Here is a 144179-nt window from a genome sequence, read left to right on the forward strand (position 1 = left end):
GATGCGCTCACACACGCAACCACTCAGAAGCGCCACATGTATAGGCTATCAACAACAGCCTGCCCTGGACTCAGACCACCACAGCCTGACAACGGCACAGCAAACTTAGAAGAGGATTAAACCTGTTTCCTTGATGTTTGTCTCTGGGGAATGGGCCGGTAGGCCTACATAGACTGGTTGTTATAATATAGCTTTTGATCTTGGCGTTGAGGGTCTCAATAGCGTCATAGAGTCCCCTATCGGTTGGGGCCCTTGGGGGAACTGTTGGACCACCGCCGGGCACAGCCAAATCCAGCCTCTCCTCCTGGCTGGCTGGAGAAGAAGGTTGCACAGCCACGGCCACGGATACAGCTTCACTTGTGGATAGGGCTGCACGATTTTGGGAAAAAATCTAATTGCAATTTTTCTGACAAATATTGCGATTACGATTCGAATTGCGATATTTATTTTTAAGCGACCCAATGGAAGTTTATTGTAAAATGTGGCCATAACTCCGGCTAGGAAGGTCGTATCAACATACTCCCGTCTCTAGCACCCCGCAGCCCGAGCTACGAGTGAAAGAACTAAACTTACATGAAACTTCCGTTGGGTTGCTTTAAAGTCAAGCTTCAGTTTAAGATTCACCCTGTAATAGAAACACGTGATGGAGCATTACTAACCTGACTCAGATGGTTTGTTTCACCAAACTATCTAGGAAAGTTCCATTGGAAGCCGTTTGGAAAGGGCAGGCACTTTCAAAAGCACTTGGTAGGTGATTGGATCAATCTGTCTATCACCTTCTATCATGGGCCACTTCTGATTGATTAGCAATGGCTGGTACATGTGGAGCACAGCACTTCTGATTGGTGTGGATGAGTGACACACAAGAAAAAAAAAAAAGTTGTAAAAACAAAAGTTAAAAAAAATCGCATCATCTCGAATCTCGATTTAAAATCGATTAATCGTTCAGCCCTACTTGTGGAGCTATATGGCAATGATGGTGGTGAGGCAGGTGAGCTGTCGATAGCCTCCGGCTCCGGCTGCACGTCAACATTGCTAAAGTTAGCGCTCGATTTCAAGGACGATGTATGACAAAAACAACTGTCTAATTTTGTCAGTTTAGCTGTTACATCTCCTTGTTCTCTCTTGTCCTTTCTCTTTTGAGCGCTGCTCTTGTCCTTTGGTTTGCTGTACATTATAAATGCAAGCCATTACATTTTTTATATTGCTACCGAACTTGCTGCTGCTAGCTACAGTACAGGTTGATTAAACGGTTCGCTCGTCGTGCAAGGTATCACATGACATGAAAGGGAGCAAGGTCATTGGACAGACAAATTACAAATTAATGTAGGTTGCTTGGTTACTTTGAAGACTGCGTGAACCGGTCAATGCCATTGGGGCCGGCTGTACCGTCGATAGTTACGCCACTGCGTGCAACACTTACAGTGTCACATACTGTATGCAACACATTAAATTGACAAAACACTCGAGTCAAATGTAATTAAAGTCAGATCCACTCGTGTCTTAGACGGGGCATTGATATCATAAGCCTGTTAATACGCATTCAAACACTAATAGTTCACTTTTCATTCAGGAAGTATGATGCGCTGTCAGTAGCTTCTCCATGTTTGTGATTGGTCAAATGTTGCTAACCCCGCCCCTTTCAAGTGAACGCGCACTCAGCCGGACAGAGAAACCCTGGCTTGATTTACCGAGTTAATAACCGCTTAACGCTTAGTGAAATCGCTTTTGTTTTGGATTAGGTAAGCCGGGTAACTCAAACATATCCAGGTTATGTTGAACTGGATTCGTAGTACAGTTCTGATTAGTTTAGCTAAGATGAGTTTTAATTATGTCACATCATTACATTACTTGTACAGTATGTGGTGCTATTAAATCTTAAATTACATTTCCAGTTCAGAGTTTAATTGCTTTAATTTAATTTGATCTGGTTTCTTGATCTCTTGAATCTGGTCATATGATGTTCCTCTATTTAATTTCTATGGCACTTTTCCTGTTTCTTCATCAGTTATCTTGGTAAGATGATACTGATGTGTGTGGTCCAGGCTCAAGGGCGTATGGCACTCTCAACTCTTTCCAGGACATGCCGGGGCCCTGCCTACCAGTAGCTTTGCCGATATCTGTGTTGATAGGTAATAGATTAAGAGCGGTGAATCATCTTAGAAACAGGAAGCGCCCAAACGTTTGTGTGAGTTTATCTAATTTAGCAGTGATTCCATGTCAGCCACAGCTTGTTACAAAAAACATGACTGATAGTGTGTTTAACGAACTTAAACTAGCTTTATTAAATGTCAGGTCTTTGGCAGGAAAAACATTTTTAATCAATGATTTTATCACTGAGCACAATCTTGATTGTATGTTTTTAACAGAAACATGGATTGAACAAAATAACAGTGCAGCTGTTCTTATCGAATCAACCCCTCCCAACTTTAGTTTTATGAGTCAGGAAAGAATGCATAAGAAAGGGGGTGGAGTTGCTATTCTGTTCAATGATTCCATTCAATGCAGGAAGACATCGTATGGAAACTTTGCTTCTTTTGAATATGTGGCCCTTCAGCTGAAATGCTCCTCTCGAGCTCTGTTCCTAAATATCTACAGACCACCCAAATACTGTGCAAGCTTTTTTGATGACTTTACTGAACTGCTGTCTATAGTGTGTATTGACTTTGACCGTCTAGTCATTGTTGGTGATTTTAACATCCATGTTGACAACCCCCAGGACAGAGGGGCTAAAGAACTGTTTTGTGTTCTTGATAGCTATGGACTGACTCAGCATGTGACGGAGCCCACGCACAATAAGGGGCACACTCTGGACTTAATTATCTCAAAGGGTCTGAATATCTCTAAGGTTGTGGTGACTGATGTTGCACTGTCTGACCTTTCCTGTGTTTTCTTTGAGAGCTCTATTTCTGTTCACACAAATGTTCAAAAAGAGGTAACCACAAAGCGATATTTAACTGAAAATACTAGGGAAATGTTTACTCAGAATTTTTCTTCCACACTTGCCCCTGCTAACATCTCAGTAAATGAGCTAGTAGATCATTTTAATTCAAAAATTAAAAATGTTATAGATGCCATTGCTCCAATTAAGGTAAAGGAAGTGACTGGGAAGAAAATATCTCCATGGAGAAAGGCCATGACCGTGAAAACAGAAAAAAGAGAATATCGAAAAGCTGAACGCAGGTGGCGAAAAACAAATCTCCAGGTTCACTTTGAAATCTATAAAGAGAGACTTGGCCTTTATAATTTGGAATTGAAAAACGCACGACAATCGTTCTTCTCTGACATCATTACCAAAAACAAAAACAACGGCCGTGCCTTGTTTGCTACCGTCGACAGACTAACTAACCCCCCAGTATCAGTAGCCTCTGAATTTCTATCCAGCAGGGCGTGCAATGATTTTGCCTCCTTCTTCACTGACAACATTCAGAAAATCAGACAAGCAGTCAGTGCCTCTGCATCAGGAACAGCAAATGTGTTGTCTCTGTGTCCACTTAACATCAATTCAGACATCATGACACAATTCCATCAGATTAATGATAAAAACCTAGAGGACATTATACAACTTCTGAAATCCTCCTCCTGCTGCCTTGATATTATTCCAACAGGATTTTTCAAAGATGTTTTTCGTTGCATGGCCTCAGATCTACTTCATATAGTAAACAAATCTCTTCACTCAGGTATTTTTCCACAGGCCCTGAAAACTGCAGTCATTAAACCGCTCTTAAAAAAGAATAATCTAGATGCTTCAGTAATGAACAATTACAGGCCCATATCAAACCTCCCATTTCTAGGTAAAATCATTGAAAAAGTTGTTTTTCAACAGTTGAGTAATTTCTTGCATTTAAATAGTTGTTTTGATGTGTTCCAGTCAGGCTTTCGTCCAAACCACAGCACTGAGACTGCTCTTGTAAAGGTCTTCAATGACATCCACTTAAACACAGACAGTGGCAGAACTTCAGTGTTAGTATTATTAGATCTCAGTGCTGCGTTTGACACTGTTGACCACAGCATATTACTAGACCGACTGGAAAACTGGGTGGGACTTTTGGAAACAGTTCTAAATTGGTTTGAATCCTACTTAAAGGACAGAAACAACTTTGTTTCTATAGGTAAATACACATCTGAGTTGACAAATATGACATGTGGGGTTCCTCAAGGCTCCATCTTGGGGCCTCTTCTCTTTAACATCTACATGCTACCACTGGCTCAGATAATGAAGAACAACAAAATAAGTTACCATAGCTATGCAGATGACACACACATTTACGTAACAATTTCACCAGGACACTATGCTCCAATTCAAACACTGAAACAAATCAATGACTGGATGTGTCAGAACTTTCTCCAATTAAACAAAGATAAAACTGAGGTAATGGTTTTTGGAGCCAAGGCAGAACATTTAAAAGTTAGCGCTGAGCTTCAGTCTGCAATGTTCAAACTAACAGATAGAGCCAGAAATCTAGGTGTAGTCATGGACTCTGACCTGAGTTTCAACAGTCACATTAAAACAGTTACTAAATCAGCCTACTATCACCTAAAGAATATATCTAGGATTAAAAGACTAATGTCACAGCAGGATTTGGAAAAACTTGTCCATGCCTTTATCTTCAGTAGACTCGACTACTGCAATGGTGTCTTCACAGGTCTCACTAAAAAATCTATTAGAAAGCTGCTGCTCGAGTCCTCACTAACACTAAGAAAGTGGATCACATCACTCCTGTTCTGAAGTCTTTACACTGGCTTCCTGTGTGTCAAAGAATAGATTTCAAAATACTGCTGCTGGTTTATAAAGCACTGAATGGTTTAGGCCCAAAATACATTTCTGACCTACTGCTAAATTATGAACCATCCAGATCTCTCAGGTCTTCAGGGACTGGTCAACTTTCTGTCCCCAGAGTCAGAACTAAACATGGAGAAGCAGCGTTCAGTTATTATGCTCCAAGTATCTGGAACAAACTCCCAGAAACCTGCAGGTCCGCTGCAACTCTGACTACTTTTAAATCCAGGCTGAAGACTTTTCTTTTTGCTGCTGCTTTTAATTGAACTATTCATATCTTAAACTGCACTGTAACTTTTATCCATGTACTTTTTCTTTTAATGTTTAATTGAACCATTCATATTTTAGACTGCACTGTAACTTTTATCCATGTATTTTTCCTTTTAATGTTTATTTTATTAGCTTTTCTTTTTTAATGCTAAATGTCATTTTTTGTAAAGCACTTTGAATTGCCTTGCGTTGAAAAGTGCTATATAAATAAACTTGCCTTGCCTAAGAGCCTGGCCTCTTCAATGGGAAATGTACAGTATTTCCACATGTGATTTGTAGCAGTCTGTTCCTCGTAATTTGAGTTTTCTTCAAGGATAGTTTACGTGAGTGGAGAATCATTCCATTTTCCCACCAAGTCAGACCTCTGCTCTACATTTTTCAAATCGTTCTCTCACACCCCCTCCTCCCTCCATCTGTTTCTAATCAAGACTCACTCCCAAGTCTGAGATACACTTCTCCCTAGAGGGGACTAACACAGAGGAATGGTGAAGTTGTCTGTATAGAGGACAGTAAGAGACGGATTCAACAGAGTGCTGCACAAGAGAACACGCCGTCGTTGTTGTTAAAATGAAACTGCACAGGAAGCTACACAACACATGTCTAAATGTTTACCCCATTAGATGCTCACATACAGTTTTAGTGGTTGTAAATCTTAAATATTAAGTATGACAGGAAAAAAAGCTTAAAACTCAATCTGCTTTCTCCTTATCGGCCATCCAGCACTGGATGCTTCCAGCTGAGCTTAAAATTGTTCACAAACTTTCCCTCTTTTTCCCACCGTGCAAAACATTTTAGTAGCCAGTCTTGCCAACATTAATTTAAATGTAATCGAGATGTTAGTTTTAATGAATTGTAGTACTGCACTGATAAATGTGCCAGTATTTGTATTATACATCTGTATTTTGATCGGTGTGATAGACAATAAGCAATGTTTTTAGTGTTTGTTGATTATTATATGTGTTAGAATCAACTGCAGTCCTTGCAGTTGATTCTAATCACTTTTTTCACCGCTGATAAAAAGCCAAGGCTTTAAGGTCGAGATGTGTAATATCAGATGTTATCATCTTATTTACCTTTTGTGATCAATCTTGCTCTGCGAACATTTTGATTTGTCATAGCAGGAAATCCACAGTTAGAGTTTGCAGTTGGGTGTAGTGAGCCATGTATTTGAACTAGATGCAGATCTCTTTGAATAACTTGCAAACTTGTCGCCTATACTTAGACCATTAATTATTAGACCTTTTTTTTTTTTACTTTAAGTCATCAATAAGTTCAGATGTTGTACTTATCACATCATCTGACATTACCTTTTTAGCTGTCACCTTTTCTTACCTCTTCTGTAAGCTTTTGAAACCGACTTTTACGGCTTGTTTTCTACAAACTACTTTATTTAGTTTTGGGTGTACAACAGAGTGCAGCACTCATGGCCATTTGTACAATTCATCATGTGGAAACAACAAACATTAGAGGCTAACCGCAGGCTTTCCCCCCCAACATTTTGGTGATGTAATCAGAACAGACGGTAAAGCTTAAACCTTTTGATCCACCACATTGATATGAAATCCAGTGCTATATTGGTTTGAATCCAACTAAAAAGGCAAGGGACAACTTACAACCCGGCTCCTGGGCTGCAACAAAAAGCAGGGAGGCGAGACGAAGGGAAAGAAAATAACAATTGTTTATTCTTAATAAACAATGTAATGAACAGAAACAGCCACAGGTCCCCGAGGCTGGCACGGAGAAAGTGCCCAGAGGAGTGAGAGCGACGTATCCGGCTTGCTCCTCCTATATCCTTTTCAGCGTGGCTCACCCGGCAGGTGTGCCTCATCAGACAGATTACAGCTGGGACCTGCAATGACACACAAACACACACAACCAGACGGCACCCCACGTGGTGGGGGGTCGTCACACTCCCCCCCATGAGAAAAGAGTTCCCCCAAGACACCGTTAATTAACCAAATAGCTAAGAGCTCTTCTCCGATATTCCGGCGTGGACAGAAAACCACTCTGGCCAGTCCCTTGACCCAGCCCCTGGAGCAGGGGTGGGCAATTATTTTTTCCATGGGGCCACATGAGAAACTGAAAATATTGTGGAGGGCCGGGCCAAAAGGCTGAACTCAATTCTGCATAATATTAATTGCATTTCTTTATAAAAAGCAGTAAATAGCATTGTTTTGACAAGCTGGTAAGAGTATATGTTATAGTTAAGCAATGAAAAAGTGAGGTTGCTTGACAAAAAAATGTCATTTATTAAATCGAATTTCCCAAAACAATGGTAAACAAAATGAATGTTGTTCACCATTTGTGACTCATATTAGTAAACATTTTCAGACACATTTTGAGTTTCATTTACTGTTGGAAAGAGGTTCTTAGCATTCTAAAGACATCACAATATTGTCTTTGTACTCCAAATATTAAGCAAGATATATCCTATTGAACCGTCACTAAACATCACTGAACTGTGATTTTGAGAAAAAAGGCTTCCAAAGAAAGTGTCCCAGTTCACTGCTAGTTGGTGCCTTTAAATGCCAACATTTGTAGTCTAACCACCTCATTTGGTGTTTTTATGTTCTCTTTTCTTGTTCAGTGAGAGAAATATAGTCTCTGCTGAGCTTTAACGAGTGCATCGAAGTCAGGTTGAATGTCTGAGGTGGAGATGCGAAGCACAGCTGACAGATGATCATCAGTGAGGGAGGATCTATACCTGGATTTTTGAAACTTCATAATTGAAAATGTTTGTTCACATATGTAGGTAGAGCCAAAGAGAACCAACATCTTCTGAGCATGTCTCCTCGAGTTTGGAAAGTTCTCCTCCTCGAGAGAAGAGTAGAAATCCAGCAGAGATGCTGACTTAAAGTGCTCTGCCAGTACTGCATCAGACTGCAGGTCGATGAGTTCCAGCTGAACATCACTGGGTGCATTATCCACACTGCAGGTAAAGGGAGAGGAAACCAGCTGCATTTCATCCTCGATTTTTCTGAGATCTTTAAATCGCCTTGAAAACTCACCATGCTCCCAACATGGATGAGTACCTGCGGAGGTGATCAGCTGATGGTGTGACTTCTTTCAGAGTTTGCATGTGAGTGAGAGTGTTGCTCTCCAGTTGGCTTGAAAGAAACTGCATCTTTGTCATGAAAGCCTTCACCAGGCTGTGCCTTTCATGAACAGAAAGGCCCTTGCCTTGCAGTTTGGTGTTCAGTTCATTCATCAGTGCAGTCACATCAACAGCAAATGCAAAATCTGCCATCCAGTCCTCACCTGAGAAGTCTTTGCCTTTCTTCTCACAAAACTCTTGAATCGCTGCTTTCAGGTCCCAAACTCTTTTCAGCACTTTGTCCGGGCTGAGCCACCTAACAGCTGTGTGGTAGCCGATGTCACGATACTCAGTCTCATGCTCCTCCAAAAGTGCGACAAACTGTCTGTGATTCAATGCCCGTGCTCTGATGAAGTTTACTATTTTAGTAACAACATCAATAACATGGTCAATTTTTAGCACAGACTTGCACAACACATGTTGGTGTATAATACAATGCAAACATACCAGTTTCTGATCCGCGTCGATTTCAGTCACTTTATCTTGCATACGTTTCAAAAGTCCGACATTTTTTCCGGTAAGATTTGGACAACCGTCCGTTGTGACACCTGCCAGTCTGTTCCATTTCAGTCCCAGCGTGTCCATGCACTCGTTTACCTCCGTGAACAGATCGCTCCCTGTCGTCGTCCCGCATCGACCGCATTGCTGCCAGCTCCTCCGTAATCTTGAAGTCCGGTGTTATCCCGCGGACGAATACAAGTAACTGGCCTGTGTCGCGGACATCACAGCTCTCGTCCAAAGCCAAGGAGAAAAAGGCGAAACTTGCCACTTCATGTTGCAGCTGAAGCTCCAGATTCCCCGCAATTTCCTCGATCCTTCTAGTCACGGTTTGCCTGAACAGCGGGACTTGCTCAAATGCGGCTTTTTTTTCAGGGCATATTAGTGCTGCAGAGTCCACTAAGCACTCTTTGACAAACTCCCCCTCCGAGAACGGCTTACTGTTTTTAGTGATTTTGTGGGATATCACAAAGCTGGTCTTGGTTGCTGCATCCCTGGATGTGTGAAGCTTGGTAAAAAAAGCCTTGCTGCTTTTGCAGCTTAGCTAGCAAAGCTTCCGATGTCCGCGCCCTTTCAGCGTCAGTCAAGTTTTTATATTTTGTAAGGAAATATTTGTATGTATTCATGCAAACTGTGAAGAAGCTTGAAAATGATTTGAGTAAGAAAACTGTGAACTGTTTTTGGGGCCTGTGAACATTTGGTTTTGTGAGGACAAAGGAAGAGGGGGAAGGTGTGGAGTTAACATACAGTCATCTCAGATCCCTGTGATAATGAAGCTGAGCCACTGGGATTGGGGAATTTAAGCAGCCAATCACTGGTCTGGAAGGGAGGCGCAGATAACTCCTCCTTTGGTCAGCGAGGTATTTAGACAGGAACCCCGCTGTGTTCGCTCTCTCTCTTCTCGTGCTGCTTGGACTGGAGGTCTGGCGGCCTGTGGGCAGGAGCCAGGAGTAGGCCAACTCCTGACATTACACATATGATACGATATGGTTGTGTATGGTAATGTATTTGATTGTATATTACCATTAAAGTGGATTATTGTTTAACGGTTAAGTGTATGCTTTGGATTTCCTTCATGTAAGATAACAGCTTGTGTAGGGACGCGGGGAGATTTGGAAATGCGGCCTGGTTATCATTTATACCTCCTAACAATTTCTCCGCGTGTTTCGTCTTGTAATGCCGACTCACATTGTAGTCCTTATAAACAGCTCCCCGCAAACTAAACGCACGGCTTTACCTCCGACTTCAGTAAATAAATACTTAGCAGTCCAATTTGTGTTGAAAACCCTGCATTCAGCATCTACCTTTCTTTTTTTAGCGGACATTTTGAGGGCTAAAGTCGTCTTGTGACAAGGATCCAATCATGTGCACATCTTGATATACGTATTGCGTCATTATGCACGTGAATAAAAAACAACTTCTGCATGGGCAGATGTCCCGACTGCCCATGCGCTTTTCTGAGGACCTCCTCACGAAACCTGACAGGAACCACGATCTGATACACTGGCCCACCAATGAAGCCTTTCCCACGTGACCACCACTTTCTGACCAGCAATCCCTCTTGCAGCTGACAACCCCTGGTGACACCATTTCCATCCTCGGTGGAGAGAACCGCCTCAAAAAATGGACCGAGGGAGACATCCGCTTTCTGCTCCATCACCAACTCACTGCGGGATACCGACAACAGCAAGTCAGGAATAACCACCGAATCTATCTCACTGACCTCTTGACCCTGCTCAGATCCCTCCTGCGCACGGCTCACAGCCCGTGTCTCAGAGCAAGCCACCAACACTGCAGGAGAGCACTTAACATTCTCCCCTGCCTTAACAGTCACAGTGGGTGAAGATGACTGCATGGTAGGCGGTGGTCCCTCAGCCCACACACGGCTGCCAGCCAGGCCGTTACCCAGGATAACATCCACACCACCAATCGGCATTACAGGACAGACCCCCGTGGCGACCTCACCCTGCACCAGACCTGAGTTAAGCACCACTGAATGCAGAGGAACAGGCACAACAGTCATTCCCATACCTCGCATCCAGACAAAATCCCCAGTTCCAGATTTGTCCGAAAACGGTAACACAGAGCTCAGAATGTATGAGTCATACGATGCAGTGTCTCTCAAAATCTTTACCGGCACGCTGATATCACTTCCCACCAATGACACGTATCCGGTTGACACAAATGCAGAAAACACTGGGTCCTTCCACCCGCATGGCTCATCAATCTGCTGACAGGGAGAGATGACAGGTAACGGCACCACAGACACAGCACAAGCAGCAGAGTTAACCTGGCCTACACAGTTCCCCCTGCTAGCCTTAGCTTTGGGACAGTCAGCCTTCCAGTGCCCTCTCTCCCTGCAGTAATGACAGATTTCCGAATCTCCCAGTGGCGGACCTCGTATCTCACGCTCACCCCAGTGCGGTTTAGCTTTCTCTTCCCATCTCCCTGCACGATACATACCCCCTTCATCCTGGACCCTGAAGTCGCGACCGCCCCTGTGCGTTAGCACATAGTCATCTGCCAGAGCAGCAGCCTCTGCAGCAGTCTTCACTTTGCGCTCGCTGATGTAAACCGCAATGTGGCTGGGCACAGCATTTTTTAATTGCTCCAACACCATCAACTCACACAATGCGACATACGTATCCACTTTCAAGGAGTTACACCACCTACCAAAAGAGGTAACCAGATCCCTGGCAAACTCAACATGTGTCTGCCTGTCAGACATCTCCCAGGACCTGAACCTCTGTCGATAAGCCTCAGGGACCAACTCGTAAGCCTTCAACACAGCAGTTTTAACCCTCAGATACACTTTGCTGTCCGCCATCGTTAAAGCAGAATAAGCTTCCTGGGCCCTACCCGTTAGCACACACTGCAGCAATAAGGTGCTATTAGCATCTGACCACTCTCTGCTCTCAGCAAAACGCTCAAACAAGGAGAAAAACGTATCTGGATCTCGTTCATTAAACTGAGGCACAACCCGCAGATTACCGGCCACGTCAAATGGAGTAGCTCTATCAGGGAAATTAGAGGCCTGACTTGCAGCCCCAGCAGGTAAACCCAACCTCCGCTCCTCTAACTCAAGCCTTTTAATTTCTACCTGCAACATTAACAGTCTCTCTCTTTGTTCAAAAGTCAGGTCTGTATCACGGGAGCCAGACACATTGCCACTGTCTCTGCCAGGATCAACAGTAATGTTTCCCCCTTTGAAAACACCCAACTCGAACAGATTTGCTCTAACAATCCCTCTTATGTTTTCCTTCATCCTCTTATCCCCAACATCCAAGCGGAAATGTTCAGCAACACCGATCAGCTGCTCACGTGAGAAACCCTCCAGTAGCTCCTCTGTAGGCGCTCTCACAAACTCCTCCACACTCTCCATCATGCAACACTGAGTGCACGTTCACGCTACCACACACCCTACACGCTACCGTGGCCCGTCCCTCTAACTGCCTTCAGAAACTAGCTAAACTCCCCGCTAATCTTCAGGTGGTAGTTATGGCGGGTACTTATGCACTAACTACCGTAAGCTCGGCGAAGCGACCAGCAAACCGGCAACTCCACCCGCAGCCTCGGCGTGCTCCCGAGCTAATAGCTCTAACCACTTTCACACCACACTAACAGCCCCCCCTACGACCTCCAAGGAAGACCGTACTACACCTAACAGGGACAGAAACCACGGTAACTAACGATCTGTGCTCATACTCGCTGCCATACAATCTCCGTGCACTAGAACTGCAAAACACTCACCCCCGCAACGCTACTCCCAAACAAACAGCCGCACCCAGTGACAACAGCAGCTGCGCAAAATCCGTCCGCAAAACGGACATCCAGTTGCACACGCTTCCCAGGTCCAAAGCAACGAGCCCCCATCTGTTACAACCCGGCTCCTGGGCTGCAACAAAAAGCAGGGAGGCGAGACGAAGGGTAAGAAAATAACAATTGTTTATTCTTAATAAACAATGTAATGAACAGAAACAGCCACAGGTCCCAGAGGCTGGCACGGAGAAAGTGCCCAGAGGAGTGAGAGCGACAGCTTGCTCCTCCTATATCCTTTTCAGCGTGGCTCACCCGGCAGGTGCGCCTCATCAGACAGATTGCAGCTGGGACCTGACACACAAAACACACACAACCAGACGGCACCCCACGTGGTGTGGAGGGGTCGTCACAGTATCAATAGGGAATTACATATCTGAGCAGACAAATATGCAGAGTTCATCAAGGCTCCATCCTGGGGCCTCTTCTCTTTAACGTCTACAGTACATTAGGGATGTTAAGATTCACATCGGTGCACCGGCATAAACGTTCAAAATGCGAGTGCACCGGTTGAAAGAGTGCACTTCGGCCACAGTTTGGGTTGAACTTGCGAAGCATCGATTGTAGCGTCTTTGCATCGGTAAAAAAACGATTCATTCATATAAAATCCCCTCATCCTGTCAGCACTCAGCAGAGACGATCTTTGATCTTTGCTTCGCACTACGGAGGCAGAGAGTCTCAGTTATCAACAAACATGGAAGTCGAGGAGAAAGAGAAACACAGCGCACTGAAAAATACTTACAAATCAAACGTTTGGCAACACTTGGGATTGTTCAAGAAAGACGGACAACTTCACAAATCGCAAGCAAATTGTAAACGATGCCGAGCCGCTTTAAAGTACACAAGTAGTACGAGGAACTTAGCGACGCACATAAAGAGGCGACATGGGGTCTGCGGCTGAAAAGAGAAACCTGAAAGTTAGACTATGAGTGAAATCACTCAGTGAGGTGTTCGGTCAGAGAGAGAGGTGTTTAGTTTATTAGCCTGTGACGGCCAATAAAGGTTTAAATGTCTTCCTCACTGTAAGCAGTTATGAAATACCTGTTTGAGAAAGAGGTTATTTGTATTCTTTATTGTTCATATAGAACCCACTGCTTTCTGCTCACTGGTGAGTCAGCCTATGGATGAGTGTTCAGCACATCAGGCAGCAGCTGTATGGGCATGGCTCCATGGTAGCTGTTATTTTCACATTGTTAATCATGAGCAATGCATCCTTACATTGTTTAACTGTGAGGTGTTATAACATGGTACTCTGGAGAAAGAGAACACTATTACAAAGGACTTGTGAAAAGGCCAGTGTGTGAAAGGTCCAAGTGGTTTTTTTAAGATAAAAAAGAAACATGATGGGATGTGTGCAGTACTAGTAGAGAGAACCAAATATGTGAAGCACTTTTTTGTTAATTTATGATTTGCTGCATAAGGAATAAAAGAAAATCCTCTGTCGTACCATATTGAATTGTATCATTATTTTGCATCGTGTTGAATCGTATCGTCCCGAATCGCATAATGTTGAATCAAATCGTATCGAACTGTATCGCAACAGGGGTGCATCGTATCGCATCGCATCGCCCGGTGCTTCAAATGTACCGTTAATGTATCGTATCGTTGGCAACGTGCAAATGCACTGTAACTTTCTATTTAAGTTGTTTGATTTGTATTCTCTTTGCTTTTTAATGAATATTAAATGTAATTGAATTGTATAATGTGTTTGTTTTGCATGTCTTAATGCTTTTTCTTTTTGTGAAGCACTTTAAATGGTCTTGTTTAAATGTGCTTTATAAATAAACTGACCTTGCGTTGTACACTATATGTAGATGAACCGTTTTAATGTAGCCTCAGTTTGAAGTAGTTGGAAGGGTGCCCCCTTGAGATGTAGTATCTCACTATCTCTGCCTGACTTGTCATGCTGGGTGTTCATGTGCTGTGTTCCTGTTGCAAAGCAACATCATTGTAATCCCAGATATAACAGTGAGGAGGTGTTTGTTGTGATAGAGGTTATAGTTTTCTCTGGTATGTATGGAGAGTGTAAGGAGACACCCGGACTCTGCTCTCTGACCTCCCCCCCCCCCCCCCTGATCCTCGCTCAACACAAGCTGCAGCCTGAGTAGTGAGGGGCTTTTCAACATTTAATATGTTATTACTCAATGTTCATGTTGGGAGAAAAATTAAGATTAATGAGTTAGATTTTCAAGAAGCTGTGATGGATGTTTGCTACAGTTTTACTCCTTGTTTTTATTCCACACATGTTGGGCTTACAGTTTGAATCTCTTGTTTTTAGTGATGTGTTTCCATGTGCGATAATATTATATCCTTTAGAAATGACCCAAACTACTACTACCACTGTAGTGGTGGCAAAGCCTTGTTGTGCAACATGAAGTATGATCTTGTGATGTTCACACTGCTGTATCGCTCAGCTGACAGAGCTTCAGATCACATGCATGAATACGTTTACAAAGAAGACCGGACAAACCATTCCTTAGCAGAAGAGTCAGGAATACAGTGCCGCTGCTAGGCAATCTCTAGATCACTGACTTACTAGTCAGCCTGGCTGTGAGTGAGGTCTTTGCTGAGAATACCAATGTGCAGTTGGCCAAACATGGAGAAGGAAAAGTGCTCTGCGTCTCAGTGAGCTGGGGAAGTAAACACATCGTGGCTCAGCTAAGCCCAACATCTGCTTTCTGGTGGTTAGTGTGTCTTTGACATTGCATGAACGTGTTATATAAAGGATGACATTGAACCCAGCAGTGCATAACAGCTTTACTCTTTAGTTTCTTCCAACAGAGCACTTAACTTTGTGCAGGTATTGAATGGGTATAAGAAAAAAGAAAACAGGGCTAAAGCAGGTTGAATCTGTTAGCGTTGAACAATAACCTTTTCATTTAGAGAAATACTGTATATTGTGATGCTCTATTAAACAGATTTTGCTTTGAAAGTCCAATTGAGAGTACAATTAGAATGTAGCTACGATCAGACATAAGACTTCCAGCAGGACTGACTGACAGTAGATGGTTACTTGGCCCGATCTGTGTTTTTAGCAACCCCTATGTTCCTAACTGTTGTTCAAATCCTGTATTTCCTTACACAAAAGGGGAAGAGAATTCATGTCATATGGACTATGACCCTGGCTCTGTCTAAAAAGTAAATATAGAGCTGCCTGGGGCCTTGTTGTGCTCGTGTATGACATTTCTGACATCCATAACTGGAATGTGGCAACCTGTTTATTAGTCACTTGAGACATTTAACTTCCACATGGTCCTATGGGCTAGAACGACATAACTGGGACATATTAGGAGCTGCCTATGACATGGTCTTTGTGGTTGAGTCACCGCTGTTGTTGGACCTTCACTTGGCTCATTTGGTTTAGCATGTGGCCCTTCAGATCATAGGAGAATAGCCTCTGACAATACATCCTTTGTACTGGAAGTGACTCGCTCAGGCACTTAAGAGCCTCTCACAATATCGATAAATATAGCAGCTGGTGGTCTGAACTTGGAAAACAAGCAGAAAGCTCAAGTCTGGGGCTGCGAGGTGGAGCAGGGATATCAGAGCAGCTGCTTCTTTTCTTCCTGCAGGGTGCAGAGTGAGTGTTGAAGCTTTAGACCAGGGCTTCTCAAACTCCGGACCATGGTCCGAATCGGGACCGAACTGCAAATCAATCCCGACCAAACCATGTGTCCCATTATAACAAATACAAATTATACAAAATAAAAACTTTCTGATTCTGATGTAAATTAATGTATTAATTAATGTATGTCTTGTGTCTGACGTGTTGTGAGAATTAACGTGCATATATATTTACTTGTGTGCGAGCGTGACACGCATTGCAGTTAACTGCAAGTTTACCTTGACTTTCTAATGCTTCTAATGCCATTTTTGCCGAGGTTCAAGGCATTGGCTACAGACAAACAGTGCCATTTCTCCCACTAGTTCAAGCCACCATACTACACTGAACAAAAATATAAACGCAACACTTTTGTTTTTGCTCCCATTTTTCATGAGATGAACTCAAAGATCTAAAACATTTTCTATTTACACAAAATAACCATTTCTCTCAAATATTGTTCACAAATCTGAAAAAACGTGTGATAGTGAGCACTTCTCCTTTGCCGAAATAATCCATCCCACCTCACAGGTGTGGCATATCAAGATGCTGATTAGACAGCATGATTATTGCACAGGTGTGCCTTAGGCTGGCCACAATAAAAGGCCACTCTAAAACGTGCATCTTTTCTTTATTGGGGGGGTCCGAAAACCAGTCAGTACTGGTGTGAGGGGTAGGGTTAGGGTTAGGGTAATGTTGTGAATTGAGTGGCCCATGGTGGTGGTGGGGTTATGGTATGGGCAGGCGTATGTTATGGCCAGGCCAGGGGTGCTGCCTGTTGAGCCCAAGGTGAAAGGGTGCCACGGACCTGCAAATGGATACAGGGAACTACCACTCAATCTGACTGAGTCAGTCAGGGGAGATATTTGGATGGGTGCACTGTCTGCCTCAGACAGAAGCCCTCTGTTGCCTCTGTCTGTCCTTCTTTCTATTCTCTCTCCCACTCTTTCTCTCAGTTTCCAGGCTTCCCATCTGTATGTGATTTAAGCACGGGCTCAGGGGAGAGGCAAGTTCGCTAGGGGAGAGGAATCAGGGCAGGGAGGGAGGGAGAGAGGGAGGGAGAGAAAGGGAGGAAGTCCACACAAGTTTGTTTCACTGGCCGGCTGGGACTGTATCTGGAGGTCGGAGCAGAGGAAAAGTGAATCCAGAGCGAGAGGAGCTGCCCAGAAGACTCTGACAGGGACAGGCAGAGAGGGACCAGTGCTCCACTGGGCAAACACACCAATATGGCTGCTAGATCTCTGTTCTGCCTTCTCTGCATCCTATCAGGGATTGCCTATCCAGCGTCTGCCGCCCGGCTTGGGGAACAGCAGCAGACATTCCCGAATGTAAGACAGATTTGCTTAAATCTCTTTTTGGCTACTAAACTGTGCATGTTATGTTTAGTTTGTACCTACTGCACATGTGTAAGGCTGATGCGTGTTAGGGTACAAACTGTAACAGATGAGGCAGGTTTGAGGGTGATGAGTTATGGCTGTCTATAGAGCTCGGTGCTGCTTGTGTTCATACGTGTGTGTTTGTGTCATCAGACGTAGCCCGAGGCTAAAGCACTGAAGTGCTCTGAGTTCAACCCTGTCTCCTAAAAATTACGTTCCCACAGAACTAAACTGCATTCTCAATTACGTTTAGCTAGAAACGTATTTTCTCCCACGTTACGTTAGTTATGAACGTATCTCAAATACGTTTATTTTCTACATATCTTCTAGAAACGTATTTTCTCCCACGTTACGTTTGTTATGAACGTATCTCAAATACGTTTATTTTCTACATATCTTCTAGAAGCATATTTTCTTCCACGTTACGTTAGTTATGAATGTAACTTAAATACGTTTATTTTCTACATATCTTTGCCATTTATTGTCTTGCTTATAATAATGATAATTCGTTATTTATAAATATCATTTTAGAGCACACCATTGAAATCGACAATCGGGCTCGATATATAGTTAAATTAAAATCAGTAGGCGAGGCTGTAATTTCGCCAGCTGTTACTCTCATGAGCGAGGCAGAACATAATAGTTTTAACATGCCAAAAAGCTGCTGTGTCGTTTATTGCACCTCAAACATTAAAACAAATCCAGAGTTACGTGTTTCTGTACTTCCTCTAAGAAGAAAGGACAGTAACAGAAGAGCTCTGTGACTTCAGGCTTGATCGCCGTTCAAATGACAGCGCTGGTTTCCCCAAAAGTGGGCGGGGCTGTAAAGTGAAGTAGATTTACTCTCATCTATTATTCAAAACCATTCTATTTATTCTAACGTAAATTACATGCCAGTGTTTTATCTTTTATTTATTTGTTTTTATTTTAAATCGTATAATGTCTGACTTTTTTTCCGTCTGTGAGGAAAAGAAATGGGGCTCAGAGCCTCAAAATACTGAAATCTGTATTTTTTTAAATCTTTTCCTTCTAATTTATTATTCTTTTCTAAATAACACACTGTTATTTACTCAACAATAACACACAATTATCCTTGTTTTTATTTATTCATTTAATTCTATAATCTTGGGCTTTTTAGCCGTAAATAAAGTCACCGGAAACAGACGGGACATTTTGAGCGATACACACCACAAACCCACTAAACTGATTACCCAAGATCCTCAGCTTGAAGCTTGTTGATTGGATGTTTTAGCCGCAATGCACGCTGGGATATGGTGTTGATATGATATGGAGATATGATATCCGACAACGAAAAATAAAATAATACCTAATTCAGAGTGTGCTTGCTTTTCTCTTTGGAAGTCATCACATAACGGCATTGTAATACACGGTTCGGCTGCATTAAATATTACACATCTGCCGTAATTCTTTATTTATAGAGAGAGACAAACAGGAGAACTGCTGCCAAAACTGAATACTTGACGTGGATCATAAATATATCAACAATTAAACAACATCTTCAATTTCTTTTCACAAAATACGTCTCCTTGCAGTATCAATAGTAATTCGGCTGACTTTTATATTTGATCCAATTGGTATATTGGTTATATTTACACCATAACGGTGCACAGCTGATAAAAAAGGACTTGTAGTTTTTAAAGATATTACTGATTTTCTTTGAATATAAGAATCTAAATACTGAGTTGAGAGAATAGTCAGGGGATTTGGGTGATGGGAGACACATCTATGGAATCACAATTTCAATAGCTTATTAAATGAAGGATAGCCTATGCCTTTCTGTCTGTGATGTTTTACAAATCAGATATTAATGTGAAGAAGTAAAACAAGAGAAATAGTACAGCAATATCCTGTAAAATTATGTAAAAACATGAATAAAATTACACATCTTCAGATGTTATACATAAGTGTCCACACTAATAATACAAAGTTATTATTAGTATGCTGTGTGTACCTTGTGTGCACCGCCTAGTGGTTAAAGCATGTTATTGAATTATTTTTGTTGAATAATCTTATTTGATCAAAACAATATTAAGAGTACATACTTTCATAGGGGGAAAGTAGAAGGTCAATGATAGAAATATAGAATATAAAAAGTCAAGAAGATACTAAGTGATCTCTACAATAAAACAGTTTAGTGCTGGATGTTCAAAGATATTAATAGGAGGATGTGCAAAACAGAAAAACGAATTAACCTTTATTAACACATTAAAAAATACTTTAGGTTAAGGTCTTCTTTTAAACAAGAAAAAAGCTCTGGGGGTATCTATCTACAGATGAATATTAAGCCTGACAAAGTACTTAAGGTCTAAAATATTGCTTTCCTGCAATGTTAACTATGTTGAAACACTTATTTTAAATGATATTATACACATTAATTATACTCTTATGTATGTAGATAGAATAAGAAATGTGCAGAATATGACAGTTTAATGGTGGAGGTATACAGTACACACATATTGATAGATGTCTGTTGAGGAACCTGCGACCCAAGTTGTATATAAGATCAATACACCTTAGAAAACCTTGAAATCTTGAAAGGGATATGCAAAATAGCCATTATACAGTTTTTAATTAACTATTAGTAGAGAATAACGAGTAATGAATATACTTTATAGGGATCTGCAGATAAATGTTTAGTCTTCTCAAGCACCAACTATCAAATATCTCTCCTGATTGTTGGCACTTGACAATCACCTTCCCTGAATTGTATTCAGGTGTAACTAAAGTCTGCTTTAAGGGTTGTTTATATTCCACATCATTAATCAGAATCTGCAAAGTAACTAAACTAAATGTAGTGGAGTAAAAATACCAGGTTAACCTCTGAATTGTAGTGGAGTAGAATAACAAAGTAACAATAAGCTGTCGTGTGGGTATATATTAATGCTGCCCATTATGGATACAAGCGATTTTCACCCATTTAGTAATTACATGTTTTAAATGTGTACACACCAATGTGTTTCCTATCGCCTAAACCTCCAGGGCTGTACACAGTTTAATACTGTCAACTTCTACATTTGGGAAAAAACGTCTTTTAAAACTACAATTCCCAGTAGAGACGTGCCATAGAGAACATGTTGCGAAACACAATAGCCAGCATGTGTAGTTCTGGTGGGGCGTTCGAGTCCAGTTTTGAATAGTCTGCCGTGGTTTCGTTCCATTTCAAAGAGCTTTAACCTTGGCGCAACATCACGGGGTTTGTCAACGGGACTGTAGTCCCAAACGATAGCTGGGGATTATGGGTAGTGTAGTGTCTTGGGCCATCCTAAATCTCGAAATGTCCCGTCTGTTTCTGGTGACTTTATTTACGGCTAAAAAGCATGCTAAAATGCCCAAGATTATAGAATTAAACGAATAAATAAAAACAAGGATAATTGTGTGCTATTGTTGAGTAAATAACAGTGTGTTATTTAGAAAAGAATAACAAATTAGAAGGAAGAGATTTTAAAAAATACAGATTTCAGTATTTTGAATCTCTAAACCCCATTTCTTTTCCTCAAAGACGACAAAAAAAGTCCGACATTATACGATTTAAAATAAAAACAAATAAATAAAAAGATAAAACACTGGCATGTAATACGTTAGAATAAATAGAATGGTTTTGAATAATAGATGACAGTAAAATCTACTTCACTTTACAGCCCCGCCCACTTTTGGGGAAACCAACGCTGTCATTTGAACGGCGATCAAGCCTGAAGCCACAGAGATCTTCTGTTACTGTCCTTTCTTCTTAGAGGAAGTACAGAAACACGTAACTCTGGATTTGTTTTAATGTTTGAGGTGCAATGAACGACACAGCAGCTTTTTGGCATGTTAAAACTATTATGTTCTGCCTCGCACATGAGAGTAACAGCTGGCGAAATTACAGCCTCGCCTACTGATTTTAATTTAACCATATATCGAGCCCGATTGTCGATTTCAAAGGTGTGCTCTAAAATGATATTTATAAATGACTATTATCATTATTATAAGCAAGACAATAAATGGCAAAGATATGTAGAAAATAAACGTATTTCAGATACGTTCATAAGGAACGTAACCTGGGAGAAAACATGTTTCTAGAAGATATGTAGAAAATAAACGTATTTGAGATACGTTCATAACAAACGTAACGTGGGAGTAAATACGTTTCTAGCTAAACGTAATTGAGAATGCAGTTTAGTTCTGTGGGAACGTAATTTTTAGGAGACAGGGTTGCTGAGTTACTATCTCCACCACTGTCATGCCCCCCCCCCACCCCTCCCTGGCAGTTCCCTAATAGAAACCAGCTGCCAAATGTTGAGCAACCTCCGGGAGAGAGACAGAGAGCACAATAGACAGTAGACATGAGAAGCCTCACTATGCCATCTATTTTGATTTAAAATTATATTCTGCTCAATTTTCATTCAATGAAATCCATGTTGGTCATACTGTATCGAGGCCAATGTTTTCTTCTGTAAACTATATATTTACAATCTGCAATGGTCTCCCCAGAAAGCAGTGTAATTGTTGCTGGCACCGTTTATCTGCACCAGGTGTATCATTTGCTTTTCCCAAAATCTTACCATAACAATAATTAATTTGCCATAACCACATTTAGAAAACCAGAATTTAAAAGCACTGATGTTAAAGTTAAACAACTGCATGTGATGGTGATCTGGGGTTTAGCAGTGGACCACGATTGATGATCTTCTCTATCAACACGATTGATATAATTAACTCAATCGGGGAATAACATTCTTAATGTTTCACTTCACAACACCATCAGATGTGTGACACAATTATAAACAGCCAATGCTGACAATAGGTTAGCCTTTATTGAACAGTTGTGATGTCATCTAAGTCTTCCCTGCTGCACAGCTTTTTAAATCTACACGCAAGACTCCCTTCTTCTCCCTGGCCTTCTAGTCTGAGCGGAGCACGACTGCTGACATTTCCCTGTTTGATGTTTACATTTGCTGTTGTCATTTATTGTCTTCGGTTTGCTCTCGCAGTAAAGTGTTTCATTGCATGTACAGCACTTTGGCTCGACCACAAATCGTTTTTAAAATGTGCTATATAAATAAAACTTGATCTGATTTGACGTACAGTGCTAGCTGCCTGTCGCTGCTAGCACCCCATGTCAGATTGGTCCAAACTACATCCTTTTACACAAATGTTCCCGTACACCGAGACTGTAATTATGTGGCAGCTTTGAAGGTTTGTGGGGTTGATTTGAACCCATTGGTATAGAAGTGATCCAGAGAGCCACGAGGATGCTCTGTATAGCGACTTCTCAAGCTGAGAGAGTAGAATCAGTGAATAGACACAACCTGGGAACATGGCTCCAGAATGGAGACTTGATTAAGGCCCAAACTTGGCAGTGCTACAAGTACAATTTAAACATTTATTTCTTGTTTAATTTATTGTGTAAGTGTTTATTTCTCGCTGTGTGAGCTTTCTTTGTTGAGGGTCCCCTGAGAGGGGCCCCTGCAGCCAGACTGTCTGTGCACAGTTACTGAGGATGAGATTCTCATGACCCTGACTCTGTCCTGTTCTCAGGAGGAGGAGTAAGCATGACTTCAGGGTCTGAACCTCTCCTCGATGTCAAAACAAATCCAGCAGCAGCTTCAGTCAGGACGCAGAGAGGAAATGAAATACAGCCTTCAAGCTCTAACATTAATCCACTTCATTTTCCCAGTCTGGCAGAATGATGTCGGCAGGCACATGGACGTTAAACTGAACCCATTTGAAACTGATCTTTCACACACACACACACACACACACACACACACACACACACACACACACACACACACACACACACACACACACACACACACACACACACACTTTTGGGGCAGAGTGAGTGTTGACTTTGGAAAGCACTGACAGAGACACATCCTGTGTTTGGCTGTGCACCGCAGAGATAGAGCCGTATGGTATTTAGAAGCATTCAGTCAACACAGGAAATGCACTGACTCCTGGAAGGGAAGAAGCTTCACATGAGAACAGGGAGAGGCTAATGTTGAATGTCATCGTTGTTCTCCACTGTAGTTAGGGCAGTGGGATGGCCACAGAAATACTTCACACCTCATAGCTGGCGAAGGCTGCAAATGTCAAGTTCTTTAATTCTCAGAATGTTAAGCGGTATTGAAATGAGCACAATGGTTAACATTCCTATTCTCATTTTCAGATTCCACTAACCCCAGGGAAACGGGGGTCTTGTCAAAACATTTGCTGTATTTTTAAGATAAGAGTATATCAACTTGTGGGTAGTTTCTGGGCTTTATAAAGAATATTTAACCTCGCCCTAAAAACTGAGGAGGGTCAGCTCGCCTGGCTCAAAGTTAAACTATGGCTATTGACATCTCTAAAGTTCACTGAGGATGTTTCTCCCACACTAGTGGCCATATCAAGGAGGGCAATATGGAGTAGTGTTGCACGGTGTACCGATACTTGAAAGGTACCGCGATACCCTGCCGTTAAAAACGGTACGATTCCTCCGTTACATTAGTATCGGTACTTTAAGAATGACGGGGGAAAGTACTCCCGTGAAAAAGCGCCGTTTTAATAAGAGCCGTGTGTCTTCAGCGCTCTGCTTCCACTCCCTGCACTGCAGCGTGCCTGCAGTCCCGCCCCTCTCAAGCACACTGTAAGTCCCTCCCCTCGCTCGTGCACGCTATAAGTCCCTCCCCTCTCTCGTGCACGCTCTAAGTCCCTCCCCTCTCTCGTGCACACGCTAGCTGCCAGAGCATGTGAGAAAGCGAGAAGCATGGCTGCCAGTGGGAGTGCAACTGCCGCTGCGCCTCGGCTTGTTGACAAAAAAGACGCCAGAAGCGAAATGTGGAAGTATTTGAGCGACAGTGAGGGCAAGCCTGCGGACACCACGAGGCCTGTCTGTGAGACATGTTTCAGATCCCTGCAGACCAAGGGAGCCAACACATCAGACTTGGCTAAGCACCCGCCGACCGGCATCCAGAGCTGTTTAAAGAATGTAAAGACAGACAGGTTAGCAAATGTGATCGATAACATAATTACATCAAGCTCAAGCCATGCCCTCACATCTAAGTCAAACTAGTGTAATTTATGTTGCAATTAATGGCAATGATAACCGTCTAATATGGCTATCTTTTTAGCTAACTTATCAATGTGGTTCTGGTTCTGGTGTGAAATAAAGCACAATAATTACATTTAAGACTGTTTCCCTTTTTTTAAGAAAAGTATCGAAAAAGAATCGGAATTCGTTACTCTCAATGTCACTTTCAATGTATGTTAGAAGAAAAAGAAACATGATCATGCATCAGTACATTTAAACCTTACACTGTGTCCATGGCTTTCTCCTTAGCAAATATCTTTGTACACACCAGTACAGAGTAACATAAGCATTCATTGAGAGCGGTCTCCAAACATGCAACACTTTTAGCTCAGTGTGTCACGTTTACAGGTACGGATGTGAACCGGAGCACGACACAGATACAAGCAGTGTTCAAAAGGTTCGGTGTATTCAGGTCCAGGACAGGCAGGGTTATAACCAGGAGATCCAACAGTCAGGAACACAAATCCGATCAGGGGGCAGGCAGAACAGGGCTCAGAACCAGGAGATCCCTCAGACAGGCAAACACATCCAATAAAGGGGGCAGGCAGGAAACGCCAGGTCCAAAACCGGCAGAACACATAACTAGGCAAATATAATAGGAAACTGTATACTATATATAAACTGTGGAGTTAAGGGAATGAGTATCAGGTGAGGTGGAGGGCTGGAGAGACCAGGTGAGGGGAGCGAGCTGATTGGAGGAAGGCGGGAGCTACTATAAATGTGTGGAACTTGTGACAGAGTGTCTCCAACAGGCCGGTGTCTGTCTGCTGGTCGTTGCTGAGCACCGTGTCCAGTGTCTTCGTCAATGCTGTTTCCATTGACTAGCTGGAAAGGGCTGGGTGGGTGGATGTTGTTTATCAAATAGTTCAAATGCATCTACAATTGCCCATATTGCATTTCTGTTGATGACCAGGTTAAATAATGGACACCATCTTACTTATTCACAGGAGTTTAAAATAATATGTTTAACTTCAGACAGAGCAGCGCTCATTCTTTCATTCCCGTTTCATTCCAGTCTTTGTGCTATAGGCGTAAGTCTACGCTTCATAGTTGTTGACAGACATTAGATGAAGCAATCTTCTCATCTCGCTCTTTGAAAGTAAATGACAGAGCATATTTGCCAACATGTTGAACTATTCCTTTCTGTGGTGGAGCCCAAATCAGAAACGCAGATGATCGCAACGTGAAGTCATCCAACTTGGGCAGGAAACTGTTACTCCACATCGTGCTGTGTTTATAGTGATGCCATTCCTCTCGTTTTAGAGGAGTCTAGAGAGTCCATGTCATGTCTCAAGACCACAGCTGCCTGTCTGCTAACGCTGGGCCCTGTGCACACACTGCAGCTGGTTGAACCATCACCGACTGTCACACAGCTAACAGGCCAACAAGTAGCTTTACAAATGGGAAGCAGCTCGGGATCTCAGGGGCTTCACATAAACCTGTGGGTCATTCATCCTGATGGCTTGGACTACCATTTGGAGCCAAATCGTAGTCCAAGCCACACATTTTAAATTCATTCGCTGCAGTTTCAGGATGTGTTTACATGGAAGTTTGCCACATTGAATATGTACAGTATACGATAATGATGAAGAGCCCATGGTCCATTTTTAGTTGGCCTGAAGCTAATTCTAAAAGTATAATGGAATTGGCCCACACTTGACTTATATTGTACTTCTTAAATACATATGTATAAATATATTACATAGTATTCATGTGTTTATAAGCAGCAGATGAAATGTATTTATTTAAAAGTAGTTTGATTAAACCACTCAGTCCGACAACGCCACTCCGGGAATTTCACCCAGGGAAATAGAACAAGTTTTAAGTCACAAAGACACACAGGTTCATATACTCATGGAACAAGAGACGTGTTTCAATTATCAAAAATAGAACAGTTTATTTTGTACAATAGTTAAAATGAAATTGAAAACAGTCACAGGGCTATACCCAAAGGAAAGAAAACAACTAATAAGGGGCTGAGGCTTACCAGTGGGGGAGAGGGTCAACAGGTGAGTGGAGGGATCCCACAAAAACAAACATAAGGCACCCCAGCCACACCTGTTCCACACCCACACCGAGAAAATCCAGAAACCCGGGGGGGAGGGGAGCACAGCACACGGAGAGGGGCGGAGAGGGGGAACCACCACCCCGGACACCAACACCACCACCTTCAGCTCTCAGTAACTAAAACAGGGGAAAAAAGGGAAAACTATGGAGCCCTGGAGGGCGCATAGAGAGAAAAATAAATAAAACGTGGCTTTCTCGTTCGCACGAGATACTTTCTTGTGCGCAGGCTTTATTAACTCGTGCGCACGAGTTAATAAAGCCTGGCCTCAATTTAAATAAAACGAGGCCACGCTTTATTAATCAAAAACAAGCACAAGTATACATACAGGACGTCACAATTAAATAAAAACATATATTAAATACAAAAATAAGTGACGAATTAATACAAAATCCAGGATTAGACAACACAACCATTTAAAAGACAACATAGAATAGCGGACTATACGTTAAAATGCGCGTTCCCGTGTCAAGGGGTGCATTTCACGATGGGGTGCATAATTTGACACAACACCGGCGTTGTTTGATAGCGGTGCGGTATGCTAATAGGCGCGTTCACACCTCATTTTATTATCCTCGCATTAGCATTATTAGCATTAGCCCAGCGCAGAAACGCAGAGAGACTAACTTATGGCAACACAAAATAAAACATGGGAGCGGTGGAGATGAGGAGGTGTCGGCGTTCTGGCGATTTACTCGGAAGGCTTCAGTAGAAGCTGCTGGGACTCCCAGCAGCTTCCACTGAAGCCAGTCCCCAACTCCGGGGACTTCCGGCCGGGGACTTTGGGTGGCAGTATACGCCGTGAAGTGGTTTGCGGCCTGCCAGTAAACCCAAAGCAGAAGAAGAAAAGTGACGTCAGCGGCTTAATTTGCCTAATCCACCCCCAGGGACTTTTTCTGGTGTGAACGCGATCTGTACTTAGTTCATGCGAACTAAAGAGTTCTCATGAACCTTTGTGGGAAAAGTACTGTGGTGTGAATGCGCCTAATGGTAACACAAGCCATGCTAAATCATATCAGAAGGCATCACCCAGATTTGCCACTCACCGGAGCCCGGCAAAAGACAACAGCAGTTCAACAGCTGATCCCCGCTGTATTTAAGAAGCCAATAGACATGAGAGCCGAGAGACCAAAATAAATAACGGAAGCTTTTGGCAGTTTTTCAACGGCCATGCTGCGCCCTTATGCAATAGTAGAGGACCGCAGCTTTTATTGATTATGATTGAAAGTGAGTGAAACACTTTATTATTTATTTTGTAATATTTTCAAGACATTATTTTTAGTTTTCCAGCTTATTGAACCTTTTTGTTTGACATCAGCCATTATAGATAATATGGCCATCTGAGTTTGTGTGGTCCTGTTTGTGGTTTGTTTTTAACTGTGTAATACAGTTAATTATTAAAAATGTTAGAGTTCCTTATTTTTAAACTGAAACTTGCACTACTGTTCAAAATAAATAAAAAACAATTCTAGAATTATGCATTTGGGACTTTTTTGCTTTTTCTTGTTGTACCGAACCGTGACCCCCAAACCGAGGTACATACCGAACCGTGACTTCTGTGAACCGTTACACCCCTACTCTTTACGTTACGGCTGCTTGACAGGCGTAACAGGAAGACCCTCTGCTATGCAAGACAAAACGTAACTACATTTAAGTATGATGGAGAATTTGCGGAACTTCACCTGAAGCCAGCTTCTCTCCTTCAACATACCTACGCTGGTGGCAGAAGCAAACACGGCAAGGACGGAAGTGGGCAGGTCTGGGCACCAACGAACAAGAGGCAGCCAGCTAGAAGCCTCTGCTCCTTTATAGGGTGCCCCCTAGTGGTGATAGGCTCACAAGAATATGCCTTACAATGGTGATTAGGACTCATCCTGCTACATCAGCAATCTGAGGCGTCTGTTTTATGGAATGAGCTGCAACACTTTTTGTAATAAAGTAAACCCTCTGGAGAGCTGTGATGGAGGCTGATTTTTCTTCAACATATTCAAGTATCAAGAATAACTTACCTACATTTGATTGATTTGCTAACTTATAAATTAACTTATGTGAGGGGCCCAGCCCTTCGTATGTGTTTCTGTATCTGGCCCTCAATGAAAGAGTTTGTACACCCTGCTGTAGAGCGTGTGTGTGTGTGTGTGTGTGTGTGTGTGTGTGTGTGTGTGTGTGTGTGTGTGTGTGTGTGTGTGTGTGTGTGTGTGTGTGTGTGTGTGTGTGTGTGTGTGTGTGTGTGTGTGTGTGTGTGTGTGTGTGTGTGTGTGTGTGTGTGCCCGATGGGTCAGGGGGTCTGCAGGAAGAATCGGTGCTGCTGTTCACGGGGTCTATCACATTCGCAAGCTACAGAAGCATGTCTTTGTGTCGGAGCCCATCTGTGGAAAAATCAAAGGAAAATGTTGCACTGTACACTTTCTGTTAGGCTGTGGAATGTTCTGGAGGCTTCAGTTAACTGAGTGGAACAAGGAGGTCAAACTATGGAGTTCCTACAGACTGCTATTGTACGCCTCATTGAATGGTTCTGTTTCAAGTGTTTAAAGATATTCAAAGGGCTGTGTGTGTGTGTGTGTGTGTGTGTGTGTGTGTGTGTGTGTGTGTGTGTGTGTGTGTGTGTGTGTGTGTGTGTGTGTGTGTGTGTGTGTGTGTGTGTGTGTGTGTGTGTGTGTGTGTGTGTGTGTGTGTGTGTGTGTGTGTGTGTGTGTGTGTGTGTGTGTGTGTGTGATTCATGGCTCTGACCTTTCATATCACACCATCCTGGTAAACAAACATCAGACAGGATGCAGCTTTGAAAACGTCATTCTGTAGAACACAAGCCAACTGGTGCCTGAAACATTATGTTCAATTGTAAAAACATCTCTATTTATCAGAACTATCAGGAATATTATTGGTATCAAAGGAGTAATCTCGTCATTTATTATGAACAACATGTAATGTACACAGAGGCTCTGCAGAGGGAGTAGTAAACTACTCTACTCAGGGAGAAGAATTCCAGCCCAAAGGATTTTAAAGACTTTATAAAAAATGCCTGTTCCCTCTACTTTCCAGTGTAAAAAGGGATTTTTCCTGAGTAAGGGAAACCAGTGCTTTCCGTGTAACTGCAAAGGCCACGCAGACTCCTGTGAAGACATCACTGGTGTTTGCAGAGTAAGTTTCCCCACATGATGTATCTGTCCACATCACTGCATTCAACTTCATTTCCACAGCAATGTTCTCTCTTCAGAACTGCAGGGATCACAGCACAGGAGATTTCTGTGAGATGTGTGAGGATGGCTCCATGCTGGCGCCCAGCCGGGATGGAAGACACACCTGCCGCCCCTGCGCCTGCCCCCTGTCCCTTCCCTCCAATAAGTAAGCCCCTCTCATCTTGTTTGTACAGCCACAGTGCTGCGTGTTGGCCGTGTGTAACCTCTGAATACCCCCCCCCCCCTGTGTGTGTGCAGCTTTGCAGTGCACTGTGACGGAGGAGCTGCCGTTCTGCGCTGCAAGTGCAAAGAGGGCTACGCTGGACATCTGTGTGAGAGGTCAGTGCTGGGGGGTTCAAACCACCAAGCAGCTCTCTGTGCATAATACAACACCACATCTACAGATGACTGATGAGGTTAACATAATAGTCTAGTTGCCAGCATAGTGAACTCAGAAACGTTGCAAATGAATTAAACCCAAATCAAGAAACACTTGCAAACACAGAAACACTTGATGAATAAATAAAAAAATTATGAATTATTCTATATTTTATTTTATATTGTGTATTTTTCATTTTTTTCTCAACCTGTCCTTTGTTACACACAGTCATACTGAGCCATGTGTACACTTCCTCCATCAGGTGTACTCCAGGTTACTACGGCAAGCCCATGGAGGTTGGTAATTCCTGTAAGAAGTGCGACTGTAACGGCAACTCCGACCCTAACCTGATCTTCAGCGAGTGCCATAACGTGACGGGCCACTGCCAGCACTGCTGGGATAACACCGGGGGGGCCAAGTGCGAAAGGTGTGCCCCCGGTTTCTACGGCGATGCCATCAGTGCCAAGAACTGCAGAGGTGGGGGCAACGAGTGAACTGCAAGATGTGTTTGAGATCCCATGGTGTGGCTTAAAGCTCTAAACACAAGACGACCTGGGACTTTTTTTCCACGTTGAATTTAGCATATGACATCACATATATGTTCATATCTTTATTTTATTTCAGAATGATTACATAAACTGAAAAATCTGAACCGTTGACTTTAATTACATTCATTGTGTCAACAAATGTCACATAACTGTATTAGGTTAGTTGAAAGCAATAATATGTTTTACTTATTATTATTGCTTTTAACTAACCTAATACAGTTGTGTGAAATCAGTTGTCATTATACATTTAATAAAGGTAAAGTTTCAGATTTCTTTTCAGTGTATGCAGCAAAAGTTAGACTTTGGTGTCAACTGAAGATGTTCGATGGAAAAACCTGATGAGGTGAACATTCCGGATCAAGGATTAGCATATGGCTTCAGGCCCTGCCTGTCCAAAAATAACCCTGTCAGCAGTCTCTGACCTCTACTTTTCCCATCAGTGAATGTGCCCTGTGTGTGTTGCAGATTGTGAGTGCAGTGAATGTGGCACCTCCTCATGCGACGACAGGACAGGTGTGTGTCACTGCAAGCCGGGAGTCACCGGACGCCTCTGCGACCAGTGTGAGGTGAGAGAGACCACGTGACTGTACTTCCTGTTTGTTCACAGTAGCTCTTAATTCCATGGTTTTGGGCCGTCATTCATATGAGTGACAAAAACATTATTTCGGAATGCAAAATTCGACCCAGGGTAAGCACCATTTTTGGGGAGACGAATTATATAAACAGTAAAAGTTGGAAAGTAAATGCCTAAATTGTAAATGTTGAGAATAACATCTGCCTGTTTGCTGTAAAAACATCTAGTTTCAACAGTGGCGAGCCATGACCTTTATACCTAGGCCATCTGACCCCACGCGCTATCTATCGATAAGATTTATGATTCTTTTATCATGACTTTTTATCTTTTTGATGACTTTTATCATTTTCGAATCATAAATCCAGTGGCGAATGGTCATTAGGGGCAGGTGGGGCACATATATAAATATAAAATATATTTTAAGATCATGTTTAATCATCTGATTCGTCTGTACATTGCTGTTCTAGTCTGTGTTCTTCTAATTAGTGTCTACAGTGTGTGCCTATTGAGCTGTTTAGAGCCATGTGGGACAAAACCCGATCCTGCCCCTCCCTCTCACTGTCTAAGTGAACGGTGACTGCAAAAACGACACTGCGCATGCTCAGAGTATTGTCCTATTTAATGTGTGTGGCAAAAAAAATAATGACCATAGGGGCATAGAGCTGCCATCCCCACCATACGTCATCTCACATCATTCAGAGCTGATTGGCTGTAAGTACGTGTGCCGCGAAAAGTGTGGTGTGTGAAGAGGAGGAGAGAGAGCTGCAGTGACGCGTCCTAAAACCAGGAAGTAAGCTGCGCATGGCTTCCCTCCACAAAAAAGCAACGAGATTTCTCCATAGGATTTTAGAAAATAGCTCCAAATAAGGTCTGTGGGAAACGTAGCTGTTAGATAAATGCACGTTTTGTTCAGCCGGATAATATCCACATGTCTACCCTACTTTTATCATTTTCTAATCATATATCTATCGATTAGATTTATGATTCGACTTTGAACTACAAGAAGATAAGGAGGACTTTTACAAAAAAAAGTAATAGAGATTTTTGTCCAGAGGGATAGGCAAATGGACTTCATCTTCACTTCAAGGTAAGACCGCAATTGTATTGAAAATGGGATCTTACTAAGAGAGAACAATCCAATATTTAAATGATAAAATTACATTTTTTGGGTATCCTTTTGTTGAACTGTCTGTTTACAATTAATCGAAGCATCAGACAAAAAAAGCTTCTGACTCTTCAGGTAAAAATAATATTTGTAAACCTGAAGAGTCAGTGCCAGTGCCTCACCAGCCATGAACCTCACGTCACATCACTGCAGAAGCTTACATATAGACATCTAAGTTTTTTGTGCCCCACCACTTTTGTACCTATAAAAACGCCACTGCATAAATCTAAGATTTATGATTCGAAATTTATAAAAGTAGGGTAGACATGTGGATATTATCCGGCTGAACAAAACGTGATCCGTCTCTTGGGTGTCAACCGCAGACCTTATTTCCAGCTATTTTCCAAAATCCTATGGAGAAATTGCATTGTTTTTTGTTGAAGGAACCGGAAGGAGTTTACTTCCGGGTTTTATGACGCGTCACTGTGGCACTCTATGGCGAGAAAAAACGTATCTTTCGATCCCGTTTGAATTGTGCCATGAATTACACATATGATGTTTGTGGATCTTAAAAAATAATTTCCACGTCAAAAAAGTCACAGTTCGTTGTAAAACTGTTGAAATATCCATCCATCCATCCATCCATCTTCTCCCGCTTATCCGCGGTCGGGTCGCGGGGGTAGCAGTTCCAGCAGAGAGCCCCAAACTTTCTTTTCCCTGGCCACATCAACCAGCTCTGACTGGGGGATCCCAAGGCGCTCCCAGGCCAGCGAAGAGATATAATCCCTCCACCTGGTCCTAGGTCTACCCCTTGGTCTCTTCCCTGCTGGACGTGCCTGGAACACCTCCCTAGGGAGGCGCCCAGGTGGCATCCTAACTAGGTGCCCGAACCACCTCAACTGGCTCCTTTCGACGCGAAGGAGGAGCGGCTCAACTCCGAGTCCCTCCCGGATGACCGAACTTCTCACCTTATCCCTAAGGGAGACACCAGCCACCCGGCGGAGAAAACCCATCTCGGCCGCTTGTATCTGTATCTGTTGAAATATAAGACTATGAAAAATACGCAACTAGAAAGACTACAAATCCCAGAGTCGCGTAAGTGATGTCACAACTGATGTCATAATTGTTTTCCTCCACTAAATATAAGAGATAGCTAAGATAAGATAACTTTAACAAGATGCCTGTGTGCTTAGCACCAGGTTGTTATCATACCAGAAATGGGTCTTGCTCGTTCTTTCGTTTCCCGTCTGATGAAAGGACCAGGAGTGACTGGATCAAGTTAGCTAACTAGCTAGTAGCAAGCGAGTTAGTTAGCATTACAGCCTTGTCATTTGTATTAGCCTTAATATGAAGTAACATTAAGTAACCCACAATGTTAAGCAGTAAGAGTAGTAGTCATATTTCGTGAACCCTTTGAAGAGTACTGTCACACCGGTGTAATCATTCTATAATACACCGTTTAAGCCCGGATGCCCCCGGGGGAGACATGCTAACGCACATTAGCATCGGCGATCTTTTCTACTTCATGCTATCTGCACAAATGGTTAACATTGAACATTAAAAAGATCAGGCAGTTCAGAGAGAATCAAAGGAAGGCAAGCAGGCAGGCAGCTCTACATGACATTCTTCTGGACGTGTTTCATTGTGGTGATAGTGAGGGTAGTCAATCACTTTTTTGGCAAGACAGTAGTGACGACCATCTTGGTGACGTGTGTTGTTGTGCGAGACCAGAGATGTAGTTCATTGGCCGTTTCACACAAACAAAGTCTTACTTCACAGTTTTACGGGAAATATTTTTTTTTTTGACTTGCAAAATTATCTTTTAAATTGACAAACATCATATGTGTAATTCGTGGCACAATTCAAACGGGATCGAAAGATAGCTTGTCTCTCGCCATTGACTTCAATACATAATTTTTCCGAAATAAGGTCCCATTGAGGTCCACCGGAAAGGGAGGGACTTCGCCTCTCTATAACACATGCATAAACTTCCCAGCGGGCAGAACTCGTCATAAAGGCCGCGATAATAAAGCCCACCCATTTAGAGGGAAGGTATGATTGGTCAATTGTACTGTCAGTTGACATTACTCTCTCGTTGAGTTATTGTAGCTGGCCCTCTGTGAGTTCATAGCTGGACCACCAATCAGCTCCTGTCTTCACCTCGCAGAGACGAGCTTCTTTCATTTAACCCTTCACATTCCAGCAGAAACTGAATAGGCAGATTCAAAGGATTCATTTCTTTGGAAATGTTATTTTAAATACAATTAAATGAAGTTATTTTGGTAAAAAAAAAGAAGTTTTTAAATATTATTTTGTAGAATATCGTAGGCCCTCAGAGAGGGCCCTGAAGGCTCGCCACTGAGTTGCAAAATCTTAACATGTTGGTCTGGTGACAGTGGGAGGATAGCATTTTCTTGTTTGCTTAAACAAATTCAACACTGGTCTAATGTTGGGAAATGCTCTAATGCTCACGAAACATTGAACACATGCAAGAGAAAGCAAATCCAAACAACACAAATGAATACATTATTTTAATGGAACAGTAAACAAAACACAAATAGCTATCAATATGCACCAGTTCAAACAGTCTCCAATGTCTGTACCGTTTATTAATACTTTATAACGTTTTATGAATGTCCTCGTGGACTGTTTTGTTATCTCCAAAGTTGATTTGTATGCACTTTCTGCAGCTGCATGTCTTACACTTTTTTCTAACATAAAATGTTTGGTACTGAACATTTCCGGGTTCACAACAGGACCCGATGAGCTGGAGACTATAACGACAGCCTGTGTGATTGTCTGACCGCGCTTTTCTTCATGTACTCTAGGAGGGCTACTCTGGTTTCTCCAGCTGTCAGGGCTGTCGGAGGTGTGAATGCGGGCCGGCCTCCCTCCGCTCCACCTGCCACCCCCTCACCCACAGCTGCCCGTGCCTCCCGGGGGCCGGGGGCCGTTACTGTGAGCGCTGCCTCCCCGGCTACTGGGACTATACCCCCTCTGGCTGCCAGAGTAAGGCACCTGTCCGTCATACTGTGTGTCAAACCTTTTTGGCTCTCCTGAATAAACACCCCCGCACCATTTGTCGAAACATTAACTGCAGATAACGCTTTCCCAGAGGAAAGGCCTCGCTGAGTACTCATGTTCCCTTCCCATCTACCACAGTGCACACACACATGATGTCAGGAAGCATCTGGCCCTCTCTGCTGAGAGCTGGATGACATCACCATGCAGCCCAATCCACACACACTCACACACACACACCACACACACACACACACACACACACACACACACACACACACACACACACACACTCACACACACTCACACACACACACACACACACACACACACACACACACACACACACACACACACACACACACACACACACACACACACACACACACACACACACACACACACACACACACACACACAGCTGCTAAAAGCATCAGTCCCACACAAGAGAAGCCACAAGACAGATGTAGATGCAGGACTCAGGCCAACGGGCCATCTGTGTGTGGTTACTGTACACTGACCTGTTCCGCAATACTTTCTGTCTTTCCTCCGTGGTGACGCTCAGCTGTTTGTGTTCACAGAGTGTGACTGTGAGAGCGGACACTGTGATATGCATACAGGAGAGTGCCTGTCCGAGGCTGCTGTCAACCTGTGCAACATCAGTAAGTGACTGCAGGACACACCACTATGCCCCCAACTAAAGACCACATGATGTCAACTGTAACACTCTATAACTGTGCTGTGGTCCTGCGATGACTCTGTGCTTTCAGCTTGTGACGAGTGCATTTGGCATCTGATTGGAGACCTGCGGCAGTCCAATAAGACGCTGGACCAGCTGAAAGTGGCAGTGCTGAACATCTCCTCCGGGGCTGCAGCCAACGACAGGCTCAAATACTACAACTACACTGCTCTACGACTGCAGGTTCATACGCTCATGACATGCAAGAACAAAAGAATATGCATCGAAGACAAGTTGAAGCCACCCATTAGTATTTGCAAATAAACATAAACAATGGATCACATAATTTTTAAGTGTCATTTGTGAAAGTTGTGTACGTTTTTTCAACAGACTCAGTTTCAAGGCTGGAGAAACAAGTCAGCTGGGATGAAGGCCCAGGCGGGGGAGCTGGAGAAGACCACAGACGCGGTGGTGTTGGACATCAAACAGCTGGGAGACTCGGTCAGGAGAGCATCATCGTTCACTTTAAGATAGGATAAGATAAAGCAAAGGGAGCAGCAACAGCTGTAGTCTTAGTCAAAAACATGTTAAACACATTTCTGAAGAAAGCTTTTTTCTTCTTTAAGATTCACTTTTCACACAACATTGCATCGACTACACATTCAGACCTGAAGTGCAGTGATATACTCTGCACCTCATCTGCATAGAGAACCTGAGAGTGGCTGCACCGACTGAGTCATGTGGTGTTTCTCAGGAGCGTGTGGTGCAGGCTCTGGGCGAGAAGCTGGACAACGACACGCTGCAGACCTTCACCCTGGCTGAACAGCTCAGCAGTGACCTCACCGACCTGAACATACGCATCGAAGGTACCGACAGATCTGATCCAGGCCACGTGACGTCTTTGTCTGTCCTGCAATCATGGGAAGGCAGTTCTTCAGGCTGCATGCAGTGACTTTACATATACAATATCTTCGGAGGGCGAACTTTATAAAAAGCATTTCATCTATAATCTCCACTTGAAGTGATTTGTGTGTTTAGGCTCCTGATTCTGTGTTGATGTGTGTGTAGAGATGATCCATGACTGGGAGCTGTACAGTGTGCAGCAGGAAGTGGATCCAGAGCTGGCCAGGCAGAGCGCAGAGCGGGCCCACGGGATGCTGACGTGGATGAAGACCCTGGACCTGTCCCCACGAGAGCCCACCGCCACTGACGAGTCCACTGAAGCCCACGACTGTGAGGAGACAGGCAGCAGTTCACAAAACAAGCATGCTCCACACATTTATTTGTTATGGCAATTAAACGCACACATGAAACGACTTTTTAGTAAGCTGTGCACGTGAAGAGAGCAGATTGATGCTCGATGGTTTAATGAAGCTTCAAGCTCAACTTAGGCAAAGTGTTTCTATTAAATGCTTTTGTGCACATTATTCCAAACAAAATGATAACATCCTAAAATGCTGTAAAGTAAATGAACTATGGCAACCATCTTTGTTTAGCATGCTAGCATGCTAACATGTGATAATTAGTACTCAAGATAGAGCACAGACCAAACTTCTTGTTCATTACTTAATGTATTAATTATTTAAAACACAAATACCTGTATCAATGTCATACCATCCAATATGTGTTATCTGTATATTACTATTGGTATAGCTATTTTATTAGATACTCTTTAAGATTAAGAAATGTAAAGCACAGCTCTCAGTGGCTTTAACCAGACTGCAGAGATTCCCCCAGATGTGCCGGATGAGGAAGTAATGGCTCCTGTGTGTGATGGTGTTTCCAGTGCTGAGGAGAATCCGCCAGCTGGAGAAGAAGTTGATCATCACAGACGGCAGACTCCCTCCTATCAGGGACATTTTGTCCCGCTTTTCCAGCAAGCTGTCGGACGCTGAGGGCTTCCTGCAGAAAGCAACCAGCGCCCTTCAGGAGACGGAGGACAGGAACAGAGCCAGCGTCCTCAAATTGCAGAGGAATGAGGTAACCCTTCCTGCTGAGTGCATCTCTCCCCTAAAGCTCCCTTCTCAGTTTGTCAGGGTGCACTAATACATGCTGCTGAAGAGCTCACAGCCAGCCCTCTGTCCCTGCTGTTGAACCATGTTAAACCACCCTGCGGTACCTGGCCTTAAAAGACACCCCCCCCATCAGCAAGCACTGCCCACACACAGGCTGAGAGAGAACTTGTTGTTTTCCCGGCATGTCTGGTGAGACAGCAGTCTATTACTGGAGGTATTAAGTGAGAGAACAGAAACACAAACCATCTGTAGGAGCGTTGCTCTGTTCCATTAGGAGGAGGCCCGCACAGGGCAGCAGCAATGCTGCAGTAAAAAACATTTCCCCTGATAATATCCAGAGCCGACACACCAGATACCGCCCAGAGTCATCGCTGCACTGAGGAATCTCATCCCAACCCTGAGAAAAAAATAAGAAACTCTGAAAAGCCGTTAGAATGATAAGCTAACATTATAGCATATGTTGTGGCAACCCAGTCTCACAGCATTTCGTGTTATAGTCACAAAATTCATCTATTGATTCGTTCACCAACACGATTTCCCCATTTTTTTCGTGTCACACAGAACGATTTTAAAAGCACAATGTATTTCTATTGGTAGCATGTTTCGTGCCTGAATAATAACAAATTAGAAGGAAAAAAAGATTTAAAAAATACAGATTTCAGTATTCTGAGGCTCTGAGCCCCATTTATTTTCCTCGTGGACATAAAAAAAAGTCCGACATTATACGATTTAAAATAAAAACAATAATCGTGGCTTGATATTGAGTAAGAACATGTTTTTATGAACCCCAGCTTCCGGTCTTCCAAGACCCGACCGGACAAACAGACGTGCTGCAGGCACGAAACATGCTACCAATAGAAATACATTGCTTTTAAAATCGTTCTGTGTGACACGAAAAAAAGGGGGAAATCGTGTTGGTGAACACGAATCAATAGATTAAATTAATTTTGTGACTATAACACGAAATGCCGTGAGACTGGGTTGGTTGTGGTGTGTATTAGCAGATAGCTATACAGTACACTAACCTTTGTACCCTAGAGCAGGGGTTCCCAAACTGTCCCATGCGAAGGACCCCATATGGCATTATCCTCTGGCGGGGACCCCCCTGTTGCAATTTTCTTTTTAAATGATGAGTACATTATGATGGAAAATATGACAAATTAATCATACAGCTTAATACATTTTCTTGATATATATTTGTATTAATAATTAATAATCAGTTATTCTTCTAAAAAATGTTTGTATTTATATTTTGTTTGTCATTCATTATATTCATTGTGTCTTCTGTTGTAAACATTCTTAACACAATATTAAACAGTAATATCAACAGTAAATATATTTTTAAAGTGATTTCTGTCTTTATAATATTATATAATTTTGAACAGTAATATGAACAATTAACATATATTTTTAGCATTTTTGAAATCTACGTATGCCTTAATAATATTATATATAATATTCAACAGTAATATTATCAATAAACATATTTATATTCATATAAACATCAATATTTGCTACATCCGTGCTCTCATCCAGCTGCAGAGCGAAATATTCGCTCTCACTTGCTCCAAAAGCTGAGCAGATACTCAGTTTCACTGGCTTGAAGGGAAAAGCAATAATAATAATAAAGCAAAACTGCACGTTTCAGAGTGGCCTTTTATTGTGGCCAGCCTAAGGCACACCTGTGCAATAATCATGCTGCCTAATCAGCATCTTGATATGCCACACCTGTGAGGTGGGATGGATTATCTCGGCAAAGGAGAAGTGCTCATTATCACAGATTTGTGAACAATATTTGAGAGAAATGGTTATTTTGTGTATATCGAAAATGTTTTAGATCTTTGAGTTCATCTCATGAAAAATGGGAGCAAAAACAAAAGTGTTGCATTTATATGTTTGTTCAGTGTAGTATAAAGACAGTAACCATACTTAAGTTATCATATTACATGTTGGTTAATAAAAAAAGTAACATAAGCTTAAATTGTGTCTAACAATCAAGAAGGAGCCAAGGATTAGATATTTCACATTCATTTATCTCCCTATTTTAGATTAGCTTTAAAGCTTAATACATTCTTAATTGTGTTTTCACCTTGTGTCCCCAGGCCAGGAAGCAGAGGCTGACAGAGGAATACGCTGCTGTCAACGACACACTGGAGACATCCAGAGGCTCCATCTCTGACACTGAGAGGACTGTGGCTGAGATGGAGGCTATGGTGCAGGTAAGGCCTACATGACTACGGGGTTACTTAGAATGAAACGGAGATCAGCACTGCATAGTCCAGAGATACGCCTGTTGTAGATTCTGACATAATTACCAATTGCTTTCAAATAGTTTATGAATGATATATGTTCAATGTGTCTGAGTCTGCATGTGTACATTTGTCAGAACGTGAGTCAGTACCATGCAGCGATTGATGGTGCTGGCCAAAAGCTGACGGAGAAGACTGAGCGCCTGGCGCTGGCTGACAGAGATCTGGTGCAGAGGGCTGATGACCACGCTGAAGACCTGGACCGCCAGGCCAACCAGCTGGAGGAGTGAGACACCCGTCTGAATTAAACATATATAATATTTAAGTAACAATACATGAAGTCCTTACCAGGTTATATGTCCTTGTGATTGTGAGAGGTTAAAACAGAAGGAATGGATCTGGTAGGCGCTGCCTTTTTCAAGACAAGTAATATAGTATGACATGCAAAGTCAGTCAAATACAGTATGCTAAGAGAAACAGGATGTCCTACACCTGGGGCCTCATTTATAAACGTTGTGTACGCTCAAAAAATGGCGTACACCAGTTCCTATGCAATCTTTGCGATTTATAAAAAAACAAACTTGACGGGAAAACGTGCGGTCCTCCACGCACACTCTGACCCATCCGTACGCGGTACGCACAAAAACGGGAGACACGAGAAACTGCGACACCGTTGGCAGAAGGAAGAATGGAGAGAAATATGTGGAAATAATACCATAAATAAAATGTTACCTCTCATTTATCATATGAAGAATTCATTTTAAAAGCCAATCTTAAAATGATTAAACAAACGCCTGTTTGAGACTCCTCAGTGCTCACAAAAACATAACTTGGAGAAATAAATAAATACGGAAATGTTATTGATCACCCCTCGATTATGTTCTCTTGTTAAGAAATGTATTCTCATAAATGATGCGGTAAACAGAAGGACAGAATTACTTTAAACTGACTTTTTCTTTTTTCATTAATTTTTTTCTGACCACTTATTTATTTATTTTGGTGACGATCCGACCTCCATGCTGCTACTCTGGTTCAAACGGCATCCACCAAACAATATGATTTATCTCCACCTCCCCAAAAGAACCAGAACCTGACACGTGTGAGACGTCTTTTTTAGCTGTTCTGTCGTCATGTCCTGCGATCGCCTTCATAAAGTCAGTCAGAATGAATATTAATACGGGCGTTTCTTTGACTATTTATAGGCAAATATGGGCGTTACGTGAAGCCCGTAAAAGCTACGCCGCATTTCGAGTTGATTGTGATTTATAGTTTTGATAAAAACGATATGAGATTCATTCAAATTCAAGGAAGTACAGAGAGGGAAATACCCAGTGGCGTTTTTATATGTACAAAAGTGGTGGGGCACGAAAAACTTAGATGTTTTTATATATAAGCTTCTGGTGCTTTTTTAAACACGTAAACAAATAGCTGGCTATCCATGGTTCCGATAGGATAGAGAGAGGGGGGGGGTGTCGCTCTATGCAAGTCAATGGGACTCCCTGATAGTTGAAAATCTACGCTAAAGGGGATCCTGACATAAAGGACGAGTTGGGAGTGAGAATGTGTTGGACCGTGGCGAGAAAACTCATTTCCGGCAGCGAAAGCTGCGTCCCTAGCTACCACCATACTATGAAAATGCCAACACGGGAAATACTGTTTTCACGCCGAGAGATGACGATAACTTCACATGGACACTGGCCATCTAAAACCTCTTTAGTAACATATGTAGTACATATACATTTGCTTGACAAGAACTGAAAAAATCTTCGTATTCTCCACAAAACTGTGTGTTATGCCCCTTTCACACCAGCGCCTTTTCAGCTCCGGCTCGGAGCTAGAGCCTGAAAAGCGCCGGGTTTTCCTGTTCACACCGCAGCGGCGCCGGCTCTTAGCTCCGGAATCCGCTTCATTTCCAGCTCCAAAAAAGTGTCGGTCCAGAGGCAAGAGCTTTGGAGCTAAGAAGCGACGTCGCTTACGTCTCTCTTACGTCGAGGCGTGCAGGAAACTAAACCCACCTCCCCTGAACATGGGTCGACTGCTATGCCTGCCTACAAGCAGTAGTGCCTATAAACACACTTTATAAAGTCAGGCAGCACTAACCAGGCTTCGTGTGATTCTGTTTATTTGTGCCTTACTTTGACCATCCGTTCGCTGTTATCGATCATTGTGGAGAGAGGCAGACGTGTTGTTTTGTATTATTGCAGCTATCGGATGCAAGTAGTCAGTTTAGCTTCGGTTGCTATGCCAACATCACCTGTTTTATACCAGAGAAACTTTCATAACAGCGTTGTGATGCCAAACAGTGTCAATTCAGACTGACACACATTCACTTAGGCTAAGGGGAACTGGGGATATGCATCAGCTGCTTGTGTGAGTCGGACAGTGAATACTTTAGAGCGGCCGCTGCAGTGTGAGCTAACCGGGAGCTAACGGGAGAATAAAGTCCCGTGGAAGAGCAGCTCTGCAGCGGTCGGTAAATGCTGCAGAAACACATTAATAAACAATGAACCACGGCACTCTGGAGAAAAGCATAAGGTTGGAGAAGTCGTTATTCAATTTATTCTGGCTTCGTGTGATTAAAAGCAACACGATCATCGACCCGACGCTGTTGTTGTTGTTGTGAGCGATCAGCGATGTAAACGGTGACGTCATGACGCAGCAGGGGCAGCTCTGGGGCGCCAGTGGGCGGTGTGCACAGAGCGGGAGCTGAAAAGGGAAACCGGAGCTGAACCAGAAAAGCTGCCGCTCGGAGCTGGAAACTGAAAAGCGCTGGTGTGAAAGCCGCATTATAGTGAACCAAAAGTCGTGATAGAGGCTTGCTTGTCAACATCCGGGTATTTCTGCACTGGTGGGCCATGTTAACAATACCGTGTCACAATATCAATCGAGCCAGCAGAGCAATAGCCTATAGGCAAAACACAGAAGATCAACAAAATATATGACATAAAATGAACTTACTAAAGCTGAAGTAGTAAGTACGCAACACACGTGCTTACAGCCAATCAGCTCTGAAATATGTCAGGTGACGTATGGTGGGGATGGCATCTCAGTGCCCCATGGTGATTATTTTTTTGCCACACACATTGAATAGAAAAAGACTCCGAGCATGCGCAGTGTAGTTTTTACAGTACACGTTCATCTTGACAGCAGAAGGAATGAATGAATGAAAAACGTTATTACAGCAGAGAGAGGGTTTTGTCCCACATTGCTCAAAACGGCTCAATAGTCACACTGTAGACACTAGTTACAAGAACGCAGACTAAAACAGCACTGTACAGACAAATCAGATGACTAAACATGATCTTAAAATATATTTTAAGATATATTTTTTTTCATATTTTTGGAATTCTTATTTTAAGTACTTTCTGCTGACACTAAAGAAAGCTGACACACATTAAACTATGTTGGTGATGATAATTATATTAGGATTTGACATTGCAAGCAACCCATTATAAAGTGTAAATAGTCAATGAATCCATTGTTAACAAATATGTTACAGATTTTATTTAATATGACTGGCATCTGAAGTGGAAATTGTTGATGCAATGACAGTATAGAAATAATCCAACATGTATAATGATGTCTCCACCAGGGATCTGAGAGAGAGTGACGCCAATGGCTTTGTGCAGAAAGCCATCAGCGCTGCCAACGTCTACAATAACATCGTGAAATACATCGATGATGCCAACATCACCTCGCGCACCACACACAACTTATCCCAAAGAGCTGAAGAAGTAATATCACAGAAATGCAAAGCATACAGCCGCTGTAGTAACTGTCCGCAGTCTATAGCTGAGTTGTGTGTTCTGTGTTTCAGACCATCAATGGAATCAACATGCAGCTCGGGAACCTGGTGACACAGAGCGGCAACGTCTTCAAAGAGTCTGTTTCTCTACATTCAGAACAAAATGGTATGGGGCTGTCACAGAATCAGAAAGAAGTGATTTTTCATTGTTCATATGTCCACTATCCAATGTCCCTTTGACCTTTACTTTGCCTCCCTGTAACAGAGGTGGAAGCAGAGGTGATGGACAAGCTGAAATACATTGAGGAGACCAAAGAAACCATGGATAAAAACACGAAAAAACTTGCAGAAATAGTGGATAATATCAGTGGGATTCATACAGGTACGTTTTTGGAAGTAACAGTCTCAGCTTTTGCAAATTTCAGATCTTTGTGTCCGGTACAGAGAGAAGTCAGCAGGGTGTTTAGCCTAGCTTAGCACAAACACTATCCCTGGAATAGGTAGTGCCTGTGTAGTTCAGTGTAGTTCCTGCCAGCATTCCATCAAATGTTTGAAATAAAGGCCTGTTTCGCCACGTCAAGCAAACTATCAGCAATAGCCTTTTTTGTCACTATTGATCAGGTGGTGCCGTGCATGGTTGCCCCTGCTTCTGTTAGAATCAGGTGTAAATGATGACGTGTATATGTGAAGTGCTTTGAGGAGTCATAAAGGCTGGATAATGCACTGAATAAATGAAGTCCATTTACCATGTCAAATACAGTATCTTCGTCCCCCCTCTGCATTCATTCCAGACAGAACACCACAACGACTGGAGTTCACCCAGAATGTGGCTGAGGCGACTCTCAACCGCTCAGGAGAAGTCCTTCAAACCATAACCCCCATCAGCAGCAAGGTGGAGGAGTGGGCCACCAACATGCGGAACAATGAATACTCTACAACGGCCTACGAAGAGGCCGTCCTCTCTGCCGGCCAAGCAGGTACAATGTCCACAGCAACACTACACTTCTTGGATATTTCATTGACATGGATTGATTTAGGAAAACCCCCTTAGGGTGAACCATCTCGCTTTCAAGTGGGTCCTCACATGGTACAAACAGCAAGACAGTAACAAGAAAATAAATACAAACTAAATCACATCACTACGACCACAGACAATACTACTACAATCACAACACAAGAATTAAAGATACACATTCGAACATAAGGCCACAGAGAGGCCATTTTCCTAGCAATAAAAAAATACAAACATAGTTTTGTACAGTCGGAGCTTTGAATTGAAATGATCTTTTACCTGCTGTTTTGGATACTGAGGGAGTGGAATAAAAGTACTGTGTGGAGTGCCTCAGATTATATGTGGAGGAATGTGGTTGTTGTAGTTAGTGTGGATAGACTTGGTGTATACATTTAAATATGATTTGCAGCCAATTATTATGTATTTTTATATTGAGCAGAGGCCATTTTAGTGAGCTATGCAGTACACAGATATTTAGTGGGACATCCCCATCTTTAAATGGCCATATAACTGTAAATCAGAAATGTATTTACACTGCGAGTAATTTAATTGATTTCTGTTCGCTTTCTGTAGTCTCCATATATTTACAGTCTCATTCAATGCTCTAGTGGAGAACCTAGATGTTCTGGTTCCTGTGCTGCTGGACAAGCTTAAGGTGGTGGAGCAGAAGAAGCCTGTTAACAACGTGACCACCAACATCCTGAGGATCAGAGAGCTGATAGCCCAAGCCAGGAGTGTGGCCAAGAAGGTGAGTACATCATACTGAACATGCTAAGGCCTATTCAAATGGCGGCCCGCGGGCCAGATGCGGCCCAGAACCAACTCCCGAGTGGCCCACCCCCACGTGGCCAAATTCCTACAGTAGTACAGTATGAACGCTACACTCCGCGTTGCCTAGATACCACAATACAGTGCGTTTTTTGAAAGTGTGTCTAGTGGTGCTAGTAACGGTGGTCCTATGATAGCAACTCTAAAACATGTCCCTCTCAACTCTGAAGCGTAAACAGAGACAACACGGTCATTGATCTTGTGGAGCACATCCGTGCATTCCAAGTCAAGCTGGACCTTTTCGCGACCGACTTGAGCACGGGTCGGATGCTGCATTTTCGGACGCTCCACAAAAACATCACATCCCCGGCACAAATCACGGATGTGATGACACAGTTCATTGCGAGGTTGAAAGAGAACTTTGCCGGTTGATTGGATGGACTTGCTCTGCCCACAGAGGTGATGGGCTTTGTCAGAGACCCCTTCACTGTTGCAATAGAGGGGGGCGTATCAACCAGAGCAAAGGAAGTGGTCCCCTGCATCGACGAGGGGACATTTACAGTGTAACTTATTGACATGCATTCATCCGTAACCATGGCACAAGAGGAGCGCAAAGTTTTGGAGTGACGTCAAAAAACAGCAGTTCCCTTCGTTCAGAAAGTAGCGATCTGTGTGCTCAGTATGTTGGGATCAACATACACATGAACTCAATAACAAGCAGCACTCGCTGCTCCCTGACTGACAGCACTCTTCACCAATGTCTTAGGATTGCATTGACATCCTATGAGCCACACCTCGCGGAGGGGGCCTCACCTCGCGGAGGGGGCCTCATCTTGCGGAGGGGGCTTCACCTCGCGGAGGGGGCCTCATCTCGCGGAGGGGGCCTCACCTCGCGGAGGGGGCCTCACCTCGCGGAGGGGGCCTCATCTTGCGGAGGGGGCCTCACCTCGCGGAGGGGGCCTCATCTTGCGGAGGGGGCCTCACCTCGCGGAGGGGGCCTCATCTTACGGAGGGGGCCTCACCTTGCGGAGGGGGCCTCACCTCGCGGAGGGGGCCTCATCAGTTTTTTGTTTAATCTGATTTTGTGCAAAAACGAATAATATGTTGTTGCTAATCTTTCACATATCCAAGACTGTGATAAAAAAGAGCCAGTCCCCAGATATGTATTTTTTGGAAAATAACTCATTTTCTCTGTTTTCATCATGAAAAAAAACAGCGGTTTCATGTATTCAAAATGGCATTTAAAGGGTTACAATCCTGAAAATTATTACATTTTTGGTATTTTCTATTAGGGTGGAAGTTGCTTTAAAGATTGAACCCATGAAAGTTGTGAAAAAAACCTTTTAATATAATGTTTTTATCAAAGTCTTTTGCAGTGGACATTTTTGTCTCGAATGACTAATTTGCGTAGTCGATTTGTTACACAGTGAATTAAAGACCGATTTGAAAAATTGAAATTGGAATTCCAAAATAGATCGATGTTGTGTTTTTATGCACTTTTTGACGTGCCTTTGTTAGATGAACAATGAATTCAAATTGCATGTTTTTCATCGCACTAGTATGTGTTGGTTTAAACCTGCTTTTTACAGGCTGCTGAATGTCTGGCCCAGCTGAATGTTCTAGTTATAACATCTGGCCCAACTGAATTTGTAATTGAATAGCCCTGCCCGGCTAAAGCTTTAGAACTTTTGTACTTAAAATTGAGGATGCACACACAGACCACGTTGCCACATTCTGATGAGAACTTATATAGACATTGACCATTTGTAAATGTAGCAACCTTCTAAAAGAACAGTAAAATTACTGAGCCATCAACCTCACATTTTCAAAAGCTTTTTTGATTCTATACTACAGCATCTGTCAGGTTAAGCTAATGGAAACTACACACAGTTAGCTCTAGCAGGTAAGAAGTAAAGTGTGAGCCTGTCCTAACCCGTCGATGGGCAGCCTACCTTTTTAGAAAAACACGGCGATGCATTTCCCGTTCCAACACATTACAAACTGATCACCCTCATGGATCACAGAGGCTGACACCTTTGAACTATTCATTAATAAACCATTACCAAATAGTCAGATGCTTCTAGCTAACAGGGAGTGTTCCCCTTTAGGATATTGAATGAATCGCCTTTACATTTACAATGTTTGCTACAAAGAAAACTCCTCAAATCTCACCATGACCCTTTCTGTTGGTTTCATTAGGTGCAAGTGTCCATGAAGTTTAACGGTCAGTCTTCAGTGGAGGTCCATCCTCACAGCAACCTGGAAGACCTGAAGACAGTGACGTCCATCAGTTTGTTCATGAGAGTGGACCCTGACAAGGATCCCATTGAGGACCGCTTCATCTTATACCTGGGAGACAGAAATGTGAGGAACACAACATAAGTGTGTTGCTTTGCCATGTGGGTTAGGCTAATCAGTTACTATATAACTAAAGCCCACCAGACGGAATGCTTAGTGGATACAGATGGGAGCCATTATAACAACTTACAAGTGAAAGTCCTGCAATCAAAATGTTCCTCAAGTGAAAGTAGAAAAGTATTCTCATCAAAATATAGTGAAAGTAGTCGTTGTGCAGATTGGTCCATGTTAGAATAATATATATGATATGTTTTATAATGATTGATCATGAAAGTGTTCTCAAAGCTGGTAAAGGTGCAGCTAGTCTGAAGTACTTTGTAGACTGCAGGGTAGCTGGTGGATTCACTCCAGGTGGAACTAAAGTCTGATTTAACACTTGATTAGATTTCACATCATTCATCCAGATCTGTGAAGTAACTAAAGGGATTAAATACATGTAGTGGAGTACAAGTACAGGATTTACCTCTGAATTGTACTCGAGTACTTGAGTAAATGTACATAGTTACTTACTAACAAGTTGTTACAGAGTATTCCTACACTCTGGTACAACTTGTACTCAAGTACATGATCTGAATACTTCTCCGACTTCTGATTACTTGTGGGGAACAGCCTGGCATGTACTGTTAGCTGACGACACGAAACAAGTGGATCAGGGCGAAGAGAAAAGCAGGGGGCCACTTGTGGACATGAATAGTTGTGTTAATGTATATGTTATGATCACAGTGGCAGGAATGACAGGCTTTGAAAACGCACAGTTGCCCTTTCAAAAGGTCTCCAACAGACGGGAGTGACAATAGTGCACGTGTGTGGCTTCACAGTTAGACCTAATTTACATAGACAGTGTTAGCCCCCACTCACCGGGACACAGCAAGCATGTGAGGCCTCTCTGTTCTCCTGAACACTTCACCTTGGTGACTTCACTGCCACTGCATCCATCCAGTGTTTCTGTCAGCGTGGAACAATAGCCTCAGCATGAGCACTATAGCTCATCTGAAATGACTGATGTTTTTCAAACCACTACATTTCAGGGTTAAAGATCATTAAGCATTCATAACAGATCAGGTCATGTCTCAGTGGGAAATGAATGCAGCTGTTGTAAGATGATGAAATACTAAGGATAGGGAAACAGGATTTGAACTCACCATGAGGATGTTCTGCTGTTTTGCTCACAGGGTAAGAAAGACTACATGGGACTGGCTATCAAGAATGACAACCTGGTGTACGTGTACAACCTGGGGGGAGAAGATGTTGAGATTCCACTGAGTTCAAAGCCTGTGAGCCAGTGGCCCGCAGTCTTCAACTACATCAAAGTGGAGAGGTAAGACACTTAAAAGTACACTTTAGGTTGTTATCTCTCGTACAACAGATTTGTTAAAGTTGCCACAGTAACACAATTATGATTTCAACGAATTTGTAATTTGAATGTTCAATGCTTTTACCAAAGCTATAAAAAGGTCTGAGGTATACTTGGTCTCTCATGCTCCTTGGTGCTCTGCTGGCAGGCTGGGCAGACATGGGAATGTCTTTCTGACCATCCCCAGCCAGAGCTCCACAGATGAGCAGAAGTTCATCCAGAAAGGAGAAGCTCCGGGCGCTGACTCACTGTTCGACATCGACCCCAAGGACATTGTGTTCTTTGTAGGTGGCGTCCCATCGGATATCAGGGTGAGGCCTTTCACAAGAGTCCATCATTACAAGTGAATCATTAACTCAATGCTTTTTCCCAAATAAAATGAGATGTTTTTTGATTGACCAGCTCCCGCCTCTTCTGAGTCTTGCTCCTTTTGTGGGCTGCATCGAGTTGGGTTCGCTGAACAATGACGTGATCAGTCTTTACAATTTCAAAGACACTCACAAAATGGACTTGATGACATCAACACCGTGCCCCAGGTACAGTACACATGTGCATGATCTACCAGTTACAGGGCCCCAGGGCAGACGTGTGCTGCGGGCCCTGACTCATCCTCACCTACCTAGCTAATTCAGTCAGATGTATTGGATGTAATTAAATACACTATATTTATTTTCACAATGCGAGTACAATAAGAACTAAACTAATAAAGCTTTATAACTACATTTAGCTGCTTAGTTAATAATGTACTTGATTGGTTGAGACTCCCTAACAAAGAATCTGTTGATTAAAATAACAAAACCAATTGGAAGCATACAGAAAAAAACGCCGGGACTTTCGGGACCCCCAGGAGATCTGGAACATTCTGAATTCATCACATATAATGTTCATTTTATTATTATTATTTCTCCTTCTGCTCTCAGGTACAAGTTGGCCTTTTCCCAGAGTCGCATTGCCAGCTACCTGTTTGATGGAACGGGCTACGCACTCATCAATAATATTGAGAGGAGGGGCCGGTTTGGTGTGGTCACCAGATTTGATATAGCGGTGCGAACTGTGGCAAACGATGGCGTCCTTCTCCTTATGGTCCAGGCGGTGAGACTGGCTTTAATGTTACACAAAGGAACTTTGATTTATTTTAAAACAACTTGTACTTAATTTAGATTTTTCTTTCACTAGTAACGTTGTTTTCACACGCTGACTTAATTCTTCCTTTTTCAATTTTGTAATGTTTTAAACAATCTTTCTTTCCAGGATAATTTCTTCCTTTTAGAGATAAAGAATGGCTTCCTGCGGCTGATGTATGACTTTGGCTTCAGCAAAGGGCCTCAACTTCTAGAGGATAAAATACCAAAGCTGCAAATAAATGATGCACGATACCATGAGGTAGATCCCCTCTTCTCATTTGGCTAGTGAGACCATTTGAACTGGAAGTCAACGTGAACTTGTAAATGAATTATGCGTTGCCGTTTGCACAGGTGTCAGTAATCTACCATCAGTCAAAGAAGGTTATCCTGCTGGTGGACAAGAGCCATGTTAAATCTTTGGAGAATCCAAAAACTACACTGCCTTTCTCCGATATCTACATAGGTGGGGCTCCCTCAAGCATTTTAAAATCCAGGTGAGTTAACAATACTTACAAATCTTATTAAACACGGAACACTGTTCAATACAACTGAGGTCTGTTTTCCATGTAGAAATAATTCCCTCCAAGTGGCAACAGCCCATCTTATCTGCAAGAGACCTGTTCCGAGGAGAACATGTCTATACAGTCTATTGTAAAAACGTTTGGATTCCACTTACAGTTTTTACATTTTACATTTACATTTCAGTTTGCCAAAAGATATCCTTATGGTGACTATATCAAAATGTGAGAGTTGGCGTCTAAATATGAGAAACGCCCCCTTTGACATTTGGGAGCAACAATTATATTACACATTGTGTAGTGCAGCTGAGAATTTCCCTAAAGATGCTGACAGGAAGTGTATGACCACAGGCCGGAGCTGTCTGCTGTCCGGGGTCTGAAAGGCTGTGTGAAAGGGTTCCAGTTCCAGAAAAAAGACTTCAATCTGCTGGAGGAGCCTGGCACCATTGGCATCAGCAGTGGCTGCCCCGAGGAGTCCTTTGTGAGTGCCGCTCCACCTTTTCACACTCTGTCTGCTCTGCATGTGTGCCTGTGGAACCAATACACTGTGGGTGATGGATCTCACAATGAGTAAAACAAACAATCCATCTCAATCTTTGTGCATTTTTCTGTCAGTGATTTTTTTTTTTCTTCATGTATTGCGTCTTGTATTTTTGTCCATGTTGATGTTACAAATGGAGCTGCTGAGATGCAAGTCAAATTTCAGACTTGATCTAACCATTAAAGTATTATCGTTATCGTTTGTTCGTTAATCAAGAGAAAATAATTGACATATAGTTCAACAGCTTTCATGTGAGTCTACTAATAGTCTTATTGGGGGATTACTGAACTGTAAGCTGAACGGAGGGTGAAAGGTAACAGGTGCTGAAAGTGATATGTGTTGTTCTTGTGACAGATGTCCCGTAAAGCCTATTTCACTGGTGAGAGCTACCTGGGATCAACAGCCAAGGTCTCACCCTTCGACAACTTTGAGGGAGGACTGAATTTCAGAACACTGCAGCCGGCCGGACTCCTGTTCTACACGAATGAAGGGGTATACATTCATCTTTGTCTTTACACACCATAGGAAAGTCACTTTGTGTAATACAATTGGGAGGGATGAAACCCTCTTTAATGGTCACACATGCAGAGCACACAGCACACACAGTGACATTTGGCCTCTGCATTTAACCCATCCTAGTACCAGGAGTCTAGAACCAGGAGTCTAGTACCAGGAGTCTAGAACCAGGAGTCTAGAACCAGGAGTCTAGTACCAGGAGTCTAGTACCAGGAGTCTAGTACCAGGAGTCTAGAACCGGGAGGCTAGTACCAGGAGTCTAGAACCAGGAGTCTAGTACCAGGAGTCTAGTACCAGGAGTCTAGTACCAGGAGTCTAGTACCAGGAGTCTAGTACCAGGAGTCTAGCACCAGGAGTCTAGCACCAGGAGTCTAGTACCAGGAGTCTAGTACCAGGAGTCTAGCACCAGGAGTCTAGTACTGGGAGCAGTGGGCAGCTATTGCACAGCGCCCGGTCCGGTGCCGGTGCACATGTCCGGTGCCTTGCTCAAGGGCACCACGGCAGGGCAGGAGGTGAACTGGGACCTCTCCAAGTAGAAGTCCACACTCCAAATGTAGGTCTGGTCGGGGACTTGAACTGGCGACCCTACAGCTCCCAGTCCAAGCCCCTACTGACTGAAGTGACTGTAATGCAGCATTTCAAATGGTTGGATTGGAAAACTAGGATAAACAGAAGTATAATGTTGTCATAAAAGACAGATCAAGATTCTTCCTAGGAGGAGTTTGTAACAAGTTGTAATTGTGCTGCTAAGTTCTAGCTTTTACAATATTCTCTCCTATTTCAGTCAGAAGAGTTCAGCATATCCCTGGAGAATGGAGCCGTGGTGCTGACCTGCAGAGGCACGCGGGTTAAATCACACAAGAAACAATACAATGATGGAAGGACACACTTCTTAGTGGCCTCAGTAAACAGTCAGAAGTAAGTATGCCGACATCACAGCTGCCAACAGCTGTCTTATGTTGGGTTGGCCAGCTCTTCATACAGTGTCCTCTCAACTGTATGACGTCAGACTCCTCTTCGAAAGAACAATTTGTTTCAGTTTCAAGATTATTTGATTGCTTAACCCTTAGTTTTCTGATACTCAAAGTGTTACACTACATGTCAACATTAACACACGCACACGCACACGCACGCACGCACGCACACCCACCCACACACACACACACACACACACACACACACACACAAACACACACCCACCCACACACACACACACACACACACACACACACACACACACACACACACACACACACACACACACACACACACACACTAGTAACCAATAATAAACCTCCTAATAGAGTTACAGACTTTCTGTACAATTTCAGTTTACCGATAAGAACCAACATCTTCCAGACAAACAAAACATGTGGCTTTATCAGCATCACAGTTAACCAGCATGACAAAAAACCAGCATGACAAAAAACCAGCATGACAAAAAAGGCGAAGAGGTCTGTCCCTCTAGAAACCGATCATTAAAGGCAGATATATAGCTACTTATTCACTGACTGAACTTCTCATGTAGAGATTGTTGAGACATATTTGAAATATAATGCAGACAGGCAGCCAAGAAGGACACGTAGGGTGGTGTTTAGTGGGTAGGCAGTTAGAGAAGAGCACTGTGGCTAAAGATCATTTATGAGCACCTGGTTAACTGTTCACCAGGTATTCACTGTTGGTGGACGACAAAGACAAGCAGGAGAAGAAACGTCCATCATCTGCCCCGAAAGCCTCCTCAGGTTCTGCTGTACAGACCTTCTACTATGGAGGCTCTCCCAGCAGCAGCTTCAAGAACTTCACCGGCTGCATCAGCTACGCCTACATCAACAGGTAACCCCCCCGAGGGTCCCCACAGGACCGCCCAGGGCCCGCTGCCCCTTCATATCTCTGTATCTTCTACCTCCTCTCCTGTTATGTGAGGAAGAGACCAGTGGTGTTAAGTAACTAAGTACGTTTACTCAAGTAGCCTACTGTAACATTTTGAGGTATTTGTACTTGAGTATTTCAATGTCTTGCTACTCTGTACTTTTACCCCAATACAATTCAGAGGTACATGGTGTACTTTTCCTCCACATCTGTGAAGTAACTAAAGGTATTAAATAATACCTTTAGTTACTTCACAGATGTGGAGGAATGATGTGAAATATAATCAAGTGTTGAATCAGACTTTAGTTCCACCTGGAGTAAATCCACCAGCTCCCCTGCAGTCTACAAAGTACTTCAGACTAGCTGCACCTTCACCAGCTTTGAGAACAATCATTATAAAACACATCATATATATTATTCTGACATGGACCAATCTGCACAATGACTACTTTTACTGTATTTTGATGATAATACTTTTCTACTTTCACTTCAGGAACATTTTGAATGCAGGACTTTTACTGTAACAGAGTATTCCTACACTCTGGTACTTCTACTTTACTCAAGTACAAGATCTGAGTACTTCTACTTTTGCTCAAGTACAAGATCTGAGTACTTCTACTTTTACTCAAGTACAAGATCTGAGTACTTCTACTTTTACTCAAGTACAAGATCTGAGTACTTCTACTTTTACTTAAGTACAAGATCTGAGTACTATTGCCACATCCGGAAGAGACTAAAAAATAAAGCTGTGAGCTGAGAAGTTGTTGCTATGGAGACGAGCGGGTGTGTTGAGACATCCTACAGCTCCTTCATCTGTCCTTCTTGTTCCTGTATCTCTGTAGACAGGACCGGGACATAGAGCCTGAGGACTTCCAGCGGTACACAGAGAAGGTGCAGACGTCCCTGCAGGACTGCCCCGTCCAGCGGCCCCCTGCTGCTCTGCTGTTAAGGCACAGGGAACGTAGTTCTAGAGCCAGACAGAGCATGTCACAGAAGGTAGGACCGAAGAGTGCTGGACAACGGTCATTCTTCATTGTGTTGCTATGATCTGTGTCATCCTGACGTTCCATAAACCCTCTCATAGGTCAGCAGGGAGTCCAGCCTCCCCCTGGGCCTGATGGAACTGAGGAGTGATGAGCAGGAGCCGTCCGAGCTCAGCATGGACACCTGCTACCTCTCTCCAAGCCCAAGGGCAACCCGCCAAGCCTACCACTACGGCGGCATCGCCAACAGCAGGCAGCACCTCACCAACCTCCCGGAGTCGCTCTCTGAAAGGTGTTCAAGGAACAGAACCCACCTCAGGGTCAAGTGTTCACAGCTCTGTCTTTCTGAACACATGCTTAATGCGACTATCTCCTCACAGGTCCCACTTCTCCTTGTCCCTGAAGACCAACTCATCGTTTGGCCTCATCTTTTATGTATCTGACGTCCAAGAGGACAACTTCATGGCCCTGTTCCTGGCCCACGGGAAGCTCGTATACACTTTCAATGTAGAAGAGCAAAGAGTCAAAATCAGGAGCGAGGAGAAATACAATGACGGTGCATGGCACAATGTAAGTGTGACCACAAAAGTGAGTGGATGCATGTTTAGCCATGAAACTGACGACCTCCTCTCTTCTCCTGCTGCAGGTGGTTTTTATCCGTGATGGGAGTCTGGGCCGGTTGATTATTGATGGGCTCACAGTGCTGGAGGACAGAGTTCAGGGAAGCAATGTCTCCTGGCATGTCAGCAGTCCCCTGTTCGTGGGAGGGGTTCCTCCTGGGAGAGCCCAAAAGAATATTCAGGTATGGATGCATGTTTTTGTTGAAGAGATTAAACCATGAACACAGCGTGGGTCATTTGTAGCATGAAAAGTCTATCAAGGTCTGTAGCACCGAATAAAAAGGCTAACCTTTGACAAGTCTCTGTAAATGATGACCCATTGTGTCTACCGGACATATATGGTTATACCGGCAGACATCCAGACACCCAGCTGTGCTCAGCTCAGGGTGCTCTACTCGTGTCACTCGGTTATTTTCGGAAAACACGTGATGGCCGGCTGATGACGACATTTCCACATGGTTTTCAAAGTAAGAGCATGATGTTTTTGTATTATAATGAGCAGCGGAATGTTAGATGCATTCTTTATCACCATCATCATGTTATAGTGATACAGTTAGTTTGTGTTAGTTTATTGGTTCAATACAGCATATATCGAGCACATTCGTATGCATTGATGTTGAAGTACAGGCTATAGCCTAAGCCACTTTCGGGTCCCGGGGAGCAGCTGGCAGTGAAGCAGCCCAGAGATAACTCTTTCTTCATTGTTTGTTGTGTATTCAGTCGAGCAGGTCAAAGTTACAAAGCGCTTCACATCTTATTAATTGGCCTAGTTTTACCCTACCAGTGCAGTGGTAAGGTGAGTTTGCAAATCTTTTAAATGCATTTGTGGATGGTGTTTTACATTTACAAATCACATATTTACAAACAAATTATTTTTATGTTCACACAAATAATTACGAGACATATCTAAGCCCATACGCTAGCCTCTTTAGCTCATGCTAAACAGCAGCAATTTACACTTACTTGTAATTGCTTAAATGTAACAACAGTAGCATAAATAAATAAGAGTCATGTCTGATTGAGTATTGTTACATACCATATCCATCTTAGTTAGTTTACTTTAGCCACCTCTGGAAATTGTTATAGATTACTGTATTGGGTACAACCCTTGGGATGTGTTTTATTTCCTAATGATTCAACTATTTATTTGTGAGAGAAACCGACTTTTGGGTAACATGGGCCTCTATTTGAGTGACAGCTATGAAAGGGGGAGACAGGGGAGATGACAGGCGGCACATCTTCCCGGGCTGGATTCGAACCCGGGGGCTCAGCTTGGGGACCGAGCCCCAGTAAATGTGATGTCAGCTCTACCAACTGAGCTACTGTACACGAGGGCCCTCCCGATGAGTTTATAGACTAACCAGTCTGAAATTGGTCCCTGTGTGTTTCCTTTCAGAGAAACTCTGCATACAGCTTCACGGGCTGTCTGAAGAACCTGCAGCTCGATGGCCAGTGGCTGTCCTCGGTGACAGAGACCTTTGGGGTCACCCCATGCTTCGAGGGACTTTCTGAGGCGGGGACATTCTTCTCAGAGGAAGGAGGATACGTCCTGCTTGGTAAATGTTTAGTACTTTTCAAAAATATAATACAAAAGACATCTTAGTTGTCGCATTGCATAAATGTAAAGTTGCACAGGGTTGTTTTTGTGGAAACACCATTTACATTGGGCAGGATCTATTTTTAAACTGAACATCTGGTATATTACAGGTCGCATTAGATTTCCTTCTGGAAAACTCAAAGCCCCTCTAGTCTTTCACCATCCCATATGCACAGGGCCGGTTCTTGGCATAGGCAGTTGCCTAGAGCGCCAGATCTGGGGGGGGCGCTGTGCTGGCAGCTCTAGGAGGGGGAAATACATGTTGACCATTGGTGCTCATCCTAATTTTCGGCCTTGATGTAACAACATTCATAATTAAGTAAAGGTAACACCTTTTTCACCCCGGTTACACGTTTCATTTGCCCTGTACGATGGGCGCTGTAAGTGATGAAAGTGGGGGATGTTGGCTTATCTGGCGCCCGCAGCTCACAGCCAAAGTGCGAGTGAGCGTGGGAGTGAGGTACCGGCGCTGTTGTTATTAGCATCTGGTGCTAGCTGCGCTAACGGATATAAGAAGAAGATGTTTCTAAAACAAAGCTCTCTCCTGACAGACTGAGAGGCTGATAACTACAGCTCAGTGAGGTAAAGGACTCTCTCAGTGTTTAGATAGTTCACTTTAGTCTAAGTCATCTCAGTGGGTCTCAAACGTTTTGATCACAATTTATGTAAACACATATTTCCAAGGCACTCCTTTACAATTATTGGGATAAACAGGTTTGAAATCATTTCAATGTATACTATAGGACAGTAAACCAAAATTATTGTTTAAAACTGGAGGGATAAAAAAATTGCTAAATTACTAAATAAATGTTTACTAGGGAAAATAAGATATTTGTTTTTGTTTTGAACAACAAAAATAAAATGTGTTCCATTTATTTGTTATTGGCTATGGTAGGTTATTGGTTATGTTCACATACTTATTTGATTATTAAATCTTTTTCATATGGGTGTTTTAGAGTTGTACCCCCAGATGTAGTCTCTAGTAATTGTGTGCTCAAAGTGCACCAGATTGAAGCATTTTACTTTAAAATGTCCACCCTCCATTTCAAACATTTTCATACAATACTGAATACATTTGAAGCCTTTTTGATGTAAATTACCTATGTCAATAAGTTTCTGTTTTTGTAGTGTATTTGTCTTTTGTAGAGATTTTTCATTTATTCTTTATATATTCCATAGGGAGGGGCAGCTAAAATCTCTTCTAGGGCATCAAATTGTCTAGAACCGGCCCTGCATATACATAGAGAGAGATTGGTAGGGTGAGGGAACATGATACCCTCATTGCAACTGTGGTGAAGTAGTGTATCTGCTGAGGGGGGAGGGCAGCAGATGGGGAATAAAAAAACCCTACGAACTAGTGAGCTGATCTGCAGCTGTTGAACAAGAGAGTAATTTCACACGTGCACCACAGAGAAACATGGCTGAGTCTATACAAATGTGAAGCCCTAAATCATCAATCAGGGGGACCTCCGGGCCGTATATGGACCGCGAGACCATTTGGTACGGCCCTCGAGGTAATTCATAAACACACGCTAAAAATAAAAAAATTTAAGAAATCTAGACCGCAAAAGAATTAAACAAGCGAGTGCCTGTTTTTCCTGGCCAAGGTCAGGGTCCTTGAACACAACACGAGCCTAACGTGTCATCACGTGGTATATGTCTTGTCTGACAGGGGTGTAGTGCTCACGGAGAGCCCCAGAACGCCACTCCGGCACTTAAAAAATGTCAGTATCCATAAGGATGCCGCAGTTTCTGCGTGGCTGTGTCTTTAGCTGAAAGCCCAGTGGCGATCTGTTCATCTGTCATACTGATCATACAGTCAATAACTTTGTTGTTATTAGCATCTGGTTAGCTAGCTATGCTAACGAATATAAGAAGCTTTTTCTCCAACCAGTGAGGTAAAGGCACATCTTTATATGATCATTATAGTTGTAAAAAAACTGGTATAAAATACTATATGACAGTAAAAAAAAGTTATTATTAATGTGATAGTGATTTGTAAAATATCCATAAAGAAAAATAAAATCTGCTTCCAGTTCTGTTTCATATGGGTGTTGAGAGATGTATCCATAGATCTCTTCATGTTGCTCTCAAAGTGCACCAGATTGATGCTTTTAACTTCAACATTTAAAAATCTTCCCTGGGGAGCATCCCCCCGGACCCCCCTAGAGGAGGTTAGGTCCCCCCCACTTAAATCATGTTCACATGGTCAGGAAACTAAATACATTTGCACATATCTTGTGTCCATATCCTTCTGTTTTGGTGGTCATGCCACACCGTGCACGTGCATGCGCAAGTCATGGTAAGATATCTGGACTAAGAGGTTGCTTTTTCTTTGCACAGCATGAAAGAAAGGCCAAATGAATGGGCTGTGAGTTTAGTATTTTTAAGCAGAGGTCAATCATTTGTACGGCCCTCGGAGGATGTTGAAAAAATTGAAATGCACCTTGAGAGGAAAAAGGTTCCCCACCCCTGCCTTAAATGGATAAGGTACCCATAATTCACTTCCTCTTGCTCCTGCTCCTCTCAGATGAGACTTTTGACCTCGGGTTGCGGTTTGAGCTGGTGATGGAGGTGCGCCCCCGGGTGCCATCTGGGATGCTGTTGCATGTGAAAACAGCAGAGGGCGATTTCACAATATTCCTTGATCAAGGAGTGGTAAGTCATGGCACTGCTATCCAGAAAACGACATATTTAGGTCAAATGATGTCAATTGAAAACACGTCTTCTGTTCAATATAATAACATGCTGCTGTGTGTTTCCAGGTGGTGGTTCTTGTGAATGATGGGTCTCATGAGTTCTTCACAAAGGTGAAACCAAGACAGAGTCTGTGTGCTGGCCACTGGAACAGAATCACTGGTGAGAATTTCCCAATTAAGGTTAAGGTTAAGGTTAGTTTATATAGTTCATTTTCAGACACAAAGCAATTCAAAGTGCTTTTCAAAGGCAATAACACATAAAACAATGGAAAATAAAAGACAATTCATAAAAGATATAGGAATTAAAACTTTAAAACTTGTTCACAAGCTATCATTTAAAGGGTTATTTGTTTGCTATGGGATAGTTTCATTTAGCAGTTTTTATAGTGAGATTAAAAATGGTGACTTTAACTGGTTTCCATGGGGACATTTTTATGCCTTAATCTATCTCTGACTCTCTGTTTTTTTAATTCACACTTTATTTAACCTTAATTAAGTAGCTGAGGTAGAACTTCCAAAATAAAAAAGAAGAGCCCCTTGAGAGGCACAATGGTTCACTTTTGGCCACTTGAGTGGTAGACTAAGAACATTTGCTCACATACTGAAGTTGAGTACACTTTTACATTCCTTGAAGAATACTGTCTAATCAATTCCTGCTTGATGTTAGTGATCCGTGATGCCAACGTTGTCCAGCTGGACGTGGATTCTGAGGTCAACCATGTGGTGGGACCTCTGAACCCCAGCTCCACAGATTCCAAGAATCCGGTGTTTATCGGTGGAGCCCAAGGTGAACCACCAATACATTTCTGATAATCTCCTGATAAACAAACATGACTCCTTTCTAATCCTGTGATGTACTCTTCCACCTCTCAGATCCCTCCCTCCCAGAGGGCATTGCTACCAGGAAGGCTTACGTAGGCTGTATGAGGAACCTGACCATCAATAACAGCCGGGTGAGCTTCAGCAAAGCGGCTCTGGTCAGTGGAGCGGTCAGTGTTGGAACCTGTCCAGCAGCATAAACCATCACTGAAACACATGAAAAACTCTCGCTGGTTAACATTCAATAAAAAATGTGTCAGATGTTTCTTCTTCTTTCTTTCTTTTACCTTTGTATATAACCAGAAAATAAACCCATGATAAAGGAAATGTTTCAGGCTCAGAACCCCCTTGAGAAACAATAATCCATCATTCTTTACAGTGTTAATATGAGGGACACATCTGCTTTTATTGTATTTTACACCATCCCACTAATCACATTGGCACATTGTTTGTACCAAGTGTTCAAAATGGTGGGTTAAGTATTGTAACCCTAGTTATATTAGCACAGGCGGAGCCCTCTACTGGATTATATGGGTACTACCTCTCAACCATACTATGTGAGCATTCACTTACTGAGATATTTATAATGTCTTATGATGTTTATAATTGCAATGTTTATAATATATATATATTATATGCATACTCTTCTCTACAAAAAGTAGATAGAGTCCAGACGCAAATAAAAAAAATATATATATATATTAAAAAAAAATTATTTTTATTTTTAATAAACAAGGTAAATATTATATAACTGGTATCAGGAAAATGTATAATCTACAATAAAATCTCGTTTAAAATTGCGTTACGATGTCTAAAGTTACTGATAAGTCACATGTTTCCTGCCTGGCCTTCCCCGTGTATCATTACCCTCTCTCGTCTGGGCGCTGTGCATAGCGCCCAGACGAGAGTGCAGCAGAAGCCAACTGTTGCTCTCTTTAAACTATGCCGCCGAAACATAATTTCAGCCAATCAGCGTCGTCAAATCTGATGGTCACAGGGCGCCTACGTCTCCTTAACTACTGCATGTTTAAGCACTTATTTTAACTGATATTATACATATGTATTATACTCTTATAAGATGTATGTAGATAGTATAAGAAATGTGCAGAATAGGACAGTTTAATGGAGGTATACACACATATTGATAGATGTCTTGTAATGCACTGTTGAGGAACCTGCGACCCAGGTTTTTCATCTCCGGCCTTGTCAGGTATTGAACATTCAATAAATAAAGAACACAGAATTATTAAATATAAAACACAGAATTTGTGTGATTATACTAAATGATTTACAAATAAACACCACTGCATATTTACAACTGTTACACATGCTGATGTAACGCAAATGTTTCCAACTTGGGATCAATAAAGTATATCTTATCTTAAGCTGATCGATGGATACTGCCATATTCGCAAAATGTGCCTCTGAACCTTGACAAGTGCATGTTTCAGGCTTATCAATTAATGTAATGTAATGTAATGTTATCAATTAACAACACGAGGGGTCACAGACATAAGACCAGCTGTTAAATAAAGCTCTTCTGACCTTAGCTGTCGTGTGGGTATATATATTAATGCTGCCCATTATGGGCACAAGCAATTTTCACCCATTTATTAATTATATGTTTTACATGTGTGTTTCCTATCCCCTAAACCTCCAGGGATGTACACAGTTTAATACTGGCAACTTCTTATTATGGGAAATATGAAAACGTCTTTTAAAACTACAACTCCCAGTATAGATGTGCCATAGATAGAGAACATGTTGCGAAACACACAATAGCCAGCATGTGTAGTTCTGGGGACGGGGTGGGGGAGGGGGGGACGGGGTGGACCCGTGGTTCCAAGTGTTGTTCGACGCTCGGCGTAACCCTCGGCGCACACTCAAACATCCAATCACAGAGCTTGAGGACTATCACGGGGTTTGTCAAGTGAAGCGGAGAGAATACTTACTTCCGGGTGAAAAATTCTCTAAAGCAACTACTATGAGCTGCTCCGACCCTCGGTCCTGACGGATTCCAACTTGTGTTTATTAATCAAACAAATAAATAAACACAAGGATAATTATGTAAATAACTGTGTGTGGTTTAGAAAAGAATACAAAATTAGAAGGAAAAAACGAGGAAACAATACAGATTTCAGTATTCTGAGCCCCTACTCTCCCCATAACTGACGGCAACAAAAGTCCTACATTATTCAATTAAAATAAAGAAGTAAAAACAATAAGTGTGGCTTGATATTGAGTAAGAAAAAGGTTGATAAACGCTGTGAGAATGGATCTGCGGAGAGCATTTCGACGCGATCCCAACTCCTCTATTACCAACGTTCAGGGAGCTCTATGCAAGTCAATGGGACGCCCTGCCCATTGAAAACTGACTCTCAAGGGGTACCCTGTACGTAATTCCGTGACGGTGAGGGGCCCTGACCGCCCGTCCACATGAGACGGGTTGGGAGTGAGAACGTGTTGCTTCAAGAGTCTTTGGTTTAGTGCCTTCACTGCATTTCCTTATTCTGTAATTAATTTGTATGCTTCTTCTTCTCTTCGCCTTTCAACTCCTTGTGTCTTGAGTTCTTCTTCCATTCCTCTGCGGTGTTCTCCCATTCTTCTGTTGAGTTCCGCCTTCAGCTGAGTGGCACTGGATAGGTTTCCTGCCTCATAAGCCAATTCTCTCTCTCTCCTGTGGTGAATTGAATTGAAGCATGGTGAAATGTGTTGTTCTCTGGTATGTCGGGAGGAGAGTCTCCGGTCAGGCTTGGATACTGCCTTGGAGTTTGGATAACTGGAGCGGCTTCTGTTATCCCTGCTATGTCTTCCCTCATTGGCAGATCTGCTTCTTGGACCACATCCATGCTGTCTGCCGGCCCAATACTGACATATTTTAGATGATGTAACAGACCTATAACTCTTGGTTTTCTTTTTTCAGCTTTCACCGATGCACTTTGCTGTTGTAGGTGTTCTTCATGTTCATAGTCAAATACTGCTATTACATGGGCTTCTGTTGGTCCAGGTTGATCATCTGCTGGAATCAATCCTCCCGTTCGCCACTTTTCCAACAGTTTCTCTATTTGGTTCCACATATTTTGTCTAAAATGTGGATGTGTCGTAGCATCTGATCTTATGCGTATGCTCTCCTTAATAGCTGCAGTTGAGCCTGGTCTCAACTTAGTTTCTTTCGGTGACATGTTCTTTAAATACTTTAATGAAATTACTAAGTTATCAAAGATGAAGCACTAATCCTCTGACTAGTACCTTTGTATTCCTTATAAAAGTATCCTTTGGCGTCAGAACTTAACTCTTTATTTTACAGAAATCAGAAAAACTAAATTAAAATGTTGTAAAACTGAAATTGGAAAATGTAAATCAAAATTTTGAAATTAGAAAAATGTAATTAAAATTTTGAAATTGGAAAAATGTAATTAGAATTTTGAAATTATGCAAATTTAAAAATCTGAATTAAATAAATAAAAATGAACAGTGTATGGTTTTGACTTTGGAATATGGAAAATGGAAATATGGTGAAAATCCAAATCTGCTGTGTACGTGTGTACTGAAGAGTATGGAATTATGCAAATGTCATAAACTGTGTTAACTTCAATAAAATGGTGTTTGAATATTCTACAGTCTAGGTTGAAAGACTATTATGTAAGGTTTTTTATCTTAAAATTAGAAACCACATGTAATTCTATCTGTGAGTGGAGAAGTATGTTTAAGCAATAGCTCACGACAGGCCATGGTATATGCTCATTATATCACAGCTAAGGGGCGTGGTTCGGCCCGACGCGAAGCTCACTTCATGGCCTGAAGTGAGCTATTGCTTTTATAAAACGGTTACCAAGTGTGGCAATATGAAAGAAAAATACACACTCTAATTTAAATTTTTATTCAAAATTCAAAATAAAATAGTCCCTCTGTTGCCTTCTGCACGAAACATGCGAGGAGGTTGCTATGCAACAACACTAACAGCTAGCGAACATATTAGACAGAGAGCGTTGATCCATTATTTGGCTATTTATTTACATTTATGTTGCCGTTTATTGTGCACCCACTGAAAACCTGTCCAGCATCAGTAGAATGGCTTTTGTGGTTACTTGTATAGGTTGAGGTTGTTCTAGGCCAGTAGTTCTCAACTGGTCAGGCCTCGGGACCCACTTTTTACTTGGTCAATAAATCGCGACCCAACATTTTGAAGCACTCAAATCTATTCAACAAAAAATCGTGCTGTAATATACGCTTTTCAGCATACAATATTAATTAAAGTGAAATACAGTGCATATATCCCTTATATCCCTTCACAGAACTAAAATATGCTTTTAAAAAAGTTTAATGAGTTGATGGAATCAAAGCTGAACTGTATAAAAAGGCACACATGCTGGAAACCCAACCCCAGAAGGGGGGTCTGGGGGGAGTGTGTATTTTTCTTTCATATTGCCACACTTGGTAACCATTTTATAAAAGCAATAGCTCACTTCAGGCCGTGATAATATTAAGTATATCACGGATCAGATTGCTTGATTTGACTTGTCCGTTTTATAAGTTAATTTATAACACTTGAAATTAAACTTCAGCATATAATTGTATCTTTACCTAAAATATCTTTATGTATTTATAAGTTTTTACTCCTGTGATGTGTAACAATTCTGATCAACCAGCTGAGTGTGCTGTTGTAATTTTCAGCTTCATCCACCAGAGGTAGCTATTGTAAAACTGACTTCTATGTGACAAGAAGAAGCTTATCTTTCATAAAATTATCTTTCAAATGGGAAGACAATTACAATATGGTTAAACAATAAAGTATAAACAAGCCAAAACACATTTGCAAGTACAAATACTTCAACAATCCGTTCGGAAAGCTTAAATATCCAATATCTGACAATACTGCACAGTAAAGAATACAATAATCCTTCTTAACAAACACCAAACTTCAACTACTATATGTATAGATAACCCGATTTAGCAAAATTAACTATTTTCTAATTCCAACTGTGACAAGAAGAATGATTTGTTCTTCACAAGATGGAGGTCAGAAAAATGACTTGCCCTCATGTGAGTGAAACTAAATGGATGAGAACAAATTCAAAGGTCCCTTTGCCTTTGAATTTGCATTTCACAAGATGTCGACTGACGTGCTCTCGTTCCTCATGGGTTCAAAACAAGATGGATACTGATTTTTCAACCCCTGACCTGAAGAACAAAGAGATTTGAAAGTACACCATGTGGCTCTCACAGATGAGTTTAAATAATGGCGGGGTGATCTTTAAACACACCGTAACAAAGGGAACCACTTGTGAGGAAAGTTAAAGTTTAAAAATACAACACAAAACTACACTTTATATTCAATATGATTATCTGTTGTTGTTTAACACGCTATAATGGGACAAAACGGGACGCTATCCAAACACAATTAGAAGAATATCATCTATCTAACGCACGAATGTCGCATTTCCTGTCGTAATCCACACGCAAAGCTTGGTATAAACTAATGCTGTCAAAATTATCGCGTTAACGGCGGTAATTAATTTTTTTAATTAATTGCGTTAAAATATTTAACGCATGCGCAGAATGGCCCGTCCCATACATCCCACCAACACACTAGACGTCGCTCTAGTATTCCAGCGGGGCGGATGCATGTAAACAACATGGAGCTAGAACAACAACCTCTGGATGGGGAATTTGAGTTCAGAAAGAAAAAAGATGGAACAATAAATAAACAAATAGTTATTTGCACGCACTGCAAGAAGGAGTTTCAGTTCCACCGCACCTCTTCAAGTTTAAATTACCATCTCAACGCTAAGCATGCGTTTGTTGGGGCTTCCACTTCCAGTGCAACACCTGGCTTGCGTCAGACCACCCTGAATGAACGCAGGCCAGTAAGCAAGTCCACCTCTGATAAATTAACCAACACAATTGCCAAATTAGTTGCAAAGGACTGTAGACCGATTAGCATCGTTGCAGACAAGGGCTTCGCCGATGTTTTGAAAGTTGCGTCCCTCGGCACATCCTACAAGCCACCATCATGAGGCACAATAATGACTAGAATCCACGAATTCTATGACACTGAAAAGGAGAATAAAAGAGAGGCTTTAGCTCAAGCGGATTATGTCGCCCTGACAGGAGACATTACATTGCATTTAGCTGACGCTTTTATCCAGAGCGACTTACAATAAGTGCGTTCGACCAACAAAAGACAAACTTGAAGAAAACAGAATCATAAAGTACATCAGGTTTCATAGAGCAAAAACATTTCAAGTGCTACTCAACTGGCTTTAGATAAGCCAGTCCTTTATTAGTATATAAGTGCTTTGTTAGTAATTCGATCGCTCGAAGTGGAGTCGAAAGAGATGAGTTTTCAGTCTGGAAGGTGTGTAAGCTTTCTGCTGTCCTGATTTCAATGGGGAGCTCATTCCACCATCTTGGAGCCAGGATAGCAAACCCACGTGTTTCTGCTGATGGGAACTTGGGTCCCCCTCGCAATGCGGGTGCAGCGAGTCGTTTGGCTGATGCAGAGCGGAGTGCACGTGCTGGGGTGTACGGTTTAACCATGTCCTGGATGTAGGAAGGGCCAGATCCATTCGCAGCATGGTACGCAAGTACCAGTGTCTTGAAGTGGATCCTAGCAGTTACCGGAAGCCAGTGAAGGCAGCGGAGGAGCGGTGTGGTGTGGGAGAATTTAGGAAGGTTGAAGACCAGGCGACACTTCTAACACTAATTACCTGGGAGTAACTGCACATCAAATCACTGAGACATGGGAATTGAAATCCTTTGCGCTAACTGTAATGAAAACAGAAGAACGTCACTTTGCGGAGGCGTGTTGTTGGAGCAATGAGTGGTCTGAAACCCACCTCGGCTCCGCGCGTCCTTTAATGAGCTAGTCAAATTTATAAAAGAAGGAATTCAAAGCACCAGGATAAAGGTTAAACAATAATCTGTTTTAATGGTAAAATAACAGCAATACAAGTTAAAGGGGTACCCCTGCTCTGGTCCGAGTGCTGTTAGATCTTATTATCGTGGCAGCAGGAGGAAAAAAGAGACCGGACAAAGCACACAACAGGATACATGTAAGAACAACGGGGAGTTGTGTCGGATGCTCCTCCCATAGGGCCCATCTATTGGGAGATATAAAAACGACAGTCTGTCACAGCGAATCAGCGCAAGCCAGCCAGGAGGCAGCCCAGAAAAAGAGTCTCTTCAGTTTGAGGCAAAACAAACATATCTGGTGTCCGTGGTTCCACATTCCTGTGCCCTGCATACACACACATTTTCTGCATAGACTTCCCTCTCTCCGGCCCCCTCCCCCATCAGTTCAATACACACACAGTTTCACATACTTTTGGTATCTTAAAGATATCAGCTCCCCGGGCGCTGTTCAAAATGGTTGCCCACTGCTCCTAACACTAGGATGGGTCAAATGCAGAGAAACAATTTCCCCACGGGGATTAATAAAGTATATCAAAAAAAAAAAAAAAAAAAAAAAATGTTTACGACCTAGCTGTTTATAGTTGGCCAATACAAGTAATACATATCAGTTACTTTAGATCCCACACCTAATTTAGACATGTAGCCTTCCAGATACTTGCCCTGCTGTGTGCAAATAAGGATGTCTCCTCTCCCACATCTCTAGTCTCCTGTCATGCAAAACTGCTCCTACTTCATACAGAGTAATTAAGCACATTTAAGCCATCTACTTCACAATGTTGTGGCAATTTAGTACTCACAACATGAAAGAATAAAACAGAGAGAAATCAATAAAAAACAAACACAGGTATAGTAGAACAGTAATTGTACAGTATATAGCCACTGCAATGAACACACACCCATCTTACTCTGCTGTCTTCCAGATGTCTGCCACGCTGTGTTCAAATAAGGATATCTCATCTCTCCCATCCCCACTACTCTCAATACAAATGTTTCACTTCAAATGTTTCACTTCTCATATTTCCAGCTTCTTGTTATTGAAGCAGTGTTATAGCAGAAAGTTTAATACAGCGTATTTCTGGTATATTCATTTTATTATGTCGCCTGATATATAAGAAGTGTGTTCAATTTGAATGGCAGAAAGTCTTGTTGCAGTTTCTAGATATCAAGAGAGGCCCATGAATCTCTTTGTTAATCATCAATGGTTTTTGCAATTAACAGGGGAACTCCAAGAGAGATCTTCCTCAGATATAATGCAGTTAAAGTCTTGATAGTTAATGATTCATTCCCTGCAAGGCTCATAAAGAGGCCTGGAGACAAGAGTCGGCCTGAATTATCAATAAATGTATTCATTCCAAGTAAGCTGACTTCAAGGTGAGAGGACGTTCAGGGATGGCTTTAGGCTACAGGAGCGGTTAACTTTGGTTAGTTAACTGATCCTGTGGCCGATTTCTCTCAGTTGTATTCTTTCATATGTGGGTACTAAATTGATACAACATTGTGGAGTGGTTGGCTTAAACATGCTTAATTACTCTGTATGAAGTAGAAGCAGCTTTTCATGACAGAAGACTAGAGAGGTAGGGGAGGAGCCATTCTTCATTACACACAGCATGTAAAGTATCAGGGAAGTCTATATGTCTTAAATATATGTGTGTGTTTAATTACTTTGTATCAATAATGGCAGTCTGTGTAACAAGAAGCTGGAAATATGAGAAGTGAAACCTTTGTATTTGGAGTAGTGGAGATGTGGGAGCCTTACAACAGCTCAAATCTCTGGAATGCTGCAGGATAAAATGAGTGTGCGTTACACATGCTAAGGGTGAGTGTGCGCTACTATTTCACTGCTTGAGAGCAGAGGTAATGTTTTCCTCGTTATTGTTGATATTAAAGTAACTTACATGTATTACTTGTATTAGTCAACTATAAACAACTATATCTTAGACATATCTTTAAAATGCCTAGGGTGTGTGGAGCTGTGTGTATTAAACTGATGGGGGAGGGGGAGCAGAGAAGGAAGTCTATGGAATGAGTGTGCGTTCTGTCATGACTCCAAATCATTGTTGGGGGACTGCCTGAGGGCAGAGAGACACACACACACACACACACACACACACACACACACACACACACACACACACACGCACGCATGCATGCACACACCTTGTATTGTATTATTGTATGAGAGAGGTTCCAGGTTGAATTGAGGCGAATATTTGTAATGTTCAGAGGTTGTTGTTTAATATTCATGAGAATATTTGTCATTGTTCAAATGATAATAACATTTGCATAAAGCATATTTGTCCACTCATATGTTGATAAGAGTATTAAAAACTTGAAAAATATTCCTCTAAGGTACATTTAGAACAGATGAAAAATGTGCGATTAATTTGCGATTAATCGCGATTAACTGGACAATCATGTGATTAAAGGTGGGGTAGGTAAGTTTCAGAAACCGGCTCGAGATACACTTTTTGTTATATTCCATGGAATGCTCTTAACATCCCGATAGCAATGAATATCTGAAGTGCTTTGACAAAAAATCCATAAAAAAATGTCATCTGTGGAAGCCGTAGTACTGTAAAAAGCACGACCAATCGGATTGGATTGCCGCCCTGTCTGTCAGCCTTCCATCTCGTGCACGCACAAATGTATCTCGTGCCCTCATTGGGCGTGCCGTCATTGGGCGTGCATTGCAGCAGTACTTCAATGACTCGCCAGCAACAGGCGGCCACTTCCACCAGTCTGCTGACGTCATGTGCGCGTTCATGTGTGTTAGAGGAGGAGCTCTGTAAGGAAGTCTGAAGGAAGGGGCGGATTCTTTTCGGCTATGTACTTTCAAATTGTAGTGCACTCGAGCCGGTTTCTGAAACTTACCTACCCCACCTTTAATCGCGATTAAATATTTTAATCGACTGACAGCCCTACTTCTTATATATCAGGTGACATAATAAAATGAATATACCAGAAATACGCTGTATTAAACTTTCTGCTGTAACACTTTACTTCAGTGTAATTCGTGGCACAATTCAAACGGGATCGAAAGATAATCTTTCTCTCTCCATTGACTTCAATACATACTTTATCCGAAATAAGGTCCCATGGAGGTCCACCGGAAGGGGAGGGACTTCGCCACTCTATAGAGAGGCGAAGTCCCTCCCTTTCCGGGAGCCTCTGTGTATGCTGTGGATAACATTAGTGTTCACAAGAACAAGGTAAACTCCCGTGTTTTGTTTTAGTTGCTCTTCAGATTGAAACGGCCAGTTTTATATCGACTATACTGTATGTGTATGTGTATAATTTTACGCTTCCGGGGTCCCATCCTCGGAAGCGTAACATTATACATTGAAGTCAATGGAGAGAGAAAGGTTATCTTTTGATCCCGTTTGAATTGTGCCACGAATGACACATATGATGTTTGTCAATTTAAAAGAATATTTTGCCAGTCAAAAAAATAAAAATGTGTCGTAAAACTGTGAAGTTACACATTTTTTTGTGTGAAACCGCTGAGTGAACTACAGGTCTCTGGTCTCGCACAATACGCGTCACCATCACAGACGGCCGTCACGTTAGCAAATTTCACCTGTTTCTTTCAGAATGAGAATAAAAGTATACAACGAGGTGAACATCACTACAAGTCTGGACACATTGAGAGCTGTACATACACGAAAGGGGAGTTAGTCGGTTCTGTAAGAGCAGCGGGACCGGCTTTACAAGATGTTGGTGAGTAATATGAGTGCAATGTGTAACGTTAATGTCAGCTAGCTAACATTAGCTAACAAGGTACACTAACGTGTTTTGTTTCAGTAACTAGTTTTCTCCTTAAGAACTTTGTGGTCTCTGTGTATGCTGTGGATAACATTAGTGTTCACAAGAACAAGGTAAACTCCCGTGTTTTGTTTTAGTTGCTCTTCAGATTGAAGTGGCCAGTTTTATATCGACTATACTGTATGTGTGATCTCCTTTTACATCTCGTTGTGTCATTTGAGTTTATTTGCTGTGTAGATTCAAGGGTTTTGTTTATCTTGTCAATTTGTTTGGTTATCCAGGCACAGCTGTGTGTGACTCCCTCTGGTACACTGGTATGTGTTTTCCTAATGTAGAGAGCATTGCTTAATTAATAAACTACACACTGAGTCTAGATCCAGACCAAATCCTTTTTTATTGTTGATCAAATGTTTTTCAAAAATGTATTCATACACATTTAGAAAAATACAATGTACAATCACAACCAGTACAACTCAAATTACAAAAAATACAGAAAAAACAAACAATAACAACAATCAGACAAGAGGACAAAACTATGGAAAAATAAACCCTCCCACCCCCAGATCCGGACCATCCTTGTATTATTTCTCATTCAATCTATTATAGCATGCTAACAAACATGGTACTTACTTTATTTGTACAGATCTGCATGGCAGACGATGGCGCGATGCAGAGCGCTGTCTGTGATTGTGCACGGGGGATGTACAAATGCAGCCACGCTGCAGCATTGGCAATATGTGCCATGTGGCAGATCAGCTCCACAGATGTTGAGTGCCAGTGGAGGAAGCCTGGCACTTCCAAAGTAGTCCAGCCGGTGTCTCAACTTTACCAACAGTGAGAGGAGACATACAACCCACTGGCCAGAGACATCGCCACTCAGGATGTAGACTGGTTCAGGTCTGCACTGAGGGGCGCACAGTGTGGCATGGCATGGCTTTTGTCACCTGAGCCAGAGCCGCGGCCTCAACATCAGGCCATTGTCACCGTGCCGGAGCTGGTGAAGGGGCATGGCGGTCGGGGGCTTGAGGCAATTCTTACCTCAATGCGACTGAGCAGAGACCAGCAAGCTGCCATCCAGACAGCCACCGGAGGACAGCGGACAAATCCTCAGTGGCAGTTACACAGGCGGGGCAGGTTGACAGCCAGCAAGTTTGGTGCTGTGCTGCGGTCGGGACTTTCATCCACTCCATGCGCGTCCCTCATGAAGAGGGTGCTCGGGGGGTACAACTTGGACGGAGTCATGGCTGTCAACTGGGGGGTTGTAAAGGAGGCCGAAGGGGTGAAGGCTTTTGTGCAGGCCTATCAGGTGACAGTGTTCGAGTCTGGTCTCTTTGTGAGTGAGTCTGTGTTTTGGGAGCATCCCCTGATGGACTTGTGCAGCCATCTGCCCTGCTGGAGGTGAAGTGTCCACAATCATTATACATGATGGTGTATATAGGATATATATTTGTATACATATCTGTAAATTGTATAATTTTATTTGATTTAAAAGTCGAAACGATAGATTTTAGTAAACTTAAAAACAACCTTCTCCAAAAGCTATCAAGGAATATACCGAATACTTATTTTAGAACTTTATTACATATTATTTGTATATAGTTTGAATGATCCATAATTGACAGAAGCTTGTGTTTACACTGACCTGTTACTCATATATTAATGTCTTTGTAACTTCTTTAAACCACTACCTCACTCATTTCTTTCATTCATCACGGTTCAGTAAACTAAAGGCCCTGACACACCAACCCGATTTTGGGAGTCAGAGGCCGTCAGAGGCTGTCGGGCATTCGCGGCGCCGTAGTCAGGTTGGTGTGTCCCGCACCGTCGACCGTGACACGCCTTATTTGGACTGCCAGACCCGATGCATGGCCGATTCAACATGTTGAATCGGCCATGCATCGGGTCTGGCAGTCGGACCAAATAATCACTCTGATTGGCTGTTCAGCTAGCAAATCAGTGCATGAGAAGCGAAGCGGAAGTGAGGGACGTAAACAAACGATTTAAGAAGGCACACACAGACTGCTATTCATTTTCATCTCATCATGGCGATCTGGAATGATGCAAACGAAGACCTGCTCATCACCTTGATCCAGGAGAGGCCAGCTCTGTATGATATTACGGAGAAAAGATACTCTTCTTCTTCTCTGTCTTCCGGTTGTTGCCTCTTTTGAATGACGCATACACACTACCGCCGCCTGCTGGTAAGGAGAGTTATTGCCACTCATGCACTGAAGTCGGTGCGGTGTGTTCCCGTGCGACACATGGCCAAAACGCAGGAGAACACGGCCAGGCAACAGCCGACTTCAGCGTCGGCTAGTCCTCTGGTGACTGCTTGGTGTGTCAGGGCCTTAAGTGATACATGAACCAGTTTAATCATTATAATAACTAGGATTGCAACTCTTTGAAACTGTAGGTGGCTCTTAAAAGAGCCGTTGTGTTTGGGTGTGCTGGTCTCAGGTCAGTCTAAGCCCTCTCTCCGTGGATGCGGCGGGCCAGCTGGATGTCCTTGGGCATGATGGTGACCCTCTTTGCTTGGTTCATCTTACTGGGGGGCAGCTACATGGATGTCGGTGCAGTCCACAGTCATTGTGCAGTTGAAGGCAGAATGAATTTATTATTGACTCCGAATGAAGCACAACTTCATGTCATACAATACATTGACTTTATTTGTAATTGTGTAAAAAAATAAAGCATTGATTAGCAAGCAGGACCTGCAGGAACAGAGCACGGTGATGGATGGAGCTGGGAAGAGAGAAGAATAAAGAAAACAGATCCACTTTATTATCGGATATTAAAAATTCAATTTCAAAACAAGTTGCCGCTCCTACAGTTTTCTAGTGTGTAAAGATGATTTCACTTGACTTATGCACAATATCACACTCAATACATGTGTGTCTCTGGGGGGTGCATTGTGCCTTTGATGTATATAAATAATATACCATAACCAAATACTATTACGTACAGTGGAAATCAGGTTGCCAGGTCAGTCTGCATGTTCCTCAGGGTCTCAGCAGTTACAGGTGAGGGAAAGGAAATAAAAGAGAAAAAGGTCAGTAACAACACTTTAAAGTAACAACACTTTGAATAATTATCTCTTCTAATAATTTTCTCTCAGTAATCACTCAACTACTGTCTTTCCAACAAACAGATTGACTCACCCTTACTGTCATCACAATGAAACACGTCCAGAAGAATGTCATGCAAAGCTCCCTGCCTGCCTTCGACTCTCCCTGACTGCTTCCTTAGCACCCGGTGGATGGCGCAGTAGGCTACTCTTCAAATGTTTCACGAAATACTTACCATCATGACTACTCTTACTCTTACTTCATGTAATAAAATAATAACTTCATGGTAAGGCTACTAAAAATGACAAGGCTAAGTAATGTAATGCTAACTAACGTGCTCGCTACTCGTCGCTACTAGCTAGGTAGCTAACTTGACTATATATGTTCCATGCACAACATGTATATTACCTATGATATTACCTGATATGTCTGATCCAGCGACTCCTGGTCCTTTCATCAGACGGGAATCGAGAGAACGAGCAAGTGGTTTGATCACTTATGTGATTACAACCTGGTACAAAGCACACAGGCATCTTGTAAAAGTGAATTTATTTTTAGCAATCTCTTATTTATTGGAGGGAATAAATCGGTTATGAGATCTTCTTCTTCTTCGCTTTAATTACGAGTCGCAACCACTTGGAGCATTATCGCCTGTGACATCACTTACGCGACCCAGAATGGGATTTGGGATTTGTAGTCGCGTATTTTTCATAGTCTTATATTTCAACAGTTTTACGACAAAATGTGACTTTTTTGACATGGAACTTATTGTTTAAGATTGACAAACATCATATGTGTAGTTCGTGGCACAATTCAAACGGGATCAAAAGATACGTTTTCTCTCTCCATTGAATTCAATGTACATTTTTCGCTTCCGGGGTCCCATGGGCCGGAAGTAGATGGGCGTGACTTCGCCTCTCTATACACTCATTCATGACTTTTTATCCAATGCATTTTAACGGCTGCAATCGTTTGTTAACAGAAAACCGGAAGTCAAGCTTACTGGTGTTTTTTCGGAGATCTCTTCCGGAATAGCTTTTCAAAATAAACTTTAACCACAGGCGAATGCTAACCGGAAATGTTTTCACAATAAAACAGTTATAAGATTACTGTATGTTTAAACCAAATTACATCATTAAACATTGATTTTAATTTCTTACAGACTCCAGCGCAGCTTTGGAGAGTAATAACTCATTAGTATGTCGTCAGGATATTCTACATGAAATGTTGCATATCATCAGAATCAGAAACAGGTTTATTGCCAGGTAGGTTATCACATACTAGGAATTTGACTTGATGTCATGGTGCATACATAAAATATAAAAAACAAGAAATCTAATATAAAACAAAAAATCTTTTACACCGTAAAAAAAATACAGTTAAATAGCAATACAAATTAAATAAAGCAGTAATTTACATGGAAATAGAATGCTATGAATGCATTTTAGAATATAAACTATGAAATGTGAAGTAAGAATATGTGCAGAAAGGAGTATGAACATTGTGTGCAGTAATGTAATGCATATAGTCTATGATGTGGCAGAGGTGAAGTGTCAGCGGGGGGGCCGGGCCTTGTTTGGCGAGAGGTATTGGTCTGGATGGAGCGCAGCCTCCTACCAAAGGGGAGGGGGCCGAACAGTTAGGGTTAGGGTGGGAGGGGTCGGCCACTATCTTCCCTGCCCGCCTCAGGGTCCTGGAGGCGTGCAGGTCGTGGAGGGATGGCAGATAGCAGCCGATCACCTTCTCTGCAGAGCGGATGACACGCTGCAGCCGGCCCTTATCCTTGGCTGTGGCTGCGGCGTACCAGATGGTGATGGAGGAGGTGAGGATGGACTCCATGATGGAGGTGTAGAAGTTCACCATCAGTCTCTTGAGTCTCTTCAGCAGCCTCAGGAAGAACATCCTCTGCTGTGCTTTTTTGGTGAGGGAGCTGATGTTCTTCTCCCATTTGAGGTCCTGGGCGATGATGGTGCCCAGGAAGCGGACAGACTCCACAGCAGTTACTGGGGAGTCAGAGTGATGGGGGCGGGTGGAGCTGCGTTCTTCCTGAAGTCCACGACCATCTCCACTGTTTTTAGGGCGTTGAGCTTCAGGTGGTTTTCCCCACACCAGGTCACCAGATGGTCCATCTCCCACCTGTAGGCAGACTCGTCCCCACCAGAGATGAGTCCGATGAGCGTGGTGTCGTCTGAACTTCAGCAGCTTGACAGACTGGTGACTGGAGGTGCAGCTGTTGGTGTACAGGGAGAAGAGCAGAGGGGAAAGAACGCAGCCTTGAGGGGAACCGGTGCTGATGGTCCGGGGGTCAGAGATGTACGTGTTTCCCTAGCCTCACGTGCTGCTTCCTGTCAGACAGGAAGTCTGTGATCCAGCTGCAGGTGGAGTCGGGCACGTGCAGCTGGGAGTGCTTGTCCTGCAACAGAGCCGGGATGATGGTGTTGAAGGCGGAGCTGAAGTCCACAAACAGGATCCTGGCGTAGGTTCCTGGTGTGTCCAGGTGCTGGAGGAGGAAGGATGTATATTAAGAACTGGATACAGCGTGGGAGGCGGGGCCTCATTCATTCCTATGAGAGTTGCTCAATGGCGCATGATGACAAAATGGCCCAACTTTTGAGAGAGCGAAACGTCACAGATTACCCGGCATGCCTGAGAAGTACCCGTATGTGCACTCATAGAGCATGCGCAACTTTAACCACGCCGCCCAAAAGGCTCGTTCACATTAAGCACGTGAATTTGCGTACACGTAACGGAGCGTCCACACAGCGGCGTGCGTTGACGCTTGTTGGTAGGCGTGTCTGAAGCTTGGGGATTTTTTGCGACCAACTACCAATCACATGAATCTCCCGCCCGCCCCCGGCATACAAAGCAATAGCAATGTTAAAACGAAGTAAACTGGATATAAAATCCCCAAACAGGTGAAAACCTACCAGTTTCACCCACTGTCTCTGCCCCCTCCCTCCATGCCTCGCTCCTCCGGTTTGTATCCCGGTAGATGAACAGAGACTGATCATACAGCACCGGGTGATTCACTACCGCTATAATTAATTTTCCCTCCATTTTTTGGAATATGAGGAAATGACCTGCGTAGTCTCTCCCAGCATACACGCGGTTTGAGTGGCTAGCGCTTGTTCTGGCAGATTTGCATAAACGGGATTTCATTGGCTGACGCTTCTGCCGAGGCGCCAAAAGTTGAACATTGCTCAACTTTTGAAGCGAGCAACGCCAGCAACGCTCCACGTCGCTTCCCAAAATGCAGTTCGGCTAAAAGTGACGTCACCCCATTCAAAGTGAATGGGCAGAAGCGTTGGAAGCTTCAATGCACGCCGCTGTGTGGACGGGCCGTATAGCACCGCGCGTTCATGACAGCATTCATGAACTAGTAAATTATGCTAAGTTACACATCAATCGTTATGTACTTTTATATTACGCTGACATCAGGATCTAGTGATATCCAAGCAACAGAGCTTCATTTAGCATGATACTTGTGTGGGTTGTACATGAAACCACTATATAAAAATGTATATGTTGAAGCCTGTTATGATCAATTGTGAGTTAAAACTTTATCTAAAAAGTAAAGCTGATCATGGATTACTGTGGTGGAATTAAAATAACAATAGCCTATTTCTTTTTGAAATGTGATGGAGGAAAAGGATAGTAACTGTGATTATTCATGTTAAGTAGCCCACAAGTAACTAAAACGTATAATACTTGAAGGAAAGGTGTACAATGTTCCCATAAATACCAATATCACTCACTACAACACCCCTTTTTGTTAAATACCAACCATGTGTATATATATATATATAAATATGGTGAGTGGGCTTTAAACTAAGACAGGCCATTTATGTTTGAAATATCATGCTAAAAAACCTGCAATTACAGAATTGAATGATAGTGGTTATATATGTTCATGTCTTGCTGACATTATTACAATTTTTAAAATGGTTCTCCTCTCTCCTGCTGTGATTCCAGGTGTTCATAGATCGGCATGAAAGTGCATGCAGTTTGCTTTTCGGCCAAACTGTATACAGTTAAATCGAACGGACTTGTTTGTGCAGATGTGAGCGTCCTTAACAACGGTCAATAAATGCTTGCGGTCTGTCTGTTCTGGATTAACAACGTGTCACGTGTTCTGAATCGAGTATTCAACTAAACCATGTAATAAAAGGTAATATAATATTGATTACAATTATTCTATTAAAAAATCCACCAAACATTATCAACAGGAAAGCCCTCTGAAGGCATGTTATGGTTTGAAAAAAGTTGAGGATGGGGTCCAGACAGTTCAATCAGGAGAGACTTCATTTTGTTTAAAGAACATTTATTGACACTTATTACATGGCTTCGTTGAATACTCGATTCTGATTGGTCACCTTCATGCCGATCTAGATCCCTCCGCTTTGCGTCGGGCTCCTGATCAGCCCGTCGGTGTTCTTTTCCCCATAATGACTGCGTCGCTGCACATTATCCCTTACTTAATCTATATACTGTAGCGCCAGGAAAAGGGAGTCGGAGGCGGTGTATTCAGAACGGAGTTCCAATCTTTATTATCCATTTAGTTATAGAGAAGTCAACACAACGTCTGCTCTGCTTAACGAGCTAGCAGGAATGAGGGCTAACTCTACAGGTGTTCCCACTAAAAGGTCCGTGTGGCAACACAATAAGAGAGGTGAATTATGTCCAATGACGTGTCACCACACAAGCCCCCCCAGAATTCACGTATAAACAAAATCCGTATGGCGGGGAGGAACAATCCGCCTGCCCCCACGAGACCTGCGCACCGGAGTCGGTACAGCGACCTCCGCCCGTGCGGCCCCTGACAGAGGAGGGACCGGAACAAAAGGTCCACACTCCCTGACAGGAATCAAAGCCGGGGGTCGGCCCCGTCTCGGCGGCCGAGCCAGCACCACCGGCCGGTCCACGTCCAAGTGAGCAGCCTTCACCCGGTCAACCGAGACGTGCTCAGCCTTACCGCCCATGTCGACCACCAGGTGTTTTTCACCGTGTTCCAAAACCCGGAAAGGTCCGTCGTAAGGGGGCTGCAGGGGGCCTCTGTGTGCGTCGTGACGGATGAAGACGTGCCCAGCTGAGCGTAGCTCCGCGGGAACTTGAGACCCCGACGCACCGTGCTGAGTAGTCGGGACTGGAGCGAAAGCCTCCGCCGCGTCACGCAGAAAAACTCGCTGGGCCGTGGCAGACCAGGGAGCTGACGCATTTGGGAGGAAATCCCCCGGAACTCTCAGCGGCTGACCGTAGACCATCTCCGCTGTAGAACACTGCAGATCTTCCTTAGGTGCGGTCCTCAGGCCCAGCATCACCCAGGGCAGCTTGTCGACCCAGTTACCGTCCGTAAGGCCGGCCTTGAGGGACGCCTTTATGGAGCGATGAAAGTGCTCGCAGAGGCCGTTAGCCTGAGGGTGGTAAGCGGTAGTCCTGTGCAGCTTGACCCCCAAACCGCTTGCCACAGCGTTCCAGAGCTCGGACGTGAACTGAGAGCCCCTGTCTGAGGAAATGTCTGACGGGGTGCCAAAACGACAAACCCACGTTGCAATGAAGGCCCGGGCAACGTCTGCGGCTGATGTCGAAATGAGCGGAACTGCCTCCGGCCAACGGGTCGTTCTGTCCACCATGGTGAGGAGGTAGGAAAACCCCTGAGAGGAAGGCAACGGACCCACCAGGTCAATGTTGACATGATCAAACCTCCTCTCAGGCACCAGGAAACGCTCCAACGGGGCCTTCGTGTGGCGGTGCACCTTAGCGCGTTGACAAGCCACGCACTCCCTGGCCCAAGTCCTCACATCCTTTTTCAGCCCATGCCAGACGAACTTCGCGGCCACCAAGCGCACCGAAGGTTTAACGCCGGGGTGTGATAGGCCGTGCACCGCCTCGAACACAGAGCGCCTCCAGCTGGCAGGGACGACAGGCCGCGCCAGGCCCGTGGAAACGTCACACAGGAGGGTAATGCCCGCGTCGCCGAACACTACGTCCTCCAAGCGCAGCCCCGCGCCCTCCACCTTCAGAGCCTGGACGCCGGGATCTGTGACCTGGTCCGCCGCCATGCGAGTATAGTCCAGGCCCAACTGGACGGCACCGATGACGACTCTGGAGAGGCAATCTGCAACCAGGTTCGACTTGCCAGCCACGTGCTTAATGTCCGTAGTGAACTCTGATATGTAGGAAAGCTGCCGCTGCTGACGTGCCGACCAAGGCTCCGCCACTTTTGACATGGCGAAGGTGAGCGGCTTGTGGTCGACAAACGCCGTAAATTCACGGCCTTCCAGCATGAAACGGAAGTGCCGCACGGCCAAATAAAGTCCAAGGAGCTCTCGGTCAAAGGCGCTGTACCTGCGTTCCCTGGGCGTCAGCTGGCGGCTGAAAAAGGCGAGCGGCTGCCAAGCGCCCTCCACCCACTGCTCGTGCACTTCGCCGACCGCGTAGTCCGACGCGTCCGTGGTGATGGAGATGGGAGCCGTAGATGATGGGTGTGCCAGCAAAGCCGCCTGAGCCAACGCGGTCTTGACCTCAGCAAAAGCGACGTCCGCCTCTGCTGTCCAGTCGATCGCCTGGACGGGGGTCTTGCCTTTCAAAGCTTCATACAGCGGCCGCATGATGTGTGCGGCCCGGGCGATGAAACGGTGGTAGAAGGTCACCATCCCCAGAAACTCACGGAGCGACCGGGCTGTGAGCGGGCGAGGAAAAGCCGCAACAGCCTCCACCTTCGCTGGCAGAGGTGTCGCACCGCCCTTGTTGACGCGGTGCCCCAGGAAATCAATGTCAGACACCCCGAACTGGCACTTTGCCGGATTGATGATTAATCCGTGTTCGTTGAGCCGTGTGAAAAGGGCTCGGAGGTGGGACAGGTGCTCCTGCACTGAAGCGCTGGCGACGAGTATGTCGTCGAGGTAGACAAACACAAACGGCAGGTCCCGCAGTACCGAATCCATCAGGCGCTGAAACGTCTGAGCGGCATTCTTGAGTCCAAAAGGCATCCGCAGGAACTCAAAAAGTCCAAAAGGTGTTATCACTGCCGTCTTGGGAATGTCCAGAGGGTGCATGGGCACCTGGTGGTATCCACGCACCAGGTCCACCTTGGAAAACACCCCTGTACCGGCCAGATGCGCCGAAAAGTCCTGAATGTGCGGCACTGGATAGCGGTCAGGCGTAGTGGCGTCGTTGAGTCGGCGGTAATCCCCGCACGGGCGGAACCCGCCGTTCGGTTTGGGGACGACGTGCAGGGGTGAAGCCCAAGGACTGTCGGAGCGGCGGACAATGCCCAGGCGCTCCATGGTTGCAAACTCCGCCCTCGCCACAGCCAGCTTAGAAGGGTTCAACCGCCGGGCCCTGGCGTAGACAGGAGGCCCCCCGGTAGTGACGTGGTGCTCCACGCCATGCTTAGTGGTAAGCGCAGAGAAGGTGGGCAGCGACAGGTCTGGAAACTCGGCCAACAGTCTGAGAAAAATGTCTGCCCCTGACAACGAGCCCGACAGCCCGTCGTACGCTGCGCTGCCAAGTGTGCACACGAGGGAAGAAAATGTCAAGGCATCAATCAAACGCCTATTCTTAACGTCCACTAAGAGTCCATGAGCACACAAAAAATCCGCTCCGAGGGGGAAAAGAAATGTCCGCTGTCACAAAATCCCAGCTGAAACGCTGTCCTCCGATGCACAAACACATAGGCCTCACGCCGTACGTGCGAATGGGACCGCCGTTAGCCGTCGTCAATCGCGGTCCGTGCCCTCCCCGGGTGACGTCTTCACTCGACGCGGGAACTACGCTCCGTTGAGCGCCCGTGTCACACAGAAACAGGCTCCGCGAAACGCTGTCGCTGACGAAGAGGAGCCTGCACGTGCCGCCGACGCTCAGGGCCACTACCGAGCGCCGGCCCCTCCGTTTCCCGGGGGTTTGTAGCTGCACGGAGCAATGCACTTCTTCGCCATTGTCCCGAAACGTGCGTGGTAAAAACACTCTCCGGTGTCTCGACGCCGGCTCGCCACAGCCGTGTCCGGCCCCCGCCATGCTTTCTTGACTGCAGATGGGCTGCTGCGCGTCGCGGCTAACGTCTCTGCACCGGGCTGTTGTGTAGCCAGGAAAAAACGATCCGCTTCCTCCGCCAAGGCCCGCGGCTCCGTGGCAGGCGTGTTGGCCAGCGCCGTCTGGACCCGGGGAGGCAAGTGACGCAGGAAAATCTCTGTGAATAAAATCCGGGGATCTTCCCCCCCTAGCAGATTTAGCATTTTCTCCATTAGCTGAGATGGCTTGCTGTCTCCCAGGCCTTGAATGTCAAGCAACTGGCGGGCCCTCTCCTTAGCAGATAAGCTAAATGTCTTAAGGAGAAGGGCCTTAATCGCCTCATATTTGCCATGATGTGGGGGGTCTGCGATGAATCCCACCAACCTGGACGACGTAGAGCTGCCCAGCGCTGTTACTACATGGTAGTATTTCAGGTCCCCGTCACGGACCTGTCGGCAGGCGAAGTGCGCCTCCACATGTGCGAACCATGCCTCCGCGGCGTGCTCCCAGAACTCCGGCAGCTTTACGAAAACATCGCGTTCAGCCATGCTCGTTAATTTTCCGGAAACTTTCTCGGAAACGTCAGGGTCACCAGTGTAGCGCCAGGAAAAGGGAGTCGGAGGCGGTGTATTCAGAACGGAGTTCCAATCTTTATTATCCATTTAGTTATAGAGAAGTCAACACAACGTCTGCTCTGCTTAACGAGCTAGCAGGAATGAGGGCTAACTCTACAGGTGTTCCCACTAAAAGGTCCGTGTGGCAACACAATAAGAGAGGTGAATTATGTCCAATGACGTGTCACCACAATACATTGTATTAACATTTTTTGTCACTATTTTCTTCACCTAGTTCTATGCCAGCCATCAGAGGTATACATTTGTTAACATCTCTTTTAGGTTTCATTTCTTATATTTGTGAATTTCTATATAAAATGCTAATTTCTACCTGAAATGCTTATGTATTTTTAATTACATTTTCGTAAAGCTTTCACTTTTTCAGCGGAATAAATATTATAACTGGTTTTGTTCAGCATTGCCAGCTTCACTGTTGAGCGTGATTTTGTGCCCAGCATTCTCCTGTCCTGTGCTCTGAAATCAAAATGTGGATAAGAATAAAACAACACTAAAATAAACACTACAATACAACTTGTAAAACTTTTGAAAAAACACAAGGTTGTTCATTTGTATAGGCTACAACCTATATATATATATATACAGTATATGGCTACAACACAGGCAATATACATATATATATATACAATTATAAATAATACAACTGTTAATTTGATTAGAGCTTTGACACATATCTTTATTGATGTATAAATATGACGACTTAATATATAGTCGGCCTAATAGCAAACAGCTACGTTCAACTCTTTTAATGGTATATTGCAAGTGCAATAAGAAGCTACAGGAACGTTAATCTACGTCGGTAATATTAACTTTATTTAATAGAACATTTACGGTACAAGATTTACATCATACAGCCGGGTATGTAGTATAATATTTTACAAATGATGAATTACAGCAAACATGTACAATATATCCATTATTACAGCTCCGTGGGCTGGCAGTAAGGCGATATGGTCCGTTGTTATTGTGCATCCATGGGTAAAGAGAAACTCATGTAGTGCTGAACACGTAACATGAACGTGCCGGGCGGCGCGGTCCCGTGGGTTAGATGCACGTTCATAATGCCGAGGGAAATAACTCTCGGAATAACGTTATTAGCACATTTTTACAACTTGAGGAACAAATGTTTTTAATAAGGGCTATACAAACGTTCACACTGGGTAGTTTATTTAGTTTAAAAAAATATATCCAACGAGTTACAGACCACTCTTTCCCCATGTAAGTCAATGGGAAAAAGTGCTTCCGGGCCCAGCAACCTAAAGGAAGTGTAGTACCGCCGTTTGGCCAGCACGAATATTCTCATAAGACTCCGGCGCACTTCCTGGGGGCTTGGGCTAGTCAAACACCGTTTTCATGGTAATACGTCATCATCACTCGACCAAACACAGTGGTGGCGCGAGATTAGAGAAGCGTTCAAAAGTATTTTCTTAAAAAGTGTTTTTAATGGACAGTTCTTGACATTAAGTCAGATTAGCTCTGTGTTATAAAGGCGCCTGGGTGCTCCGTCCAGCTGCTGCCATGACACAGTCCGTTGTTGTCCAAGGTGAGTTAAAACTCAACGTAATGTGAGCATCCAGAGAGAAGCCAGCAGCTAGTTTAGCTGTCTTTAGGTTAGCCACTGAATGCTAGTGCACAATTTATAGATTTACAGCAGGAGCATGTTTAGTTACGGCCAGAGGGGGAGAAGTACTCAAATCTGGTACTTAAGTAGAAGTACCAGAGTGTAGGAATACTCTGTTACAGTAAAAGTCCTGCATTTAAAATCTTACTCAAGTAAAAGTACAAAAGTATTAGCATACAAATATCCTTAAAGTAGCGACAGTAAAAGTAGTCGTTGTGCAGATTGGTCCATTTCAGAATAATATATATGATATGTTTTATAATGATTGATCATGAAAGTGTTCTCAAAGCTGGTGAAGGTGCAGCTAGTCTGAAGTACTTTGTAGACTGCAGGGTAGCTGGTGGATTTACTCCAGGTGGAACTAAAGTCTGATTCAACACTTGATTATATTTCACATCATTCATCCACATCTGTGAAGGAACTAAAGGTATTAAATACATGTAGTGGAGGAGAAGTACACCATGTACCTCTGAATTGTAGTAGAGTAAAAGTAGCAAAAACATTTAGAGACTCAAGTAAATTACAAATCCCTCAAAATTGAACTTAAGCAAAGTACTTGAGTAAATCTGCTTTACTTAACTTACACCACTGGCTACGGCTGATTCAACAAATGGTTGACACAACTTAACTTAACCAAACTTGTAATGCGTGTTCTGCAGTTGGGCAGTGTGGCAACCAGGTTGGCTGCAGGTTTTGGGATCTTGCCTTGCGAGAACATGCCCATGTGAATAAAGTAAGTACTAATACACCCATCTCAACACTCGTGAACTGAGTCAGACACTAAACTGTCCTCACATTGTATTTGATGAGCCTGAATCTTTGCGAGGACCCCAACAATTAGCTTTTTTAACAACTATTTATAAATTGTATTGTGAAAATGTATCGATGAAGTGTTATTATTTTATTGTTAGTCGTGTATGCATTATATATATTTCACTGTATGTTCGACTGTATGTTATATATAAACAATTGACTTCATTTACCTTACCTTTTCCAGCTTTGTTGTCCTTTTTACGGTCATGTTCTGTACTGCTACACATACATGCCTATAGAATTCATTCTGATTCTAAAACAGACATGTTCACAACTTCCAGGACTTGTACAGGTTTCCTTACATCCTGTGTATGTCTCATTTTCAGAAAGGATTGTATGATGAGGCACTCGGTAGCTTTTTCCGAAATGTGGACTCAAGGTAATCGAACACTCTAGTAACTAGTTACTGCTACATGAGTTAAGAAACGTGTCTCCATACACTGGTCCTAATTTAGTCCTGTTGTTATATCTGGTTTTCTTTCCAGTAAATGTGATGGGGAGGCCCATTCTGTTGGTGGGAGAATCCAGCATCTGAAGGCCAGGGTGAGTTCTGTTCATACCAGGAAGCAGCTTTCCCCTCTGGTCCTCACCAGGAGTCAGATCAGGGTTGGGTTAGATAGGGTTTCGTAGAGAAAGGAAATATTCAAAGGCATGCGCTGTCCTCATACTTGCATATATTTGAATCTACAGGCGGTGCTGGTGGACATGGAGGAGGGTGTGGTCAATGAGATCCTGCAGGGCCCGTTGAGAGAAATGTTTGACAGCACCCAGCTCCTCACAGACGTGTCGGGTTCAGGCAACAACTGGTGAGACACTGACTCTTCACAGCACGATCTCACATGGCTGCTAGCAACTGTTGCACTCAAAGAATGCAGTACATTTCTGAATGTCCCAAATCATTTGTTCCCCTTATATGGCACCGTCGTTTATAATTCCCAGCAAAGAAACAAAAGACCATGAGAAGCTTAGAGGTCTCTATGATTGTGGGTCTTTTCTTTCTACTGCCTCAAGCCTCCATTATACCATTGGGGGGAAAGTCAGAAGTGCTTCTTGACATAACTACTGTGTTTTCAGTCATAGAGCCATTGTTACAGCTATGATTACCACAGCATGCCAAGCCCTGGTATTCTAAAGATCACACGCTTAGAAAAACTGACTTTGTATTCTTACAATAATTGGATGTACCTTCTCTCGCATACCATGAAAACACAGTAAAGAAATGCAATGTGTTTAGTCCCAGATCAAGTCATTCACAGGTGCTCACAGGCTGCAGCCCAGATATTCTAACTCCAAATTCTATTATTTCTTATATTTCTGCAACTGAAGTTCATTTATGGATAATAATTATCACCATATGAACAGAAATATACCGTCCATTTCAGACTCAAAAGAACCAAGACAATGTTTTCCAAAGTTTGCCCTTCATTTTTCTGCTTGTTATTGTACAGGGCAGTTGGACACATGACGTATGGCTCAGCCTACAGGGAACAGATCGTGGATACACTGAGGAAGGCAGCAGAACACTGCGACTGTCTGCAGTGCTTCTTCCTCATTCACTCTATGGGAGGAGGTAAGGCCCAACCCAGTTTGACCAGTTCCCGTCATGGGATCATTGATGCTTGACATTGAAGTATGGCAAAGCATTTGCAATGACCCCTTTTCTGTATGTATAGTACGGGTCCCCAGTGGTTACAAACTGCCGGATGCTAACTCACATATGTTGGGCAATTTGTACAATAAGCACAAGTTGTGTAATTAGTACTAATTACTATTATAGCCTATGTAGACAATAGTTAAAGCTCACCTATCATGCTATATTTGAACAATATATTATAGGGCCATACCTTTACAAAACATGTCTCTGAAGTGTTTTGCTCAAAATAGCAAACAGATCACCCATTGGAGCATGCCTCATCCCCCTCTATTTCAGCCCTGTTACTAAAGCGCTGATTCCGCCTCTGGCCCTTTAAATGTAACCGAGCTGTATGCAGCGCGAGCAGGCTCCCGTGAGCGGGAGCGCGCTCCTTCACTACAGATTATCGCGCCACCTAACCATTCGCCAAATGTTTTTAATACCAGCGGTAACCGGCCAAGCGCCGGGCAAAAAACTTTCTTCAAATAAAAGAAAGTCACCGGAGGAGTTCAAGGAGAGTGACAGGGAGAGGAGAAGAAGAGGGAGAGAACGTTTCAGCTTGATCGATGGAGTTGGCTTCTAGTGGTGCGGTCACGCGTCCTAAAACCCTTTTATAATCTATCGATTAGATTTATGATTAGAACATTATAAAAGTAGGGTAGACATGTGGAGATTATCCGGCTGAACAAAACGTGCATTTATCAAACAGGTTTGTTTTCCACAGACCTTATTTCCAGCTATTTTCCAAAACCCTGTGGAGAAATCCTATTGCTTTTTGTGGAGGGAACCAGCAGCTTACTTCCTGGTTTCAGGACGCGTCACTGGCTGCACCTCTCAATATGATGCCAATATAAACAAGGTCTTCTGTCGGATCTGTACATCAATGCCGACCTACAAGTAAGTGAAGAGTAGACAATATAAAGGTATTGGCTTTAGGGAAATGTCCCAGCAGTTTAGGATAATGAAGGCTCTAATCTACTCTACATTTCTAACTCCTAATGACAGGAAGGCAGAAAGTGCATTATACAAATAATAATACTCATAATAATAGCAGACATTTTTTAACAATGACCACAATATCATTATTTTAATAAACCAAATATGAACAATTGAGGAAAATGAGGAAGAACTGATGATTAAAATGTTGTAGTACAAGTAGTAATGTAGTTAGTGCATAAATTACTATAGCAACAAATATGTTCATTTTCTTCATTATTAGTCGATTCATTTTGGACGAAGGTGAAGTCGATTCATTGTAACCAGTGGTTACAATGGTGGGGCCAGTGACAATACAAGTCCACCGGCCCTTAATGTCTACCCCTGTTTTGTATACTTAATAAACATTTCTAACAAAACGTTGGGGGACTCAACATTTCCGGGTTCACTATAGGACTCTGAGCTGGCAAAGAGACTATTACGTAAACCATGTATTTGTGTTTACATAGATATGACATGTTGACCTTCCGGGTTTGTCCAGCAGAGTGAGTGTTGCTTGCCACCCGTTCAAATTACATTGGACTTGAAGCCAGCAAAAATGTGTCTGCTTTTTTTTTTTTATATTTCCCCATATTAGGGGCATTACAGTAACAGCAGGAAGTAAAAGCAATGATTATCAATTGAAGGTACAGGCTCGGGCCTTGGGACCAAAGTGCTGAGCCTGCTGGAGGAGGAGTTCCCCGAGGTGTGTCGGATCGTCACCTCCATCTATCCATCTGCAGAGGATGATGTCGTCACCTCTCCCTACAACAGCATCCTGGCTATGAGGGAGCTCACGGAGCACGCTGACTGTGTCCTGCCTGTGGAAAACCAAGTGTGTGCCTTTTCTCCTCTCACTACAAACATCTCTGCATTATTTACAAAACAAAATAACCATTATGCAGGTGTGTTCGTTCCCTCTGACTTCTCTTCCAGTCGCTGGTGGACATCGTGAAGAAGATTAAACACATGTCTCACAGTGGAAAGCCAGGGACTGTGATCAGGAGGGAAAGCGCCATCATCTCTGGGCAGGGGGGGCTCGTTGGAGCCGAGAAGCCTTTTGATGCCATGAATAACATTGTGGCTAACCTGTTGCTCAACATTACCAGGTGTGGTATTTCTATTTCCCGTACAGGCGACCCCGGTCCTTTGTTTCAATCCTGTTGTTATTGTATGTGTGAACCTATTTCAATCATTTGGAACCCTTTTTTTGTACACACTATTTTAGAACAATACTAAATTGAGTGTTTATAAAACGTTGCCAAACTATAATGATATTTAAAGTATTTTTTTTTTTTTTTTAAAACTTTGTATAAACACCACAGAGCACCTTGTTCTGTTTATAGCAGCAACTCTATGTACCTACTGAACAACAACGAGGCGCAGCACAGGAGCTACAGGGTTGGATCTGTTAAAGCAGGTGCCGATTCATTTTGATGCAAAAAACTAGATTTAACTTCGAGGCTACGGAGATACAAGAGGGTGATTCAATGATGCCGGGCTAATAAGCCTCCGTTACACAATTGATGCGCAGGTTGCCAATTGTTTAGTGTTACACAGCAATACAAACACAACCAGAATGTGTTGTTTTGTGATCACATTTGTTCTGGTGAGGTTAAATCAAAAGGATACTTCTCCCCCGATGGACAGACGGGGAGAAGAGGTTGGATAATCAGGATGACAGAATGCTAGCATTTATGGAGAATACAGATCCAGGAGGATGTCAAGCACTTTCAGGTGTCTCCAAACAGAAAGAGTCTGAGTCACATGACCTCCTCTTCACCATGGAGGACCACGGGCTACACAATCACACAGGAAGCAAAACTGAAGCTCAGCATTCAAACATAGGACAATAAACAAGAACACAATAGAGACAGACAGGAGAGGAGCGAGGGACACGTTGGCCCTGTGTGCTGTGACCACAGTCCTTGTTGGAGTGTAACGTTTAAGGAGGTTATTGGTAAGAAGAGGCAAGCCCATAAGCACTTTTGTACGTAATTTAAAGCACCTTAAAGTCTTATCTGATGTGTATTACTAATTCACTGAGCATTACATTTTATTGTTTTGTTACAAAAAGGCCATTTCCTACTAACTCACCAGACTTACATGAGTTTGTTATGGCTCCTTCAACTGCCAGCGCCACCATTTTGGAGAGCACATTTTGTGTCTTGGTATCTTGTTGGAAAATAAATAAAAAAGTGTAACTCCATCTGATTCAGCCAGCTCTACCATTTGGTTGACATGTTGTGCACAAAACAACCTCTAGTTGTCACTGTGGTTCGAACAGAAAGCCCTTCCTCTGAGGAAGTTGGCATGCTAAAAATCACTGCTGAAGAAATCACTCTTTTTTGTCAACTTTTGTTAGTTTACCATATCATGACATATTTTAGTGTCGGAGTACTGACTGAACATAATTAGATAACTTGATGCACACAAAAAGTTTTAACAAGGGTGTAATATTTTTTTTTTAAAAATATGTTCAACCAATCGGTGGAATTGGTCTTTTATGGTAAGCTAGCAATATCAATCAATCAATGTTTATTTATATAGCCCCATATCACAAATGTTACATTTGTCTCCGTGGACTTCACCAATATGACTTTTCAGACTTTCAGAGATGTTTTCCACTACAATATGGTAAACAAATGGCTAGATTCATGGTAATATTACTAAATCTAGTACTGCCTTATGAGTCTCAGAGTGACCGAGTGATAATAATTTATATAGCAGCTTTCATGCATGGCATTCAGCCCAAAGTTGCACACAGATGAGCAAGTTAGGCCAACACAGGATATAGACATTTGCTGCGAGGCCAGTGGTTTCCTGTTAGGCCAATTCAGCATCTACAGTAAGACGAGCAAGTCTTTTCTTTATTATGAAAAACACTTCTCATTACTTTTTTCCATTTATTTTTTTTACAATTATAATTTATTATCTTTTATGAATATATCTGGCTGTATATATTGCTCATTTTCCACAAAATAAACCAATGTATTTGAGTTTGATGCATACACATACTGTACTGTATACGATGATTGTTGAAAATGCACAATTGTTTGTGGTTATTTGTGGCCCATTTGATAAAAAAATGCTTTAAAAATCATTTTTCATAGCTTTTTTCTTGGTCTGGCAGTTAAAGGGTTAAGTTGCTTATGTGTCATCTTCCGTTTCAGCTCCGCTCGTTTCGAAGGCTCTCTCAACATGGATCTGAATGAGATTGCCATGAACCTGGTCCCCTTCCCTCGTTTACACTACTTGGTGCCGAGCCTCACCCCTCTCTACACTCTGGCAGATGTCAGTGTCCCCTCCAGAAGGTCTGCTCTGGCTGTGAGAGCAGCTCTTTTTCACTCAGTTGTTTTGTGTTCAGGGCTCATGAACTCCATCATCCTCGTTAAACATGCCTCATGTTGACTGCAGTGATGACTGAGGAAATAAGATCACTGATCCTCATCTGAAACATATTGATGAAACCCTACCGGTTACATAGGAAAATCATTTAGAAATGAAATAATGACCAGCAATATCTGTAATGCATGATCAGTAACATTTAAACAAAGGCACACAATATTCAGATGCCACACAGCCGGCTTTCAATTGATCAGATGGGCTGTCAGCAACTTTACGTTTAGTGCTGCAGGCTTGTGAAAAAGGCTATTTGATCCTGCCCCCACTCCACCTACCCTCCAACGCGCTGCCCAACAACAACTGCACTGAAAGTGGCCTTGTGAGCCATATAGTCCTCATCTGTTCCAGAGAAGCTGCTCATTGGTCCAAAAGAGCGGCGGTGAACTGGCCACGCTCCCAGAGCTGAATATATGTGTCTGTATGAATGTAGAGCAGGGTGTTGCCTCAAAATATCTTGCCTGCTCAGCAGATGTGCCTGGATAAATAAAGATGCATACAATCTTAGTAAAACATTGCTCCCTTGCCCCAGTCGGTCTCAATTTTACATTAAGAAACTGTAAATCCCTGAAGTCCTTTCAGTGACTAGTCAGCAGTACGCTGTGTGTCTGTCCTCAGACCTCATCATGGCAACTGCTTCTATATTCCATCAAGAAGGTTGTGGTTTGGATTTGTTACGGCCACATTTTTGTTTAGCACAGTGGTTCGTGTTATAACAAGTTAGGGCTGCTCAATTAATCGTATTTTAATCCCAATTACCATTTTGGCTTGCAACGATTATCAAAACAACATCATCAAAATAAAACGATTATTTATTTATTTTTTATAAAAAATAAAATAAATGTTAGTATTGGTTTTTCAGTTGAATTATACTTAAAGTTCAGGGTAATCAACTCTTAGAATAAATCCATCCATTTATTTTTCAATAAATGGATGTTTTCAAAGTAAATGGATAATCGTTTTTAATAATCGTGATATCAATTAATGACCCACATAATCGAGCAGCCCTATATCAAATCTGACCGCTGCATCACTACTAGCCAGTAAAGGGATCCCTCCTCTGCTGCTCTCCTGAGGTTTCTCCCATTGTTCCTTTAAACTGTGGGTTTTCTCTGGAAGTGTTTCCTTGTACGATGTGAGGGTCTAAGGACAGAGGGTCTGAGGACAGAGGGTCTGAGGACAGAGGGTCTAAGGACAGAGGGTCTGAGGACAGAGGGTCTAAGGACAGAGGGTCTGAGGACAGAGGGTCTGAGGAGAGAGGGTCTGAGGACAGAGGGTCTGAGGACAGAGGGTCTGAGGACAGAGGGTCTAAGGACAGAGGGTCTAAGGACAGAGGGTCTGAGGAGAGAGGGTCTGAGGACAGAGGGTCTGAGGACAGAGGGTCTGAGGACAGAGGGTCTTAGGACAGAGGGTGTCGTATTGTCATACTGATATTCTGCACACACTGTGAAGACCACTGAGACAAATGTAACATTGTGATATTGGGCTATAAATAAACATTGATTGATTGATGGAGACATCATTCAGGGCAACCAATACATAAAGGTTACCAGACAGTGTAATACCTGGAGGTAGAGTCAAGATGATTTTCTTTTACTTTCTGTCTTTTACTGTGCCCTCTAGACTGGATCAGATGTTCAGTGATGCCTTCAGTAAAGAGCACCAGCTGATCCGAGCCGACCCGAAGCACAGCCTCTACCTGGCCTGCGCCCTCATGGTGAGGGGCAACGTGCAGGTGTCCGACCTCCGCAGGAACATCGAGAGGTCAGAGCACCATCCAGCCTCTCAGTCTCCATCTGAAACAGCCAACCAGCCAGCACCCCCACCCTGATAGGCCCAAAGATGACCTTCACACTCGCTCTCCCAGATAGTACCCCCATTCAGCACTGCCCACCATGATTCATGACTGGTCCATTCAGCACCCACCTCTCCGCAGCTCTCCCCTCACCACTCTCTGCAGACCTTGTTTTCATGTGGCATGTTGTCAAGAGAAGCTGAAACAGAAGCTGCTATGAGAGCACATATTTGAGCGTGACCATGGTGTAAAGTAGGAGGGAGGGAGGGAGGGAAAGCAAAACACTCTTCAGGGCACGCATAATCAATGGCTCATATTGAGGCAACATGTTATATTGGTTATGTCTGGATATACTACTACGTTTGTTTAATGACTTTTCTCATGAACAAATCCATCTCAGCATGTGTTGCATTCATATATTTGATATAGTAAACTGAATATATCTTTGGAGCTCTGGATGGCTGGTTGGACAAAAGACCTTGCAATCTGTTTAACTGAACATGTTTCTATATTTTCAGACATTTTATCAACCTAATTATCAGTGTTGTTAAGTGACTCTGTGCTGTACTGCAGTTCCACCTGGAGTAAGTTCACCAGCTACCCTGCAGTCTACAAAGTACTTCAGACTAGCTGCACCTTCACCAGCTACCCTGCAGTCTACAAAGTACTTCAGACTAGCTGCACCTCCACCAGCTTTGAGAACACTTTCATGATCAGTCATTATAAACATATCATATATATTATTCTGAAATGGACCAATCTGCACAACGACTACTTTTACTGTCGCTACTTTCACTATATTTTGATGGGAATACTTTTTTACTTTTACTTGAGGAACATTTTGAATGCAGGACTTCTACTGTAACAGAGTATTCCTACACTCTGGTACTTCTACTTTACTCAAGTACAAGATCTGAGTACTTCTACTTTTACTCAAGTACAAGACCTGAGTACTTCCACTTTTACTCAAGTACAACATCTGAGTACTTCTACTTTTACTCAAGTACAAGATCTGAGTACTTCTACTTTTACTCAAGTACAAGACCTGAGTACTTCTACTTTTACTCAAGTACAAGACCTGAGTACTTCTACTTTTACTCAAGTACAAGATCTGAGTACTTCTACTTTTACTCAAGTACAAGACCTGAGTACTTCCACTTTTACTCAAGTACAACATCTGAGTACTTCTACTTTTACTCAAGTACAAGATCTGAGTACTTCTACTTTTACTCAAGTACAAGATCTGAGTACTTCTACTTTTACTCAAGTACAAGACCTGAGTACTTCTACTTTTACTCAAGTACAAGATCTGAGTACTTCTACTTTTACTCAAGAACAAGATCTGAGTACTTCTACTTTTACTCAAGTACAAGATCTGAGTACTTTTACTCAAGTACAAGACCTGAGTACTTCCACTTTTACTCAAGTACAAGATCTGAGTACTTATACTTTTACTCAAGTACAAGATCTGAGTACTTCTACTTTTACTCAAGTACAAGACCTGAGTACTTCTACTTTTACTCAAGTACAAGATCTGAGTACTTTTACTTTTACTCAAGTACAAGATCTGAGTACTTATACTTTTACTCAAGTACAAGATCTGAGTACTTCTACTTTTACTCAAGTACAAGATCTGAGTACTTATACTTTTACTCAAGTACAAGACCTGAGTACTTCCACTTTTACTCAAGTACAAGATCTGAGTACTTATACTTTTACTCAAGTACAATATCTGAGTACTTATACTTTTACTCAAGTACAATATCTGAGTACTTCTACTTTTACTCAAGTACAAGATCTGAGTACTTATACTTTTACTCAAGTACAAGATCTGAGTACTTATACTTTTACTCAAGTACAAGACCTGAGTACTTCTACTTTTACTCAAGTACAAGATCTGAGTACTTTTACTTTTACTCAAGTACAAGATCTGAGTACTTTTACTTTTACTCAAGTACAAGACCTGAGTACTTCCACTTTTACTCAAGTACAAGATCTGAGTACTTATACTTTTACTCAAGTACAAGACCTGAGTACTTCTACTTTTACTCAAGTACAATATCTGAGTACTTATACTTTTACTCAAGTACAAGATCTGAGTACTTATACTTTTACTCAAGTACAAGATCTGAGTACTTATACTTTTACTCAAGTACAAGATCTGAGTACTTATACTTTTACTCAAGTACAAGACCTGAGTACTTCTACTTTTACTCAAGTACAAGATCTGACCTGAGTACTTCTCCCACCTCTGGTAATTATGAATAGTCTGATGAGAAAGATATCAATAATGAATATATTTGATTTGTACAACGTCAGTGTGTTGAGATCCTTCACTTTACACTTCTTGTTGGCATCCTTGTGACATGATGGAAAATAATATTACAGTCCGTGCTGTTGAACGGTTTGAAGTGTTACTTAGTACTCTTGTATATGTTCTCGTCAGTGAAATGTAAACACACATGTCGTCTCCTCCCCTCTCCAGACTGAAGCCTTCGCTGCCCTTTGTGTCTTGGAACCAGGAAGGCTGGAAGACGGGCCTGTGCGCGGTGCCCCCGGTGGGCCACTCCCACTCCCTGTTGGCCCTGGCCAACAACACCTGTGTGAAAAGCACCTTCATGGAGCTGAGAGAGCGCTTCAGCAGGCTCTACAGGAAGAAGGTACAGCTGTTGTGTTGCATCAAGCAACACTGGAGGATTCCAGTCCAGCTGTAGAACATTCTGCATTACGTGAACGCACATCGTGCCAAAAACATCTCGTTCTTTTTGAAATTGTAAATCCTGCACATTTCTTCTCCACACTACCTCTTTTAAAATCTGCACAGCTCTCTACTTTGAAAATAGTATTTGTCATATTTTACTGTACTCAGTTGCTCACATAATTATATTCTGTGTAAATATTGTCTATTTTTAATTTGTTACAATAGTTTTAAAATGTTTTTGTTTTATAAAAGTACAACTAGCTTGTTCTGGCTCTGTGTTCTCTTTCTGCGTCTTTGCATGCACCACACACACAAGGCAGATCCCTGTGTGTAAAACCCATTGATACACTCGGTCCAAAGTGAGGACTACTAATCTGATATATCTGACTGAAACACCTCTTTGTCTTTAAGGCGCACTTACACCACTACCTGCATGTCGAAGGGATGGAGCAGGGCCACTTCTCGGAGGCCCTCAGCTCGCTCAGCTCCCTGATCGAAGAGTACCAGCAGCTGGATGCCACCAAGGGAAGACTCGTGCCTGACGCACCCAGACTCCGCATCGCCAGATGAACTTTCAATCTGTCTGTCTCCTTGTACAACAATTATTATGTTATAAGGAATAATGATGACGTCACACAACCAAATCTTTTGTATATACCTTTAAATGTTATTTTTCAACATTTTCTAATTTATGACTCCATTCAAAACTTGTGTCTGAAAGAAATAAGCAGTAGCAACATGACTTAAAACATAATGATACGTCCTGCTGCCCTGGCCATGTCCGTGTTGTTATACAGTACACATACAACTTTTAAATATTTCTTCTTGTATCAATGATTCCAGTCGTTCTTCCTTATGAAGTCAGGTGTTTTAGTTTGTGTTTCTTTTAGTCCCGCGTCTTTGTCTCTGAACTCTTTGGAAGGCTCCATAAGTCAGAGTAACCTCAGGTCAGAAAACATGTCGCCAGGATCGTTGCACTTCCTCTGGCACACGCAGGACGTTATCCACTGCATCTTCCACTGCGTGCTGGTGCCTCCCTTGCAGGTGAAGTTGACCTTGATCATGCGGGACTTGTTGGGGACACAGCAGCGCTTGTCTGTGCAGACGCCGCAGTACGTGGGCTTAAACTTCTTGGTGCTGGTACAGCCCGAGAGGGTCAGCTTCTCCGCCTTCTTTGCTTGAAAAGTAGGCCGGCATGTCTTTCCCCTTGGCGCCTATGAGAGGAAATCGTGATTATTGTATTGAAAACTATGGTTATACTTCCATATCATTTGACCAACTTGTCACCTTAACACTCTTCATCACGCTTTTATCACAAGGTCGCAGCAGACACAGGCGCCGGTCCTTCCTCATCTCACATTTGCCGTTATCGTTGTTGACACGCGATGAGATGCCCATGCCGCAGGTTTTGGAGCAGGGGCTCCAGGGGGTGGTCTGGATCAAACAGTTCTTCTTCCAGGCTAAAGGAGGATCCCTGTAAGCTTTCAGTATTACAGTTAAAGGGCACTGTGTCAACAACACCCGACACAAAGAACTAGTGTGTGGGCTCCATGCAGAGCACACACACCAAATACCTGCTCGTGTCCACCATAAGGGAGTTCATTTTCTTCTAAATGTTTCCATTGGGCTGTACTTACGCGGGTTCATTAGAATGAGTGGAGTAGAAGTTGCCATTTGGCTGAAGTGTAAATATATTTGTGAAATCCCTAAATAGTATATTTGCCAGGTCATAGTCCTATTCTGAACCTGGAAATGTTAAGTACCCCAAAGTCAGAAATGTATAGCCAGTCCCCAGCACAGAGAAACTGCCAGATGCTAATGCCATTAGCAGTTTGCACAATTACCATCACTTGTGTTCATAAGCACACATTACCAGTATAGCCTATGATGACTATAGTTAAAACATTTCTTGGCCTATTTGGACAATTTTGGGGTGGTTTTGGGAATAATGGAGGATGCTTAATCCATTTCTGACATTTTCAGGAAAGATAATTGCAGTTTTAACCAGCAAGTGTTCACTTTCTGGTTAAAACTGCCATTTTTGATCCTGAAAATGTCAGGAATGGACTCCATAATTAATCCCTAATCAGCCAAGTCATTTGAAACTATTGACCAGATAGGCTATAATGGTAATTAGTGCTAATTAAAAACATATGTGAGTTAGCATCCTGCAGTTTCTATGTTCTGGGGCCCCGACTATACATTTCTATCATACGACTGGGGAGCTCAACATGTCAGGGTTCACAGTGCTAACATCTACACTAAAGGTGTAATTGTCCCAGTGTGGATAACTTCTCCTGCCAGAGTCACAGAATGCCTGCTCTCCTTCCCAGGTGCCAGATAACGTGCACAGCAGTCAGGCCCCGCAGGCTGGTTCCTGTACACAGGCCGCTCTGTAAACACACACCTGACATGTAGGTCGTGTCCTGCTGGTTCTTCTTTGGACTCTGGCCACTGCGAAGGCCGGCTGGCATGTTTCCCATGAGCGAGGCAGGGCCTATGAGTTCTGCAGGCTTCTGGATGAAAGCAGGGGTACAGCCGATGGCTCCAGCAATACATGTGCACCTATAGAGGGGGCTGGGCTGGAAACCTTCTCCGTTCTCATAGTGGGCCCCATTCAGGTCACAGCCTACTGCCATCAGGTCTGAAAGAAGGAGGGAAACACGTCAACGCTCTGGCTCATGATGTTACTGTGAATGTTAAAAACAGCAAAAGATTTGCTCATATATCAATTAAGTCTTCTTGAAATTAATTGACTTATCACACTCGTGAAATAAAGAACCTTAAATAATTCCAAGATAGCGTGATATTTGCATGAAAATTCATTTTTAAGAGCTGCTCACTGAGTAGACATTTAGAAAAACCTGCTTTTCTGTTTTCTTTCCTTCCAGCCAAGCAGTTTGAAAACACAGGTACGAGACTTCCGCTGGCTCCGCGGTCTGGCTTCCTGTCCGCTCCTCATACTCACACTTCTTACATTCTGGTCACACAGTCCTTCTCGGGGTTTTATGTCTCACCAAATATGTTTCTGCTGCTTTTCCACTTATTGTGTATGCCAGGCAATAATGTTTGTTGGGGCCATCCTGTGATGATCCCAGTGATATTACTACGCCGCCATAGTTTCACAGCACAAGATAAAACAAAACAGACCAATCAAAAACCAGCACTGCAGCGGTATCACTCGGTACTGGCCGCAGACAGGACAGCAGAGACGACTCGGCTGGGACATCCCTAGTCTGTGATCTTGCTTATATATTTTATCACCAGTTCCTGTGTCAACAAACGCAACATGTTGCATGTCTTGTTGTAACAACAGTCCACACACTAACAGTATGCATCACACTAACCGAGCTCTGGAGATTCAAACTGAAAGTGAGTCGCATCCTGTTTCTAAGATGAGGATTTCAGGGAAAGACGGAGCACTCACATGCACACACTCCAACCTCATATCGCGGCTGGTCCGCTGAGAAGTCGCAGTACATGCTCTTGTGGGGGTCGCAGACGTCCCTCTCGTTGCACGGCTCTCCGATCTGCCGCGCGCAGCTCTTGCAGCAGCCACACCCGTCCAGGACGGAGCTCACTCCCGGGGCGCAGTGGGGTCTCTCCCGACACTTGCAGGGCCACTGGCAGAACTGCCGCCTCTCAGCCACAGCCCGCCCGGCACCAGGGGCCATCTGCCCATTGTTCTGAGCCCGGCTGAAGACCTGGGTGAGGAGAACACATCCATGTTCACCCGCAACTTCTTAAAGGGGCAATACTCTGAAGAACTGTTTGACGGTCTGCAAACCCCACTGCCCTGGTGGAGTGGGATGGGGAGACTTAAAGCGTGCTGCCTTTTTAATTAGTTTGAAATGGATTGCTCAACGAGCTCTAAGTGAGGACCAGCACTCCACACCAGGTGTGGAAATTGTCTGTATACTTAACAAAGCAACTGCTGTTACTGTACTACATTTAAATCTATTTATATTACAGCTAATAGCTTTGGAGATACAACACACCAAACATTGTTACGCTTTTATACATGATGTTTTACCTTATTCATTTGAGAGCCTCCAGAGGTGGTGTTTAATATGCAGTAATACGTGCTGAATGGACACCAATAGCCTCCTTCGGTTGCTAATGGAGACAGTGAGGTCAACCAGTGCCCAGAACAAGACTTTATTATATGGGATGGGGATCTCATTTCCTCTGCAACATCGAGTATGTCCAATTATAGTATTCTTCTGACCGACAGATTGGATATCATGTGGATAAAGCATTTAGACTTGAATGACCTCATGACCTTTGTGGGCCACTCTTAGGGGGAAAGCCTTTAAGCCCCACTACGTGTAGGTCTCTTAGTATTTCAGTATGTTTTAATTATATTTTGTATCCCTCGCTACCTCTTGTTAATAACCCAACTACTATTGAGACCAGAAGACCTCCATATCAGAGTACGTAAATAGAGCGCGCAACAGACCCTTCAAATAAAAAACGTGTTGCCTCAAGTCAATAACAAATTGTAAGATTGCATTTTGTGTCTTTTTTCTGACTGATGCAGTTAAGCTTGAATACAAGAGATGTGTGTGGGTGACAGGTAAACATTCCCGCTGAATAAACTAGTTAATCCATATTTGTGTCAAACATCCTTTAAGAAAGTTAGGAAAATAAACATTATTGTTGTTCGTAAACTATTAAAAACTCATCAATGAGCCTCACTGTTGCACTGGCTGACTATCCTCCCCGGTAATGAACATACACTTGATCAGGACTACTACCCCGAGTACTCACTCTATCACCAAGTGGGGATTAACCCACCGCTGAAATAGTTCCCAACGATTGCTCCATTTATTTTACTCTTATATATTTTTTTTTTCTAGAAAAACCGAGTTTTTAAAAAACTATAAATTGGCGACCATATTGAATAGAAGACACGCAGCAGTGTTCCCGATAGGAAGCCGTAGATTGACATTTGACACATTCTTTTGCATTATCACAGGTGGAGGTGCATTCTTTACATGACATGTTAAATACTCCATTACGGGATTGAAGTTATTTTTGAGTCTCGACTGTCAGTTACACAAATGTAAAAGAACAAAATGAGTCAAGATACGCAAACAGAAATATTAAGGCCATTCAGCTGAATCAAGCCCTTTTTCACTACTGAATGATACAATATTTAGTTTTTGTTATGTCTCTGTTCATGTGAAAGCCTATACGTGGTGACGGCTTATACATTTTATGTTTGTATCCTTTTGTTAAATTCTTTCAAATGAATGGCTTTGATTAGCTTGGTATTTGCTATGATGCAATCTGTGTGTGGAGCAACTTGTGCTTCAATCCCCCCCGACTACTGTTCAAGGGTCACTGAGGGTTATGCCGAAAATCTGAAGCCTGTCTGCCAGGTTTACTGAATGAGCTCATTGCATGGTGTGAAAATGGGTCCACAGCAGCTTTTAAATAAAGAGCCCAGACTTTCCTCCACAGGTTTCCCTCTGAACACAAGCTGTGCACCCAGTGAAAAGGACAACACACCGACCTGTTCACATATGTTTGCATTGGCCACCTGATTATTATTTCACTATATTCCAAAGAGTCCAATAATGAAAAGTAAAAATGTGGGTTAATCCAGATTCACTGCTACAGAGAAAACTGACGCATCTCAGCTGTCTATTTTCCTGTTGCTCCAGATACGGCATGCGTTCAGTGTGGGTATGGCTCCCTGTCAGAAACACCAGTCTGTCTGTAGAGTAGAAGAATAGATCGTAGTCTTACCTGTTGAGCAAGGATGAGCAGCAGGGAATGGCAGAGAAGCGATAGCATCTCTTAAGTGAGAAGGTCTGTGTGAGCTCCAGGAGGGCGCAGGGGGACGACAGAGCTGAAGGTGGGATTTAGAGAGGAAGACTGGCAGAGGGAGAGAGAGGAGTAGGGGGAAGAGATTGGGAGAGCTGGCCTGGTGGAAAGGGGACAAAGCACCCCTCTGTCTCCTCTCCAAACACACCTTTCCCTGCCTCACTGATCCACAGGGGAAATATTTGTCTTCATAACTGCTGGGCCACACCGGGGCCTTCAAGTCCTGCCCACTTGTTTATTCTTAGTCTGTGTGTGGACCCGCTTCATTTATCTGGGAGCAACTAACAGTTCAATCTGTAAACCACGTGTGACAGGCTGCCACATAAAGTAGAACACTTCTTTACCAGACAAAAACTGAACTCATGAGTAGACTTCCAGTTTGTAAATGCATCCACTGTTTGTTGTTTGTTCTATTTGGTGCCTAAACGGTATGGTCCCACTTAACGCAGACTGCGTGTCTTTGAGTTCACATTCCATTATTATTTACACTGAGTAAAGAGGTGACTCTCAGAGCCAGCCGTCCACGTAAAGCCAACGCCCCTTTGAGACTACACGTGGACAGACCAGAATGAAGCCACTTATTATAGTGTTATAATGAGACTAGCGTAATCATGATGAACATTAGCAGCCGTTAGCTTAGCGAGTGATGCACAGCCATGCGTTCGTGATGTACTGTAGTTTGTTTATAGCTTATTGTTAGCTTTTTATTTTTGCAGATTGCATTTTTGCTTAAATCAGAACAGAACATGTACGCTTGTCAAACGTGTTTTCTCTTCTGCAATATTCCCAATTCAATGGAAAATCTCATTGTATTTGTCGAGGACACCAATGCTAACATTCGGGGTAGCCTACAGAAATACATCATCACTGCATCGCTCTACTACTCTCCCAATAACCTTTTCCCAGGTTGTGTGCAAAATATCTTGTTGAATGAATTGTCAAGAATTGTGGAACAGATATTTACCCCACACTCAGACTACATGTGTATATATTTGATGATATTTGAAGTTATCACATAGTGCCTCATCATTTGTTTAATACTCTGGTTTATGACCATAACCTAATTTGAGCATCCTCAAAGGCTAAACTTAGATGGTAAGTATCGTCATTATTATACCTTCTGTACATCTTGTTGGCTTTGGCATTATCAGGGTCCCCGCAGATCCTTAAAAAGTATTAAAAGTCTTAAATCTATTTTTTGATATTCAAGGTCTAAAAATGTCTGGCATTTTAGGAGGGGAGGTATTCCATTTGATCTGGGGCAGAATTAATGTCTTTTTTTGTATTTGTATGTTTTATTTTCTCGGTAACGTTATGTTATATCCTGCAACGTCCAATACCTATTTGTTTTGTATGTGACTAGCGCACACTCCGCTTAGTAGGTGGCTGCAGAACGTGTGTTTATCCAGTGGCTGTGATCCGCATTTTAAGGTGGACGAAGAACGTGTTTATCCAGCTTCAAATTTGAAGGCTGCCGCGGACAAAAAGGAACACGATGCTGAGAGCAGGTTTAACAATGGGTAAATGCTTATTTAATGACAAGCGGTTGGAGGACGACAAGTGTCGTGGCTGGCTGAAGCTGTTCAGCTCCTAAAAATAATGTGTGATATAATTATTCACTTCAAGAAACTGGCGCATGCAAAAGGACTTTTCTATGTTTTCACCTGAAAGAATGAGTGCAGAGCATTCGTCATAGATCAGGTGTGCTGCTACAAGGTGTTAAGGTTTCAGCCCTTTGTAGGTATGTTGTTGCCTTCCCAGATGTCCTGCGCTTCAGCTTCAGCCCATCTCACACTCCGCTGTAAGGTGTCTGCTCTGAGATTCTGATCTCTGCTTTTCTTTAGAATAGTTTCTGCAAAAACCTGTGAAGATGTTCCAACATCTTGAATGACAGGTGTAGCCTACGGCCAAAAGTTTTGAGAATGACACAAATATAAATGTTCACAAAGTCTGCTGCCTCAGTTTATATAATGGCAATTAACATATACTGCAGAAAGTTATGAAGAGTGATCAGATTATTTGCAAAGTCCCTCTTTGCCATGAAAATGACCGTAATCCCCAAAAGCACATTTGCACTACATGTCAGCCCTGCCACAAAGGAACAGATGACATCATGTGGCTAACACAGGTGAGAGTGTTGGTGAGGACCAGGCTGGAGAGCACTCTGATGCTGATCGTTAGAAGAACAGACTGGAAGCTTCTGTTGAGCCTGAGCCTGTTTTTCAGGTCTCAGGCTCGAACATGACATTCCCAGAACAAATGACCATATCTTCTAAAAGGGTTACATTAATAATCTTTTCTCTCAAAAGGCGCATTCACACTGCGGTACTTTTCCCACAAAGGTTCATGCGAACTTAGTTCATGATCGCGTTCACACCAAAAAGAGCCGGTACTAAAATTAGTTCATGCGAACCTTTTTACCCGCTCGAAGGTCCCTGCTAGAGAGCAGGGACTTTCGAGCGGCTCTTTTGTGAGAAAAGAGCTATATTTCTGATTGGCTGGGCGGATTGCAAACCACGCCCCGTAAAACTCCCAAAACGTTTTGTGAAGCCGCCATTTTATTATCCTCGCATTAGCATTATTAGCATTAGCATTAGCCCAGCGCAGAAACGCAGAGAGACTAACTTATGGCAACACAAAATAAAACATGGGAGCGGTGGAGATGAGGAGGTGTCGGCGTTCTGGCGATTTACTCGGAAGGCTTCAGTAGAAGCTGCTGGGACTCCCAGCAGCTTCTACTGAAGCCTTCCCCAACTCCGGGGACTTCCGGCCGGGGACTTTGGGCGGCAGTATACGCCGTGAAGTGGTTTGCGGCCTGCCAGTAAACCCAAAGCAGAAGAAGAAGAAGTGACGTCAGCGGCTTCATTTGCCTAATCCACCCCCAGGGACTTATTCCGGTGTGAACGCGATCTGTACTTAGTTCATGCGAACTAAAGAGTTCTCACGAACTAAGTTCGCATGAACCTTTGTGGGAAAAGTACCGCAGTGTGAATGCGCCTAAAGTAATGATAAACCAGTGAGTTGGATTTAGAAGAGTCAGAATCAATATAGATGTTTTTATTTTAAAGTCAATTCAGATTGAACATAGTAAAAAACTGTAAATTATAGTGTCCGTCCAAAAAAACCACATTACTTATAGTGAAAACTACCCTTGGATGATGAGATGGTAGACTAAAAGCTTTAGGAATCCAAAGTACAACATATAATAACGGCCCGTCCACACAGGCATGAAAAAAATCTTGAAAAATCTTGAAGCTGGGCGCGTCTGAAGCTTGGCGATTTCACGCGACCAACAACCAATCAGGAATCTCCCGCCCGCCCCCAGCATACAAAGCAAAAAAAATGGATGCCGGTTTTGTAGCAAGAGTAGCGTTGGTATATGAAATGTCTCGCAGGATGCCACGTATTGTGCGTCGCTGTTGGGTACATCCGATACTCAGAAAACGTCTGCAACGGGGGGAATACCACGTTCTGGTCCAAGAGCTCCGCCTGGATGATGTACTGTTTCAGCCAACACATCCTCACTCCCAGGTCGGCCTATGTTGACGTTATGTCAAGTCCCCTGCCGGCTTTTTCCAACGCAAGGGGGGGGGCCTTAGCGTCCATTTTCAACGCAAGGGGGGGGGCCTTAGCGTCCATTTTCAACGCAAGGGGGGGGGCCTTAGCGTCCATTTTCAGCTTTCCGGGATGTCCATGTGCTTCTATGGACGCTCATGGAAGCACGGCATTCATTTGTGTCGACTGCCCTTAAAGGCAATGTGAGCGTCCATTCTCATTGGATAGCGGAGAATTGTACACCCGGAAGTAAATATTCCCCTTACTGACGATTGATTTTACAGTGATATCTGCACTACTCATCGACTAAAAAACACCAGATTATCCTTGTTAATTACACAACATTGATTGGTTTAAATTGTGTGCAATGCTTTTGTATTTTTCCCCTTCGATTCGGAGAAACAAATCTTTTTTCGGAGTAAATGATGGCAGAAGACACTACACTACCCAGAATCCCCAGCTATCATTTCTCCCTGCAGAAAAAGAAAACATGGCCGAACTTCGTTTTATTCTGGGTGTAAAATGCCTATTTTAAAGTTAGTTTGGCTATTAAAATGCGTTTTGATGTCATTTGATGCGAGAAATATGAGTTGTTATTTCAGATTATGTGTGCAGTGGATGTACATGATCTTTAGTTTGCTAGTTATTACGAAGATTACTTCAGGAAATTGCGTCCAACGTTTTCATTGTTACCAAGGTGGTTGCTAGGGACGCTGCTATCGATATTATTTCTGTTATGTTGTGTAACTGTTTAATGGTGTTATCTTTATTGCTACCCCCTTCCCCGTCAATGTATAGTGTTGGTCCACAGCGCAAACATATTAGTTAACAAAATCCGCATCTAAAGATACGTTATTTCCCCCTGTGCAATTCCAGTCTCACATCTCACAGCACATCGTCATTAACAAATACCGGAAACAGACCGAAAACGTTTAAAGAAAATAAAATAATACCTTATTCCGAGTGTGCTTGCTTTTCTCTTTGAAAGTCATCACATAACGGCATTGTAATACACGGTTCGGCTGCATTAAATATTACATATCTGCCGTAGTTCTGTATTTATAGAGCCCTGATGAGAAGACAAACATGAGGAACTGAAAACGTGACGTGGATCATAAATATATCAGCCATTAAACAACATCTTACATTTCTTTTCACACAATACGTCTCTTTGCCGTATCAACACTAATTCGGCTCACTTTTATATTTGATCCAATTGGTAGATAGGCTGTATTTACACCATAAAGGTGCACAGATGATATAAAGAGACACCTGGTGGTTAAAGCATGTTATTGAATTTCATTATTTTTATTATTAGATATTAATAGGATCCCTATAAAGTATATTCACTACTCGTTATTCTCTACTAATAGTTAATTAAAGACTGTATATAATGACTATTTTGCACATCCCGTTCAAGATTTCAAGATTTTCTAAGGTTTATTGACATATCATATAGGCCTACACAACTGTGGTGTAGTTCTGCACTGAATGAAAAACTTGGGTCGCAGGTTCCTCAATAGTGCATTACAAGACATCTATCAATATTTGTGCATACCTCCAGCAATGTTAACTATGTTGAAGCACTTATATTAACTGATATTATACATAATGTATTATGCTCTTATAAGATGTATGCAGATATTTCATCTCCGGCCTTGTCAGGTATTGAACAATCAATAAATAAAGAACACAGAATTGTTAAATATAAAACACAGAATTTGTGTGATTATACTAAATGATTTTCAAATAAACACCACTGCAGATTTAACTGTTACACATGCTGATGTAACGCAAATGTTCCAACTTGGGATCAATAAAGTATATCTTATCTTAAGCTGATCGATGGCTACTGCCATATTTGCAAAATGTGCCTATGAACCTTGACAAGTGCATGTTTCAGGCTTATCAATTAATGTAATGTAATGTAATGTTATCAATTAACAACACGAGGGGTCACAGACATAAGTCCAGCTGTTAAATAAAGCTCTTCTGACCTTAGCTGGCGTGTGGGTATATATATTAATGCTGCCCATAATGGGCACCAGCAATTTTCACCCATTTATTAATTATATGTTTTAAATGTGAGTGTTTCCTGTCCCCTAAACCTCCAGGGATGTACACAGTTTAATACTGGCAACTTCTTATTATGGGAAATACGAAAACGTCTTTTAAAACTACAACTCCCAGTAGAGACGTGCCATAGAGAACATGTTGCGAAACAGAATAGCCAGCATGTGTAGTTCTGGGGACGGGGTGGGGGAGGGGGGGGGACGCGGTGGACCCGTTCAAATCCAGTTTTGAACAGTCTGCCGTGGTTCCATCCCATTTCAAGTGCTGTTCGAGGCTCGGTAACCCTCGGAGCACACTCTCCAATCACAGAGCTTGAGGACTATCACGGGGTTTGTCAAACAGAGCACATGGTGTAGTCCAAACGATAGCTGGGGATTCTGGGTAGTGTAGTGTCTTCATTGCCTTTAAGGGCAGTTGACACAAACGAATGCCGTGCTTCCATGAGCGTCCATAGAAGCACATGGACATCCCGGAAAGCTGAAAATGGACGCTAAGGGCCCCCCCCTTGCGTTGAAAATGGACGCTAAGGCCCCCCCCCTCGCGTTGAAAATGGACGCTAAGGCCCCCCCCCTTGCGTTGGAAAAAGCCGGCAGGGGACTTGACATAACGTCAACATAGGCCGACCTGGGAGTGAGGATGTGTTGTTTCAGCAGTACTTCAGGATGAGCAAAGACGTGTTCGACGAGTTGCTGGGGAAAGTCCGTCCACTGATTGCAAAGGCAGACACCCGTATGCGTTTGTCAATCGGACCCGCCGAGCGACTCGCCATCTGCCTACGGTACGTTTTGTGTATTTCTACTTCTTTAATATGACTCTGTATATAAAGAAAGAGAATGCATGCAATGGATGAATGAAGTCTGTGATTTAGTTCAGATGAATGACATTAATTAAGATAGCTAGGTAAACACAGTCTTGCTCCCCTGTGTAAATTGCGTGTGTGTGTGTGTGTGTGTGTGTGTGTGTGGGGGGGGGGGGGGGGTCTGGGGTGTGTGTCTGTGTGTTGTGTGTGTGGGGGGTATCTGTGTCTGCGTGGCATCTGACATATCTTTTTTTTTAAATCTTGTATATTACTTTTTTCTCAGGTACCTGGCAACCGGTGACTCGTACAGGACCATAGCATTCAGCTATCGGGTCGGGCATGCAACAGTGGCTGTCATCGTCAAGGAGGTTGCGGGTGCCATCTTGACCACCCTGGTCGAGGAGACCATGCCGGTACCACAGACGGAGGACTGGAGAGCCATCACTGCAGAGTTTCAGGAGTGCTGGAACTTTCCTAATTGCGTTGGTGCCATTGATGGGAAGCACGTGGTGATCCAGGCTCCGGCAAATTCTGGGTCCCTCTCAAGGGCGCCGGAAGCGGGGGGGGGCATGGGCGCGGGAAGAGGGGTGTTGAGGGCGCTGCAGCACCCCCTAGCGGCAGGCAGGGTGTGCTGTCTGAATTATTATTTGACGGTTATTGCTGCTCCCGCTGTGCATAATCTGTGTAATATGTAGCCAATAAATTTCACATTGTTGGTAAAATAATATTTTGGCCTGCCCCGAATGTTTTTTCTGTAGCACCGGACAATTCTACCTCAATAATATAATACATTAACCGTGTTTTAAGTGAACCTCATCATGACACTCGAGAGGACGGTAGGGCTGTAATTTCCCGTGTTCAGTGAATGCAACAGAGGCAAGACACCAGACCAATCAGAGAGTTGCATAGAAATAAAAGTGTGCTTGTGTCATTCAAACCCTCTGTGTGTGTGTGTGTGTGTGTGTGTGTGTGTGTGTGTGTGTGTGTGTGTGTGTGTGTGTGTGTGTGTGTGTGTGTGTGTGTGTGTGTGTGGACACAGCGCATATAGTGTGTGTGAGAGAGGGGGAGAGAGAGAGAGAGAGAGAGAGAGAGAGAGAGAGGGACCGGTGCCAGCAGCAGGGACCGTGTTGTTAGCATCTGGTTAGCAGTTAGCTAGCTGCACTAACGGACACATGGAGCTGTTGGTTCCACAACAAGCTGGAGGAGAGCTCTCCTCTCGGACTGAGAGGCTCAGGTGAGCTAAAGGACTCTCTGAGGGTTTAGATCAGGGATGGGCAAATGGCGGGCCGCATGCGGCCCCCACCTCCTCTTTTTGCGGCCCTCAGATTAATTTATAAACAACGTAATTAATTTTTACTTGTAGTTCTGATACCGTCCACTATACTCCTAGTTACGTCGCGAGCTGCGTACATACGCAAAATAATCTGTGACGCATATTGTGTGTATTGTGTTTGTTTCCCGGGGAAACCCTCACAAGAAACACCGGCTGTTGTTATGCCTGCTGTGACGTTAAGTTGCCTCTTGTAATTATGCCTTTACAAGCTTAAAAGTTGTATTTATCATCTGAATTTGGAGAAACAAGTTTAATATTCTTAAAACCAAGACTTTGTTTATTTGAAATCAGATGAAAACAAACTGTTACGGACCCTGCCGTGTTATCTATGATTACTACGCTTTTCATTCATAATTTCAGCGGGAGGGAGGGGGAGTGGTGCTGAGGAACAGCAGAGTGACAGGTGTCTGTGTTGACATTCCCCTTATTGTGGAATAAGGGGAATGCAGAGACAGGCTACAAGTGTTTTAGATTCAAGTTAGACAACTAATGTCTGGGTTAGTGTTCATGACTTCATGTGTATGTCATCTAATGGTTAATCTCAATACACACACATTTTCCGTGCTTTCCAATAGTTTAAAATAGTTGTATTCCACTGTTTAATAACCTGTTCAATACAAACATGCCACTTGTAAAAATGAAATAACATTTCTGTGAACTGATATTTGTTTAGTGAGCTTATTAGAGGATGTTCCCTTTGATTGTAAATGGTCAATGAAGATGTCAGACTTAGTATATTTGTTAATAATTACATACAACACATGGAATTTTTGTGTGTGTGTTCCAAGTGAATCTGCGGCCCCCTGATGGCCAGTACATCAATGATGTGGCCCCCACCACCATCAAAGTTGCCCATCCCTGGTTTAGATAGTTCACTTTAGTCTAAGTTATCTCAGTGGGTCTCAAACGGTTTGGTCACAAATTATTCAAAAGATTATTTATGCGGCACACCTTCATATGATCACTATCGTTATAAAACAAATAAGAGAATAAAGGAAAAGCAGTTATGAAATACTATATGGCAGTAAAACAAGAATACAGTTTGAAAGGGGAGTGATTTGTAAAATATCCATTAAGAAAAAGAACATCTGTTTACAGTTGTGTTTCATCTGGGTGTTGAGAGATGTATCCATAGATCTCTTAATGTTGCTCTCAAAGTGCACCAGATTGATGCTTTCAACTTCAATATTTAAAAAAAATCTTCCCGGGGGAACATCCCCCCGGACCCCCCTAGGAGGTGAGATCCGCTCCCCACTCGTAAAAAAACAGCACTTTACCCCTGCCTATATGCCATGAGCTGATTATCGAGCCTTCATTGTAACAGTCGCGGGTGTACTGTGTGTGTGCGTGGGGAGTGCTTTTGTGCGTGCTCTATAGTTCCCGTAATAGTGTTCACTGGAGTCCAGCACCTCAGCACCCCCACTCAAAATACCTTCCCGCGCCTTTGCGGGGGGGCCAGGGTGCCATTGCCCCCCCCCACTTTTCAGCCCTGCCCCACATTTTCGCAGCTACGGATGCCGCGGAACACTGTACAAATCCCGCTTCAATAATTCCCCTCTACTCTAAAGTCGCATCTAAAACGCGATCTGATCTAGCTGTGTATATTTTGTTATTTTTTATTGTTCAACCTCACTAGCTCCAGGCATTTTTGAAGCTTGTAAAGGGAAGATGACAGCTCGTCTCTCACTGGTGTGAGGAAATATTTGTATGTATGCATGTTAGTGAACCATCAAGATGCTTAAAAAGGGAAAATGATTTGGGTGAGTGAACTGTGGTTGGGGCCTGTGAACATTTGGTTTTGTGAAGACAAAAGGAAGAGGGGGAAGGTGTGGAGTTAACATACAGTCATCTCAGATCCCTGTGATAAGGAAAGTTGAGCCACTGGGATTGGGGATGTGAGCTGTTGATACTAATTTGGGCAGCCAATCACTGGTCTGGAAGGGGGGGGCACAGATAACTCCTCCTTCTGGTCAGCGAAGTATTTAGACAGGACTCCCAGCAGGCTCTCTCTCTCTCCCCTCTCGCTGGCACAGGTAATTATGGGATCCCACAGATAAACTGTATTTAATTTGTACTGTACCTTGATTGTATTGCATTGTATATTACCATTAAAGTGGATTATTGTTAAACGGTTACTTGTTTGCTATGGGTTTCCTTCCTGTAAGATAACGGCTATGTTCTAGGAACGCGAGGAGGTTTAAGAAAGCGGACAAGTGGTCCACACAAATCTCCTAACAAATGGTGATCTCCGACGTTTCCAAGTAGACAGGGCTGTGGAAGGATTCTGACGGCCAGACTGGGTCGGGAACAAACGCTTTCAAACACCTCAGACAATCGGCAGGGCCCTGCAACGACAACACGAAAGGTACCACGGACACCTGTTATGAAAATCAAATGTCTGTGATTGGCTATATCTAAAACATTAGGATTGTCTGTAGGCGTTTTACGGTGTTTTTTGATTTTTTAAAAACAAAAGGTTTAAATGGAATATACGATGCATATTGTACCATGTTAGGAAAGTTATATATAACACGTGAACGTTGATCGCAAGGTATAGAGAGTCCTGCGTGACGATAAATAAAGGCAGTTTGCGTGGATCTCAGGTATTTTAGTCCTGAAGTGACGTAGGAGCGGTGCAGTTCGTGAGTTTTGGGTGTAAGTCCCAGACGACGGAACCTGGATGGTCGATATTTAAGATCGATTCGCCGTTTATAACTGGGGGTAAAATAGCAGTCTGAGACCAAATAAGCGAAAGTGTCAGTTGGACTGCTATTCTGTTAAATCCTGGGGAGAGAACGCTAACGTCACCGACATTGTGACGAGATCGGCTCTCGTTTCCCCTTGTCTGTAAACATTGATTTGAAAAGCAAACGTGTGGTAAAGGGCTCGCTGAAACCTGGGCGTTTAAGCTCCATGGGGCGGTCACATTCCTTATGCGTGTTGAAGCACCGTCCGTGGTTTTGGTCTGCCTGTTGAAATAAACACCACATTACAAAGCCGGACAAAATGTACGGGGAATAAATCTGTGTGATTTTTACCTGAAATACTTCTGCGACCAAAGCACTCAGAAGAGTGAAGCTCATTTGTGGTCGGCTGCTGCCATCTAGTGGCTGAAAGGGGGTAACACCCTTACAAGTTCACCAAAGTACATTGCTGCTCGGTATTGAAGAAGGGAACCACGTTAATAGTAGCGACGACAATAGCCTAGTATATTAATACAAGTGAACACATATTTAATTAAGTCAGATAAAAAAACGAAGTCAAAATGGAACATCAGAAAAGTATAGACAATTCTGAAATTCCAGGGAGTTACAGGGAGCAATGGGAACAGATTAAGAGATTGATTTTGAGTGGAGTCAAACAGGGAGCTAAGGAAAAGGCTTGTAATGATCTCCGTTTCCTACACGATAAGATGATAACAGAGAATAGAGTGGAGGAAGATGACACCGTCGGTAATTTGGGCACGGCATTGAATCTATATGAAAGACAGATTGTAAAGCAACTTGCACACCTAAACGAACAGAAGCCCAGATGGTTTGCCCGTAGCAAATGGAACAAACAAATACAAGAACTAGATAGATTGAGGAGGATTTGTCACAATGCTGCCCTGGCAATGATTGGGATTTATGTTCCTCCCGTCACAGACGAAAATCTCCCGGGTGCAATGGCAATCCAAAGCCCCATAGAAACACATGAAGATAAAGACACGAAGGTGCCTACGGATGGTGACATTTTTGCCTATATAGCGGAACGGGTCGAATATTATACAACAATGCAAAATAAGGGTGTCTCTAACTCAGAACACAAATCTCAAACGGGGCCCATACAAAACCCAGCAATTCCCACCCGCTCCTCTCTCCTTTACCCGAATTTAGGTACTCTGATTACACAGCCCCCTCCCCCTTATTCTCTACCCGACGAAAGCGCAAATAAATTGCAAATGACAGTAACAGATGTATCGGACACGGAAGGAGAGGAGACTGCCATAAGCGGGGGGAATTATAGGATGGTGGGCACGGTAGCGTTGAGTCCGTTAAGGGGCGTCCCTACTCCAAAGAAAAGAGTACATGTTACAGAAACACAAGTTTCCTCCCCGTTAGACGGACTACACAGCGCACACACCACGCGGAGGCCTAGTTTTAACACAGGACAGGGGGTGGTTCCCCCGAGAGGGGACAGTCAACCTGATAGGGAGCTCACCTCAGAACAATTGACTTCCCTTCTAACAGATCTTACAAAGAGCCACTCAGGCGCTACACAGGGAGAAATAAAATACGTAACTGACCTCCTAGATGAGAGGGAAATACGAGAAAAACGGTGCTATGAACAACAGATTCAAGATAGACGTAAGGAGGAAGTCAGGGGACAGGAACGAAGCGTATATGAGGGTTCGGGAGAAGATAGAGAGGAAATTAGGGAAAGGAGAGACCAGCACGCAGGAGTACTCAGGCGCGTTGAGGAGGGGGAGAAAGGTGATCCTTTTCAGAACAGATCACGCCAAACATCGACGTCTTATTACCCAGGCGCTGGGGGGGGGGCGTCGGGACATGAAAGTGAGGAAGAGACAGCAGACCACAGAAGTGGGGGAAGGTCAGCTGGCCATAAAAGAGATAGGGAAACAGCAGGTCATAAAACTGAGGGGTTTTACAATGGAGCAGGAGGCCAGGGTCATAAAGACAGCTGTCAGGACACCTTTCAGCAGGAACAAACAGGACATGAAAGTGAGGAAGACAGCAGGGGGGAGAGATGCAAAGTTAAGCTGATATCTCTGACAGGAACAATCAGTGAACGACTGGGAGTAGGTCAGGTCCTTTCAATGCCCCGTAACAGATTGAGGTCTCAACACACCCCAGAAGACCCCACGAACATGCTTTTATTGCTCCAGTATTACAAGCGCCTTTAGTGGCCGTGCAAAGCGGGAAAACGGCTTATCATCCTTTCACACTAGGGGACATACATGCGCTGATCGATAAAATGCCGTTGCCTACTGAGGGAGGAAGACATTGGATGCGAAGGTTTGCAGACATGGCTGTAGGACAGACTATCTGTCTGGGAGATTTCAGGAGAATACTGGCACAACAGACTTCCTATTATGAGGTGGAAAGAGTTGAGGATAGATCAGGAACATCAACAATGAAAGATGACGTGCCTATTTCCTTTAACAATGTTCACAGCCTGCTGGGCAAAGCAATGAGAGAGCATTTCCCACAGACAGGGGGGGGGGTACGGGGCGCTGTCATTTACATTTGCACCTGGAGAGGCTGCGGCAACCATGTTGCTCAGGTCACGCCAACAATACACAGTGGTAACTGACTGCAGTCCAGATAGTAATGACCAACATATACAAATGTTTCGTAGGGCAGTGCTTGCAGCGGTACCGAAAGAAATTAAAAGTCTGATGGAGGACAATCCAGAGATAGATCAGTTAAACACACAGACGTGGGAACGTCATTTAGCCCATCATATGTGTAAAATTAACAAACAACATGCAGAAAGTAGAACTGAGGAAGAGGACTTGAGGGTGCAGTTACTGCGAACGCAGCTGGATATAGCCCGGAAAACAGTTCAGAATGACAAAAAGAATGCCAAACAGTTAATTGTTCACCCAGAAGCGCCGGCCGTGCAGCCACAGGGGCAACAAAACCCACAAGGGGCTTTTCCAACCAGGGTCCGCCTTATAGTCAGCCCCAATTTGGCTATGATAATGGTTCTTGGCAACAGAGGGGTGGGTCCAGAGGCGGGTTCGGAGGTCAGGGTGGTTTTGGAATGGCTCCTAGATTGGTCCATTTTTCAACAATGGAAGCCATGGATTAACCTCCTCAGGCCTTATGGCCCCCCTCCAGACCCCCCCCACCTGACGCTAAACTATGATAGAAGAGACGACCAAAATTATGAATATGAGTATGATAATGAGGTGTCTATGGCCGTTTGGGATGTTACCACGACAAATCTATTTGTGGGACAGGCGGGGGTGGCTGCGTCGGTTGAGCTCTCTGATGAACAGCTGTATTGGTACCGTTTGTCTGCTGAGTCCACACCACACATTTCATTGGCTATCAGGAAGGGTTATGTAGCTAAAGAACTTGGTCCCATGGTAAAGACGCTGCTAGAAGTCGAAGATTGGGAACCTACGCAGATCGCGGCACTGACATACTCTCCCACACACAGAGCTTATCGTCTTAAAATCTGCACACAAGAATGCATCCACATGGAGAGACACGAAGTAGATAGACATCATGGTAGGGAGAAAACTGACCATGCATATACAGTTGACATGTTGCGTGATCTCCCGTCTGACCTGTGGGCGTCGCACTCTCATGATGTAGGTTTCTGCTTAAAAGCCACACCAGTAACATTTGAGGTGAGCAGCTCTGTGCCCGTGAACCGGTCACAATACCCGATCAAACCACAGGCAAAAGGGGGTGTTGACAAGGCAGTGGAGGGACTGAAGAGAGCAGGGGTGTTAGAACCCTCACAAAGCGTTTGGAATACTCCCATACTTCCTGTATCAAAATCTAGTGGGGAGTACAGAATGGCTCATGATTTGAGGACCGTTAATGCTATTACAACTACAGCTCTGATACCCGTTCCTAACCCCTACACGGCTATCTGTAATATCTCACCTGAACATACATGGTTCACCTGTGTTGACCTAGCCAACGCTTTCTTCTGCATACCTCTGGCAGAGAGTATGAGACCTATTTTTGCTTTTACAATAGGAGGGGAGAAACTACAATACACAAGACTGCCACAAGGCTTCAGTTTGTCCCCGGGGATATTTAACAAAGTACTCAGGGAACAGCTAGAGGGCGTTACATTGCCAGTGGGGGTAGTATTGATACAGTATGTAGACGACCTTCTCATCGCAGCACCTTCTGCAGCCTCTTGTTTGGAGGCCACCAGAAACCTACTGGTGCGGCTCCACGCATCAGGGTTCAAAGTCTCCAAGAAAAAGCTACAATGCACCCGTAAAGAGGTGACATTTTTGGGCAGAGTGATTTCCCCAGCAGGCACGGGCATGTCGGCAGCGCATCAGGAACACATTTTGAACCACCCGAAACCCAAAACAGTAAAAGACATGTTGTCTTTTTTGGGTCTCACGGGCTACAGCAGACACTACATCCCAGAGTATAACCCAAGTCACGGCTCTCGCCTCTGCATCCTATGCATTACCATTCTTTCTTGATGTTTCTGAAAATGAAAACACAGTAAATGGGATTCTTTTTCAGAAAAAGGGGGGTTGTAGGACAATATTGATGTATGTCAGTGTTACACTAGACAGAGTGGAAAACAGAGAACCTCCCTGCATGAGACATGCGGCAGGTACAGCACGTATCTTAAACAAGATTTCACACATTGTGATGAGCCATCCTTTGACAGTACTGACAACACACAGCATTGTCTCTTTTGTGAACTCAAGTGCATTCACAATGACTTCCACAAGACAGACCAGGCTGGAGAAAACTCTGACACAAGCACACATCACCTACACACATGACGGAGTTAACAGCGCAGACACCATAGGCAGCGGAGAACCCCATAGGTGTGAGGAGAGAATCATCCAGGATGTGAAGATAAGAATAGATCTCAGAGATGAGCCTATGCCACATGCAGAAAACCTGTTCACAGATGGCTGTTGTTTCAGACACCCCACCGACGGGCTCCAGGCAGCCTACGCAGTGGTGGCTCAGACAGCGGAGGGAGAGTTTGAGGAAAGAGCAGCAGGAAAAGTAACAGGGAAAGTCTCAGCACAGTTGGCAGAAGTGGTGGGAGTCATTGCAGCATTAGAGCTATCAAAAGGAAAAGATGTAAACATCTATACGGACTCAGCATATGTTCATGGTGTCATACATGTGGAAATGCGCCAGTGGATGAGAGCAGGATTTGTAACGTCCACAAATACCCCCATCAAACATGAGAAAGAGATCAAAAGGCTTGCAGAAGCAGTAATGTTACCTAACAAGTTAGCTTTACTTAAATGTAGAGGTCACAACACAGAAAATAACTACTTGGCTTGGGGTAACAATGCAGCAGACAAAGCAGCTAAAGACAAGGCAGGGTATACACCATGGTATCAAATGCTTGTCTTAAAATCTGCTGACTTGCTGCCCGCAAACAGACGAGACGCTTAAAGAAGCTCAAGAAGCGGGGTCTCCTCAAGACAAAAAACTATGGTCAAACAGGGGGGCTACCAACAAAGATGGGATATGGTACTCCCCAGATGGGAGACCAGTGATACCCCCAGAGTGGATAAGATCCATGCTTAAAGAAGCACACGGCCCAACGCATTGTGGTAAAACTCAGATGAGCAGACACCTGACTCACTGGTGGCACCCTACCTACCTGACATGATAGCTAATCACCTAGAAGAGTGTGTAATTTGTTTAACCCATAACATCAGAGCCACAGTGAAACCACACCAGGGAAAGTTTCCTTTACCTAAGATGGCAGGAGAAGAAATCATCATTGACTACACTGACATGATTGACAAAGTAAGAGGATTCAGATATTTGTTAGTTGTAGTAGATGCATACACAGGTTGGCCAGAAGCTGTGCCTTGCAGGAGAGAGGATGCAGACTCAGTGATCAAATTCCTAGTCACGCATTACATTCCATTACATGGATTTCCTAGGAAAGTGAGGTCAGACAATGGCAGCCATTTCAAGAACCATGACCTACGCGCAGTAGAACAGTCCTTAGGACTAAGACACAGTTTTGGAGCAGTTTATCATCCACAGTCTCAGGGAAAAGTGGAAAGGATGAACCAGAACTTAAAACAAAAACTCAGCAAAGCATGCGAGGAGACAGGCATGAAATGGTTAGACGCATTGCCTCTAGCTCTTATGTCAATCAGGAGCTCCATTAACAAGGGGACAGGTTTCTCTCCATTTGAGCTCACTCATGGTCACCAGTTCCCAGGCCCAGGGGCCCTAAGTGTAGGAAAGGAAATAGAGGTTCTGAGTGCGAAACCATACTTCCAGCAACTTAAGGGATTAGTGGTAGATTTTTCCACCCAGGTTGCAGAGGCAAAAGGGGGACCCGAGAAACACGAAGCGAACACTGCGGAGTTCGTCTGGCTGAAAGCGATCAGACCCAAGTGGCTGAGACCCAGGTTCTCTGGACTCCATCGGGTGATGCAGAGGACATCTCACGCTGTCCGCTTGGAAGGGAAAGGAGACATCTGGTACCACTGGAATCAGTGCGCCGTGGGGAAACCTCCGGGAAGGACCCTAGACGACCTCATCACGGACGTGGTCGGCGCAGAGGAGGACCCAGATGACAACACTCCTATCACCGACCCAGACGACAACACTCCTATCACCGACCCAGATGACAACACTCCTATCACCGACCCAGAGGAGGAACGGCACTGAGGGAACGAGGCAGAGCGGGGTGGATCAACGCTTCCAGATGGCGTCTGTCTTCTCGACCGGAGGCTGGCGTGTGAAAGCTGTCATCATCCCCCTCATCCTGGGCCTGCTGTACCTGTCCAAGGTAGCCCTGCTTGATGAAGCTGGGGCCATTCCAACGACAGGTGGCGAGGGCTCTCGCCCCTCGGGGGGAGAAAGTAAGGTGCTCTTATCCAAGAGCCCAGACCCTGAGGGCAAAATCACACCAACGGGCCAATCAGTGCCTAGCGACAAAGACAGGTTGTTTCCAAGCACCACACGAACATACAGTACGATGAGAGAAAGACAAAGAGAGAGACACAGAGTGAGAAGAAGGAGGAATGCCCCTCTCTCTGCTCACGAGCCACAGAACATTTCTTTTAACTGCCCAACGGCAATATGTGACTCACCGAACTGTGTTATTAAGTACCCTGTGTTTTTTAACAAGGGGGGCGACTCCACGGTGTGGAAAGCGTATCCAAGGACACAGTATCAGGAGTTCCGGGTCTCGCCACGGATGGTAAGAATAATACTCAACACCATTGCCAATATGCCCCCAGAACTGTGGTGTACCACGGCAGAACAGTTAAAATACGAGTCCCAGTGCACGACAAGAAAACCAGATTACAAAGCTCCCGATTCGGGGGTCACCGGATGTGCATTTATTGAACCAGAGCATGAAACACGTTTTCCAAAGAAGGCTTTAATCGCTCCACCTAAACTAACTAAGACCAATTCGGCAATAAGTTTAATGTTAGACTATGCACACGAACGTAATGTTAGTAACTGTTGGCTGTGCCAAAACCTGCCAGAATCCGTACATTCTCCCATGTTTAGCCCAATTCCTTTCTCAAAAACTGACTACAGTTTAGTTAGCTGGAACGATATATCATCCCGCATTGGAGATGATGCCGAGGATTGTTACACTCCATCGTACCCAATAAACTCTGAGAAACCTCTAAAATACAAGGGTTTAATCTCGCTTATTGTTGAGACAGTAAATAAAGATTACCTGCCAGAGGGCTTCAAACAGTTGACGGTCCTGAGACTAATATATGTGAAGAAATATATTAACCTAGCTTTTGAATACAGATTCCAATTAGCTCTAGCCCAGACTAATTGCTCGGTTAACTTTGCCAGTCCAATATGTACACGGCAACCACACACTCCATCTTTATTAGTTGAGGCTTTGGTAACAGTAGTGCCCTGGTTTGGCTCCAGAACAGTGGACTCAGTTGTGGTTAAAATACATGACTGTTCACAGCCATTACCCTTAGGTAAGTCCCCTACCCGTGACTGCTCTGTCTATGTGCCCCCAGTGGTGGTACATGAGTGGAAGAATGTGTCCATCTGTTTCCAAAATGAAAGAGGATCTCTTACCTCTCCAGATGTGGGACACAGCGACTGTAATACTGTAATAACGGTGCAGTTAGCCAGAACGCCCCTCCCACAGAGAGTTTACTTAGTTTGTGGGGACCGAGCCTATGGCTGTATGCCTTATGACATTTTCTATGGCACCTGTTACCTGGCCTATCTAATCCCTTTAATCCGTGAAGTAAAGGCTGATGAGATTGCAGCTATACTTCCCTCTCCACATAGGAACAGCAGGTCAATTACAAAAGGACAGCGGATGGCTAGTCTATTGTTACCATGGTACGGTATTTATGTTTCTCAGCAGGAAATTGTAGCATTGTCCAAAGTAGTGGAAAATCACTTAAATGCATCTAACACCGCCATGTTAGCCGAACATAAAGAATTACAGGAGGTTAGGACGGTAGCATTACAGAATCGTATGGCACTGGATCTTCTATTAGCCGCCCAGGGGGGCACATGCAAGGTGATTGGTTCTGAGTGTTGTTCTTTCATCTCTGACGCTACTCCTGAAATAATGGACATGGCTCATGATACCGCCAGGGGGATAACAGAGTTGCATGAAACTCATGGGTTTACCCTTGGGGATTTAACTGGAACTTTTGGATCGTGGGGTGCGGGGTTGGTTAAATTTGCAGTGACCGTTTCAATGTTTATCCTAGTTGTGCTAATTGTGATAATCTGCTTGGTAACTGTAGTTAAACTAGCCATACGAAAGATGACCAAAACCGCCCTCCAGGCTCCCCAGACACTAGTAGGATATTCCACAGTAAATGACTCCGTGTTGATGTACGACGCCCAGCTTTCAGATCCGTGGGGCTCAATCACGGCATCTGCGCCATGGGGACCCCCACGAAATGAATGACAAGTTGATGAAAATTGACACTCAGAATGTAGAAGATGTATATATCTTTTCGGGTTTCACACTATGCAATAAATGTCTGATTCTTCTTTTCAGATTTTTGAACTATGTATTGGACTAAAATAAATGTATTGATAAGTGCCTTACTTTGGACTAAAGCGTAATGAAGTGTACGTGGAGTAATGTTAAAGCTTGAAGACACTGCAATTTTGCAGATTACAGATTAATTCAATCACCACTGTGAAGGTTACTTTAAACTGTGAATTTCAACTGGACCTTTACAATCCAGATTTATACCTCAGGTGGATTTCTAATAATCCTAAAATTTTAAATGTGTTTTTTACTATAAGGGTCTTGAAGCAAATCTTTGAGATGCAAGCTATTTTTAAGTTTGTAATTTGATGATTAAGGGGGACTGAAGGATAAATGATAAAGATGTTATTTGGATGTTATTTTACTGTTTTCTTCTATATTTTTGGGTATGTTTATTTTTGTACTATTGATAAACGATTTGTCTAAACACTGAGGAGAGATGATTTTCTATTACGATTAGCGGTACTCAATCATTCTGATGGAAGGTTTTTATTACCTTTGTTATTACTAAGTAATGGAATTGATGTATGGAGTTATTTACATATTTTGGTATTTCTACACGGTCATATGGAGTTGATATGTGGAGCCATTCCTGAATGTTTAAATAGTCTGAATCCCAGGTTATAATGTGAATGTCTTGGAATAGTTGGTCTCTTAAGGGTAGACCAAAAGGGGGAATTGTGAGGAAATATTTGTATGTATGCATGTTAGTGAACCATCAAGATGCTTAAAAAGGGAAAATGATTTGGGTGAGTGAACTGTGGTTGGGGCCTGTGAACATTTGGTTTTGTGAAGACAAAAGGAAGAGGGGGAAGGTGTGGAGTTAACATACAGTCATCTCAGATCCCTGTGATAAGGAAAGTTGAGCCACTGGGATTGGGGATGTGAGCTGTTGATACTAATTTGGGCAGCCAATCACTGGTCTGGAAGGGGGGGGCACAGATAACTCCTCCTTCTGGTCAGCGAAGTATTTAGACAGGACTCCCAGCAGGCTCTCTCTCTCTCCCCTCTCGCTGGCACAGGTAATTATGGGATCCCACAGATAAACTGTATTTAATTTGTACTGTACCTTGATTGTATTGCATTGTATATTACCATTAAAGTGGATTATTGTTAAACGGTTACTTGTTTGCTATGGGTTTCCTTCCTGTAAGATAACGGCTATGTTCTAGGAACGCGAGGAGGTTTAAGAAAGCGGACAAGTGGTCCACACAAATCTCCTAACACTGGCCACTCTGCTGTTCCTCAGCGCCGCCCCCCCTCCCTCCGCTGAAATTATGAATGCAAGGCGTATAGTAATCATAGATAACACGGCAGGGTCCGTTACAGTTTGTTTTCATCTGATTTCAAATAAACAAAGTCTTGGCTTTCAGAATAATAAACTTGTTTCGGAAAATTCAGATTCTTCGGCATAATTACAAGCGGAGAACGGAGTAACTTGACGTCACAGCAGGCACAACAACAGCCGGTGTTTCCTCGTGAGTGTTTTCACCGGGAAACAAACACAATACACACACACGCAAAAATACACAAACACACACACGTATACACACACACTCACGGGCTTCCCCCAGACCAGTAATCCAAACGAAAATATCTTCCCTCCGTAGTATTTTGATCATTTGCTGATAACCAATCAGATGGATGGATTCCAGAGAAGAGAAAACTTTGAAGGCCTTTTTCTCAAAATGATGACTCGGTGCCAGTCATTATATAATGTGACATATTTTGCTTAATATTTGGAGTTCAAAAACAATCCTGATATCATTAGAAAGCTAGGAATCTCCTCTTTCCAACAATGTATACAACTCAAAATGTGTCTTCGGGTCAATGCGACTGATTTCGATAGAGCAGGTCACTTTGCATTAGGTAAAATAAAGCAGGCAGACATAACAGGAAGAATATGTACATTTTAACCCAATCAAATAGGACATTGTCACACCATTCAAATGTATCCATATAAATTACAACCAATAAAAAAGCTTAGATTTGTTTATGTGTTACGTTGTTTACTTTATTTGTCACGTTGTTCTGTGTGTGTCAGCCGTTAACCAGATAGAAAGAATAGATACACTTGCAAACATGTCAGAAGAACCAGCGCAGAAGAAAACTAAATACTGGAACTGCAAGGTCACATCGCTGACATCCACACCTCCGGAGCCTGGACCTTCATCAATCATAGAAGAACCAGCGAAGCCAGATGAACCCAAAAGCAGCAGCTCCAGCCACCCCCACCGCCGTCGTTGAACCGAAACAGGCTGGTTCCGACTGCATGGAGGTTTGTTGTCGGGACATTGAGGAGGGTAAAGCTGTACAGCTAACTGTCAAAAAAAAGGAGGCCGCCAGATTATTTGGGCAAAGAGAAGGTACTTCAATGCAGAATGGCACGAAAACAGAGAGTGGTTCATTCTTTTCAAAACCACTAAACGAGCCTTCTGTGAAATATGCAGATTTGTCAACCGGCTTGTAACTTTCTCCAAATGTGGAGATGACTGATTTGTAAATACCAGAGTTAATAGAGAACCGCAGTGACGCGTCCTAAACCCAGGATGTAAACTCCTTCCGGTTCCTTCGTCAAAAACGCAATGCAATTTCTCCATAGGATTTTGGAAAATAGCTCGAAATAAGGTCTGTGGTTGACACACATTTAAGAGAGGGATCACGTTTTGTTCAGCCGGATAATCTCCACATGTCTCTCCTACTTTTATAATTTTTGAATCATAAATCTAGTCGCCAAAAGCGAAATGCTAACGTTATGCTATAAACGAACTACAAGCCAGTACAGCAGCAGGGTCGCACGACTTCAACATCACGCCAACTTAAGATCGTTTCAACTGACTTGCACTGAAACTGCACTTTGAACACTTTAAATATATTATTAACATTTTAAACTGTATACCCCGTTTATCTAGGCTCTTTTTGTTTTATGTATACCACGTTTATCTAGGCCCTTTTTGTTTTGTTTTATGTATAGGCTACATGTCACACTGTGGGAAACGATATTTCTGGATGTATAACACATGTAGAATTGTTTTACAATAAAGCTGACTTTGACTTCCGCGTGCTTGCATATTTTAACAAAGCTTTTCATTTGAGCCACACTGAATTTAACTAGAAGTCATGGCTGTGTCAATTACCAGTCTGATATCGTTTTACAAAGATGACAAGAAGAGTGTAGATAGAGGAGAGAACCACTACAAGTCAGCACACGTAAAACAGTGCAGCCGAGAAGAAGGTGTGCTTACCGGTGTTGTCAGGGCTAGCATGAGGGACACGGTTTATAGAGTGTCGGTGAGTAGTGATAGCAAGAGTACCGTTAACCTAGAGTTAATTTATTCACATTAATTCCCATCAACAAATCCATTTGATGTGTCACAGGAAATCTTTATTAGGCAAGGCAAGTTTATTTATATAGCACCTTTCAACACATGGCAATTCAAAGTGCTTTACAAAAAATGAAAGACATTAAGAAAATGGCATTTAAAACCAGTCATTAAAAAGAAAAGATAATAAAATAAACATTAAAAGAAAAAGTACATGGATAAAAGTTACAGTGCAGTTTAAGATATGAATAGTTCAATTAAAAGCAGCGACAAAAAGAAAAGTCTTCAGCCTGGATTTGAAAGTAGTCAGAGTTGCAGCGGACCTGCAGGTTTCTGGGAGTTTGTTCCAGATGTTTGGAGCATAATAACTGAACGCTGCTTCTCCATGTTTAGTTCTGACTCTGGGGACAGAAAGCTGACCAGTCCCTGAAGACCTGAGAGATCTGGATGGTTCATAATTTAGCAGGAGGTCAGAAATGTATTTTGGGCCTAAACCAGGGCTATTCAATTACAAATTCAGTTGGGCCAGATTTTATAACTACTCAATTCAGCTGGGCCAGACATTCAGCGGCCTGTAAAAAGCGGGTAATGACACATTTTAAACCAACACAATTTTTATTCATCCTTCATCTAACAAAGGCACGTCAAAAAGTGCATAAAAACACAACAAATTAGCATTAATTTAACAGAATCTGAGGATTCTCAAAGTGCATACAAAACAAAAAGTGCACAGTTGAAGCATTACATTTTGTTCGCTTTAGAAGTAAAATATTCAGGTTATTTTTTTAACATTTTTTAACATATTTTGCATTTAACCGAATACAATAATAGCAGTCTTAATAAATGTCTTCATACATACAAAATAGGATACATATGACACATGCACATCAAAAAGTGCATTAACAAACAGTTAAAGAGCTCCAATGTAACACAAAGAAGTAGTACTGTAGCAATACTATTTTTTCACTTTTCAAGTATTAACAAAAAAGAATACATGTTGGTCACATTTGACCCAGACACATTACAAAGTGCATTTAAATGAATACAAAAAGAACTGTCAAACCCTTCAGTGCACAAACCCATAACAAGGGATAAGGGTAACTAACATATGAATGAACACGTCTACTCGCTGACTTTCTCAATGGGAGAAGTGACATTTTTTGTTTTGAACAAGAGCAGTGATTTTTGGCTCATAGGATGTCAATGCAATCCTAAGACATTGGTGAAGAGTGCTGTCAGTCAGGGAGCAGCGAGTGCTACTTTTTATTGAGTTCATGTGTGAAAAGCTTGATTCACATGTGTATGTTGATCCATACATACTGAGCACACAGATCGCTACTTTCTTAAGGTTAGGGAACTTCTGTTTGTTGACATCACTCCAAAACTTCGCTGGCCCGTTGCTGCGCTGCTCTTGTGCCATGGTTACGGATGACTGCATGTCAATAAGCTCCAGTATAAATGTCCCCTCGTCGATGGAGGGGACCACTTCCTTTGCTCTGCTGGATACGCCCCCCTCTATTGCAACAGTGAAGGGGTCTCTGACAAAGCCCATCACCTCTGTGGGCAGAGCAAGTCCATCCAATCGACCGGCAAAGTTCTCTTTCAACCTCGCAATGAACTGTGTCATCACATCCGTGATTTGTGCCGGGGATGTGATGTGTTTGTGGAGCGTCGGAAAATGCAGCATCCGACCCGTGCTCAAGTCGGTCGCGAAAAGGTCCAGCTCGACTTGGAATGCGCGCATCTGCTCCACAAGATCAATGACCGTTTTGTCTCTGCCTTGCAGTCCCACGTTTAGGTCATTCAGATGTTTGAATATGTCGCTCAGAAAGCAGACATCTGCCATGTAGCTGTCGTCCAGTATGCGTTGCAAGTTTGCTTCTGCGTTCTTTTGTTTGCTGCTGCGGAGAAAAGTTATAATCTCTTCTCTGAGATCACAGAAACGCTCCAGTGCTTTGCCTTTGGACAGCCACCTGACATCATTGTGCAAAAGCAGGTCGTGGTGCTCAGCTGACATCTCTGACAGCAGCTTGCGGAATAAGCGGTGTTGGAGGTTTGATGTGCAGCGTATAAAATTAATAGTAGCCATTACATTGTTCATTGTAGTTTTGAGCTCCCCACCGAGTTTTGCGCACAACACCGTCTGATGCACAATGCAGTGTAAGGATGTTAGCCGGGGTGCTACAGCGGACCAACGTGCTGCTAAACCACTTATTTTCCCTGCCATGGATGGAGCCCCATCTGTCACAAGCATGCACACACGCTCCATATCTAGACCATTGTCTTTGAAAAAGGCTGAAATTCTCTCAAAGACTATCTCGCCAGTTGTGTGTCCTTCTAACGACAGTAAGCCAAGCAATTCCTCTCGGAAGCATTTGCCGTCGAAAAAACGGACATATATGCACAATTGTGCGGTATCACTTTTGTCTGTGGACTCATCTACTGCAATGGACATTACATCGGCTTTCTTCAGTTCTTCCAACAGCGTTTCAAACACATCTGTAGCAAGAGTTTCAACCCTACGGATGTTTGACGTGTCTGACAAAGGAACATTTTTAATAGCAGATGTCACACACGTTTTAATTTTGTCGTCATGTATCACTTCATCCACGACGGCCAGCATACACTCTTTCATGGTTTCAGAGTCTGTGAATGGCCTTTTATTTTTTGCCAAGATCCATGCAACACGGAGAGACGCCGCTGTAGCTCTTTCTTGGGCTGTGAATGTTCGCACCATGGTGGTAGAGCTCCGGTTGTAACATGAAATCAAACTCTGCACTTTTACCGCCCTCTCCTGAGATCCTTCGGGGAAGTTTGTTCGGAAAGTCGGGTTTGTCATTGTGGTGCCTCCAGAAATTGTAATCTTTAAGTACCGCAACGCACTGATTGCAAATTAAACACATCGGCTTGGCGTTTGGATTTGACGGCTGAATAAACAAGTATTTGTCGGTCCAGGCAGGGTTAAACTGACGGTTTTCATCGTCAAGTTTACGCTTCAAAGTTGAGAGAGACATATTTTAGAGTTGCTATCATAGGACCACTCGACGTACTTTCAAAAAAAGCGCGCCGTAGTTGTTGTTTGGTTGTTTCTAGGCAACGCGGAGTGTTGCGTTCATGGTCTGTACTAGTGTAGGAATTTGGCCACGGGAGGCTGGGCCACTCGGGTGTTGCGTTCATGGTCTGTACTAGTGTAGACATTTGGCCACGGGAGGCTGGGCCACTCGGGTGTTGCGTTCATGGTTTGTACTAGTGTAGACATTTGGCCACGGGAGGCTGGGCCACTCGGGAGTTGGCTCTGGGCCGCATCTGGCCCGCGGGCCGCCATTTGAATAGGCCTGGCCTAAACCATTCAGTGCTTTATAAACCAGCAGCAGTATTTTGAAATCTATTCTTTGACACACAGGAAGCCAGTGTAAAGACTTCAGAACTGGAGTGATGTGATCCACTTTCTTAGTGTTAGTGAGGACTCGAGCAGCAGCGTTCTGAATCAGCTGCAGCTTTCTAATAGATGTTTTAGTGAGACCTGTGAAGACACCATTACAGTAGTCCAGTCTACTGAAGATAAAAGCATGGACAAGTTTTTCCAAATCCTGCTGTGACATTAGTCTTTTAATCCTAGATATGTTCTTTAGGTGATAGTAGGCTGATTTAGTAACTGTTTTAATGTGACTGTTGAAACTCAGGTCAGAGTCCATGACTACACCTAGATTTCTGGCTTTATCTGTTGTTTTGAACATTGCAGACTGAAGCTCAGCGCTCACTTTTATACGTTCTGACTTGGCTCCAAAAACCATTACCTCAGTTTTATCTTTGTTTAATTGGAGAAAGTTCTGACACATCCAGTCATTGATTTGTTCAATGCACTTACTCAGTGTTTGAATTGGAGCATAGTCTCCTGGTGAAATGGTTACGTAAATGTGTGTGTCATCTGCATAGCTATGGTAACTTATGTTGTTGTTGTTCATTATCTGAGCCAGTGGTAGCATGTCGACGTTAAAGAGAAGAGGCCCCAAGATTACACACCAGAAAACACAGAAATATCCATGAAATAAACATACAGTAGGCTATAAACAATTAAAGGGATAATTGGGAAGGCATTACAAATGTAAATATATTTTAAATAATAAAACAATCCCACCACCACAGGTATCTACAGGAGAAGAGGGATTTCTCTCCACAGAATGTGAATGCCCACGTGGAGAATGGAAATGCAGTCATGCAGCTGCATTAGCCATCTTTGCCATCCACACTTTCAGCTGCACTGACACCCCGTCAGTGGAAGAAGCCAAAGGCAGCTACACGTACGCATTCAGTGGAGGAGCTATTTCCTCCAACCAATAACTCATTCAACCCGCTGACAAGAGAGCCCACCTCCGAAGATCGTGACTGGCTGAGAGACAGATTCGGGGGCAGGTTCTCAGGAATGTCTTGGCTTCTCTCCCCCGAGCCAGAAGAGGAACACTACAGCTTGGAAACACTTACTGTTCCTGAAATTATCAAATCTGTTGGGCATTAGGGACCTGAGGCAACTGTGGCAAGCATGGCATTGTCTGAGGAGCAACAGAGGGCAATGCAGGTGGCTACCACTGGTCAACCAACCCAAACTGGCATTTGTTCAGGAAAGGAAGGTTGACTGGCAGCAGCTTTGGAGCTGTCCTGAGGTCAAAGCGTGTGACTGCTTCCCTTAGTGCCAGGGTGCTAGGGCAACAACAGGCCCTTGATGGTGTTTTGTCTGTACAGTGGGGGACTATGAATGAATGTGAGGGCGTCAGGGCATTCCCCACTGCAACCCAGATGCAGGTCCATGAGTCAGGTTTGTGGCTCTCCCAATCAGGAGTGTTGGGGGCATCTCCAGATGGTCTGGTAGGGTCTCCCGCTGTGCTGGAGGTAAAGTGTCCCTACGGAGCCAGGGACATGACAATTAGTGAAGCATTGCAAATCAAGGGCTTCTGTGTCAGTAAGGAGGGAGACACATTCAGCCTGCGTGAGGAGCATCCTTACTGGCACCAAGTGCAAGGTCAGCTTCACCTCACTGCAAGAAAGAAGAAGAAATTAAGAAATCGTTTTTAATTTACATTTACTCGCCTTTGCAATGTTGTGGTTGTTAGAGTGTTAGGCTTCCTGTCAGCTCGTCTGTTGGGAAGATATCAAATATTAGTTTCATGGAAGTCACACCGTCACATATAAGAGCATTAAGACATACAGTACATAGGCTAAAACAAAACATCTAAAGATATAACCTTGCACTTTGTCTCGTGAACATTTTCACTATTTTGACATTTTTATAGATCAAAATTGAACTAAAGAAATAAATGGTAGATTAATCCATATTGAAAATAGTTGTCAGCTGCTACACTAATTATAATAGTTATATTTCTTAATTAATTAAGATAAGATATTACTGTATTGATCCCAATTTGGGAAATGTTTGTGTTGTAGCAGCATAACAAGAAAAACAAAATATAAGTTATTATATATACAAAAGTATGTGAGGGATGGAATATTAAATTGAATATAAATGTAAAATGTACATGTGATTTTACGTCCAAGAGAAGCTATGGAGCAGAGAGTTCTCTGCCAGCCAGAGGGGATTTGTTATTAGTTCAATATGTCAAACTGATTTCCCTGAATACAATCTTTAGTCACATGGTGAAACGTTATGCTGCTTGTACTAATTAGACTTATCATATAAGCCACACAGGTTTTAATAGGATGTATTCATTATCTTTACTTATGTTGCGGTCTTTTCAGAAGCGCCATCTCTAAAACGGCGATACAGTCACTACCCATCATTTACATTTCACCGTGAGACCTGTGGCTGCAAGCCGGAGCAAAGCAACAAACCATTGCGTAGCTAACTAGTAGCGCTAGCTTTAGCTGACGTTAGCTAACGAAACGAACTGCCGAGTAAAATTGGAAAACACTGGTAATTAATTATTCTATAATTTGTAAAACTACGGTGTTAAAAACGACAATTTCAAAAATACAGATTCTAATGGTCAGATATAGATATACAGATACTAAAGATAGGCAGGTACTTGCTTTCAAGCAGAACACAGGGGAAAACAAACTTAGCGCGAGTGTTTACGTGTGTAGGCGTAATGACGTACAACGGCCTGGACCATTTCTGTAGTCCTATTCAGCCACTCGGTAACAACCATCGTTTTTCAGACACGTAAACTCTTCAAAAATCACCAGTGGGGTCACTGCTGATGTATCTACTGTCGTAGAACAAAACGTGATTTATCTCTTAAAGTTGTGTCAACAACCACAGACCTTATTTCGAGCTATTTTCCAAAACCCTATGGAGAAAATGCATTGCTTTTTTGACGAAGGAACCGGAAGTGCTAAAAATGCTAACTTACTTCCGGGTTTTACGACGCGTCACTGCGGTTCTCTATAACTGGAAAAAGTGCCCAAGCCTCCTTGACAGCCACGAAAAGTCTCATTTCCACAGAGAGTGTATTAAAAAAAAGTGCGCTTTCTTCAGTCAAACACCATCAACATACAGCTTGTCAAACAACAGCATATTGAGCAGGAACAAAGAAGAGATGGAATGATGGAGCAACTGCGCTGTCTGCAGTTTCTAACCCGACAGGGCCTAGCAATCAGGGGGCATGCGGATAAGGAGAGCAATTTCCAAAAGCTAGTTGAACTCGTTGCTGAGAAAAACCCCACTCTGAAAAGCTTCATGCTCACCGGGAAATATGCATCACTTGAGACAATGAATGAACTTATAAATCAAATGTATCGGGAGTCTCTCACCACTCTATTCACTGAAATGAAAAGCAATGCAAAACACTATGCAGTTATTGTGGATGAAACTGGCGATTGCTCCGGGCATGAACAGTTGTCCCTGATTGTACGATGGGTATCAGCTGGTTATGTTGTCCATGAAGACTTCATAGGAATGTATTCTGTCCTAAGTCTGACACAGAATCAATAACCCTTACTATTAAGGACATGTTAATGAGATGCGGCCTGGACATTGGTGACATGAGAGGGCAAACCTACGATGGCGCATCTGTTCCACAGGGACGAATGTCAGGTGTGGCCAAACGCTTTAAAGACATCAATCCCAAAGCAGTCTCAATGCATTGCACAAATCACAGTTTGAACCTAATTCTTCAGGAAGCTGCTTCAAAGTGCAACATTGTACGTGGTGCCTTCAGTTTAGTTCACGACATACATGAGATAATCAACAACTCACCAAAACGACTCGCCATTTTTAAAAACATTAGGGATGCTGCTGCTGCCTCTCCTGGTGCCAGTGCTGGCCTCACGCCGCTCTGCCCCACTCGCTGGACAGCCAGAGGCAGTGCAATCAAATCCTTGCTTGCCAATTATGAAGCCGTCTACGACACTTTGGATGAAATAATCCGAATGGGGGGGAACACAGAAGCAAGCAAAAAGGCACCATGGCTGCAGGCATTGATGACTCAATTCAGTGTTTTCTTTGGACTGAAAGTGTGTCTTAAACGGTTTTCTTCTGCGGAAGAGGTGGCTCGGGTGCTCCAGTCCAAAGACCTCTCAGCAGAGACAGTTAAGTCAGCAGTGCAGATGCTCCAGACACACTACACAAACCTGAGGTCCACAGAGGCATTCCACAGCATCTTTGAAGATGCCCAAAGAACGACCATGAACAACCCGGTCCCGGCACCGGCTCTTCCTCCAAGGCGGTGCACTCCACGCCGTTATGATGATGGGGATGCGCCTCATCAGTGGTAAAATCCAGAGGACTACTTCAGGAGCCAGTTCTTTGAGGTAGTTGACCTGCTCACTTCTGAGCTGACTCGCAGGTTTAACCAACCCACTCTGCTTCTGCTGGTGAGCATGGAACAGGTACTCCTCACAGCAGTAAACACCCCCCCGGGATTCGGCAGCATCAACATCCCCCAAAATCTGGTCGACATGTACACAGGTGATGTTGACATGGAATGGCTGTCCACCCAGTTGTCACTGTTTCCAGCAGTTTTGCAGGCACACAACAGTTCCGCCGCTGAAAGACCCATCACTCAGGTGACAAAGGTGGCCACAATCGCGGACATGCTGGCGGCACAGGGACGAGGCACGCAATCCCTCGTCAGTGAAGTGGACAAGCTTCTACGGCTGTATTTCACTGTGCCGATGTCCAATGCAACAGCTGAGCGGAGCTTCTTCAGCCTCCGTCGGTTGAAGACGTTCCTTCGTTCAACTAGTCCACAAAGATTTGACCGACGGCCTGGACCTCAAAAAAGTGCTCCGGAGTTTCTGCTTTGCCAGTGAGCGAAGGGAGGTTTACTTTGGCAACATGTAGAAAGATTAAGTAGGCTAGATTTAGCCACGTGGGGATCTTTGTTTTGCTTTACCCTAATGCATTGTGGGACATTTGTTGGAAGGTTGCTCCACCCTCATCTGTTATTGGACATTTTAGTCATGTGATTTTAATTACACGACATCACAGCTTGTGTTACTGTTAACAAGCTTGTTACACGTTCTTTTCACAAGAATTGTTGTTTGGTTCGGTTAAATAAATAATTTATGTCCATTTCTTGAAATAAGTTTCATGAATTGCATCACCTGTAGCCAGAGGTACCTGACCGGTCTCAACGCTGTGTGTGTCCGTCAGGAAACACGCTGTTTACAAGTAGCCTAGTTCCAGGCTTCCAGCAAACATCCACTGATAACCTCATGATAACCTTGTATGTTTTTAACTTAGGATCAAACCTGCGTTTAGTCTAGAAAAAGGTAATTGTGTGCATTTTATTATAAAGTTGAGTATATTTACAGACTGTTGCAAAAACTAAGAAGCTTATAAACATCAGGTTTAAAACTAAAAGAGCTTTACAAAAAAGTAACACAATGAAATATGTTTGGAGTTTTATTTGAGTTATTCATTTACATTTTTTGTCAAAGAGATGCTGATTTGAAACCATTGTTAGATACAGTTACGGCATTTCCTGTTTCTGCTGGAGAGAGGGGAGGCCGTCCCAAAGCTCGCTGCTGTATTTACTCCCTCCATCTGACATGAGGAGCCTCATGTGTCACTCCGTCACGGAGGGGGAGTGTGTAGGGGTAGGGTGTAGGGCGGGGTTTGGGATTGGGCCATACACACGCACTTTTTTGCCCCCCCCTACTTTTAAAATGAATCCGGCGCGCCTGGTCCCTCTGGTTCAACTACAAGTCCACCCACTCCTTGGTACTACTGGCTGTAGTGGATGCCCAGTACCTCTTCAGGGTAGTGGATGTCGGAGGTTTTGGAAGGAGCAGCGACGGTGGGAGCCTGAGGAATTCTGCATTTGGAGAGAGCCTCTGAGATGGCAGTCTGCAGCTACCACCTGACACCGTCATCCCAGGAGCAGAGCGGCTCGGCCTTCTTCCCCATGTGTTTGTTGGGGATGAGGCTTTTCCGCTGCTGGACAACCTGCTGCGTCCGTTCCCTGGACGTCACCTCACACGCGAAAGGAGGCTGTTCAACTACCACCTCAGCCGGGCCAGGTTGGTGGTTGAATGTGCGTTTGGCATCCTCTCATCTCAGTGGAGAATGTTCCGGCGTGTCATCACCAGCCCGGAGGTAACAGAGTTGTGTGTGAAGGCCACCTGTGTGTTGCACAACTTCCTCCGCAGGAGGACAATAGGAAGGTCATCACGCACACCTGTCGTCCCTGTCGTCGCAGAGTCGAGTGATGAAGCTCCAACCCTGCGCGATGCACCTATGATGGGCTCAAACAACGCCACACGCCGATCCAACTGCGGGAGACCTTCTGCTCCTATCTGAATGAGGAGGGTGTAGTGTCATGGCAGCAGAACGTGGTGTAGGGTCACCACGGCTCCTCCAAACCAAAAGCTCTTTTAAGAGCTACCCATTTTCTTTAAAGAGCAAATATTCCAAATGAGCCATTTTAAAATCAAACATTCCTAATAAACATGTTTCTTGAATTGATATTATTATATTATGATATGACTAACAACCTTTTTCTTTCAGCCCTGTTTTTACTGATAAACCACTCATAATTTCAACAGGTTTCCACTGACCAATTACAGAAGAAAGCACATTATATATACCGACATACATGAAGCTTCTGGTATGTTGCAACTGACAAACCACATGAACAAGTGAAGACACAGTATAGCCATAACATACTTTAAATAATGTTTTATTTGGTAATGTTGTGAGTGAAGTGTGTGATGAGTGATGAGTGTAAAAACATGTAATGTGGATCAGTATGTGTGAAAAACTAAAAAGTATTATTAATTACAAATTCTCCTCCTCCTGGTCCGCCTCAAAAATGACCTTATGAATGCCGAAGCGGACTCTTGCCCTCTTTGCCCTTGACATCAGCCTCATGGTGGGCAAGAGGATCCTGAAAAAGAGCTAGTTCTCGTCCTCCTCCACCACTGGTGGGGTTGCTTGTGTGATGGCAGACAGCAAACTCATTTCATATGAGGACATCTCCCTTTCCCGTTTATTTCCCCCCCGGACCTCAACATTCTCCTCCTCCTGTCCTCTCTCTGCTGGCTGGCTGCTGGCGGACTGGCTGGCTGCTGGCTGACTGGCTGGCTGGCTGACTGGCGGACTGGCTGACTGGCTGACTGGCTGGCTGCTGGCGGACTGGCGGACTGGCTGGCTGGCTGGCTGGCTGGCTGGCTCTCTTCCTCTGCCACCAAGGTGGATGGAGGCAGGGTTTGCCGGGGGACATTGTTGGACGTCTCACGGTCAGTGATGAATGGGGTTAAAAACCCCATCAGTAGTAATAATTATCCTGTTTCAATCACATTAGTATGCATGAAAAGTGACAGGTGGCCCACCCCCAATTATGCAAATGAGCTAAGTCCCGCCTCCCTTTGCTCGAGATCCTTTGATGTGAGGGGTACAATTATGCAAATGAGCTAAGTCCCACCTCCCTTTGTTCGAGATCCTTTGATGTGAGGGGTGAGGTGTCATCACACGTAGGTGTGAAATGCCCCCCTGTGTAGCGCCTTTGTTGTATAATCATTTGATGTGAGGGTTGAGGTGTTATAACAGGTAGGTGTGAAATGCCCCCCTGTGTAGCGCCTTTGCTGTCTAATCCTTTGATGTGTTGATTAAGGCAGTCTCTTTGAAGTTATGCGTGAGACTGTCTGGCCCCTGTCCCCTCACAGCCCTTTGTTGTCTAATCCTTTGATGTGAGGGTTGAGGTGTTATAACAGGTAGGTGTGATTTCACACTGGTGTGTTATAAGCCTCTGATGTTAATCTAGGTATTGATTAAGGCAGTCTCTTTGAAGTTATGCGTGAGACTGTCTGGCCCCTGTCCCCTCACAGCCCTTTGTTGTCTAATCTAATTAGCCTTTGATGTCTGTCCTTTGATATGAGGGTTGACGTGTTATAACAGGCAGGTGTGATTTCACACCGGTGTGTTATAAGCCTCTGATGTTAATCTAGGTGTCTCTTTGAAGTTATGCGTGAGACTGTCTAGCCCCTGCCCCTTCACAGCCCAGGCCTCTCCCCCTTTCTCCACCCCTTCCTGTCACACAATATGAGGCCAGAAGATAGTGGGGGGGTGGAATTAGGTGAAAAAAGAAATCCATGCAGACTAAATAAAAAGCCAGTCATTTCCACTCATCAAGTCACCTTTCAAAAAAAGAAAAATGGCCAAGAGACGCATCGATATGGGTTTAATCAGCGAAACGCCTGTGACAACTTACCGCCATCCGTCGGGAGAGCCAATCAAGAAACGGATGCAGTATCTGTGCCGGGTTCAGACGCCTCCAGCCGAAGATCTTCATGAAGAAAGGAGTCTGGAAAATGGATATGTTTGGGGTTATGTGTTCAACAATATGGCGAATGAACTGCATTTCTACAATCTGAAGAATGGAAAAACGTATGGACCCTGCAGTGTTAAAGTAACGTTGACCTCAACAGATTGGGCTGTGTTAACTCTGGTGTCTTACAGAGATCTCCACGCAACCATTGTATTGGAAGAAGTAGTGCATCAAGAAACCAGCGTGGAACCAGCTGTGTACAAGATATTTGCAGTAAAAAGCAAAGGAACGCAGAAAAGTGAAATCAAAGAAGAGTTTTCACCGCTACCCCTCAATGTGGAGGAAGAAGAAGGAGATATCCCAGCATAACAAGTCACACCCTCCTCACCAGATCATTTAAAACTAAGGACCCCTCAAAGAAAAGCATTGTGTTTTCTACCTATGTAAAAGAGTGTCTGGGTTGTCTTACGAAAATGTGTTATCTCTGTATCAAGATGATGTGATAACAAATGATGCTGCTGTAACGAATGTTGTGAAAAATACCAACGGTGTGAGAGACGCCATAAAGACACTCATTTTAACCACAGTGTTTGTTCTCTACAAATGTTTAAAGATTGTTACAAAATGTAAAAAAATAAAAAGGTCTGGACACAAAATTAATCCAGGTGACTCTGTCTTTATTAGGAAAACAAAAATATAATACAAATGGTTTAGGGGTAAAATGTAACCATCTTGGACTTAATATTCGAACTCTCCTTATTCTTTTCTTTGTAAGCGGGGCACTCGGAGGCTCTTCCTCCTCTGCGGATATCACTGGCTGTTGCATAATGTGCAATACCTCGTTTCTTCAATAAGGCTTGAAAAACTTTGTTAAAGAATTATTTCCCTGCGTCTGTTTGTATCTTTGTAGGAATCTGACTTTTGTGAACTAATGTTTTAACTATTTTATGAACTACAAGGAAGTCTCTTTGAAGAGGGTATTAATAGTTTAAAGATCTTAATGCCCCCTTGATCATGTATTTTTTTTTTAAAAGACCGTTTCTTTAAAGGCACTTTTGATTTTAACGCTATTTCAATGGAGCAATCCAGTTTTGTTGACATCAATGCTTTATTCTCTTTTCTTGTGTTACTAAGATACTTTTAGTTACACTTTAATGGATGCAAAACTTTATAACCTGGTAAAATATTCATTAATTTGTAAGGAATTCGTTTTCTTTATGTTTCTCTAAAAGGCAAGTTTGTGATTTTAACACTGTTTCGATGAAACACAGCAGTCTTGATAACTTGACTTGACTAACATTACTTTTTTAAATATATGTTTTTTAGATGCTTTACTTTGATTTCTTTCATGTTATTTTAACACAATATTACTTTTTTCATATTTTTTCAACATACTAAAATATAACATGCAACTAATACATTGTACAATATTACGACTTTTTGCGATATTTTCAACACAATATACTTGTACCTTTTTTTTTTTTTGTAGGGCTTCAAGATATTTTGCATTTCATGCATAAACACGGTGTCATCTTTCTTGAAACTGACGTGCTTTCCGTTTTACAAACAAGTTATTTTTCTGCTTCTTCATCCTCTGAAATGTCCTCCCCCGTCCCTCTTCCTTCAGCCATCACAAAAACAATCAAGGTGGATCTGTGAAATGAAACACCTCTTCCCAAAGCGTAACTTCCCTATTGAGGGCATGGCAGTAGGGTCTAAACCGATTGGCCAGATATACTAACATGCAGAACATACGGTATGTTTGAAAAAGACTAACCATTTATCCAGTTCAAGCTGTCTTTAAGATGTGACATCGCGCTCTGACTATTTCCCCGTAAAATCGTGACAAACTATTACTTGTTCTTAAATTTGACCTCTTGCTGCTTGGTTGAAAATGATAGATGAAAAATAACTTTTTAAAAAGAGTCAAACAGCGAAGGACATTATACTGGTGAAAAAACTCACAATTCTACAGATGACTCCCCCCACTCAACGCAACAAGTCCCACCCCACTCAGCAAATCATCTAAAACGAAGGACCCCACTAAGACGACCGTTGAAAACTAGCCATGGATCTGAGAAAAACCAAGTCTGATGTAGCCTCCCCTTATTATCACCAGGGCCCAGGAGTTCAACACTTTTAATCTCAATTTAGCATGTTCACCCCTTAACATCAAATCTTTTATATTTGTTCTTAATTTGTAACCATCTTTATAACCATCAAGAGCATTTTGAACCTTGCTAAGGTTCAAAATGCTCTTGATGGTTATATTGAATTGTTGAAGCCAGGTCTATGCATGTCACTTTAATGGGTTTATTGCCACATGATGAAAGGGAAAGACATGGTTTAAAGCCAAAATGATGTTCAATGATGAATTTATTGTCAAAATCAAGGTGTGGGTTTGTGAAACCAAAGGTACTGGTGATAATAATGATGATATCAGTCCTGATGACAGTGTTTCTAATGTTGGTAAATGTTCAAACAAAAGTGACAGCAGTACAAAGTCAAGTGCAACTTCATCTGCACAAATGATAGCAGCAGCAGCAGCAGCAGCAGCAGAAAGGCTGCACGTGTTGCTGGCATGGCAGGTTTACCTGAGAGGCATGCACTGGAGGAACAGCAGCTACAATTAAAGCGGAAAAAGGAACCGCTTGATTTAGAAAATTAGCTAGCTGTATCTACTGCTAGGCTAGCAGTTTTACAGGGTTCACATTCACGACGTTCCTCTCTTGCACCAACACATGGAATGAACCTGGAAAAGGACCAAAGGAAACTGGCATCGTTAAACACACTTAATCCCCTGGCAAAGGCGTATGATTCCACATCATGGAAAACATCCTTCAGCAAACCAACACAGATGGACATGGGACCAAAGCAAGCTGAAAGGCAGTTTGCATGTAAGGAAGATGCTTATGTACAAAAGCAACTGTTACGTTCCCTTGTAGATCTAGGGGTACCAAGGGAAGTAGCAACACACAAGATAGCCGGACGAGAGAAAAAGGAGAGGAAACTCAATGCTGAAGGAGTTTAAGTGAGGTTTTAATTAGAAAATAAGTAAGGCGGCTCACCAGCCAAATTACAAAACAAGATTACAATAAACATCACACAACTATGCTGGGTCTCACACAGAGACATGCTGCACACATGCAGCCAGACGAGAAGGAGAGAAAGAAGGGGCCTCACTGCCGTCCTCCTCCGGTCCTATATGGAAGCCCTGATTGTCAATTAGGATCACCTGGGGAGAGGCTGCACCTGGGGGCAATCAGAGGGAGAGAGAGGAAAACACACACACACGACCACACACACACTACGGCACGTAACAGCAACATTATCTGGGAACATCACATGGGTTGATAACTGGTGAATCAATTGCATGGGAAAGTCAACAGGAAAATCACCATCAGCAAATCAATCGAATTCCACCTGAAGGTTTATTCACGATAATGCAAAAGCAAAATGAAATAACAGCTGCACTGGTTCACCAGCAACGTTTACCGTCTCTACCAGCAAGAGACATTCCTGTCTTTGATGGAGACCTGTTTCAGTACAAGGCTTTCATTAAAGCATTTGAACAAGGAGTGGAAAACAAAGCCAGCAAAGCTTGTACTATTTAGAACAGTTCACCAAAGGACAGGAACTGGTTCGTAGCTGCAGCACATGGCTCCAGAACGTGGCTACATTGTGGCAAAGGGTCTTTTGCAAGAGCATTTTGGGAATGAGTTTGTACTCATCGCTGCTGCTTACATCGGAAAGGCTCTAGCTTGGCCAACAATAACAAAGGCAGAAGACATTAAAGCACTACAAGCCTATGCTTTATTTCTGCGTGGATGTGCTAATGTGATGGAAGAACTTCAGTACATGCAGGAGTTGGATATGCCCTCCAACAGGCCCGGACTGGCCATCGGGAGGACCGGGAGGTTTCCCGATGGCCTGGCCTGCTAAGTGGCCTGCTGGCCTGAGGGATTTGTTTTTTTAATGTATTGTGAACGCAACGCTGCGCAAATGTGGGTCTGACTCTGCCTCACAGAGGGCGACTGGCTATCTACATGATGTGGCCTGCCGACATGGCCACTTTCATACAGATCATACACTAATGCCCTCGATTGGTCTCTGTGTGTCATTCAAGCTCGGGAGGGTGTGTATGTGTGGTGAGAGAGAAAGCACGCGCACCGGTTACGTGTATTGTTGTTGTTAGCATCTGGTGCTAGCTAGCTGCGCTAACGGATATAAGGATCTGTTTCAACAACAAGGTGGAGGAGAGTCCTCTGCTGTCAGACTGAGAGACTGATAACCTCAGCTCAGGTGAGGTAAAGGAGTGTTTAGATAGTTAACTTAGTCTAAGTTCTCTGTGGGTCTCAAACGGTTTGGTCACCATAGTAAACACATATTTCCATTTGAAGGGGGAGTGATTAGTAAAATATGCATGAATAATAAAAAATAAAATGTTAACTAGGTGAAAAAAGGTAAGATAAACTTTATAAACTTGTTGAGAGCTAGGCTACTAGACTAACGTTAGGTCCAGGGGCGGCGCCAGGGGGGGAGCTAGGGGGTGCTGAAGCACCCCCCAGGATTGCCAAAGCACCCCCTAAGCACCCCCAATAAATAAGTGTTTTTTTTCCCCGAAAATTCTTATTATTATTTTTATGAAATTAAATTAGAAAAAATATTGATTACATCAATGCAAATGTGAAACAAACACATTTTTGACCAAAAACATAAAGCCAACACAGGTGATATGATTAGGCCAATGGCCAGCACCCATTCGATTTTTGACTTACCCATAGGCTAAATTACTTGACACTTGAGTGACTTCCTGTTAGCTAGAGCGCCAAATTATTTGCTAACAGCAAAGTGAAAAATGTATCGTTTTTTAGTCCTTAAAGCGTCCATGTGTGGACACTCAATCAAAACCACCTGAACGCGAGAGGGATTCTGCACATAATAGCCTCGTGAGTACAAGTAGCTTACTTCTGGGTCTCTGTGTTTAATTCAAGCTCTGCTCTGTGTGTGTGTGGCACGAGACATTTTGTGTGCGTGCGCGAGCAAGCGAGAGAGAGAGAGAGAGAGAGCGCACCGGTGGGTATCTACTGGAGATCGTTGTGGTTAGCATCTGGTGCTAGCTAGCCAAGCTAACGGATATAAGGAGCTTTTTCAACAACAAGGTGGAGGGAGAACTCTCTCCTGTCAGACTGAGAGTCTCAGGTAACCTCAGCTCAGGTGAAGTAAAGGACTCTCAGTGTTTAGATAGTTAACTTTAGTCTAGTTATCTCAGTGGGTCTCAAACAGTTTGTTTTAAAAAGGGGAGTGATTTGTAAAATATCTATAAAGAAATAGAAAATCTGTTTGCAGTTCTGTTTCATATGAGTGTTGTTGAGAGATGTATCCATAGAGCTCTTAATGTTGCTCTCAAAGTGCACCAGATTGATGTTTTTAACTTCAATATTTAAAATCTTCCCGGAGAAACATGCTCCCGGACCCCCAATAGAGGAGGTGAGGTCCCTCCTAGAGGAGGTGAGGTCCACCCCCCACTTGTAAAAATAGCACTTTACCCCTGCATACACCTATATGCCGTGAGTTGATTATCGAGCCTTCATTGTAACAGTCGCGGGTGCACTGTGTGTGCGTGTGGGGAGTGTCGCAGTAGAAATTTCAACAGCAGCGCTGGTGCATTAATGAGAAACCCTTAATGTTTGAGCACCCTCTATGAAACGTCAAGCTACCCCACAGCACCCCCTAGAGAAAATCTCTGGCGCCGCCACTGGTTAGGTCTACTGTAATAGTCTCACTTTTAATAGTTTGCAAAACATTAGCTAGCACTAGTGTTTTGCAGCTGCTAGCAGCTTATTCGGATTTTATGCTAGATAGACAGATATAATAAATTAAGCATTATTGTTAGCTAAGCATGTCAGTCTGCAGCCCCACTTCTTGTCTCTCTCTAACTCATTGCAGATGACTGCACTAAAGAAAAGGGCACAGAGAGGAAACCAGTTGTAAGATGTTTAAAAGTTCATTAAACATAATATAGGCTATGCTTAAATGCATTTCAAAGAAGTTGTGTTGAGTTGTGTTGGAGTTTGTGTTATTCTACATTTTGACAACAAGATTTTTTTTTTTACTGCAAATGTATATCGGTTCCAAATATCGGTTATCGGTCTCCTTGATTACTAATAATTGGTATCGGTATCGGCCTTGAAAAAGCCATATAGGTCGATCCCTAGTTTTAACCACACACACCTCTACACACACACACACGATTTAAATGCAGACTTTTGTTCCTCCATGTTACGTTATTGTTTCACTGAGCGGACCCGCACATTTTTTTCAAACGCTCCCCTTTTTGGTCCATCTGCGCGGTTTTGTGCGCTGTGATGATTCAGCTGTACCTTTAGCAATGAATATTAAATGTTGTGAGGAAATCTTTCCACCAATAATTCCAATAAGTGATCCAAAATGTATTCACTTCAGGTTTACGAAAGTAACTGTAATCAGATTAGTAGTTTTTCAAATGTAACGCGAGCTGAATACAGTTACTTGATTTTTGTATTCTGATTACGTAACGCCGTTACATGTATTCCGTTACAACCCAACCCTGGCCACACCCCACTGGGCTGGGCTGGGCCAGAACACTTACAAATGTGGGCCGGTAGGATTTAGGTAAGCAAAAAAAGGAAAAGGGAGTGGCCGGAACACTTACAAATGTGGGCCGGTAGGATTCAGGCAAAAAAAAAAGAATTCTTTTTTTTTGTTTTTATAAACTCCCGGTATTCCCAATGGCCAGTCCGCCCCTGGCTTGATCTGTGAGGTTTGTGAAAAGCAACATCCTACTGCGCTCCACATAAATACATCTAATCTGGAATTGGGACACACCGCTAAATCACAAACCCCCCCTCAGACATGTGGACGTACAGGGGCCGGAAATGATGGCTGCATTCTTTCAATTATTCCAGTGCAGGTCAAGTCCACAAAGGGAAGTGAGATTATACAGACCTATGCATTTTTAGATCCTGGAAGCACAGCCACATTCTGCTCAGAAGATCTCATGCACAGATTAAACATCACAGGAAAAATAACTCATTTTCTTTTGAAGACTATGGGACAGAAAAAGGTCGTTCCAGTTTACTCCTTATTTGGGATGGAGGTATCTGGTCTTGAGGAAAATAACTTGTATCCTCTTCCAGAAGTCCTCACACAGAAGCAAATGCCAGTAACCAAAGAAAACATTGCTACAGCCGCAGATGTGAAGAGGTGGAATCATTTGTCAAAAGTTCATATCCCCAGCAGAGGCGGATTTAGGATGGTAGGAGATCCGGGGCTTAGCCCAGGAGTTGTTGAGGGGGGGTGCAGGGGTAAAGTGCTATTTTTTTACAAGTGGGGGTGGACCAAACATCCTTTAGGGGGTCGTCGCCTCCTCCAGGGGGTCTGGGGGCATGCTCCCCCGGGAAGATTTTTTTTAAAATATTGAAGTTAAAAGCATCAATCTGGTGCACTTTGAGAGCAACATTAACCCTACCTTAATAATACCTTAAAGGGGACATAGCATGCTATATTTGAACAATATATTTTAGGGCCATACCTATATAAAGTATATAAATAGTTTTTCTTTAAAAATACCAAACAGATCCTGCATTTTAGCCATGCCTCATTTCTCTCTATTTGCT

At 43.3% G+C, this 144179-nt stretch overlaps 3 protein-coding genes across 5 annotated transcripts; 2 read left to right on the top strand and 1 right to left on the bottom strand.

Moving 5' to 3' along the window:
* The first annotated feature begins 17123 nt into the window (after positions 1–17123).
* Positions 17124–61109, top strand: lama4 (laminin, alpha 4). Its single transcript, XM_034075669.2, has 40 exons — positions 17124–17387; positions 29615–29713; positions 29790–29917; positions 30010–30090; positions 30393–30607; positions 31144–31244; positions 35186–35366; positions 35960–36040; positions 36149–36300; positions 36448–36558; positions 36812–36923; positions 37126–37290; positions 37844–38037; positions 40175–40291; positions 40459–40607; positions 43914–44055; positions 44139–44232; positions 44332–44448; positions 44858–45043; positions 45687–45826; positions 48046–48210; positions 49377–49522; positions 49707–49869; positions 49961–50094; positions 50479–50650; positions 50810–50941; positions 51034–51176; positions 51552–51681; positions 52096–52233; positions 53042–53175; positions 53926–54090; positions 54969–55122; positions 55211–55401; positions 55490–55679; positions 55756–55911; positions 57126–57285; positions 59857–59984; positions 60092–60185; positions 60693–60812; positions 60899–61109. Exons 1-40 carry the CDS (start codon positions 17286–17288, stop codon positions 61042–61044), a joined length of 5628 nt encoding a protein of 1875 aa, XP_033931560.1. The 5' UTR covers positions 17124–17285; the 3' UTR covers positions 61045–61109.
* Positions 61110–84555: 23446 nt separating this feature from the next.
* On the top strand, positions 84556–96844 carry tube1 (tubulin, epsilon 1). Of its 3 annotated transcripts, none has more exons than XM_034076689.2 (12): positions 84556–84771; positions 85509–85582; positions 85989–86041; positions 86148–86205; positions 86353–86468; positions 87111–87232; positions 88918–89105; positions 89207–89379; positions 91444–91584; positions 93296–93436; positions 95953–96127; positions 96580–96844. In XM_034076689.2, the coding sequence occupies exons 1-12, from the start codon at positions 84747–84749 to the stop codon at positions 96736–96738; spliced, it is 1425 nt and encodes a 474-aa protein (XP_033932580.1). In that variant the 5' UTR covers positions 84556–84746; the 3' UTR covers positions 96739–96844. The 3 variants fall into 3 exon arrangements, with proteins under 3 accessions (XP_033932580.1, XP_071058088.1, XP_033932581.1); XM_071201987.1 differs by having other exon boundaries at positions 93296–93389; XM_034076690.2 differs by lacking the exon at positions 93296–93436.
* Positions 96845–96935: 91 nt separating this feature from the next.
* Positions 96936–101970, bottom strand: ccn6 (cellular communication network factor 6). Its single transcript, XM_034076518.2, has 5 exons — positions 101923–101970; positions 99596–99872; positions 98576–98812; positions 97456–97649; positions 96936–97382 (listed from the first exon to the last, which is right to left on the bottom strand). Exons 1-5 carry the CDS (start codon positions 101968–101970, stop codon positions 97101–97103), a joined length of 1038 nt encoding a protein of 345 aa, XP_033932409.1. The 3' UTR covers positions 96936–97100.
* Positions 101971–144179: the final 42209 nt, after the last annotated feature.

The sequence above is a fragment of the Pseudochaenichthys georgianus genome, chromosome 24 (genome assembly GCF_902827115.2).
Source record: "Pseudochaenichthys georgianus chromosome 24, fPseGeo1.2, whole genome shotgun sequence".
In the NCBI taxonomy this organism is placed as follows: domain Eukaryota; kingdom Metazoa; phylum Chordata; class Actinopteri; order Perciformes; family Channichthyidae; genus Pseudochaenichthys; species Pseudochaenichthys georgianus.

Excerpts from the sequence above, each read along its gene's own strand:
- lama4 (XM_034075669.2), top strand. The coding sequence starts at position 17,286 with ATGGCTGCTAGATCTCTGTTCTGCCTTCTCTGCATCCTATCAGGGATT. Across the intron at positions 50,651-50,809 it reads TTCTCCTTATGGTCCAGGCG|GATAATTTCTTCCTTTTAGA; the intron begins GTGAGACTGGCT and ends CTTTCTTTCCAG. Across the intron at positions 55,912-57,125 it reads GAGCCCAAAAGAATATTCAG|AGAAACTCTGCATACAGCTT; the intron begins GTATGGATGCAT and ends GTTTCCTTTCAG.
- tube1 (XM_034076689.2), top strand. The coding sequence starts at position 84,747 with ATGACACAGTCCGTTGTTGTCCAAG. Across the intron at positions 86,206-86,352 it reads TCCAGCATCTGAAGGCCAGG|GCGGTGCTGGTGGACATGGA; the intron begins GTGAGTTCTGTT and ends TTGAATCTACAG. Across the intron at positions 89,380-91,443 it reads CTGTTGCTCAACATTACCAG|CTCCGCTCGTTTCGAAGGCT; the intron begins GTGTGGTATTTC and ends CTTCCGTTTCAG.
- ccn6 (XM_034076518.2), bottom strand. The coding sequence starts at position 101,970 with ATGCTATCGCTTCTCTGCCATTCCCTGCTGCTCATCCTTGCTCAACAG. Across the intron at positions 99,873-101,922 it reads TGCTCATCCTTGCTCAACAG|GTCTTCAGCCGGGCTCAGAA; the intron begins GTAAGACTACGA and ends CTCCTCACCCAG. Across the intron at positions 97,650-98,575 it reads GGACACGACCTACATGTCAG|CTTACAGGGATCCTCCTTTA; the intron begins GTGTGTGTTTAC and ends TAATACTGAAAG.